Source organism: Trachurus trachurus (genome assembly GCF_905171665.1).
Source record: "Trachurus trachurus genome assembly, chromosome: 16".
Classification (NCBI taxonomy): domain Eukaryota; kingdom Metazoa; phylum Chordata; class Actinopteri; order Carangiformes; family Carangidae; genus Trachurus; species Trachurus trachurus.
Genome location: NC_139902.1, coordinates 13,198,200 through 13,317,496, shown reverse-complemented (window position 1 = coordinate 13,317,496; position 119,297 = coordinate 13,198,200). Strand labels below are relative to the sequence as shown.

Sequence of the window (119,297 nt, the reverse complement as noted above, 5' to 3'; positions counted from 1 at the left end):
ATAGTGCCGGATGCAGTGCAAAAAAAAAAAGACAAAACTAGATACAACCCACAATATCTATTTCTCAGTGATGACATCATGACAAGCATCACAAAAACATTCTTCTTAATCAAAGGAAACTGATGTGTTGAGTTTTGTTTTAGTTTCAAGATGATAAAGTAAACCTGAGCACAGTAATCTAATGGAGAAAAGAGTTGGAGAGATTATTTTTTTTGAATTGATTTAAAGCTGTTCTCCATTAATCCATTTGAGCACTTTTCTTTGGAAAAACTAATGTTTGTCTTTTCTAAACCATTGAAACAACACAAATTGTCTTTATCTTGAGATTTAGAGGCTGCAAAATAAGAATTAATTTCATTCTCATGGTCCATCAAATGTCAATAACCCATTATTGATATCACCAGAGTTTGAAGTATTAAAATCTTTTGCAAACAAAATTACAGATTGGCTGAAATATTTTTCTTGGTTTCACAACAAAGTTAGGGTGTCTCAAACGGCGCTCTTCAAACAGATTAGCAGTGACCATAAAGGAAACACTGTATAAAGTTTCTTTGTGACATAACAGTGGAACAACACCTGTCAAAGTAGCTTTTATGTGTGTTATAATCGCCAGGATTTTTTTGTTTATCTTCATGAGATTAGAGTTTCCAAAGTAGTGCAACAGCCCATTACATTTATATAGTTTGCTTGAGTCATGCTGTAATGCTGTCTTCAGCCCCCTCCTCCCCGGGGAGAAGGCAAAGATAAAAGGATAAAGTGATGCTGGATAAAAGGGGGAACTTGTAACACACATGCATACCAGCTGTTACTGTGTTGTTCTGATCTAAGGGGCTTACCATGTTATTTATGGTTCAACAGACAGCCGACTGTGAACAAAGCTCCTCTGGTTTCACTTGATGTCCGAGATGGTTCAAGGATGCCTCTTTGTGGACAGTGAGGGGTATAGCATTAGATTAACCAGGACAGTGCAGTAAAAATACTGTAGCCTACATGTTGCTCAGTTTGTAGGGCTGAGTATGATGTGACTTGTTGCAAATTATCCTGTAGTTTCAAACCACTGATGATAAACAATAAGCAGCCTTTCATGTGTTTCCCTATTAAGCCTCTGACAGGAAGAGCTTCCATAATGAACTGTGACACTGATACAGTCTATTTTTAATTTTGGGCATAATTTGAACAATAGATACAGATTTTATTTAAAAACGTGTGTCACAATGAAGCATTATTAGGTTAGGTTGTCAGGTAAATATGAATATAGGAAAAATCGACAAATGTATCAATTTAATAGACAATTCTTTCATTAGCAGATATAAAATTTGACAAACTCTGAAAATGTTGGAGGAAGTAGCCTACTCCGATTACTAGGCTAGTTGGCAGTTAAATGCGGCGAGGTAAAACATAGTCTACAACATTTCCCCTTTAAATATAATGGAGGCAAAGTAGCTAAAGTTGTATTAACTGAAAATGCAAGTAACACATATCATAACTACGGTCATAAGTGGAGCACTTGTAGCCTACATCAATATTTCTCCAAAATAGTGCATGTAGTTTTATCAAGCACACCCCATTTTTGCATGAAAAGCAAAAACAAACCAGCAAAGAAGAAATATATAATAGGCTAACAACACACCTCCAAATAGTTCGCATAAGCTGAATAGATGATGTGGTTTCTTCCCCCTCCGTTGATATGATGTGATTTTAAAAGCTTGCTCATTAAAGGAGCACCGTCTATTTCCATATTTTATTTGTAGCTTTAACTCTGGTTGTTAAAAAGGTCAATTAATTATTCATGAATCTCCTACTACCATCCCAGGGAAACAAAGCTACGGGGGGTGCGGTCTTTCCTGTAGCCGAGAACGGAAGCGGAAATTCGGCCATCTCCTCGTACAGTCAAGCTACAACAGGGTCAGTACACACTTTATTTGGATATTTATTGTGGCGTGTTGTCAACAAATCTTTGACATTTTGGCCTGTAATTTGAATGTGTATATTCCGCAATGCCCTGAAGCAGGACGTGTCCCCGGTAAAACTTGTACAGTGTAGCAGCCCTGCTGGCAGCAGCTAGCCGGCTAACTGTTAGCTGGTAGCTAATCTTTCCTAGCAGCAGCAGCAAGTGATTTCTTCCATCAGTCAAACTGGCAGCAGGTATCCCACACCCTGTTTTTGTTTGTTTTTTCAGTCCGGTTGGGTTCACTGCTCTCACGGAGGCTTATATTTGTCCACTTATTCGCACCCAGCTACACCCTTCCGTAGCAATGTTTATTAAACTTCACCCACAGCCCGGTGGCAAAGTGCTAGCCAACTGTTTCGATCAGCTAATATGTGAGTGAGAATGGTGGGAGAGTTTAAACGTTAAGCTAACAGCACCAGACTGACAGCTATCGATAGTTGTCTGTCTTTATCGATCGCTGTTTAAGTTGTCTTTCTTACGCAGAGTTTGTGACACATTAATGCTCGCGTGAACACTGTTGTGTGGCGCGAGGGCTAACCGTTAACTGAGGTAACAGTTTGTTGGTGATCAGCTCGTGTAACTAACCGTTTACTGAGGTAACAGTTAGTGATCGGTTCGTGTAACGTCAACTAACGGTTGACTGACTGTGTGAGCTGCTGTTAGCATCGCGGTTGGTTGGCTTGGTAACTTGGTAGCTTGGTAACTTGGTCGATGTGACAGCCAGGGGGAAAGTGCAGATGTGTGCTGCTCCTGCAACGATTGTTAAACCTTATCGCTGTGCAGGCTGACTGGGTGTGGGTAACTAGGTCGTTTTTCTATAGGCAACGTGAACTGCATGTAGATGATAGGAGGAGGAAGAAGTTAGCCGAGGATAATGCCAACTCTGTGACTTGCTGTTAATCTATTGTAGGGCCGCCTGCATACTGTGTCATAGCGGAGGTGTAACTGTGATTTACTGATGGGTCATTAAGCTCGACCGTAGCCAGCTGTGTAACGTTACTGATCCATGCTATCACTTACAGTTATTGTTCATTTCTATTCCCACTTGTTAAATGTTGTTAATATTACTTCTTTTCATTTCCTAATGGCGTCAAGAGATTGTGGCGATAAGAATGACGTGAGATACAACAGGCATGTTATGTCCCTTATCAAAGATTAGTTGGCGTTTTGAACTTTGGTACAGAGCTTCAGGAGTCGCTGAACTGACTTTTGCAATGCTTGACTCATGTTCACCTATCCAACACAGTCTCATAATTGTCTGACCTACAAATCTGTGCCAGACATACAGTATGTGTCAGGTGAATTCAAACCCCTTTTAAAGTAAATAAGACAACTGTGTCATTTGTATATCATATAAACCTGACTTTTGAGTCATATATACATATATAAGTATTTGTATAGTTTGCCAACTTGTCAAACAGTCCCTAGACACAGAGAAATTAAGTTTATTCTCTTTTTTTATATACTACTAAAAAAGTAAAACAACACGGTTTGATCATTGGTTAATCATTGTGAGTCTTTTTTAAGGAATGTATATTTCGTCCCAACTCCTCCAATGTGTGTTTTTTTTTAGCCTATATGCACATTTATAAGTAATGTTTAATTGTTTGTTTATTAATGCCAATTGCAATTTATGAGGCAGAGGTCAGTCTGTGTGCTTCCCTGTCACTGTAGAGCCTGGGTCCATTGTACAGTACAGAGCAGCCTGCTGGGGACATGGAGAGAGCACTGTTAATCAGTTGCCAGTCTTTGATCATTCCCCTGGTTGGAGGGAGATGATCATGCAGTGGGTGGAACAGGTTCATCATCTTCTCTCGCAAAGAAATCAATGCCATATTTTATTTGTTTCATGAGAAATAGTAGTTAACAGAGTGACTATGTTTTAAGATTATGTTGAATTCCCTTTGCTGAACTTTATCCAACATCCTCTCTTTTCTCTTTAACACAACTCAAGAAATGAACATTTCATTTTTGAGTGCAGGTTGAAGCAATGAAAGGATGCACTTGGTCAGAAACAACATTTCAGCTGCTCTGTGTAAACAATTAAATACAAACAATGCTTTGAGGGATCCAGTACTGTGCCACATTATCATTCTCCACATGCCATTTCACCAACAGCAGCAGACAGCAAGTCTGTGATGTTTCTGTGAAATTCAGATGCACGCGACAGTGAAGGACACAATGTTTTTACCATTTGTCAATTATTTAGGTTTGCTTGTAACATGCTCAGCTCACTTTCAACCTCTTGTTAATAACTAACAGAGTTAAATATATGGTTTTTTTTTCTACCATAGCCCGGTTGTTTCAAGGCTTGACTGTATGCTAACTGTGTGTTCAGTTTTGTTAAGTTAATATTTGCACACTTTGACCATTGGTTAGCTTATACCTGCGTCTCTCATTCTTACCCTCACCGTTGGTTATAGAGCACTGTTGGATCATTTCACAGTCTCTCTGAGGGTAACTAGATTTTACAGCCTGCTCATATCATTTCGAAATGAGAGTTTATAGTGTACTTGTCAGTGGCAGCAAATTGAAAAAAATAGTTTCTGTTAAAGGTTCAGTGTGTAATAATTGGCCAGGTTTATTGGCAAAATCTGAATATACTATCCATGAATATATTAGTATAAGTGTATGATCGCTATCAAATAAATTTTGTTTGGTTTTCGTAGCCTTATAATTCTTCTTTTTACATACAGTATATAGTCGTCCTAGTCCTGGTAAACACATTTTTTTGTCCTCGAAGGCCACTGTCACTCTGCCGATGGGAGGGGTGAGTACGAGCGAGTGAGTGAGCGCTGCAAACCAGAATCTGAATGCTAGATATCACGGTTTTACCCCCATATTACACACTGGACCTTTAAGTAAAACAATATTTAACTAGAATTAGTACTATGACTACATAACTTAGTTTGCCCTGATGAAAAGATAAAGTGTGCTTGCTTGAATGTCTTAAAAATGTGAACACACTGGCTGGCGTTAGATGCGTTTGATATACTAAAATGTTTACTTGAGCATATGTGACCCATGTGTCCTTTAAAACACTTGGCGTCCAACTCAACTAAACCACTGCTCCAATTTGAGATTTGTCCAATGGTTTGGTGTTGGAATAGTTGGCTCATATTACCTGCTAATTTTTAAGAAAATGATTGCATTTATTTTCTATCCCTGAATAAATAAATGACTTCATTTTCTGGGCCATTGAGCCTTGAGTTTGATAAGTAAGATAAATCATTTAACTAATATGTTGCATTTCTGAGTATGAACCATGTGAATCAGCACAAAATCATGTGATAATGTTGCTGAATATCTCCTTTGTCCTTGTTCTATAATGGTCTCTCTGAAATAAGTCCTAGCATAAGTTTTATCTTGCCAGTTTGTTGTGATATAATCTGCCAGTCCCTATGCTATGCATTACTTTTAATGTTAATGTTAATCTTGCTCCACAGTTTTCCTCTCCCTACGCCTGTGGTTTTGAGACCCAATGTTGCCACGGGAAGAACCAGACAAACTGAGAGAAAGCACTCCCTGAATGAGTGGTGCGCAAGATAGAGAAACGAAAAAGAAAGCTAGAGGAGAGACCCTTATTCTGCATCATCCTTGTGTAACAGGTGTGTATGAAGTTTGTATCCCACCGTTTATACCACCACTCAGAGAATTTAAGGTTGATTCCTGGTATGAACGCCATCTTTCATTTCACGCTCATACTTCTTCTCAAGGTCTCCCACTCTTTTATTCAGAGTCTTGTACTTGGTTGCGTCCTCTCTGTCTTTTTAACTCTTCATCTTCTTGCCGTTTTACAAACGAAGTGTTATGGATTAGTTTGTTGTATAGACACCTGTTGCTCCATGATTGTTTATATTGCATTAACTAAACTTTACCACCTTCTTCTCCATCTGCTGTTCAGATCGCAGCAGAACTCAGTGGTCAGACCGTTGCCATGTCGACCTCATCGCTACGGCGACAAGTAAAGAACATCGTCCACAACTATTCAGAGGCTGAAATCAAGGTTGAGTGTCCATCGGTCCTTATCTGTCTTTTCTTCTTCTCTCTTTTTCACCCCCCACTCCCATACGTCCACGACTGAAGCGTATCCGTATATATCTCTCAGCAGCACAAATGACATTATAGAGCTGCTGATAATCTAATATTTCTTCCAAGCAACTTCCCCACTCCTTCCCCTTGTTATACACAGTCTGAGCTAATCTAATCATATTATCCATTCATTCTTTTGCCTCTCTTGAGCTTGTGTTGTGATTGAGTTTGCATTGCTACTGAGAACAGTGTGGCCCATTAGACTGTCACAAAGTAATGGTTCAGAATTATTCTTGTCACAGGAAGTTTAAATGGAAGATAATTTAAAGTCCTCCTGTGTCCAGGTACGAGAGGCGACATCCAATGACCCATGGGGCCCCAGCAGCTCTCTGATGTCGGAGATTGCTGATCTGACCTACAATGTTGTGGCCTTCTCGGAAATCATGAGCATGGTGTGGAAACGGCTCAACGACCACGGCAAGAACTGGAGACATGTGTACAAGGTGTGTATATGTTGAATTTGGGAATAACTGCTGTGGCAATATTGCACCACACATGTTCTTGAGCAACAGGAGGAAAAGGCTCGCACACTGATCAAAAATGGCAATGTCCACTAGAGATTTTTGATCAGTGTGCGAGCCTTTTCCTCCTGTTGCTCTCAAATGTTTGTTGGCCTACGCACCTGAAAAGAGGATTTTTTTGGGGGGGGTAGTGAGCAAGAGCGCACCTTTTCACCTTTTTACCACACATGTTCTTGACACATAAACAATGTAGTGCACTAATATTCTCTGACTACACATTTTCATGCACTGTTACTAATATTACAGTATCGTGTTTGCAGTATTATGCTATGTAATGATATCCTGACACCGGGATATATATATTGCACTAAATGTATTGTCAGCCATTGATTTTAGTGTCCAAATTGTGAATGTGAAATTCAAACCACGTAGTTTCCTCAAAAAATACCATAGCGGAAAAGATTAAGTATGTTTTTTAGTTGCTTTCCAGACCATGTTCATTTTTGTAAACAATCCCACAGTCCAATGTGTCCCATTTTATAAAAGCAAAAATTTGTCATTAATTAGTTATTACAACGCTGTGATTCACTGAATTCTCAATTTACTGTTGACTATAGAGTATTGAGTGTCTATTTTTCCAGCAGTAGTCATTAAGTGATTTCACATACAGATGATTTTGATAAATGTGTGTATAGATTTTATTCATTTTCATGATTTCATTGTACCTGGTCTTTTTGTTTTTACATTTTTTTTACACTACACCAGTCACCATTTGATCGTATGTAGAATTTCCCACATTATCTTGAGTGGTTGTGTTTTGTTTTCTCTCCAGGCTATGACTCTTATGGAGTACCTGATCAAGACTGGATCAGAACGTGTTGCCCAACAGTGCCGAGAGAACATATACGCAGTCCAGACCCTCAAGGATTTCCAGTACATTGACAGGGACGGCAAAGATCAGGTACACAAACACACCCACGTCCACACAGCTGCCTGGAAAGTTAAAATGATTAGTGAGCGAGGTCCCCCTTTTGTGGAATGCAAGCACACTTTGTCAAACATGCCGCATGTGGTTCATTCAAGGACATATTACAATGAGTTTCTGACCTCTTGTGCAAACGTACTGTGCCAGCTATAAAAGTTTTTATGGGTTGTTGATAACTGACTGTGGTAACTGTGGGGCTAGATTTACAGTTTACCCAACTGAATTAGTAATTAATTTTGTGTGTGTTTGTGCCATCTTCAACATAAAAATGGTAATTTGTATCTTTCCAGGGGGTTAATGTGCGAGAGAAAGCCAAACAGCTGGTGACACTGCTGAAAGATGAGGAGAGACTTAGAGAGGAGAGGATCCACGCCCTCAAAACCAAAGAGAAGATGGCACAGACCTCCAGTGGTGAGATTCAACCATTCAGCCAGTGCTCAGAGTTACAGAATTACACTTTGAAAGGAGTGGCCTCACAAAAGTACAAAAGGGCCTTTAGTTCAGACTAGCTGATAACCTGCAACAAGCTCTCATCTGTGAGTAATGTCTGCATTTTTGTTTCTGCTCAAGCCTCCTCAGCTCCCTCGGCTCCCAGTCTGGGGGGCAGCCTTTCCTTGGGATCCCACTCTGGAGGGGCAGATCCCGAGCAGGCCTGGCCACAGAGCTCTGGAGAGGAAGACCTGCAGCTCCAGCTGGCTTTGGCAATGAGCAAAGAAGAGGCAGAGCAGGTAACGCAAAGCAGACCACTGGAGGTACACAACTTTGTTCTGTTGCAGCACCTGTGTATACGGGGGGATATCACTGATATTATTCACTACATACACCTAGATTTGCTCTCACCATGTAACCCCCTGACCTCCCCCAGACTAGCAAGGACCCTCTGGAGGACGCAGAGCTCCGCTATGCACTGACACTCAGCCAAGAGATGCACCAAAAGGTCAGGGGCAGAGAGTGTGCCCAGCTGACTGGCCACCCAGTCAGCAGCTATCCATGCTTCTGTCATTTGGACTTTCTCAAACACATCAAGTATTGATCAATCAAGACAAAAAAATGAATCTATGCTCATACTTGTCATGTCATTTTCTTTGAGATGGAAATTTGCATCAGACTGCAGCTATACTATTGCAATAATTTAGTTTTCTATACAGTGTTATGTTCTTTTGTAGTGCTTGCACTCAGAAAATTTGTAATAAATAGGTGATTTTCAAATCCCAGTCAACATATAAAGAAACTGCACAAAAGTGAACACTTGAATCATTAACTCTGATCTGATTGTTGAATTTGCATGGCATAGATAAATATTTATCATAATTGACAAAATGAGTGTTTTGCAAGCATTGGTGATTCTTTCCTCCCTCTTATTCTCTCTTATAGCATGCATTTATCTGTAGTCTTGACATGAAACACTCTTTTACTTACCTGTTTCACCTATCACCTGTTGTTGAGACCTTCATGTCTTGTGTTTACTGAGTGTCTGATGTGTGCAAATGGTAATTGTGAATGTTAACCATAGGTATATCAAGCATAAGACTAGTTCGGGGCTTTTGCTGACTAAGCTTGTGTCCTGACAGATTAGTGAGTCTGCTGCAGTCAGTCTTTCTTATAATAAAGTAGGACTAAAAAGTGGCATTAGGTTATCCCAGGTTGATCTGCATACTGATTATGGAGGGTTTTTATTGTTTAGGTCTGATTAAGTAAAGTCTGGTTCATTTGCACATTTCCATTGTGATGTGTTTCGCTCCAGGGAGGCTAGATGCTAAGGTTGTTTGTTTATGTTGAGCTAAAGGGTTGGATTTAAATCACAGTATTTGTTGATGCTTCAGAGTTCAGAGTAAGCTCTCAATTAGCGTATTTTCTGTGTAAGACTGCACATGTATTATCATTTGATGAACCTTGTTTTGCAGAAGTGTTGTGGGATTTAGGGATTGGTCAGTGTGAGTTACTTATCTGTTGAAAGTATATCAAGAAATAATTTCACCTTACACTCCCACATCGTTGTGGAATGGTAGACTGATCCTAAATCTAAATCTTTGTGAGGTTGTGTATCTCAGGTTGCTGACATCACAGTGTGTGTGATTGGCAGGAGGAGCGACTGCGCAGAGGTGATGACCTGAGACTGCAGATGGCCCTTGAGGAGAGCCGAAGGGAGAAACCGAAGCCAGAGGAGGTCTGTGTAAAATATATCTGTAAATCTATCCCTCTCCTGGCCTTATTTCTAAAGGCTGTGGAGTGGTGCACTGGAGCAGGCACGCATAATCACAAAAGTTTGAAACGGTAGTGGTGATGCATCCGTAAATATGGCATGTTCAGTTAAATAAATCTGTTACTGAATCTGTAGTGGTAGAGCAATTGTATAAATGGACTTGCATAAGTAGGGAATCTAATCAAATCTCCCTCCTATGTAAAAGCTGCCCCAATGTTACAGTCCCTTCCAAATGGGCTCTCCTTTGGTATTGTGTCCAAGTTTACACTACTATACTATGTTAAGTCAAATCTGATGTAGGTCATTGTTGGATTTTTGAATTTAAAGAGGAACTATGCAGTATTTGTAGCTTAACTATGCTACATTTTTACCTTAATTAAACAGCTTTGGAGTAATTGTGATGGTTTAATAATGACATGTAACTTGTTAGAGGGAGAATGGAGGCTCTCTGTCCCAGCTCTCATCTCTGTGCACCGCAACACAAATGCGCCCGTAATCTCTTGTTTCTGACAGATAAGACTACACAAATATACACGTCGTAACATCGTATATAGTATATAACGTTATGTACCACTCTATTGATTGATTTCTTGCCATCTTCGTCGTAAAACAAATGCACATGGCCAGGAGGAGGGTTAGCAAAACAGCGGAAAAGCGACCAGACTTGCATAGTTCCCCTAAGTACACTAGTGTTAATGTATACACTCAGTGGCTTCCCTTTACCCTGCATCTGGTTTTCACAAGATGCTTCAAACACTCTTTTGTGATTCAGCTCCATGTTGACGCGAGTGCTTCCAGTCTATGTTTTATACATCTCACTCAGATTTGTTGACTGAAGTGCACTGAACGCATCTTCATGCTCTTGAAACAAGTTTGAAACAACTTTTGCTTTGTGACAGGCTACGTTTTCAGGTCTTGGCTCTTCTCTGGCCTGTCTCATTCACAAGGATTCGTCATCCAAAGAGCCGCTGCTCACAGGATGGTTTTTATTTTTTTGTATTCTCTTGTTCAGGGCGCTCTGATGGAGCTAGGTGCTGTGGACCCTTGGGGGGCAACTGGTGCTGCTGGTGCTGCTGCTACTGCTGCTGCCACAGTGGGCTCTGCCGGTCCCTCGCCTCCACCCACGGTTCCTGCCCCTGCTGCTTCGGGCCCCTGGGGGGCAGCTCCCGCAGACCCATGGGGGGTGGCATCACCTACATCTCCTACAAGCTCTGATCCCTGGGGCGGGGGGGCCCCACCCACTATAGCCCCACCTCCAGACCCCTGGGGAGAGACGTCCAACAGAGTTAACAATGTCGACCCCTGGGGAAGCTCAGGTACGCAGCTACTGTGCTGTTCACATGTTGCTTCTGTAGGCAGTGAGGTTAGTGGGAACGTCCTCATGACTGAGTATCTAAAGAGAACCGTGTCCTGCTCCATGGACGAAAGAGGATCTGAAGACCTCTTGACTTTTACTCCTCTTCATTCCACCGCTCCATTTCCTGTCTGCGTAACAGCCCTGTTACACTCTCTGTCATGTCACTATGCTGTCACAACTTCTCATTCACTCGTGCTTTCAGTTTGTAATAAGGAAAGCAAGCATGCTGAATCCATTCTCCCTCCGTGTCTAAACCAGGGATTTTTATCCTCTTGTTTCTACTCAGGACTGACTGTGGCTGTGTCTCAACCAAGGCTCTCTCTTCTCTTGCCCTTTTTTGCCTTTTTAATGTATGGGGTAGTTTCTTACTTCCTCTCCTTTACCTCCACTTAGCTTCAGATAATAAAATAAGTAAAGTGAACAGACAGAAAGTATACCATCTGTCTTTATTTGCCCAATCAGCACTTTTGAAGAGGTTAAGGAGAGAAACGTCACTGTTGGAACCCAGCCCAGCTTCCTGCTCCCTCCTCGTTGTGGATTGTATCTGTACGGTGTTGTGTTAACCCTCCCCTCCCCTGCGTCTCCTCCCCTCCCCTGTAGCTGTGACACCCCCAAGTGCCGACCCCTGGGGCCCCCCAGTGCCTCCCAGCACTTCCTCCTCGGGGGGGCCAGTAGACCCCTGGGCAAGGGACGGGCCTGTCCCTGCCTCTGACCCTATCACCTCCGACATCTGGAGTGGCACCGCCAAACACACTAACGGCACAGGTACATTCACACTTAAAGCCACATGGACTCACAAACACCAAGGTACTGGTACATAAAACTACAGACACGTCCGGTACATGCACGCAGAACAATTGTCTTGTCCTACATTTCATCCTCCTCTAGTATGTGTTGTAATGTTGTTTCATATCGTGGTTTATCAGTTACCATCTTTCTTTCAGTGCCTGACTTTCTTCTTCTATTCCTTAGGAGACCCAGAGCGACGAGGTTCCTCAGCAACAGCCTGTGACAACACAGGCTCGCCGGTGCCCTTTGATATGTCATCTCTTGGTTCTTCACTTCCTATCCGTAAGACTCCAGAGTCCTTCCTCGGCCCCAACGCAGCGCTGGTGGATCTCGACTCCCTGGTGTCATCTAAACCCAAACCCAAACAGCCACCCCCTCCTTCCATCTCGTCCTCTTCAGCGCACAACCCCTTCCTCCAGAACACAGGTGAGTTACAGCTCTCATCTACTGTTGTTACTGTGTGTAATGAGGGGGACAACCTCTTTAGACTCAAAAGTTGACAATCGTCCCATCCCTATTCGTGGAAAGTGGTCTATATTCTACAGATTAAAGGGGTAGTTTTCTCGGGGGGTTTGTGTGAGTATATCACTAGTACATAATCTGCAGTAGATTAGATTATGTTCAATGCACCCCCAGTTTGGAGAGTGTTTCAAACACTTGTGCCCACTAAAACAATCCAATATTTGTTTGAATGTATGTTAAAGCAGAAGCAAGTGATCCGGTCGTTTTGGCTAACTTCTTGTCAGCCGATGGAGTTAGCAGTCTCTGCCCTCGTCCCTACGTCACCACATTCACGCCCATCCCTTGGCTGCACACACAGAGAGGACCGCCCCTTTATGTCGTTCTCTCTCCTCATTGGATAAAGGTTGTAGGATACAAGGAAAGTTTTCTCCTCGGCTTACAGCAGAGCAGAGTGACTGACAGACCCGTGTTTCAGACCAAACACTCTATATAAGTGATTGCTGTCGGAAGATATAACTATTTAAGACTTATATTAACACAAACATTCAGCTTACTTCTGCTTTAAGTACCAAATTAAAGGACTTTCTGCATGAAGTGTACCTTTGACTGAATACTGGATTGTTGCAGTGGGCCTCTTTAAACGTGTGTAAAACACATGTTTTGTGGCCCTACCCTGTACACAGCAACTCACAGCTATGCTAGTGTACCAGTGCCCCCAGCTTGCTCTCTGGCACAGCTAACAGGGTGGCACAGCACCTGCCACAGGTGAAATGCCATCTATTCATGAGCATCAAAGTATCTTGAGCTGTCCCTTTAACATGCCATCAACAACTTGTTCATATTCACTGTGAATGAAATATAGCTGGCAGAAAAAGACCATTTTAGTGAAATCGTTCTAAAGAGATCAAATTAAATGTCTCCAACCACAAAGTTTTCACACAAATGGAGTTTGGCTGGAGAAAACTCAGATCCTCTGAACAAAATCAAAAGCAGTTATGTACCTAACGACCATGTAACCTGGAGGCAAACCATACTCTTGTTCCTGCAGTTGCACTAAATTAAAAGTCTTTCTGAGATAATGTGAAAGCAACCATTAAAAGAAATTAGGGGAAATGCCATTCCAATCAAATGTGCTGTGGTGTACCTAGGAAACGCTGCAGGACCTATATCAACAACAAAAAAACAGATGTGCAATACACATTGGCTTGAAGCCAGAAACAAAGCTTGAAATAGGACTTTGGTTGAATGTTCAGTGGAAAATCTGATAAAGTCTAAAGATTAACGGAACTGTAATATACCACAGTTGTTTAAAAGAACTGTATTGTAACCTTAATTTGGAAATGTGGTGGTTCATTTACCTCTTCTTACCTCATCTTAAATGGGATGCCAAGTAACTGTATATAGAATAACTGAAACAGTGAATGTCTGTAGTACACTATGTTGTTGTGTTGTATCTGGACCACTGCCACATGTTGTTTCAAGATCTGAAAAATCCATGAAATTTTAAGATTCCCTCCAAGCATATAAGCTTCATATTGCTTTGAATAATGGTATTGTCTGGTAGGTTTATTATTTGTTTGTTTTTTTTATTTCTTACAAATTACTTAGAAAAGAAAACTCAAAACTACATCTACCGTTTCTACCTTATCAAACAATGCATCATCTATGAAAGGTTTGCTACACAGTGAAGTTCAAACATCTAACTGAAGTACAATAAGCAATATGCAATATTAAGTGAGGGGGGACTTAATGTTTATAAAGTATATTTATAAAATTGTATAAAACATGTCATGAGCATAATATCTGTCAAAGCAGATTCTTGTGTCTCCTTATTAGGGACTATGGATGCAAATTAGCGGCTCGGCTACAATCCAGCATATTTACTATAGTATTTTATACCAGTGTTCATCAATATGCACCCCTATCCAAATAAAGTATTTATTATCATTATTATTATTATTATTTTGGTCTGTGTTGTCTCATTGTGACCTCTGCTCCTCAGGCTCTTCTCCTGCCCCCGGCATGGCAGTGACTCCAGGCAGCACCATCTCAAGTAGGGGCGTTTCTCCAACACCTGCCTCCTCCAACCCGTTTGGCGTGGCACCGCCCATGACCTCTATTTCACCTCAGCCCTCATCACTCGGCCTGAGCGGCCTCCGCACCAGTCCTGTGCCTCCCAATCCCATGCTGGGCATGGTACAACCAGGAATGGGCATGGGGCCAATGAGCGTGGGCATGGGGGCCCCAGGAATGGGCCTGGGCATGATGCAGGCCAGCCCCATGGGCATGCCCTACAGCGGGCTCTCCCCCATGGCGCCGCCCGGCTCGGCCCTGTTGGGGCCCGGAGGCGCAGCAGCACCTCAGCTGATTTTGGGTGGGCCCACTGGAACAGGAGGAGTGATGGGGGCAGGAGGATCAGTGGGAGGCGGAGGAACGACGGGAGCGAGCACCAACCCTTTTCTTCTTTGAGGAAGTGTCACCGCTCGTTCGCTCAGCTGTTTCAACCTCCTCTGTCGTACCTGCTGCCCCCTTCATTCACCCCTCCCTCAACACAATTTGTGTCCAAAAAGAAAAATGTCTACATCTCTATATTTAAAGAAAAAAAAAATCAATTCTGTTTCTTTTCCTTAAAAAGCATTATTTCATTTCAGAATAATTTTCCACATTTAGTTACTCTTATTTCAGTATGGGTTATTTTTTTGGGTGGGAAATAGAGATCTATTTATTTTTGTTTTAATCCTGTTCTGTTCTGTATCGTTCTTCATGTTGTGTTTTTTTCAGTCCTGTCTTGAGATAAAGGTAAGTCTGTGAGAGCAGGAGGCTTTTCAGTAGTGTCACTCTAATATTACTGCACTGGGAGAGAGACGGAGGGAGACGGGACATAGCCACTAACAAACTGAACAGAGAAACTGTTGCACCTGCCTCTTCCACTTTTCTCCCTCAAGAATGAAAACACTGAATCACTGAAGTGAGACGAGTGCATAAAGGATGATTTTTAAACGAACTCCAGACTGAGATATGGACTGAAAAACCTGCATTTACATTTCAGGCACAATGTGGTCAAATCGTTTCAGCTATTTCACTTTTAATTTAATTTAATGTTAAATGTAATTTATTTTTTTCCAGTTCTTGGAAACAAATAAACAAGGAAAATCAAACATGATGATGCCATTCAAATCAAATGCTTATTTTCTTTTGTTTTTTTTCTGATTATTGTAGAAAACTAAAGAGAGCTCTGACATCCGACGTGGGGAAATGACGGGATGTTTGTTGAATGTGTGTGCATGTGTGTGCGCAGAAATGTGTGAATGAGAACATGAATGCTTATCTGTGAGTGTGCAAGTATGCAATTGTGCGAACACCTGTTTCTGTGTATGTGTATCAATATCTGTCCAATCTTATTTCAGTGACTCGGAAAGGAAAAAAAATGACATTTGTTATTTTTTTGTTTTTGGAAATTGTCACCTGTATCAATACTATGTAATGTTGGGATTTCAATTGAGGTATTATAAGGGTCACACATTTCTCTGCCAATCTAATTTCACGCTTTTTTTCCCCTCTGTTGATCAAACGCATTTGTTTTGTTTTTTCTTTTGTTTTCAATCACACATTTCACATGGGATCCCTGGTGCACAGGTGTCTCAGATCACCACTGTCCTAGTGTTTCATCCCTTTTTCCTTCGGGGAGGGAGAGCTACTGATGCTTCTTTAGAAAAAAAAAAGACAATTATTTCAATGAATGAATGAAGGTAAAAGAAAACAGGGACTTGACGACATGCTCCATGCTGTTCTTTTAATTTAGTTTGATGAATTTATTGTTATTTTATATCAACAAGAAAAATATCTTTTATCGGGTAAGGTTGAATTTTGTGTGGTGTTGACTGTGAACATTCACATTTGAAAAGTAAAATGGAAAAAAAATCAAAAGAAATTTATGAAATAAAATAAAAACACAGGATGTGTGTTTGGCTTGTTTCATGCTTGCTGCTCTGCAGTTATTGCTAATGTCTATATCCCATATATGTTTTTTACTTAACTGCTACAGAGTATAATGTGACAAGAATAACTGTACACCTTATTTCCTTTGGAGAACAGTCCATTAGAAAACAACACCCTGCAAATTAACTGCACAAGATACGCAAAACTAAAGTTATTACAGCATATGAATTTGAATACAGGGGAAGATACTTGCAACTATTTTGACCTTGAAATACAGCATTCAGTCATGTGACACAACTGGATCCCAAACTCCCAAGATGTTGTTGCCAGTGAGGCAGCCGCCGCATTTCATGCTCACGGCTGTAAAGAGTCTTGTTTCTCTGAAAAGTTCTGTTTGAATCATTTCTCCTCGTAGGTGCTCGAGGGTCAAACGAGCAGAGAGTCCCAGTCAAAGTCGTCCTGGATCTCCTCACTGTTGCTGTGCAGATTCTTTAATGGAGGACGCTGTCGTGGTGTCATAGACTGAGGCTGCATCCCAGCTGAAGCAGAGAAAGAAATATGTCGTACAGTCAGTATTCAAGAGGAAGCGAAACTATATCTGTCTATTAAAGTAACTTCTCCTTTACAACAGTCACATCTAGGCTGCCATTTTCACAATGCTTGAATTCACTTTTTGTTCAGGTTTATCTTATCTAAAACATCACATGTTAATATGAGTCTTTGCTTGCTGCAAAAAACCACAGACTGACTGAGAAGAGATCTCATGATTACAATGTAAGCGATAGGAAATCAAGTCAACAGCCCTTGTTCTGTGTAAAAAGCTAATGTGAGATTTCAACAGCTTGAGTTGTTTATCTTTCAATGTTAGTCTTGAACCAAATTTTCTGTTTGAGTTTCCCTGGACAGCGACTCCTTACTGAGCTGCAGTGGAGGGCAGTATGAGAAGGAGCAGATTTGGTATTAAAACACTGCTTTGTCTATTTCAGACTTTGATTGCAGTAGCATTTTTTGTTCTCTGTTTCTTACATTAAAGAAAGGTATGTCTTCAGATAGTAGGAGTGATTACAGTGAATACCAAAAGTATTATTTTACATGAGTATTGTTCTGAGGCTGACTTGAAAAGGTCCTCCTCCCACCCTGCTGCATTAAGTTGCCATAAACAGGTTAAAAGAGAGCAACTTCTTGATGAAAGGATCTCCAGTCTCACCGTGTGTGTTTGCAGGCTGTGTTAGCTGTGGTCTTTGAAAGCCTGGTCCCTGCATGGGAAGAGCCCTCCGGGGCGGCGGCAGCGCTCCGTTGGCGAGGGCAAGTGTGGGATTGTAGGGGAGGGGTGAGGGGTGGGTGAGGTTGGCGAGGGTTGGGGGCGGATTGGAGTTAAACGGCGGGGCTTGTAAGGGGTGAGGTGCACCGAGGGCCAGTGGGGAATTATTGCCAGAGGTGATCATGCCTTTCTGGGTGAAGAAGCGGTTAAGAGAGTCGCAGAGGGAGGTGAAGAGCGCCGGGTCCAGGGCCCAGTCGCAGAGCTCCGCCTGCCGCATGCTCTCCAACAGGTCTGGAAACAAAATGAGGGAAATGTTTACAGACAGGCTGATTAAAGCATTAAGAGTCTTAAATACTCCACGAGAGCCAAAGCCTTTTGTAACTCTTCAAAAAAAGTTTATGCATTTACCAAAAATTTCTATCATTTGGAAAAATCAAAATAATCATCATATTTACAGTTTCATTAGTTGCTACTTTTTTAAACTATTGCATTGGTATTCTTCCTCCAACCCAATGCAATGTAAGCAAATAAAATCTCATTTACATCACATTGAAAATACAACACTTAAATACTTTGACAGCACTGTGCAAAGCTTTCTGTTACTTTCCTAAAATATCAAGTGATCATATTTCCTACAAATTTCCAGAAAATAGTAAGAACTAATTTCCCAGTCCCAGAGATATTCAGTTCACTAACACATAGATGTACATTTTAAATCCCTCTGTGCCTGTCATGTAACATTTAAAGAGTGCTGTTATTATTCCATGAGTGAGCCTTAATGCACAGAAACTGATTGGTCTATATCTATATATGAGATACAGACCAATATATGTGTGACAAAATGAACCATCACACTTCACTGTAACCACTATTTGTGTGTTGTTATAGCAGTCTAAGCCACCTTTGTGCATTACCTCTGGATATTTCCCGTCGTAAATGAGTACAACACACAACCTCTGGGAACTCACATGGTTTGATTTGAATTAAATTTGAGTAAATCTCTGTCCAGTTTCCGTGTTAGTTATCAGTGTAGAGGCTGTTGCTGTCAGTTCCCTAAATATTGTGATTAGTTAGTTACTGATTTCTTTTAGTCTTACTGTTCTGTTATTAGCTTTCATACACATGTTCCTCATTCTAACAAAATGCAAATCCAAATACTACATGTGTGTAAACATATAAATTATAAAGCTTGGCTTCAACTATTCACATCAAATAAACTTGGCATGCGATGTCTATGTCTATGTTTGAAGCGCATATAAAGGAAAGTATGGGACAGAGAGGGTTCGTCCGGTGGAGCATTCAGAGAGAGAGATCTCAAAACCTCAGCAGATAAAACCAAAACCAACCATGGAAAAAAAGTTATTTTGTAATTTGGGTGACGTGACCGTTTAAACATGACTGTGGTGAACAGCACAGACCTGGGTGACCAGATAGGTCTATGTTTGCCCAGTCTAGACTGCTGGCAATGCGGAAGCTCTCCTTCAGAGAATCTGGGTTACTGAACCAGTCGGGTGGCACCGCTAGAGGGGAAGGGAGGAAGGTAACTTTAGAAAGCAATGAACTGTCTTATGTTGCTGGGTTTAATGCAGTTTAGGCATTTTAATTTGACCAGATAAGGGGCGTAAGACTCACTGTATTGTGAAGGAGGGTGTGCAACTGATGCAGGTGGCGCAGCTGCTGCAGCTGGTGCAACTGATGCAGGCGGTGCTGTTGGTGCAGCTGGCGCAGGTGGTGCATGGTATGGAGACAAGGGTAGCAGAGTTGGAGTGTGGAGTGGGGTAATATCATTGTTTGGGAGAATCAGGGGAGCAACATCCGCTGGAGAGAGAAGACAAGTCATTCATCCAGGCCATATGTAACAAGTCATCCATGCAGCTAATGCACAAAAACACATGGTACTCACACTGTGAACCTCCCCTCTCTCGCATAGTCTTACAGAGAGACTTGAAAGACGCATACAAGTCTGGTAAATTCATCTCATCGAAGGTGAAGCGCAGAGGAAGATCAGTGGAGGAGTTTAACAGGACAACGGGAGGGGCGAGGACCGATGCAGAGGAGTGAGCCGGGCCTGACACCGTGCAAACAGGCACGGACGTCGTGTTAGGAGCGCAGGAGAAAGCGGAAACAGACACAGGTCCTGAATTAGTGGGAAAGGACAGAGGGGTGACAGAGAAAGAGGGAGCAACTGCAGAAGCTGTGGACATGGGTGAAACAGAAGCAGAGGGGATGGACAGGGTGGAGACAGGTGGGTGAGGAGGTGAGAAAGAGTTAATGGAGGACATGGGGGGAGCAGGTGGGAGCCCAGCTGAAGGAGAGACAGACGGATGAGGGACAGGGAGATTGGAGACGGGGCTCGGCATGTAGGGTGATGGTTGCTGTGAAGATAAAAGACAAGATAATACATTGGTATGATGTTTGTTAGAGCAAAAAACAAAATAAACAAATTCAGTGGTGGGAAAAATCTCCAGGAAGTGGCTCCACCTTGCATGGGGGAGGAGAGAGGGAGGCGGACCGGGGCGACTGCTGCTCCATGGCTCCCAGTGACTCGGTGTTGAGAAGCTGACGGTGTGTGTGGGAGGTGGGTTGTGGTTGATGAGGGGAGGGTCCTCTGTCTGTTTGAGTCCCTTGTGCTTGAGGAACCTGTAACTGGAAGAGGTTCAGAGGAGAAATATGAAAACCCTTGTAAAGCAGCAGAAGCAGCACAACACTCCTACACAGTGCAGTCAGTGCACAGGACATCAAGGGAGCAAAAGTGTTTCTGCGTCATCTGTAATCAGATGAGTAGGCCTAATGGAAAATTAAGAAAATGTGTCTTGTTTTTTGTAATTTGAATTTCAGATTGAGAATGTTTTGAAGTTAAACAAGTTTCCATTAAGACCCTGGAGGTGTGATGGTTAACAATGAAGTGACTGATTTTAAAACCACGTACATCCTGCCTCTCCTCTTCCTCCTTGGGATAGGGACGTTTGGGCGCCCGCGCTTGATTCGCCTCTGCAGGCCCGTCCATCGTCCAATAGGAACCCTACAAACACAGCACAACTAGCTTTACACTCTGCCAAGCAATCATCCCGCCATGACATGATGCATCTTAACCCTCCTGTTGTCTACCTGGGTCAAGGAAGGAAGGACGGAAGGAAGGAAGGATGAAGGGATAGAAGGAATGAAGGAATGCAGGAAGGACGAAGGGAAGGAAGGGAGGCAGGCAGGACCCAGGGAAGGAAGGAAGGAAGGACAAAGGGAAAGATGGGAGGAAAGAAGGGAGGAAAGAAGGAAGGGAAAAAGGAAGGAAAGATAGATGGAGGGAGGAAACAGATTGGGTCAATTGGGTCAAAAAAGAAGTAAGGATGAAGGGAAGGAAGGAAGGGAGCGGGGGAGGCAAACAAGGACTGTGGAAAGAAAGAAGGGAAAATGGAAGAAAAGAAAGATGGAGGGAGAGAACAGATTCATTCAAGGAAGGAAGAAGGGAAAGAATGAAGGGAAAAGGGAGGAAGGAAGGAAGGAAGGAAGGAAGGAAGGAAGGAAGGAAGGAAGGGAGGATGGAGGAAGGGAACAGATTAGGTCAATTTGACCCAGAAGGACAACAGGAGGGTTAACCAAAGTATTAATAAGCTAATAACATAAAATGAAATAAAAGTTATTCACCTTGCCAGGGTCGTTTCGGGGCCGAGGAACTTTCCTGAAGCATTTATTTAGAGACAGATTGTGTCTGATAGAGTTCTGTTAATGACAAAGTAGATGGTGAAAGAAGTCAGTCCTGTACCAGTTGGTGATGCAAATGATACACTATGTAGCCGACAGCAGTTACCACTCATTAAACATGCTCGAACTCTACAAAGTCAACACCACTGTGCCACATTGACAATATGTTATTAAATGTTACCTTCCATCCACGGCCTGCTCGACAATAGTAAGGGAAAGTGTCACTGATCCAGGTGTAGATGTCATTCAGGCTCAGCTTCCTCTCAGGTGCAGCTGCTATTGCCATGGCGATGAGCGTGGCGTAGCTGTGAGGGGGTTTCCCTTTGGAGTTAGTAGAGGAGGGGTCCTGGATTGACGGTAGAAAGTCTCCTCTCTCCCTCCCTCTGTCTTTCTTCTTGTCCCTCTCCCCTCCGCCTCCTCCTCTCTCTTTCCCCGAGCGCAGGCTGCTGATTCCCAGCTGAGGCAGCCAGTCGATGCTGGTGAGACTGGAGTCCAAGTCAGAGGACATTGTCTCTCTTTTTCCTAGTCCAAGGTCTGAGGGATCAGAAGAGGACGTGGTGGATCAACATGTCTTTTCACTTTTTGTTTACCGAGGAAGCTGAGAAACGCCGCAGCAGATCCCTCTGTGCCTGTAATGCAACACTGTCAGCCACTCTGTTCCTGTACTTCCAGCCAGTGTCAATTATAAACCAACAAGTTCAGACACAAGACACGTTGTGCCGCTCAGGAATCTATCATTCACAAGCACAGACATTGCACAAATGTGTCTAGAGCGACAAGTGTGACAACTACACCTACATTTTCTGTTTTCTGAGAATGGAGAATGGCTTGCTTACCTCTCTGTAGTCAGTCGAGGCCCAAGGCCTTAGAAAGTGTTAATATTTGATGTTGTCATCAGCTGTGCACAACTGCAGACAAACTGGTGTCCGTCCCCCTCTTCAGATCTCTCTCTACGGCGCTCTGGTCCCAACGAGGCCTCCAATCATACCTTTGGCTTGTGAAAGTTTGTGTAACTTAGAAGAAATATACACAAAAACTTCTCCGACAGCTTCCTTTTTCTCTCCCTCCCTGTCTCCCTCCCCTCCCTTTCTGACTTTACCAGGATGACGTAACTCACTCCTCCCCCCTGTGACATCACTCCCTGCACTCCGCCTCTGGGTGCTGGCCCCACCTCCTCGGCCTTTCACCGGGGTTTTCTGTGGGTCTGCTGGTTTATCAATACAGAGAAACCACCTGTGAGTTAAACTTCAACTGCAACCTTTAAAAAGACCTTCAACCTGTCACTCCCAGCATGAGAGTTCAATCCAGAGACAAAAACGAAAGCACGGCAGCAGCATTGATTCAAAGTAGCAGCATCACTTTATTGAAGCAGATGATCAGTGTGTTGGAAGCAATGAGATCCTGTACAGAGTTTATGAAAGAGAATGACAGGTGATGACGTCCCTACAGAGAGCTGAAGAATGCAAGGAGGCCGGTGTCAGGAGACGGATGAGCCAAGAGCTTCTGGATCTGTCAACAAAGTTGATAAAATATGTGCATTAGTGACTTTTATTATTTACAGAGGCAGGATACTCCATGAATCAAATATGGCATTTTTACAAGGGCGAGACGACAGCTTTACAACCACAAAAAAATGCACTACATTTGGGTTTGATCACTGCAGAATGAAGTCTGGTTAACAGTCACCTGTAACTGGTTTAACATTGTCAGTGATAGAGGATGTGAACGGAGTATCTTTGGCAGCCTTGAATCTGCAGCTGCAGGCCAAACATTTATTTGCTCAACTGTTTTTGACAGCAGACTGAGGAAACGCCAAACATGTTTTCCTTTGCCGCGTACCATCAGGCCTACATTCATGACACTTCTAAACAAACAAATATGATTCATGAGTGCAGCGCAGAGGCAGCTGTAGTGAGCACCTCCTTGAAGTTGGGGTGTCTGGCGTCTTGGACCAGCTGCAGCAGGACGGCCTCTGTGGTGGTGAGGTAAGCGCCGCTCTGCTTCAGTCGGGACAGAGCAAACAAACGATCCGTCTGGCTGTGGAGGGAGACACGAATGTCTGTAGTTATAGACATATACATAACTACAGTTTACACTGTAGGGTAAAGTAATTTTAGAAATACAGAAAAAGACAGTAAAGATACCTTCTGGATGAGACGGCATCAGCCACAATATGAACCTCCATTCCCTTTTCAAGCAGATCATAGGTTGTGCACTGCAGGAAAAAACAGGGAGCAATCATTCATTAATCTAAACTGTGGAAACTGTCTGGCATGAAAGGCTGGAAAAACAAACATTATCAGAAAATAGCATAGTTATGTAACTCGGTGATTATCTCTCACCTCATCATATCCCTCATACTAACATATAAACAGTATTCTGTTTATGCAACATAAATAGACACACAGTTTCAGATGCACCTTTAAATGATCTTATCTGGCCCAAGGCATAAGCCAACTAAGCACCTGCTGAGCATAACTTACAGGCAAAGGGCTTCTAATTGTCTTTAAAATGAAGAGAATGCTAAACTACAAAAACAATGATGTGGACTTACTGCGATGCAGGCGTGTGCCTCTATCCCACACAGTATTGCCTGTTTGGGGTTTCCAAGGGCCTGCAACTCCTTCTCCACCTCCTCTATCATCATGGTGAAGCATGTTTTAGAGTGAGCTTTCAGGTCTTCTGCCCCCAGCTCGGGCACTGTGGGACCCAGACCTTTAGGGTACTGCTCTGTCAGGATGGGGGGGATGCTCAGGATGCGGCTGGCCTGTGAGTCAGAGGAGAGAGCATACAGATTTAACCTGAATAAATACTTAGAGACTGGTAATAACTGGTACAGCTGTGGCACACTGAGGTGAATGTAACCAACCTGGAGCAGTCTGGCTGCATTACTGACAATGTTGGGGAACTGGAAGATGTTGGGCCTAAACTTCTCCTGCATGTCGCACAGGAAGAGCACTGCATCTTTGCTGGAGAGCCTGCCAATGTTTGCCACTGCAAGAGCAGGAGCACAGACACAGAGAAACAGTTTTCAGAAGATACATGAATGGACAACATGTTTTGTTCTGCATGTAACAATGGTGCATATTGTGTATTCTTGAGGAGGAAGGAGATATTCTTCCTTGTAAGAAACATTTCCTCCTTGCTGGTGCATTGTGTTGTTGACAATGGCAACAGGACTGAACAGATTCATTGCTAAAGAAGAGCAAGGTCACAGAAAACACAGCAGGAACCAGTATCAAATGTTTTGTTGCACCGTCATCTGCTAAAAGCAAACACACATCTGTTGAAGCTGCTGGACGACATAAAACAACATAATATCACTGAGGAGAAGCCTAACCTTCAATGACAAGGTTGCAAGTTAGTCTGTACTCATATTTGGCGAATGAACAACTAGACAGAGGACGACGTTTATGTCTGTCCTACATTTTAAGAACAAAGAGGTTTTTTGTCAAATATTTCGTGCATGCTATGTCGTTAACAAGGAAAACAAACCGTGGTACAGCTAAACACAAATAAACCAGAGGGAGCTGCGACAGTGTTACAAAATTTCAACATAACTTTAACATGGAAGATCTGACTTACTGTTGTTGCTTGAATGGTCCAAATGTGAGGTGAAGTTCAACTGTTAGGTGCAAGTATTATTTCCCATGTGACGCCCCCTGTGTGATTGGAAACCAGCAAAAATAAACCAATTTTACTTAAAAATGACACAGAAATAAACAATTTTACATGAAACAAACCCAAAATGTCATAAGATTAGACAAATCTACTACCGTCATTTGACTTCGTCGTGAAACAGCGACGTTGTGAGCAAATATACTCCAAAGTCAAAATAATAACTTACCTAGCACGTAGCTAAGACGAACAAGTTCAAGCACCGCCTGCCCAGAATCGTATCGACCAATAGGAATAGGGGTTGCTGAGATTGACGTTTCTCTGGACCAATAGCAGCCAGAGTTGATCGCCTCGGAAGGAACCACAAGCAAACCAGAAGTGCTGCCCTGAAGATGTCTGACAGTGCGGAGTCACCCACAGAAACGCAAAAAGAGGAGTCACAGCCACCGTCAGACGACTCGGCGGCGAACGACGAGAAGAAAAAAAGTAAGAAAGTGTGACATTATCAAACGCTGAGTTACCTGTTGACGAGGACGGTCCCTGATGCTGAAGAAAACAAACCTGGGTGACGTTACGAACAAATGTTGAGATTCTGGCCAATAGGGTGGCGCCTCTGTCTCAGCTCAACCAATAAGCGTTCAGCTTGTTTACATGTGGTGCTACCGGTTTGGGGTATGGCTGAAGCTAATGCTAATATTTACTAAAGAAACACATCACATTTTCCTCTTACAGTAAAAATGTTGTTATCGCGATAGTGTTTGTTTCCTCATCTATCAACTATCTTTAACGCTTATGAAAACAGTAACCTCATATCTTGCACCAAGGGACAAGTTATTGAGACTAAGATAGCATGAAACTATCACCTCACTGATATGTTTACCTTCACATTTTGGCCTTTAAAACTTCAGTTTCTACAATCTTTTTCTGTCTGGCTTCAACTGTACTGTAATGTGTACTGTAAATGCCAACTATTTTTTTCCCCTTTTTTAAGTGTTACCACATTAACAATCGAGATAGGCTGTTAGAGCTTCAGTTATTTGAGAAAATAATACTAATGTCTTTACCAAATTACTGATACACGTACGCCAAACCATATGTGTTGTTATCATAGACTGTATAAGGTTGTTGTCAACCCTCAATCACACCCATAGAACCACATCAGGGACAGCATAATCTTCATTCAGTCATCTCACCAAACTGATTCCAGTTTTGATATTCAATGGTGTTCAGATAGTGAAGAGAAACTAATCATATTATAGTAAATAAATGACACCTGCACACAGACTGTAGTAAATGTGCAGTTATTTTGTAAATAGAGGTTTGGTTGTATTATTTGAGTGCAATGCTAGCAACCTGAGCTCCAACTCGAAGATCTGTGCGTTATAAAATGGGGCATTTTGAACAGACCAGTACGCAATTATATATGATTTCTATTTTTTCTTTTCTTTTCTTTTTTAAATTGGAATGCATCGATACAGAGAACAATTGGGAAATCACATCACACAAAATGAATGTGTGCTATAATAACAAGGGATGCACCTTCCCTTGTTACAGATTCTGCTGTAGTCTCTCAAATTATTTGCTGGGACACAACTGTCAGAGTTCTTGTTTTCACTGTGGATTAACAACACATCCACAAATAACATATACTAATTGCTCAAGTTTAGATTTGCCTCCACTTGTCTGGGTGACTGTAGCACCTTCATTTTTATTTTCTCTGTTTTCTATAGTCGATGTGCTGTTGAAGGCGGTTGGAGACACTCCTATAATGAAAACAAAGAAGTGGGCAGTAGACCGGGGGAGGACAGTACAGTCACTGTCTCAGTTCATCTCTCGTTTCCTCAAGCTTGATGCTAACGAACAACTAGTAAGAGATGCATCTGTTTACATGTCCCACAATCATGACTTGGGTTCACATTCCCATACTTAAGCTATTTCCAGTCTTAACACATAACATCATCCTTTTTCTTTCTTTCAGATCATATATGTTAACCAGTCTTTTGCCCCCTCACCGGACCAAGAAGTAGGAGTGCTCTTTGATGTGAGTATTAACAAATGAACTTAATTTCCTTTCCTTGACATACGGCAGATAAATGATATTCTGCAGTGATCCTTTCAACAGTCAGAAACATAATTACCGGTAAATACTAGTTTAATTTGAATTCATGACTAACAAGCTCTTCTTGTCCCTGGGAGCACAGTGTCTAACTAAATAATCTCCACAAAATCCAGTTCTTAGCTTTTTCTCAGCTTTTAACCACAAAATCAACAAAATACATGTTCCATTTTAATTTTGTTCGTTGATGTGGCGCATGAGATGCAGTTTAAAGGAGCTTGTAACTGGATATTTGAGGTGTTAAACAAATGTAAACAAAATCATGACACAAGATGATGACTTGTGTTGATGTGTTTTGTAAGTGAAGCAAAGATACAGAGCTTTATCAGTGCTTACAGGTCAGACCATTAATGTTTGTTTTTTACCAAAATTTGAATATTTGTAATTTTTAAAAAGAAAGTACAATTTTTCTAATTTACAGAAGACATGAACTACAAACATGTTCTAATGATGAGTGCATACCTTGTCAGGCTTCAGCTGCGAGGAGATTTTTGACACTTAACCACAGTATAAATAAATGTCTTTACCAAATGGCCAAAGTGTCTTTAATGAACAGAGTCCGGTCCGGCCCCTAGAAGTGACAGGGTCATGTGATGCACTGACCAGCAGAGGGGGCAATAATTTGGAAGCACCATGTGGACACATGCTAAAATCCTCTGCGCTGATTAATGTCTTGATAAGTAACCGCAAAGAACTCAAAGTCCAGAATTGACTGTGGACATTTGATCATCCTACTGCTCTCACTACTTTACAGCTCGAAATCTCATGAAATGTGTTTTTCCTCCAGGCTGACAAATCAAGTCAGTTAACATCTGAGAGTGTTGATCAGCCGAGTCATTTTGGAGCTATTTTGAAACATCACTTCAAGGTTGACAACTTTATCCAAAATGTACCTTTATGTACCTTCTCCTCTCTCTTTGTCTCTCTTTCAGTGTTTTGGTAGCGATGGAAAGCTGGTTCTACATTACTGTAAATCTCAAGCCTGGGGCTAAATTTCCTCTTCCACAACACATTTTTGACCTCTCTTTTTAATTCATCCTCCAAACATGCACACAACATTATCATTGCTTCTTTGTCATTTGTTTTCGTTCAGGTTTTATGTATATACACTCTGTAAATAAATTATTGTGACAATGCACAACTCTTTCCACTGTGTTTTTTTTTCTTCCTTTATTTTCTATTTAGGCATTATATTTAGCACCCAAAAATAAACACTTAACTCGTGGGCACAGGATTTGGCTTTACAGAGGGCTGGTGCTGATTAGAGGAAAAGCACATGTGACAGTCCATTCATATGGATGCTGACTCACAGTTTTGTCAACCCTCTTATTTTGATAATTAAATATCCGCGGAAGAGACACAGTCGTAACGCAGCAGAACTTAAATCAGTCATAAAGGTTTTGGGAGGTTGGGATGAAATCACCTCTGAGAGGGGGCAGACATAGGATGAGAGGGGGCACTGCAGTAACAGATGGACTTAGAGGGATTACATGATTCAGGATGGGTTTGTGACATAAATTCCCAAGAAAGACAGAAAGTAGAGAGAGTAGAGTGGTGTGGCGTGGAGACAGACAGTTGCTCCACCAGTCTTCCATCCGCCGTCCACCATCCTCCTTCTCTTGGCTGGGAGGATTAAAGGGGGAAGTGCAGTTGGAGAGGTAAGGGTCACTGATGCTCATCCTGGAGGAGGAAAAATGGTGACACATTCACAGGGAAAACATGAAGAGGGTTCAAGATGGAGCAACTAAAAGCAGGTTCTTAAGGAGCTTTTTGATTTAGGGCTCTCGAACGAGGAGGAGATAACCGAGGATTGTAGCTCTAGGGGACTGCGAGAACTGACAGTGTTGTTTTACTGTGGCAGTTACTTCATGTTTGACCTGAACTACAACACTTTGGTAGGTATTCCTGTCACTGATTGTTATAATTTAGCTGAAATGAATAGCTAATTAATAGAACCTTAATCAACAACTGTTTTGATGAATTTAAAAACAAGGGAAAACACTCCAGTTGTTTTCCAGCTTTTCAAATGTGAGGATTTGATGCTTTTCTTTGCCATGTCTGATTAACTGAATAGCTTATGGTTTTGGAGCGTACGTAAGTGAAAGTGGAAGTAAGATTTCAGCTCAGGCCCTGGAATTATCTGAAGATCATTTTCACTATGTTTTAACATAAATAGACTGTTTATAGCCCTGAGAATAACTGAACTCTATGAGTTTTTGGTCTAAACCTGGATTGAGTTTTTAGATCTGCTGATGTGTGACATTTTTGTAGTAGATGTAAGTTAAACGAGGCAAATTGTGTGTGTCCAGTTTTTTTTTGTCTGACAGACCTGTCAGTGTGACTGAAAAGTAAAATCTCATGTTAATGACAGGATTAAGTTTCTTGAGGAGTAAAAATCCAAGGGTTTCTAAGATTAAAATAACCATTATGCCTGAAGGTCTTCATGATTCATGTTTTTAATTGTGGCAAAATCTTGAGTTGAGTTGATATCCATCTTGCTGATGCTGTCCTCCACCTTTACACATTATATTCAATATGTTAATATGAAAACCAAGACTTCAGGGAACTGTTATTTTGTGGTGATGATGCACCAGTAGCTACTGTTACTGAGATTTTACTTTATCCACAACCAGATAGAAGAAGCAGTTCAGTCAGTGTGTAACAAGTTAAGAGTCACCAGAGTCACAGTATCAGTGTTGTATCATATAACACTAATACTATGATATGATATATATGATGTTGCCTATGTCTGCAGTATATTTATGTACTGTATGTGTCAGAAAGCACATATTAGCTCGGTCAACATTTTACAGAGAGTAGAGATCGCCTTTTTAAGACAAGGGAAATCAAGTAGATTTACAGTATACACTGCAAATGTCTGATTTAAAACTAATGTGTGTGTTTTTCAGTGTTACCAATATTCAGACGACAGAAATCACTGTATATTTTTCTTGTAGCCCAGTGACCGGGCTACATTATGGTTAAATCTGTGTTCTGTTGTATTTCAGGGGCTGTGGGCTGACAGGAAAAGCTTGCGTGAGAGAGAGGGGAAGACAACAGACATGGTGAGAGTGCACTTCACACTAAAATACACCTAACACAAACAGATTAGATCAGATTATCAGGGATTACTTGCAAAAATTTCATTTAGATCTGTGGCTTATCCATAATTTCATCAAAAAAGTAATCTCTTGTTTTTGCTCCCCTCTGTCTTGTCTTCTACTTAGGGTCCAGCGGTGGAGTCGATAATGAGTGGCAGGGAAGGGCCTGAGTGTGTTAATCAGGGGGCAGGAAGACATTAGCGTGGGTCACAGGACATTACTTATTCTTTCATAACCCCTCCTTATAAACAGCTGGAGGATTTATGTGAGCTCAGGCAGTCTAAGGACGAGTATGGACTCAAGGAACATTCAACAAAATTAGATGTCACCATATGGACACCTTTGCTAGGTGATGAATTACGTGTAAGGATGTCCTCCATCTCCTCTTTAGATTCACAACTTGTAAAGATAATCTGTAGTACTTTTAAATGACTGTGTGCTTTTTTAGCACTACGTGTATACAAAAGGGTTGGAGGTCAGCGGATGTATGGCCACATGACTGACCCTGGCAGGATATCACGTTAAAGCTGTCTATACAGCATACTGTTATATCCTTGCATCCCACTCCTCTCTCCTGATGTGAACCTTTGTCTACCTAAATCCTCTCTTGTTCACTTTTTTCTTCCATCTGTCCTTTCCCACATGTATCAACTTCAGAGCATCTTATCCTGCTCCCTCCCCTCTCGCCCTCCTCATCGTCCTCTCTTTTAATCACTTCGATTGTACAGTATCTCTTTGTCAGCTTTTGTTATCTTCCGTCAGTACTGTTACATCACATTTATCTTTGCTTTCCATTTAAACCTGGCAGCTCATTACATCTTAAAACCCCCACAAAGCATCTGTCCCCCCCTCTCGGCTCCATCTGTGACTGTGTTCATACCCTCTGTTCGTTTTGTCTTATTTCCATATCCAGTCTCCCCCTTCTGCCCCCTCTTTGCCTCCCTTTCTCCCCCCTCCCCCTCTCTCTAACCATCCCCTGTGCCTCCCCCCTTCTCCTGTGTGGCCATGCTGGAGCGTCTGTCCCGTCGCTCTCGCTCCCTGCTCTCCCTGACCTTGACCACTCTGGCTCTGGCCCTCTCCATCCTGGCTCTCTGCACCTCTTACTGGTGTGAGGGCACCCACAAGGTGGTCAAGCCCCTCTGCCTGTCGCCTGTCAAAATGAAGAACTGTGGTCAGAACAACAGCGAGCCTTACACCACAGGTACTGAGACACAGTCACACTGTCTTAACTACTTGATGATGATACTACTGGTATTGAAAAAATGTGTGTGCATATATCTATTCATGCAAGCACTTCCCCTCTGATATTGAATTATGTGTATTTCATTCACGTATGCAGGCAGGGTGCAGAGGTTCAGTAGTTATTCTATTTATTTATCTAACATTTTATGAATAACCACGCTGGATTTACTCTTAGGACTTGCTCTAACAAGGAAGCAACATGTAGCCACATAAATAACAACAAACAACAAATGACAGCATTGCAAGAAGTATTTGGATCCTTTATTTTTGATGAAACTAGCAATATTACAGTGTAAAAGTTGGGATTTTAGTGTGTAAAAAGTAAAAAAGATATCAAAACAATCATAATGCAGACACATTGCCGCCTATAGAGTGTAATGGTGTGTACGGGTGTATCAATAGTGTATTAATATATAGTATACTGTATTTTTGGATTATCGTTGCTGATGCATTGAGATGCAGCATTGCAATTTTGTGGTTGGTGGAGTTGGAGACAACTGAAATTATGGGTCTTGGGTGTCATTTTCTAAGATGAGCATGTGGTTTTAATGTAACATAATCTGCAAAGTGAACATACTCTGTACTTTCTGCAGCAACTGTCTAATAATTGTGGTCGACTAAGAGTAAAATAGTCAACCCTGAAATATGACAAAGTTGAAGTATAAAGGGGCATAAAAGGGTGATTTTACCTCAAAACTGTTCACTTGAGGGAATGTACCAACAGGAGCTTTCAGAGGTGCCCTCAAGCAAAATAAAACAATACCAAGTTTCCCTCCTGTCAGTTAAGAACAAGCAGCTACAGCTTCAACGTACAAAACCTAACTTCAGTCAAACTAGATATGTGACGAGTGGGGAAACGTTTCCTGGTGACTAATCCCAAATTCTGCTGCAACATGTTCACAGGCATGTAACATTTATTCCTGTTATTGGAAACATGAGGTCATAAATTCACTCTGCCTTACGTCAAAAATCAGGTGATGTTTTCTCTGCATTTGCCATTTGCAACAGCCCGCGGCCGGCTGGAGTTTTACAGACATATACTCACGGCAGGATCATTAATTTATCATCATTGTTTCACACTGCAAGAGGGAGTTTGTTTGTGGACTGATGTAGCCCCTGATGTATCTGAGGCACCTTGGTCTGAAATGTTCCTGTCTAACGAATTTAAACCATTCTTAAGGCACAACAAGGTTGTTGCTAAACTTGATAGGAGTAGCAGGTATCGTGCAAATTTTGCAAAATGCAGCCATGTGACGTTGACTCTGCCAAAATTTTGGCCTTGACTCTTGAACCTGATTACCTGAAGTATGGAGTACCTGATACTTTGCATTCTGCTTAACAACCGGTACCTGGAACTAATCTGTTTGGATGAACTGACAGGCTTCCCTCCCTGTTGGGAAGTGATTGTCCCTGGTTTTGATGTTTTTTAATCTCTTTTTTCCCATACCTTAGTGTGAGAGGGGATTTAATTATGGCTTAGTATTAATCTGTGGGGTGTGAGGGTGTCTCCCAAAGGTTTATTCACCCATGGACCAGAGGTTTACACTTTGTACTCTTTGGTCTTTATTTCTCAGTAGATATGCTTAATCCACTCTGAGATTAACAGCTCTTACTGCATAAAGGAATCAACTTTTATCACTACACGTACTTTGTGTACTTGTACAAAAAGAAGATCCCTCCTTCACCAAAGCACTCGTGCATCCAAACGTGGTTTAGACTTTTAAGGCTTGGGTGCGGTTAACAGACTTGCAAATGTTCGTTATTCAATGGGCTTTCCAGACATCTGCAGCAACACTCACCTGCATGCAAAGTGTGTGTTTGTCATTCGATTGTGTCACTTTTCTCAGACTTTTAGAGCATGAAGCTTTTTGGCAACGGAAAACATAGAGTCAGGAAATTGATGTTTGTGAAGTAGGAGGGCATTTACGGCATTCACCTGTGCGTTTGCATATCAACTTGCCTGCACATGCCTGTGCTTTTGATTTTCTCAGAGGAAGAGGGACTTGTGTTTGTTTGGTGGTTGCATGGTTGTGGAGCTGTGCATGTGGGTTTCCTACCATACTCTAAAGAAATGCAAGTCTAAATAGGTTTGGAGAATACAGATTTCCCATAAGTGTTAGTGTAAGTCTTTGTTTTTAGCTACATGTCTAAACGGTGTTAACCCAGTGCATTCTGGGTTATACCTGAGCCACCAACTCTATTACACATGTAAGCAAGTACAAATTATCCCCAAAGTGTTCTTCTCAGTGCTGTCTTCTTGTGCTGTCCCACAGAGAGTCCCACTCAGAACCCCTTCAACCGCACACTGTCTCCAGCCAGGAGGGACGAGCTGGCCAGAATCAGACAGAGGCAGCTGGCCAACGCAGTGCACTACATCTGGGAAACGGGGGAAGACAAGTTCACTTTCAGATATTTTCATACTGGCTTCTGGGAAAGTTGTGAGAAACACAGCGATGGTGAGACCACAAAGTGTACATCCAGTCAATTTTTATTCAAAACAATTTCAGTGAAGCTTTCAGGGATGTTAATGTTATTTTTTTTTATTTTTTTTTTTTGGGGTGGGGGGGTTGCCTCAAATACACACATTTATTCAAACTGATGAAATACTTTCCCTCTTCCTCTTCAAACCTTTGTCTTCAGGGGAGAAATGTCGCAGCTTTATAGAGTTAACTCCAGGAGAAACACAAGGTGAGTGTATCAGTTACCATTAATATATACAGTATGTTTCTCTGTAACCCTGAAAATACTGTTATTAAATGAATCATTCTTGTGGCAGTATTAACTTACTTTTCTGAACGGATGCCTTTGTCCGTGTTTGCATGTATCACAGGTGTGCTCTGGCTCTCAGTGATTTCAGAGTTCACGTACATCGGCCTGCTGGGGATGGGCTTCTTACTCATGTGGCTGGAAGTGCTGTGCTCTCACAAGGAGATGCACTCGTTAAAAATCAACGCCTATGCAGCTATCTGCACTGTGCTATCAGGTGAGACACTGTGTATCTCTCAATCGGTGATTATTTCACATTCCCCTCCTCCTCAATATTTGCACAGTAATACCAGATCTGACCCTTCATCCACAGTGATACTGGACATGGTTTATAGTTTATCCTCTGTCTGTTTGTCATTGGTTCACCTCCCACGTAGGTCTTCTTGGGATGGTAGCCCATATGATGTACACCACAGTGTTTCAGATGACAGTCATTGTGGGCCCTAAAGACTGGAGACCACAGACCTGGGACTACGGCTGGTCGTTTGCGTAGGTGTCTGCTCATTAGTGACAACATGACAGCCTGTGTTATTCAAACATGTATAAAAACTTGTAATTTTCAGGATTGTAGAGATATTCCTCTTTTCTCCTAACCAATTTTACGTATTTTCTGTTTCTAGTCTTGCGTGGGTGTCCTTCAGTTGTTGCATGGGGGCAGCTGTGGTCACGCTCAACTCTTACACAAAGACCATCATCGAGCTTCGTCGCAAACAGAGGCTACGATTGGAGGAGGCGAGAGCCGCCACTCATGCCCCAGCCTATGAAGAGGTTGTTCCAGGAGGCGGGCTCTACTCTGTCAGCGGCCTACTGCAGTGTCCAGACGGCATGATTGACGTGGCGTGGGCGCCGAACGGCAGCGTGGTTGGGATGGCAAACGGGGACGTACCAACACTGGTTTTGGTAGGAGGCTGTGGGCCAGAGGGTTGTGAAGACTGTGAGAGAGAGATGGATGAGATGGAGGAGGCCATGGACCGAGTAGATTCACCTTGTTAGGGGCTCATTTACAGCCATGAACTAAAATGGATGGAAAACTTTAAAAGAGAAAGGACACTGTCCCCGTGCTGGAGGAGGATCTGTGTGAGTTCCAGTGAAGAATGAATGGGATGAACCATTCAGGCTAGAAGGTCAATGAAATCAACACATATCAAAGTGTAAAGACTATATTATAACATGCAAGAGTGCATGTTTCTGGGTATTTCTTAGTGCCTCATGGTAGGGAAGTAAATGCATATAAATGTTTATATTATTTTAATGTCAATGATCATTACATAAACAGGGTGGACGTGTCTTTTCCCAGTGATACCCTACAGAACAGCCCGTCCTTCAAGACTGAACATACAATATGCTCTCAATTATCTGAGCGGGACACTACATGTGTTTCCTTTTCCAAGGACTCCTTTCTCCATGACAAACTTTTGCCACGTGCAGAATTTTGGTTGGGTGCATGAAAACCGAGGCCACAACAAACGCAGCCTCTCTACAGACGCACAGACAAACCCATAAGATAGACACATAGAGATAGAAAGATTACAGAGATTTTGAAAAGTCTGCTCTCTGATGTTGAACAGAAGATTATGTGTAAACCAGTAATCCCGAGTTGGATGGAAAGAAGGAGGAAAAGAGTGAGGAGAGATGGGACGCATGTGAAAGGATGTAGATGCAGGCGGGGGTGGAGAAAAAGGAAGGGGGGTCAGAATGGAAATTGGAAATAAATGCAGGCATGCACACCCACGGACTGCAAATACGCACACACACACCTGCGATATGTATTGTGATTACATCACACTTTCAGGGAAATACTGTAATGGTTTACAAATGGAAATTACTTGTGTTTCTCTTCAAATTGTCAAGGAAATTTATCTAAGGTTAAATAAACGGTCCTACATTTACTTTAAATGTCTAGAGATTATACATTTGGGATAATCTTGGATTTAGTGTCTGGGATAAATTTAAAAACAAAACAAAAAACCTAAAACCTGAAGCTACATTTTTGTCAACCACCAGTGTTATATTACACAGTTTGTTTCTAGGTCAAAGAAGAATGAATTGTTTTTTCCGGGGGAAGATAAATAAATTGATTTTCAAAGCACAATGTATGAGAAAACCTTTAATTCAATGTACAGTGGGCTACAACCTACTTTCAGACATTTCAAATTCTTTAAAAAAGCTTGAACAAGCTAACATTTGGTATGATATCTTTCTTTAACGATCAATTTCTCCAGTGCCACAATGTAATTTTAAGGTTATCACCTATATATCACCTCAATATAGTCACCATTAAATATTTATTTATGTCTGTACACTTTTTCAAACACTAAACTATCAGCCTCTATTTGATATAAATTCATTCAAAAACATTAATAAATCAATCAATGTCACACAATGGAAAGTTACTGAAAAGGTAGTTGCAACCAAGACACTGCAGAAAAATGTGAGTATTTACACAGAGGAGTTGGGTGGATTCAAGAGGAGAGAGGAGGAAAAGTATGAGGCCTTGGGGGGAAGACTGAAAACAGAAGTTTTCGAAGTGTGGAGAAAGCCTAATGAGAGAAAGAAGAAGAAGAAGAAGGGGGGATGAATTGGACTGACTTCACTGTTTGATCGGTTCATAGTGGATAAGACGCATTGCATTCTCATTTTCAATCACTCCTTTGATGAACTCTCCCTCAGCCAGTCGCTCTGTAAAGAAAAGAAGGAGAGAAAGTTACAGTGGGAAGCAAACCAGACATACAGTGAGGGATGTGGGGTAAACATGAAGCTGAATAACGACTCTGTATCTCAGCTAAGAAATCTGGACTCATCTCCTGTGTGGGTGTGCAACAGTAGCATGCAAAGCAGTAGAGTCACTTAAGGTTTCATGGTCCATGACTGGTACATAAGAAAGCTTGCATTACACAAGTGATGCTGTAACTGGGGATGTGCCCCCAGGTGGATTTATTGCTTGTATTATTGTTAAGCCAAACAGCTGATTGTAAAATGTAATCTTCGCTAGAGGATGTGGGAACAGCTGTTGAGTAAAGGTAGTAGGAGCTTACACTGATTTTATCTCTCTAATATAAGTACATTGTGGTAAGGACACAAAAGCCTGTCATGCACTGACTGTACACGTGTTGCATGTGTGGTTCTTTCCCCCTCACCGTTGTCTTTCTTTTCAAAGTAAGCCCACAGCTTGTTGGCTCTCTTCTCGGGTGTGTTCTCATCCTCTGGTAGCTTGCTCTGCTCCTCCTTGGGGATCAGCTTAAATATGGCCTGAGAGAGGGGGGTTGGGTATAAAATGGGTATCATAATGATGCTGCATCTTTCCGCTCACACAAATAATGTATGGGACATCAACACAGCACATAAAGCAGATGTACAGAAGGCCACGAAACACATGGCCTTTAGTGAGTAAGCTCACAGCCCTCCTACGTTAATTAATGTCTTGTGTGGGCGTGTTGTTTATCAAACCTCAGATGGAAAACAACTTGATATTTTCAGAAAGACTGCAGTGACAGCTAGTGCTTTCTCCTTATGTTTCTGTCATTCTTACAGTGTAGGCTACTCTGTGCAATTTGGCTGGACACAAATCAAGTAGCCTACAACTGAGTCAGCTGGTTATGTCAAGGCAGTTCGCAGCAGGAGCGTTCAGGCCTGTGTGTCATTATTCACAGATAGTTAATCTGCAATGGGCCACTTAGAATCCATCAGTCTGTTAAATGACTAAATGAGTGTGCACTTTAGGTTCAGGCCTTTAAGTGTTTGTCCCACTTAGAGGAGAAGCACTCATCTCCCACATTTAAGACACCTAGATTAACATGGATTAGTGCCAAGACTCAGGCCACAGGCCAAACACCAAGATGTCATCTCTTTTCTCTCTGGAGTCTCCCTCCATCTTGCCCCTCACAGCTTGTGGTCTGTACAGAAACTAACTGTAAGCTTGTAGATAACCAGGTTATGAGGTTATAGTCTATTGCAAAAATAAAGCCAAGCAGTATGAAGCAGCTTCCCACTGTCTCATGAAGTACACACGACTCTGTTTACTACTTTGTCTGCCAACCAGTGTAAACAAGACTGTACCATTTTTCATTTCCTTCCTCATTCCTCCATCTCCTGCTTCACTTGTTCTGTAGTGTAATTGTTAGTTCCTGTGGTACAGTTAACAACTAATGAGAAAGTGGTCTCCAGTGTTCAGGACCCCACTGTAGCTGATCTGTCTTTAACTACATCTGAGGTGTTTTGCAGATTAGGAACAATCTAATTTTGTTGTCTGTTTTTAAACTTCTGGCAGGGATATAAAACACAGACATTTCACTTAGTAGTTGTAAACATGAATGCATATGGACTCAAGCCAGTTGGAGAGGAATTAAATCCCATTACAATGCCAGCTGGGTTCTTGGCTGATCTGTCTAAACCTCTTACAATTCTGTATATCATTTGTCTTCAAACAGAAGATGAGAAACTTCACAACCTCCATCACACCCAGTTTTGATTATCTCAAAACAATAAGTAACATTTATTCTAGGGTATGAAATGCGATCAAAAGCATCAGCCTTATGAATAGAAGGAACGTGGATTATAGTCTCAGATGGTGGGACTCTGCTGGCAGTCCAGTCCAAGAGTTGCCTTGCTTAAGAGTAGGACTGCCTATATTGTCTGAGCTAAACCTGTAATCACAGAGATTATCAGGAGTTTGAGGCTCAAATAAGATGGCTAATTGGGCAGGCAATTAGGCCTGGGACCTACATACCATGAGAGGAATGGCTGTTTTCCAACAAATAGCAACACATAAAGGGGGCGAACAACATGCATTACATGCACATTAATACAGCGACAGACCCCAATGTTAATGCCAACAACACTTCACTGAATATTCAGGAAAATTGAGCATTGTAATATTTTCCCTCCACAGTTTGAAATAAACCAGGAGAAAGAGAATGGCTTGGATATCTGATATAATCAATTCACATCATTATGGTGAAACAAATTACGTTCTGTATCATGTATTCTCAAGTGAGTCCAAAAATATCTGAGAATTTAAAGAATAAAAGAATAAAATAAGATACATGTTTAGAAATGATCTGTCCAAAAAGAAGAAATGATCACACTGTGTGAACAATGATAACACTAACTGCTGCTTTTGTATTAAGACTATGATTTAATTCATTCATCCACTGGTCATCAGTCACGCTTCAAACGCCTCCTCATGAATGGCTCTCACCTGGCAGATCTCTGTCACTTCTGTCTTGTTGATGTATCCGTTCTTGTCCACATCAAACAGCGAGAAGGCCCACTCCAGTTTCCGGGTCGTCTTGCCAGTGGAGGTCATGTGCAGAGCAATGATGTACTCCTTGAAGTCCAAAGTGCCATCGTCGTTGGTGTCAAAGGAGCGAAACACATGTCGTGCGTAGCTCTTGGCATCGCTCTCAGGGAAGAAGCGGGTGTAGATCTGCTCAAACTCCTCTGGAGTAATGCGTCCCGTCGGGCACTGCTTCTGAAAGTTCTCGTACCACTGGCTGATCTCATTTTCAGTGAATTTTGTGCTGAGCTTGAGGTCCTCCAGGATCTCCTTTGATAATGCGCTACCTGTGCTTCCCATGGTAGTAGTTGTCAGTGTCTAATGTGTCAGTTCTGTCAAACTCCCTGGCAAGTATTTGCCACTTGTGTTCTTCACAGGCTTTCCTCTCCTGTTCCACCTGACTGTCTCCTTAGTCCAGTATTCTCTTTCACTCACGTGGTTTCTTCTTTTGGTGTTTGAGGCCAGTCAGCACCCTGCAAGTGACTGAATAAGCAATGTGATTTAGAAATGTGATGGAATCTACTCATGACAACTTGAAATTACCAACACAATATTGTCAGGATGAGCTAAAATGTATAGAAATCTTACCTGTGTGCTGAGTAGAGAGATGGTGACAGGACCAATAGAGTGTCTCGCACGGCAGTAAGACAGTGAGAGATAAGGAGGGCAGGGGGAAACTCACTCCTACTGTGGACGACTGGGTTAATTCTGCTAATGCGGGATTTAAGGTGGCTGAGCTTTTGACTGAAATGAACCCCCAGATCCTAATTTTCTCTACTGAAAGTCTAAAAATATCTTGTGTATGTGACCATACTCACTACCCACTTTTCTGTTTATTTATGTATTTATGAGGACTGAGTTATTGGTATGTCCTGCATACCAGTTGTGGTTTCAGCAAAGAATTAAATAATCTTCTTTAACACTAGAACCGCCGGCATTCCAACACCCCCTAGAACCGCCGAGGGGGTCATTTTTACCCCCCCGCCTCCACTCCGTCATCAATCACAAGGATGTCCTTTTTTTTAAGCAGTAAAGTTGTTCATTTTCATCATTTCTTTTAAATAATAAGTAGTGCTTGATAAAAATACTTTTAAATTTTGAATCTATGGGGAGAGTTGTTAATTTTACAGTTGCTTTAGCCTAGACTATTTCGTTATGAATCGAAAAAATACATCGTCAAAAATACATTTCGCCGTTTTTTCTCTCCCTCTTCCTCTCTCTCTCTCACTCACTCACTCACACACACACACACACACACACACACACACAGACGCACACACACACACACACACACACAAACAAACTTACGTGTATGGTTTGACTGAGGCGCTTTCCGTGGTTCTGCAGTTTCAGTAGCAACACACACGCTGCACACACGCGCGTCGTCTCTACATTCGGGCCGATACGGAACACTACGGAACACCGTCCACACACTGCCTGTCCACAGGCTCTTCATGCACATTGTTGACATTTTGTTTTTAGTGCGTTTTAACACCACATCTCCTCCTTTTCTCTTCAGGCATGGTCAGCAGGATAGGCAGGCTACTTGTCAAACGGCGTGTAATAGCCGTTGCTAAGCAACCGGACAGCGGCGTGAATGTTGATCACGGCACTAAACAGCTGTTTTCTAATAGGGGTAAAAATGACCCCCTCGGCGGTTCTAGGTATAAATGGTCATATTTTTTTTTATTTTTATCCCACAGACTTCAAAATTCACTAGATGATTAATGAACCCATTTTAGGAAAAGTCATGAACTGAGAGAAGTGGAGGTTTTGTTTTAACAGAGTTACACATATTTAAAAACACCAAGGGGGTAAAAATGACCCCTTGGCGGTTCTAGTGTTAATAACACAATAATAATAATTCAACAGACATTCAAAGCATTTTGCTGTATCATTGTACAACTTAATGAATCTGAGAGGTGTCCATGAAACATAACAACATAAACATCTGGTTAACTGTTTAACAGACATGTTCGGGTCATGTCTCAGGTGGGTTTCAAAGCAAGCTTTAGGTTTTCAGCAGTTTATTGCTATTTCAGTAGTGGCCTTCCAATGGGTTTAGTTGACCACTGACTAATTCCTGACTACCATCTGTCAAGGCCGTAAACTCCCCCTCCCGCCCACCATAACCTCCGACCTCACCTTTGCCCCCTCCCCAACTTCGTCATCACCTTCTTTGTGCATGACCTCCTTCCTGTCCTATACATGAGCTATGATATTGTCAACAACACATTTCTTGCACTGAGCTAAATTTTGAGCAGTGTTGCTCCTTCTTCCTTCCTAAGTTGTGTTGTTGTTACCAGACTGGCTCTTTTCTGTTTTTCTTTTGGACCCCAGTCTCAACTCCTTCCCTTTTCAATCTTTCAGTCTTTAAATCTTGATTGTCACTCTTAACTGACACTTGCTTCAGACAATCTTGGTATGGCAGTAAGGGTCAATGGCAGAGTTTATATGATACATATTCTTTTTTTTTCTTTCTTTGCGCCATAAATATGCACACTGAGTCCTTCTATTGGATTACTCGTGCTCCGCCCCCGCCCACCCAATCCAACACTTAGCCAATTATCATCATCTTCATCCTGTGAGTGCCACGGCCAATAGAATTACCCCCTCCTCTGCAACAAACAATCCCTGACATCTGACCTGTACCCTAGTAGACTGGACTAATTAAAAGAGCTGGAGCAAGCGGGGATTTGTGGTCACTTATGAAATGTTCTTCTACTTGTGAAGAGTGTAAGGATTCATACCAAGTCTGGAATTCAAGCACATCAATCACAGTCTAATAGTGTAAGAGATTAAATAAAAAAATTACATTATTTACATTATTGTCACCATTAGCCTAGCTATTGCATGGTTTTGCACACTAAACACGTAATAGGATTTATGGTATTTTTCATATAATTATTTTGCATGTGGTAATGTTTAATACATAGAAACAGGTGAAATAGTAACACGTGAAAGTTTATTGATAGTAGGAGTCAACACATCTAAAAATATCTCCCATTTGGCCAGTGACTCACCACTGGCGATAACCCAGTTGGCTGAGTAGTATTATAGCCTATTAACTGACTCTCAGGCTTCACCTGTGTTACACCCCTGACTTGTGAAACGTCAGCTCTGACATATATACTGTAAATCTGCTGCATTTGGTGTCAACAAATGAGACTGAGCCCACTCAATCATTACGTCTGAGGCCTTTCTACAATCAATATTAGTTGTTTTCATTAGTTTGTTAGTTTTCATTAGTTTGTTTTCAAAAATTAAACAGACAGTTCAAGGAGCATATTTCCTAAATAATGTCAAGTTTTATTAAGTAAAATCCACTCCTCAAAATCAGTGACATGATCATGAGAAATGAGAACATTTAACAGGAAAAAGTAGCCTAATAGAAAAAAGAAAATCCCTTTCACCATCCAAACAATGCATTTGGTGGAAGCACACTGGAATCTTAAGACTGAAAGAGAGAGGAAAAGAGGAAGGGAGTTGTTCCTAGATAAATATCTGCTAATGGGTTGTAATGAAGCTTAATGACAGACGAGAACTTCCTACTGAACACAAGGAAAGAGGGGAACAAACAAATGACAAGAATCTTGACAATGTGTCTGCCATCTTGCAAGGCCTCAAGATGTGACGTATTTGATAAAGGTAACAGCACTCGGACCCCCTGCTCCCATTTCTACACCCATTGTCAGGAGAGAAAGTCAGCAGCACCTTTAGGTTTCACTCAGTGAAAAAAAAAATTAAAATAAAAAAAAAATCACATTTACCGTATTAACTATAGGACCATTATTACAGTGACATATGCTCCAGGTTCAACACTGAGGTAAGTAATACTAAGTTGTTGTTTTTTATTACTATTAATTAAAATGTTTTCATGTGGGCTGTTTCTGATGTTATCAGCATTGCATTGGTTTTAGAAGTACTTGTTAAATGAAAATTGTAGTGTTAACAGTGTAAGCCCCACTGATTCATGTTATTTTCTATTCTACTGATGAAAAAACAAAGATTGCCCAAATTACTTTCTTGAAAATAATATACATAATGTTTTGTCAGCATGAATTTACAATGATGCACTCATTTAGGACCCATGTAGTTGGGAACATACAGGCTAATGTTTTGCTGTTTGCAAAATAACATAACATCGCATGGACACTATACAGTGTTCAATCTCATCAGTTACACTGAAGAATAAAGAAAAACATATCAGCCGTCATCGTATGTAATCGTATATCATATATAAAGTAAGATTCCTATCCTAATTTGATTTATTTATTTAATTTTATGTAATTTTGCTATTTTTTAATTTGGATTAAATTGTTAGAATGTCATCATTAGACTATATTTTCTTAATCAACAGTCTGTGTCATAGGAGATACAAAGAGGGAGAAGCTGCAGAATCACATTTGACCATCTGACAAAGGATTTAATATCAACCATGACAACCACGATGGAAACACTTGATCCATCAGCTCTACCAGACATCAGTCCTGCTGTCAGCTACAAGTCCAAGACTGAGACAGTGACCTTGCCAGGAGGGCTGACCTCCGTGGCGGGCCTCACATTAGTGACCGGGGGTACTGAACTGTCCTGTGGATCCTGCGTACTGGCCTTTTGCTTTTGGAAAACTCTCATCGGCTTCAGTTGTGTCGCTGTGGGTCTGTGGGACCAACTGAACCAGTCAAGAGAAGGAATCTCTCACTTACTGGTCCTGGGACTCGTAATCCTGACGGTCAGTTTTGTGATGTTGGGAAGTGTGGTGGCACACAATCTCCTGACGCGGAAGGAGAGAGAGCTGACACGGGCACAAAGAGAGGATGGAAAAGAAGTGCTTGTCGAGAGCGAAAGGGTCATTAAAAAACTCACTGTATAGAAAAATATAGGCTAAATAACAGAATATGAGATAAGCTGATGAAAAACACAATTTTTCTGTACATAACACACAAGGCAGGGAAAACACATTCCTGCTGTGCCAACGACATGTCAGTACCACTCTACCTCCTGCTTTATCTTTCAATCAAAATTACATCTGTGCAGCATCTGTGTTCCTGGGAAACACAGCACATTCCCTAAGTTTCATGCTACATTTACTATATTTTAAGGTAACTGATGATGTGGACAGATCTTACAATAAATGCATTATATGTGAAATGTGTTTGTTTGTGTGACAGTAAGAATGAAGTGAGAGGGAGGGAGAGGGAGAAAGACAAAAAGATTAATACCTGGAAAAAGGACGAGGATGCAGATTATAAAGTGCTACGTATTGCAGAATACACAAGTCTGCAATGAGGTTTGTTTGCTCAAAGCTCATTTAAACAAAACAAATGTATTCCTAGTATCAAGTCAAGCATTTCATTTGCAGGGGTTATGAAATTGTTCTACTCTGCTCTGCTGCACCCCCCTCCAGAACAGTAGAGGATAATTCATTTTTATTTTCACACACAAATTAAACTGAGAAAAACTCAACACTCCTATGTCCTTACAGAAAATCTGGTTACTGGGGATAATAGCCCACCTTGCTCTCATCTGTCCAAAGTTGGCAGAAGACTACGCCTATTTTTATTGAAATAAAAAAACGTGCAATTTTAGGCCAAAGTTGCTACAAAAAACAATAATTTAAGTGAAACAGGATGAGACCTAGGAGAAATTAGCGTCCTATTGCCAGTGAAAGAACAATAAATTCACCAAGGACATAAAATTGCTACTGTTATTGATTTGAGCAAATACAGAGTCCACAAGAGTAGATGTAAAAAGAACAAAACATTAGACTGAAAAACCACAGTGGTCCAACATTGTGAGTTAAATTATAACTGCCATAGCAACAGAATGTCCAAGTGAAGCCAACTGCTGCTGCATAACGGACGCCACTGAGTGGAGTCTGATTTAGCTTTTAAGTCGTAGCCTATAATGTGAAACTGCCTCTTGTTCTAAAAGCAGGACAGGATTGTATCTTAAATAGCTCCTGAGTGCAAGCCAGCAGACACCAACAACATCAACAGAGATCAAAAAGTAGGAGTAACAGGAGAGGGAGAGGACTGAGGGACAGAAGTGAGTAGGACCTCCATCTGCTGGAAGAAAAACAAACTGTAGGCCTACTTCCTCTCCGCTGCTAAATGTTGTTGATTGAGTTTAAGATTATTTTCTTCTGCTGGCAAAACATACCTGAGTAGTCCACAGTTAGGCTACTCAATTACAAATTTAGAGAACTTCTTCAGTAGGATACTTATTAGCTGCAGGAACGTGTTTTCTTCTCATGCTGCTCTATGGGCATAATACTGCTATAGGCCTATTTTCCCCCCACACCTCTGTGGGAAAGGTGCTTTTTTCTATCTACATTTACTTGAAAGTTCTAGCTGCAGATTTAAATTTTTTGTAGGCTATACAAAACATACACACAGTGTGCCCTTTGCTGCATGGCATACCCTCTATCTCTGCCTCCCCATTTCCTGTTTATCTGTACTGTATTATACTGTCCTGTCAATCCCCCCGCCCCCATCCCCTCCCAAAAAAAAAAAAAAAAAAGACATAGCCTACAAAGAATAATGAATTAGGTATGAAACTAGCAAATTTCCCAACAGTAGCAAGCAACTCATTTGATAAAATGGATAATTTCAATATTTCTATTTCAATACTTTTCATAATTTGGTCTAACAGTCGTGTGAAAAGAAAAAATGATATAGTGAAGAAGTCATTGTTCTGCTTGGGTATACAATATTTTCAGTTTCAATAGGGACTTCTACTAGTGTATTAACATTAGTCTATTCAAGGATATCCTACCACCTCAACCAAATAGGCCTACTGCAAACATCACTTCTCAACCTTTTGTAACAGGGATTACAAAGGTGAGGAAACCCTCTAGCTCTCAGGTATGTGAGGCATTTGGACAGGTAACACACTGGGCAGTAATTTACTCAGATCACCTGACAGTCTTCTGGTCACATGTCATCGTTCAAGTTTCAGGAAACTTTTTTTTTTCCCTTTTGAAAGCAAAACTGCCCTTGTCCCGCCTCTGCTCGTCGCCTATTGGCCACGGCCGACAACAACAGCGCTGTGATTGGCCAGTCAGAGATCTCGAATGTGCCTGTCAGAATCAAACAACACCCCCCGACTTTAAACTCGTTTATGTGTAATTGATACCGACCGTCTCAGAAGAAAAGCGGTCGGACTTTCTGTAGTTTGGGGTCGAGAAGTGGAAGAAGTTACTGAGGGGTCCTAAGGTAAGTTTGTCCAACAGCAGGCGAACAGCGCGTCGACTCGGGGTTGTTTTTGGCGCACAGACACAACTCTGTAAACTACCAACGGTCTCTCAAGGTGTCCACTGTCAGTCGTGTTACTTATTCATACAGTATGTCTATTCAAGAGAGTCGTTTTCCTCTTAGCTACCCGGGAAGGCTGATTAGGCTAATTATTGACCTATAAAACCTGTCCCCGTCTTTAAGCTGTCATGGTTGTGTGTGTGTGTTGTGTACATGTTAGTTTGGGTTTCTGTATGCTATTTGTGGTGCTGCCTGTTATGCACACAGACACTCAGACACACACATATGCATGCATACGTGCTTGTTTGTTCCTTGCTACACAGTATTTCTATAGTAGACGCAAAAATGACGCACAGCACGTTTCCAAGAGCCATACATCCTGTAGCTTTGAACTGTAATGATCCGCCTCCTCACTGCCCAGTGACTGTGATTAAGGCAGCAGTTAATGATTGTTTTCAGTAACAACCTGCTGTGTTGTTTCTACATTTCTACATTTGACAGTCAGATATCAGAATATGATATCTATAGAAATGTCCCCTCATAATGCCTGAAACTCAGGGTGACAGCTTATGATTGCTCGTGTGGTTATGATGGCTCAAAGGACATGTGGTCTACTAGTTGGAGGAAAACAAGCTGCTCTTGGAAGTTGTGATAGACATCTGAACATTGTATTTTGATATTTTGCAGATGTTTTTGCAGATGTGACTTAAATGACACATTATTAAAATGATTAAAATAGTTGCAGAATAATTTCCTGCTAATTGATGCTGCAAATCGATTTAACAGCTAATAATTTCACAAATTCTCTGATAATGCAACTGACATGGGAAATAAATCCTAGCGTGAATGTGTGACTGAGCATAATCTGAGGTGTATGTTTACATTGCTCACTTGGCTTGAACGCTAACAAGTCACTCTACTTTAATGAATGTTTTTTAGTGTTTAGCCTGACTGAAGATCAACCATAGAAATTTCAATTTCATCACCACTGCGCAGATGTGTTGGTTTTGCTATTAAACAAACCATGTTAGTCACAGATTATAACAGCAGAAAACCTCATGACCATGTTCAACCAGTTATCGTCTTATGGTAATTAGTTGGAAAAAATGCATGTCTTAGCTTGACGGTTGCACATGCCTTGTGCAGTTAGACTTATCAGCAGTATAGAGGAGATAAACTGTCATGTATCAATGCATTTTATTATTTTCTTTTTCAGGATGGACTCTAAGACTCCCCCTGATAACAAATCAACATAACAGTGCAGAAAGATGACGGCAAACTAAGAGGATGTCAAGGACAAATGGGACATAAAGTTACTGAAGATGGGTGGTGCTGGTGTTAGTAAAAATGGTAGAAAGCCGTATAAAACCGGTTCCACTAGTGTCAGATTAGCTGGAGAGGAAGTATAGGAGAATTTCTTTCCCCACAGATTTGTAAGATCATTGACTCAATTTTACTGTAATACAGCAAATATAAATAACTGACTGATGGAGTACAATGAGAGAGTGCTGTGTGGGACAGGGGAGGTGGAGCTAGACCCCAACATTGTGAGTGAAGAGGCAGGAAAACTATACTCAGAACTACAGGTAAGGCGTCTCATCATTATTTCTATTAATACAAATGTGCTATGGTTTTCTGAATGAAATTGTTATTTAAATGTAGTTGTCCATACTGAGTTTCCCATTCTACGGATTTACACTAACACAGACGGTTATCGAGACCTATGGAGAAGGTGTGGTGGAGTCGCTTGTGCCCATATTTGTGTGGGTGCTGGAAGGGCTGGCCAGCTGCAAAGCCCAGCTGAGAGACAGGGAGGAGGAGGCAGAGAGGGAGAGAGCTGAGCGAGAGGAGCTGCTGGAGAGATACCAAGCAGAGAAGGCACTGAGGAAAGATAGTCAGGAGGTGGGTATTCACAGAAGTTTGAAAGTGCTGATGGTGTGTGTGTGTGTGGTATAGTATGATCTTGATTTCAAATGTGCTCACAGCGGTTCAATCATTTTTATTTTTATTTTATAGAGGTACCTGGAGCTTGATGACCAAACTGAACAGGAGAGGAGAGCTATGAAGGGAAGGGTGAAGGAGATAGAGCAACGTGGAAGAGAGCTAGAGAAGAAAGCGAGAGAGCAAGCTGATCAATGTGAGCATTTTAACATTATCTGTGACGAATGGCATATTAGCCACGAATTTGCTCTGATTTCTTTGCATCCTTGTCCTTTTCTCCGTCCAATGTTGTTCATCCCTCTTGTGTGTACATTTTAAATACTTCTGAAGAAGCTTGAGTGTATAAGATTTCCACTGCTGCTAAATCAGGACTAGCCTCATCAGGACTGTTACCTGTTTTCACCCTAGACTGATGCTAATAACGAAAGTGAACTTCACTTGTTTTGTTTCCTTACAGTGGTGGCCTTGGAGGAGCAGAAAACAAATCTGAGTAGAGAACTGAGCACTCTGAGGAACACTCACAACAAGGTCAGATACTAGTGTTCAGTCTACAAACCTGTGTGCAGTTGCATTACCAAACAGTGTTACACAAGATTTTGTTTTGTTTTGTTTTGTTTTGTTTTTCTTACATATGATTCATCTCCTCTAGTTGGCTCACACTTATCGGGAACTTTTGGAAAAGAGAAAGGATTCTGAAAGGGATTCTCCATTAAGGTTGTTCATACTTGTCACTTTAAGAATTTAAAAGTTATTTCTGCCTTCTTTTTTTTTCTTGTTTATAATGTGTCTAATAGGAATGCTATATTGTATCTCTCATAAGAAAGTTATAGGTATTGCATGACAGGTGCTTTGTTGTGAACCATATCAGAGCTACTGTACTCTGGGCTGTAGCCAACAACAAATCCCATTCTAAGTTTATCCTCATTGCCACGTGCTACCTGATATTTAACAACTGCATAATGTAACAGTAGTGTAGCAATATCACTGTTTACCTTGTGCAACGATACTGATATAAAGTTTTTATTAAATGTAAGTTTTGTTCTCAGTCACATTTTTCTATGCTTTATAGTTTTTAGATTAGGTACTTATGGAAAATAGCAGTTGTTAGTACAGTAGGAGTTGATTATACAGTAAGCTACAAGGTGTTGTGCTAGAACTTCTGATACAAAGTGGTGCTGAATGTAAGAAAAACACATGATTGTACTGTTTATTTATTGTTTTTCCTTTCTGTGTAACACTGCATGTTACATTCAGGAATCATGTGCGTCCCAAAAATGCTGAATTACCATCCAACCAAGTTTTGTCAGAATCCAGTGCTAATGAAAAGGTAAACAGATGCTCACTTTCATTTTCAAATCTAAAATCTTGGCAGATGAGTAGTTGTGTACTATTTTTCTTTACAGATCGTTCAAAGACCACATGCACTCTCAGGTCCCCCCAGTTTGGAAGATCTGGTACCTAAGGAAAAAAAAGCGATGGACATTGCAGTGAAGTCAGACACAGAGCATTTTGTCAATGATATTATAAGCTCCACTCCTGAGCTGGCACAGTTTCATGGCTGTGTAAATGCAAGGTAATAATCTGAAAACATGTTAACACTATAGCAACATGTTCACATGGCACATCAAACATTCTTGTATTTTCTTACATATTTTATTCTTTCAATTCCCATCATCATCATCAGCACCCCAGTTAGACCTGACACCGAGGAGCCATCGAGAGACGAGTTGGAGTCCAGCCTGGAGGATGAAATGAGGGAGGGGAAGGAGGAGGAGGAGGAGGAGCAGAAGGAACACAAAGTTGAAGACAACAAGCATGAAAAAGTAGTGGAGTTGGATGAGGTGGAAGAAGAAGATGAAGATAGTTTGGAGTGGGATCTACGCAACACTGACTCTGTGTTTTCTGAACTGTCTGAGCTGAGTCGAGATTTTGTGGAGAGTGTGGACCGTGGGGCCAGTGTCAGGGGTAAATTGAATTCATATAAAGAAAACACATTTGTCTCTCTCACACTTTCTCTTCATCTTAACCTGAGATTTCATTAACAGTTACAAAATCTTTACTGCACAGGAATTACACTGTTCATTTTGTGACCGTGATGTGGCTGGAGATAAAAACAAATCTCAGTAACAACACCAATGTTGTAGATACATGTACACAGTAAATGATCACAGATTTTTCAGGTGGTAAAACACAAATTTCTAGAGAAGAACCCTGCTGTAGTGGGAACTATATAAATTACTGTAGTGCAACTACATCAGTGAAATGGTTTCATGCAGCTTTACTTCCTTTTTTTTTTTTTTTTTTCTCACTGTTTTGCATCTTCCCAATGCAGGGTCATTTCTTTAGTATGAATGCATACTAAAGTAAATACTAACATTTAGATTTACTGTAGTGTATTTGCTTTTAGTTTTGTAAAAGGTATGTGTTTATATGTGTATGTGTTAAGAAGGATATAATTTATTTAAGATGTTTTTTTCTCTGTAGGTAGTGCAGACCAGTTTGAGGAGATTGTTTCTCAGCACGAGGAACTGAAAGTCACACAGTGAGTCCTATGTTTAATATCTCTGACTCTGTCAAGTCCACCTTTATTTCTGAGCACTGGGGATTTTCCAAACACTTGTAGTTTTAGTCACTAATTCCTTGTAAAGGAAGTCTGTTTTACAATAGGGATTGTCTATTTCTTCACGATAGAATAGTCAACTCTTGTTGTGTTTCTTTGTTTTCCAGTGAGTTGGTAGAAGTTGGCCGTAAGGCTTTGTTATCTCGGGTAGTGGAGCTGACCGATGACCGTTCAGCTCTTAAACTGGAAGTGACCTCTCTTCAGGAAACTGTCTCACGATTAGAGGCGCGGATGAAGGAGAAGGAGGAGGAGATCAAGAGGTTTGGGAGATTGATGTAGATTTTTTCCAATTTAAAATTGTGACATTTATTTGAGTTATTATAATTTACAGCTTTATATCCTCTGTTTTTCATAGACTGCGGAAAGAACTGGAAGCAAGCCAATCAGAGGATCATGATGTAAGGAGATGAAGTTATTGTGTGAAACTGTTGTTACTAATGTAACACTACATTAGTGACGTTTTTTGTAAATCCATTTATCTGTGTATTTTGTAATGTATGAGACTGTTGAGTGGCTTCTTCCTGTCCAGGCCTCTCTTCTCACATCCACACGCCACTTCTCTCGCTCTGAAATGGCTCGTGTTGTTATGGAGAAGAACCAGTACAAGCAGCGTCTGTTTGAGCTGCAGGAGGCAGTTCGACGTAGTCAGACAATCAAGCAAGTTTTCTACAATTTTTTTTTTTTTTTTGCCATTTTGACGTTTTATTTACATTTGTGCCAATACCTGGGACTCATTATTTTGCCTCCAATCTCATTTTGTGTTGTTACCTTTATACAGAGCAACACAAGAAGAGAGGTTAACTGAGGAGAAAAGATCAAGTGTGTGGAGAAAGTAAGTGTTTATATGATCTCTTGAAATAATATGCCGTATATTATATAAACTAGGAAAGTTGTGTCTTCACTATATCAAGATGTGAATTTGGTTCTCAGGTTGTCTTGATCTGTTGATTCAGAAATCTGTTGTCAAGTGTATCAGTTACAAGAAGTCACCAAAGTAACTATCATTTAGTTACTTAGATATGCACAATGCATATGGGTTTCTCACGAGTGCAATGGGACAAAGTGAGAGTTTGAAAGGATGACCACTTTCAACTAAGCACTACATTTTTCAGAGGAAAGAAACATTGGTGTGTTTGGATTCATACCAAATTCATCAGTAAAAGCACTGTACTGTAGGTGGTCAAAATGTAGACAGAGAGAAACAAGTGTGTAAATTAACTTCAAGATTTGTGAGATTCTGTAGTCAGACTCAAAATGAACTTGAATGTTATGTATAAAATATTTATAATTGTTTTGGGTTTTTTTCAATAAAGGTTCAACCGCTTGTTTGGCCTGTCCAAGGGACCCTTAATCCCACCACCTGCTTCTGCGTTCGGCCTGCCAGGTTCCCCATCACACACTCACTCCCCTGTGGGATCACCACAGCTACAGGCTGTCAGTCAGGCTCCGGCTGAGTAAGCAGCTGCTTCACTCCTGCATATGTGCTTCATATTCATTTACAAGAAGATTTGCATCAAATTTGATTTATAGAAAAGAGTGAAGCTGATTATCACCTGGGACATTGTCTCTAGGCATGCTTCTCCTGCTGCGCTCTCACCTCGCGTCAGGAGGAGGGAGCTCTACAGAGAAATTCGCTCCCACATTTGGGGAAGTCTGGGAAAACGGCATATGCACGGCTGGAGTACACCACTGGCAAGTACACAGGTATGTAGAAGGAAATACAGAGGATACATCAGATGGATAGGCAGAAAATAATCCAGGTTTCTTGTTTTTTTGTTATTCCACATCAAACCAAGAAAGACAATCTGCTTTTAATCCACCCCACTGTTGACACTGAGCCAGCTATACCAGAGACTTACCAAAGAGAATTTAACATGCCCCGACGTGTGGACATATCCACAACCATCTTACTGTCCTGGTATTTCAATGTCATTGTTGCAGGAGTCTCAAAAACCTGTCCCAGACCCTAAAGATGTGCCTGTTCTAGTGCAGCTCAGACTGCTGGATCAAAGAGACTCCACTGCAAAGGTAAGTCAAGATGCCACTACTGCAATGTTGCATATAAACCCATAAAATTTCACATGATGCCTGTGGCACAGTACACCATGGTTCCTTTTTGTTTTCAGCTGAACTGTGCAGTTGCAGTCGCACCTGAAGTTTCAGGAGAGGCCACGGTAAGTCTTTCATTATCCTGGTGAAGCAGCCGTTGTAGTCATACTCTAATCACCATGTAGATGTGTAGTGCCATCCAACCATAACTAACTCTGGCCAGGAAAAAGTTTCATGCCACTCATCTTTCCAAACTCCATATCCGTCCTTCTCTGCCAGTGTTCTGTGTGGGTAGTTTCTGGTCCTGCCTCCAGCAGTGATATTACAGTGATTGATCCAGCACGGCCCAACACAGTATTGGATCAGTTCAGCCTCCCTCCCACAGCCCCTGCACTCTGCCTCTGTGCTGTGCCTCCCATAGGTCAGTGCCAGTACAATGGGCAACAGCAGCTGCCTCCGGGCAACATGTCTAATGTATTCTGTACTTTTATTTTCCCCTCATACCATGTCGATATTTTACTGGAAAGAGTAAAAGCTGGACACTGCTTGCTCAGCTTTTTCTTTGAACCAATCTCTCTGGTCTTGTTTTTGTTAGGTGACACTGCAGGAACTGTGTGGATTGGAACTCAGGAAGGAAGGTAGTGCCTGCTAAATAAGCAGCGCACAGCGCAATTTTACTGTGAGTAAAATTCTTGTTGGCAAAGCATTCCCACTGACTCCCTCTCTTTTCTCTCCTCTTCTTTCTTCATGTCTCTCACACAGTATACTGGTGCACTCAGCCTCTGCTGGCAGGAGGCGCTGTCTGCAGTCTGCTTGCCTCTCAGAGGGTGTTTATTCACTCACGTGAGTTCTCTGCCTTGTGCTTTTACTACGTGTGAAAGTATTACCATTTAATTATCATTTGTGCCACAATGTGCCATTGACTTATTTAGTCCACAAATTAAAATGAGATACTCTGTGTTGACCCAATCTGACAGATATACCCAGGGTCAAGTCATTGCTGGTTTAGCTGATGGGACATTGGCCTTTTTCTCACACAGCTCAGGTAAGGTTTCTAGTTTCTTATTTACAGTTATACATGATTGCCTCCTTTTACTTGGTTCACATAAGTTCATGTTTGGGGATTTATAAGTAAATAGCGCTGTGATTAACAGGTGGCTGGAATCTGCAGTCACACTCAGTGATGCCACTTGGATCAAACCCTTTGCAGCCCATTCGCTGCTGCCTCGCAAAAGGTGCCCGCTTGTGGGTGGGATACTGGAACAGAGTCCATGTGGTTGACATTGACAGCAAGAAGGTTGAGGTAAGAAACAGAGGAGGTACATTGTTCATATATCATGCTGAAACCATCTTTGAACTCACCGTCCCTGCTCTTACTTTACAGCAAACATTCTCGGTCTCTGAGCGCAACGAGCAGCAGGTTCGGTTCCTCTGTGCTGGTGGAAGTGGTGTTTGGACATCTTGTCGGCTTGACCCAATCCTCAGGCTGTTTGACTGGTCCACTGGACGACCGCTACAGGAAGTTGATTTTACAACTTTGGTCACTAAAACATTAGGTACTAGAGCTTCATTTTTGAAATTACTAATCAATTTAATAATTGATTAAATCTGTATACATTGATAGGTAAATAATACCTTTTACATGTGGACATGTGGAACGGGCCTCTCTTTAGCATCATGTTTTAGCACAGTTAAGACTCAAAATGATACTGGCTGACTTGTGGGGACTCGTTTAGTGTCAACTTTGTGCTCCTTTCTGCTGCAGCTAACACATTTTTCTCTCCCTCTGTAGGCCAACCCTTCCTGACGCTCTCACCCCTCCAGATCTCGTCTCTCGCAGTCATCTCTGGCCGTCTGTGGGTGGGTACTGGAGGTGGTGCCGTTTTCTCCATCCCATTATCCATAAGTGAGTTTTATTTATCGAAGAGTTTTGGTGCTTGAATTGTATTTGACACAAAACATGCTCTAACAAGTATTACCTGTACCAATCACCGTCTACAGCATCCGAAGCTGTTTCTATCCCCTATTGCTCCATTGCATCAGCCCAGCTGTGTTACCATGGGCACAGACAAGCTGTCAGATTCATTATTGCTGCGGCTGGTAAGAATTTAATATCAGTTACTGAAATATGCTGAACATTTTTAATACCGTGTTATTGAAGGAGTGCAGGTGAATGCTGTAACTGTCTGTGTCTCACAGGTTGTTTGATGACCTCTCCTGGCAGCAGCACTGTTACTACCTCTCAGCTTATCCTCAGTGGGGGAGAGGGCTACATCAACTTCAGAATAGGTGAGAACTGGAAAATACTGTGTTTGTTTGTTGTTTCTTTGTTTTTGTTTTTTTACTTTTTGAAATCTCTCAGTTTTGTCTTGAATCTTGAATTTGTTAAATCTTTTAGTCAGTACCTAGTTTAATAAATACTGAAATGAGGTATCTATTTCCCCAGGAGATGATGCGAGTGATGAATCAGTAGAGTTATCCCAAACTACACCTCAGCGGTCTGAACGCAGTCACATGATCATTTGGCAGAATCCCACCTCAGCTGTGCCCAGCCCCTCCCTCTGATATTATTCATCTCAGAGCTCTGCCATTTTGGAATAACATACATATGAAGGAGAGGTAGACTACACCAGCAAAGCTGGAGACAACATTGGAAATGGTGCTTTTCATGGGAATGAATGAACCAACGTCCCAGTGCAGCAGCAATAAAGGTATCCTTCAAGGAAAATGTAGGATTCACACCGTTTCCTCTTTGTTTACCTCATTTAATTTGTACATTTATCTTTGACTGGATCATAATGGAAATGATTTCTTACTCTGTACCGTCAGCTGATTTTATATCAGTGCTGTATAATGGGTCAGTAATTTAGATCACTTTACCTTTGCACCAACAATGTAGTTAGTTTAACTGACACAAATTTCTGATACGTTTTCTATTGATTTTTAAAGAACAAGTGGATTTCTCGTTCACATCTTCATTCCACCAGGGCATCAAATGTTTCTGTCACTGCATATTTTGATCATAAAGTTTAACTTGATTATGTGTCTGTTCTTGAAGCTGCTGTGTACAGACTTTAACTGTGAACTGGAGACTGGTATTCTTCTATTACTCAGTGTAAAGACAATCAGACCCTTCATCTCTCATCTCCTGATGCTGCATTGAGATTGGTGATAACTTGAGATGTGTTTTTCTCATGGTTTTTCTGCTATTTCTGACACATTAACTTTAACTCTACCCTTCCACATTGCATGTGGGTATTTGACAAATAACTGCACATTATAAATGTGAGTATGTATGTGTGTCTGATATCCCATCTCCTAAAAGAACGTCAGTGCCTTTCCTTAGAGATTATTTATTTTCTCTCTCTCTCTTTGCTTGATGTCATTTTGTTGAATGACATGAAATGCTTCTGGTGTCTTAATTTGTTTTATGTTTTCATTTGATTTCAGTATATTTTGTGAAATAAGGGAGAAGTTATTTCATTTGCAGTATTTACAATATGTGCAATTACAAGTCTGTACACATGTAATGATGTCATAGCAACTCTTTATTCTTCTTGGTCAATTAAGACTTAAATGTTGGTGTTGACCTCAACTGTGTCCAAACATTATTATCATTAAAAATGTCTTTCGTGGTTAATGTAGTAACTTCCATTCTTGGTGGTATTGCCACAGTAACATAACACAAACACAAAGTAAAATCCAAAGATTAAATGGATGAATGAGTCATAACAAAACTGAAAAAACACAACTGCAGGTATGTTTTAATCCTATTATACTGGTTTATAGCAATGTACGTTACGTTGTAATTTGGAGTGTAGTCCACGGCAGAGATACAAATGAATCATGTCTGTATACTGAACATGATAATTTATCCTGGCTGTGTTTCTGTGTGAACAAGGTGTTGGTTAGCTCCACAGTAAGGACGCTCCTTTGCCTCGGGCAGTTTTGCCTGTTATTCACAGCCTTACATGTGACAGCATTCAGTCAACAGTCAGTCAGTGTTGGGATCTTTGGGTTCCACCTCCTATGTTGGACTGCTGTGAGTCCTAGGGAGACGTATTCTGCGGCTCAGGGAGCGGGCAAGGCGGTCCACAGCTCCACCTACAGCTCCTCCCAATTCCTTTCTGGAGGTCAAACCCTCAATGTTGCCACTGTACCACATGACCCAGCCTGCCAGGGAAAATAGCACCAGCAAAGCTCCTGTGTACACCAGCAGATCCCCAAAGTCTTGCCCCCGGATCTCCAGTGGAGCAAACACCCCCAGCAGCAGGGATGTCACTCCTAGCAGGTCCATCAGAACAGCAAACACCAGGGCCAACTTACAGTGGGACACACCATCATACTTGGGCGCCATGGCTGCACTGAAATAAGGAAAACATAACAAATGAAAATACAATCTTCAGTTCATATATACAAATATATGGTCTGACTCCACAATAGAGAGAACAACAAAACCCATTCATGACATTGATATCTAAAAATAAATAAAAATGACTTTTAAAATCAAATGACTTGGGAAAAATAGAAACACAGTATCCTCCGTTTTCTAACACACTCAACAGTCTGTACAGTGCAGGTGCCACACCTGTCGCGTGCTAAACGCCTGGCTCAAAACAAGGCAGCAGACTCCACATGACTTCTTATACTTAATAACTTTCATAAAACTTAGTAAAAACTAAATCCCAAAGCACATACTCACAATTACGTCGCCGGTTTTCTGTGTTCAAATGTGTTTACAGTAGAAACCGTGTGTTTTGACTGTTTCCGGATCTCTTCTAGGTGGGAAACCAGCAGTCGACAGTGAAACCTGACACTCCGTCACCTGTCCTACCTGTCCTGCGGTTTCACTGCGTCCTGATGTCACTGCTGCAATGTTGTCTCAGTGCATATAACTCATGACATGTTCATATAATATAATATCAATCATCATTTACCAAATGTGCAGCTGTACGTTTATTTACTTAACCATAAAATATATTTGTTTTAATTATATTATTTTAAATTAACTTTTCAAGCATCGTCGCTCAATATACTGTCACAAGCTGCGGATAAACTTCACCATCTCCGCCTGTACTGTTCTTTATCCATCGGTGCCATTTACTAAGCGGACGGTCATTAATTTCATTACATCCGGAAATGACGCAGGAGAGTGTTAAAAAAAATGAAAGAGCGATAATTGTTATTGTTAGCTTGTTAGCTAGCAGATGAACTCGAGAAATGGGGATATGACAGAGTAATAACGACTTATTACATGTACACGATTAAGTTATTACAAACGTAAAGTGGTATGTACCAATTTCTGCAGAATATACTCGTAGCATGGAGATGCGACTAATGTCTGAATAACGGTACTAAACAATAGTGTGTGCAGAGAGAAGGAGATTGTAATTTTATATTCGCAGCTACATGTTTGCTAGCATTATATGATGCTAACACAGTGAGGAGCTAATCTCTCAGTACATGACCCGTCCGCTGCAAACTTATATTTCATGAGCATATCCCGTTTCGCTGTTTGAGTTTCTACGTGCATGACCGGAGAGGCACATACAGTTAAAAACTAGCTGTGGTTTTCTGGGCTGTCTGTGGATGCACAAAGTACGACAGTCCTCACATTATGAGAGCTTACCGATGAGCTGTGCCATTACAATAATTGAATATGCACGTGTGTGACAAGTCAGTGCATTAGTGTGAAACGTCCCTGCTGCTTCGCACGCCATATAGCCTGATGACATTTCTTTTCAAATCATAAACTACCGTAATCTAACATTTGTCCTGGCTGTGAGATGGAGGACGGAAACAGGACTGATGCTGCCTCCACATCCAAGAGCCATGCAGGCTCACTCCACCTGCAGAGTAAGACTTCAAAAGCCCCGAGTAAAATCTAATTTTGTTCTGCTCTCTTGTCGAGCTCAACCATTCCTCACTGAGCATATTTTTTTCTCTTGTCAGCTCCAAAAAACGAGGATGCCTATGAAATTGCCATCCCCTATGAGGAGAGTAACTTTGAGCAGCAGGGGTTTTTCAACCAGAGTGATCAGAGTTTTGACGGTGAGTGACAGGATCAATCTTATCCGATTTATTTTCACATAAACTCTGTTGGTAATACTCCTGACTGCACAAAGTCTCCTATCTGTCCTCCTTAGATTCGCCCCCATCGGCTGGCCCGTCTCCAGTCAACAACTCATACATGGTGATCACCAACCTGCGGACCCAGCTACAGATCTCTCTAGAGAAAAACTCTTGGCTGCAGAAAAGAATTGAGGACCTGGAAGAGGAGAGGGACTTCCTACGTTGCCAGCTGGACCGCTTCATCTTCTCCACAAAGAGCCAGGGACAGGAGCAGAGTCAGAGCCAGTATAGTAACGGTAAGGACAGGGGACAGGTGGGGGATGTTAAAGAATTTGAGGGCTGGCGGATTGAAAACAAAACTCTTGCAAGTCAAGTTAACTTTTGGCATGTGGCTCTCTTTAGGTTATGAGTCAAGACGGTTCAACTGGAGGGCAAGAAGAGAGGAAGATCGCTCTACAGGTAAAGACAAATATTTGTGCACATACTGTTAAAACTCTGGTTAGATATTATTGTGTTTCCGTGAAGCCAATTTATTGTTTATGAAGCCTGCAGAGTTCATCTTAGGTCCCAGCTTCTCTGTTTTTATGGATGCCCTCTCCTCACAGATCAACAGAAGACAGATGCACAGCATTTCCCGTCACGTCAGTTTATCCAGCGAAGGCCTGGTCCTCCGACGATGGTGCCTTCCAAAAACCACGTCTCCAGCCCGCTTACCAATCAGCTTGCCTCCATGAATGCTTTGTTCAACTCCACACAGTCACAGGCCATCTTGCAAGGACATAGTCATAGCAATCCCAGCACCACAGCCGGCAGTGGCAACAGCAACAGTGCTACAAGGTCATCCATGAATGAAATGAGTGGACATGCCAACATAGGTCCAGGTAAAGAAAACAAACGGCATAAAGCTCTCTGTATCATCCTCATCAGTTTTATACAAGAAGCTTCTATCGACTGGTTTTAGTCATGGAGATTATTTTTGTCTTATCAGATTCCCTTTCACTCCTGGGAGAGTCTGACGAGTATTTGGAGCAGGACGGCTACCTTGAGGAAGAAGAAATGATATCAGGGGAAGATGTAATGTCAGACACCATAAACAGCAACAGACACCAGTTAAAGAGAAGGCGAGTCTTTCGAGTCCCAAGAGAGCGACAGAGGGGTAAGTGGCGTAATTCAACATTTCAGTGTCATAATTTACCCATAATCCAAAATGAGGCTGCAGTAGCTAAATCTCTTACTCTTATTTTTCAGTAAAAGATGCTGCTGGTGTTCTGTTTCGCTACAAGAAAATCCTGCTTACGTACCAGCGTCTGAAAAATATGTCCAAAGCCTTCCAGATCCACGGTGTCGACCGCAACACAGTGGCTTCCACCACACCCATCGCCGAGCTGCTGCTAGTGGCCCCAGAGAAGGTGGCAGAGGTGGGCGAGTTTGACCCGTCCAAGGAGAAGCTGCTGGACTACGCCCGGCGTTGCTACACTGCCCTGGATGAGGAGACGCTCAGCAGGGTGCAGGCGCTAAAGAAGAATAACCTGCTGTTGCCCATCTCCTACAGGTTCAGACACTAAAGGGGAGAAAGACGGAACTGGTGGTGGAGAGAGGAGCGGAGCGGAGCAGGGAGGAGAGGCAGGTGCGTTCTGCTGCAGCAGGCCAGCTCACCTCAGAGGAGTAGAGATATCCAGAGGGATGGGAAGTTATTCTACTAACTCGGCATCCTGGATATGACCGCGGCCTGCAGCTGAGATTCTTCCTTTTCAGACAAACAAACTTTTCATGCCTCACTTTTGTTATCAATACAGAGCAGGTTTATCAAGTCTCTTTGGTTAAATCGTCACCATTGTTGCAGTGGTGGCGATGATGTGGGAGTGCCTGCTGCAGCTGGAAAGGGAAAAAAAAAAGGTTTTAATTTCTCAAGAGCAAAATAGCATGTCTGTGTGATTCAGACTTCAGACAAGAATGTGTCTTCACTGTTTGTTTTAGAGAGATTGCGTTTCCATACTACGTTGAGTGCAACCAACATTGCTCATACATGTATCTGTGTTTAGGTTTGAACAGAGACATGGATATTTTCTTTTCTGTAGATCTGAATCAGTGTGAAGCCAGGAGTTCATAATTGTGTAGATCTTTTCAGCTCCTGGCAGCCTAAGTGATTTATAAGCAAAGCAGTTTTTATCACTTTTCTTGTGCAATTTTGACACAGTCCTAAAAATATGGTAGTCAGTGTCAGCGTATGTTAAAATGATGCTGCACTTCATTGATTTTGCCATAGTTTTGGGAGTTTGTCACCAATTCTTTATCTTTTTTTTTGTTTGTTTTTTTTAGTATATATTTTTGGCTTTTCATGCCTTTATTTGACAGGACAGTTGAGAGAGACAGGAACTGGGGCAGGATAGGGCCGCTCGACGCGGGAATCGAACCTAGCCTAAACACATGGGGCGGGTGCTCTACCAACCAATTCTTTATCTTTATATTGGTCAGTATGTCTTTGTTCTCAAATTTTTTGACATTTCCATTATTTTGTTAATCATTTTCACTTGCCTTAATGCAATTTCTGTGATTTCCTTGTGTAAGATGCAGTTGTTCTATTTCATTTTCATGACCTGAACACCCACAGCATTCGAATCTGGGACTTGTTCTCATTCTCATTTTCCCTCCATTTCATAAAGAAAGAAATAGGTTGCAACTGCTCGTTGATTATAAAAATGGCTTGTCTGACATCATGTGGTACAAATGCATTTTTGAAAGCACCCCACATTTCAAAAAACAACCCCAAATGTTGGTGATGTCGTAAGTGTTATCCTCGTAATAATAAGGCTACCTGATTTTGGGCTTGTTTCTAACAACAGTAATGATCCATTACTCTGATGTTCCTCTAGACATCCCGTTTTGTAATTATCTGCACTACAATACACTAAATGTCACTTCTTATGCTTCTGGTATTGAGGCTCCTGAAATGCTTTTGTGACGGTAATACTTTTTTGTAAAATATGGTACAGAGCATTTACACTAATTATTTCTAAAATGACTATTTGTGTAACTTTTGGTTCCTTGCAAAAATTGTGGGTATTAATCATACAAACTGTTTTACAGTGTGAGTTAAAACAAAAGAAGTAAGCCTGTGCACACAGATCTGTGAGATCTTTTATTGCTTCCCAGTGTCTCACCAAAAGTGCATGTGAAAAGAGCTCTTTGATGATCCATCGCTCATAAAGGGTCTTCATAATTTTTACATTGCACCCACGGTGATTAGATTGTATGATAAAGTGTGGTGTTCATGTCAGTACAGTAAATGATCTACAGTAATATATAAAAACAGATTAGGTTACAGTGGAATACAATCACTTCAATTTTTATGAACAGAGACGGGTACTCCAATTTTTGTGTAACGTGCACTGCAGCTGACCTTGCAAAATCAGACCAAGGTGCAGGGTTTTGAAAACCATGTTTGTCTCATTTAATGTCTCATTTATGTATATTGAGGGAAATGTGCATCTCACTTAATGTCAATTAAATCACCAAATGTATAACGAAACTCAAATGTCATGAATACATTTGATTTCGTACAAGAATTTAGATTAATTAATCTGTAAAATCCAACATCACCACTTACTGAAAACAAATCTGTATGATTCATGGACAGTACTGTTAACACAAATGTAATTAAAACATTTGATTTCCTACAAATATCTCTAATTTCTTATTTGTTCTATCCATCATCACATCATACTGACAATTTTAAGGGGGGCAAAAAATTGTCATACTTTGATCAGAGCGCAAGGGCAAAGAAAGAACAGTATACACATTATTTAAGATGAAATACTTACACCATAGGCACATATGGAGATGATTCCATTTCCATGTGTATTGAGGCATGACTTTGCAGTCCTGATGATACACTAAAGGTACTGTGAGCACAGATGTTCCTCTGTCAATGATATAATCACACTCTATCTACCTCTTGCAGTATACAGTTTATCTTGTCTGTGGTGAAGTGTAGCAGATATAGGTTATATGATGATATTCTCACCATAACATGGAGTTGTGTGCATATATTTTTTTCTTTCAAACATCAGAAACATGACATCTACAGTAGCTATGCAGTAAGGTTTTTCAATTCAAAGATCTATATCCTTTGAGGAACACTAAATGTGATCTTTATGATTTAAAGCGGATGTTATAATGTTTTTTGTTACTTTTTTTTCACTTGGTGTTTGTTACTGATTTATTTTATTTTCAAAACACAAATTCCCTGTCGTTTGATACTTGACTAACCTGGAGGAGACTTTCAACTAGCTTCAGACATTATATATTTAGCAAACGTTCATGAAACCTAATTTTGTGGGGGGGGGGATAATAAGGCATGCGCAGAAATATAAATTTCTCCTCTGTGTAGCGATGAAGGTTCTTCTTTCACTCACCGGAAACTTGTCACTGATCAACTTCCGGTGTCACGGGGTACCGGGGAGACGGAGCAAAAAAAGCGGGCATACTGAAATCTTTATTGTTTTCGTTAGTCTTGAAACATTTGAAAGCCAGTATATTTGGCTTATAAGGCCGAGTAACTGCGCCTCGCTGGCCAGTGATCGCCTGGGATTTGCATTTGGCTGAGGAAATCCTCTCATTCATTCGGTTTTCGTGGTGGCTAGCGGGCTAGCGAGGCTCGGCAGCAGCAGGCCCGTTCCCCTGGACTCTGATACCAGCCAGGCAGCTAACGTTAGCACGCTAACCCATGCGAACACGTTTTCTTTCTCAATGATTCTGACAATTACGCTGTAAATAGACACCACGCCGCGAAAGTGTGTGCTGGTAAACAATCTTTCGTAATCCAGTCGTTACGTAGCCCGGTAGTAGAGAGCTAACACACCCGAGCTTCACCAACGAGGCGTTTGTTTTTACAAGTGTTGTTCACTTTGTTGCTAGCCTGCCTGAGCTAGCCACCGCCAACTGAACAACGCAGTCCGTGAGAGCGCAGCAGCCCCCAGCCCACAGAGATGTCGGACTTCGACGAATTTGAAAGACAGCTATCTGAAAACAAACAAGGTATGCGAACCACTTACACCCTAGGGACTGAAATTGCTAATAAGTGCATTTGATTGCAGCCGTCGCTATCAGTTTAGCGAGAGATGGATGTGTCTATTTACTGGAGCGGTGTGAGCTCGGTTGTTAGCCCTCAGCCGTGAGCCCGTCGCTAGCCGCTGTAGCTAGCTGTAATGCTGTAGCTGTACGTTAATGCTGCAACCGTGGCTGTAAAAGCTGAATCTTAAATCGTACACTGTGTCTTAATGTCGTTAGTGTGTTTAACTACGCAAAGGTAACCCGCATTGTTTCCATTGGGGGCCGGCTATAACACGACGGTGCCTCTGCCAGCGCCAGCTGACTGGATAGTTGGGGGCAGCAAGAGCTCATTCTTTGCAGCTGTTGGGTCTAGTGGACATTTACTAACACCCCAGCCTTATGTTTGACACCAGAAGCTGACAACGCTGTTAACCATAGCTGTTACCTTTATCCCACTTTAATCTCCCTTTAACCTAGATCTGCGTTTACACGTTTAACGTTGCACTCAAGTAGCCTAGTTGTACTGTACCTGGTGAAATTAAATGAACATTGGGACACGTTATACCAACCAACATTTCAAACTATATAGTTAGTTGTGATGTTTGGTCTAATGTCCCCTATTATTCTCTGGTGATCGTATCGCATCATTGGTAGGGTTACATGTTGTAGTGTTGCTATAGAATGTTTACCATGTACAAACTTTAGTATTGTCATGTGTAGTAGGTTGAACAGTTGGCACATTTTCTTTCAAATTTTATTCTAACATCATTAGTCTTTGAAGTGAAAGCCATGTGGATATTTCAGTGGCATTGATGATTATCCCTTTGTTGTTCAATTGTGTGTTGTTTCACATGTGTATCTTTCTCTAATGCCATTTATCACAAATCCTGCAGCTGAAAGGGACAAAGAGAACCGCCACCACCGCCGGTCCTCCTCCCGCAGCCGCAGCAGAGAGAGGAAAAGGAGGAGCAGAGACAGGGATAGACGCAGCAGGGACCGCCGTGGGGACAGTAAGGAGCGCAGGCACAGACGCAGGTCAGTACCTCTGTACAACTACACCCGGACCAGCAACTTCCGAAAATTCCTCTTGTCACCTCATCATCATAAATCCCTCCTTATTGGCCTCGCAGTTCTTGTCATTACCATGGTAAATTGCAAGTTACTCAAGCACAAGACACTGTTGACCACATTAATTTATGAAAACAGTGTTTTTGGTTTCAGGGCTGTTTTGCAGTGCATTATATGTCCCAGAGCACATTGTTGGCCTTTGCCGTCAATCAGGAGTGTGCACACATACATGTTTTTTGGCGCACCAGCATGTCTGTGCTACACCCGCGACTTGATCTTGGCATCTAACCATTCGTCTACTGTACTGTAGGTGGCTGCAAATTCCAAACTCAAGAAAACGCACACAGGAAATGACATTAAATTCCATTAGCGTTGATTAAAAAACAGGCCAACATAAGCACTCAATTCTAAGCCAATTCTCACCATCTATTTATTTTGGGTAGCAAAGCCTAAGAGCTGACCTCCTGAAGTTAAGACACTGTGATTCTGAATACTATCCATTGATCACATTAATATACTAGTTATACGAGTTAAACTCCCAGAACAAAGCCACTGAAATCTCACTGTCCTCCTTTTGTTCCCTTAAAAATAATTTTATCTAATTTTACCAGTAGTTTGACTGTGATAATCTCTATTTTAGATAATGTTTTTTTATGGTCTGTGTCCCCAAGCCCTCTGTCACTTCTGATGGTGACACGGCTCAAATCATGCCTTACGGACAACATAGGGCCACATTTTGAATACACACATTGACACATGATCTTTTACGTCCTTGATAATTCAACAAATTTTAAGGCTTAATGGTTTTATGGAGAATTTCTGATCGGTTGTAAAACAACAAATTACGTTGATTGATACCTTACCTGAAACGAAACATTTTGGGATGATGTGTGGGTGCCTGGTTTGGTCAAGGTCAAGATGGTCAAGGTCAAGTTGGCCATCTATGTTTAATCAGGGTGAACAAGCAAGCTGTGACCATGGTAGTAACTGCATGATGGGGAATCACGATCTCATTGCTTGAGCTCACACGATCTGCATTGGGTTTTGGTCCTGTCAGGGTGGGTTTGTTTACCACTCTCTTGGACTCAAGTTGGGAACAGAAAAGCTGCCCCAGTCCTGTTCATTGTTAGAACACCATCAAGAAGAATTGGTTTGTCATTTTCAGTCTTTTGTCATATAGGATTAAAATGTGGCACATGCAGTATGTCTGTGGTTGTCTCATGATGAACCTGGGCCATGACGTTAGACAGAAACTCTTCAGGGTTTGTGCTGCGAGAACTTTTTCATACAGGTGTAAGTTTTTCCCAGAGCTCCGCCAACACCAGTGACAAGTGCCCACCAACAAGCCTGACTGTTGTCAGGGAAACATGCTCACTTTTGGACACCTGTGGGTCTTTGTGGATATGGATATGATTAGAAGTGTCGGAGTACTCCAACTAATACAATAGGCCATGATGGTGAATTCTGTGGATTACATTTTTATAAGATTGATTTGCTAGAGTGTAGCCACACTTCTCTTTAATAACTGCCTCGGTAACTTCTGTCTTCTACATGCTGTTGCAAAGCTCGTCAACTTTCTGCTGCTTGTTGGCTTTGAATGACTGTGGCCCTTTTGTCTCTTAGTGCTAAATTAAAATAAGTTCCTATGGGTCACCCAATGTGAGCCCTCCGTTTGAATATGTAATAATGTCGCTCCTCTCTGCAGCTGCTATGCGTTTGTGAAATTGTCATTTTCGGCTTTCATTGCATTATTAGTTGTTCTCAGATGGTTTTGCATGTCAGCAGTGAGAGTGGCCGTGCACTGAATGTGCAGGAGTGTGATCTGAACTTGAAAGTACTTTGTGCTTTAAGAAATACAAGGATTACCAGGGCTCCTGGACTGGTAGCGTTTTGTATTTGGTGAGGGTCCTAGACATTTGGGTTCTATTTTTGTGAAGTGGAAATGTTGGTGAATGTCATGATTGATTTTGAGAGAAATGTGAAATGCTTCCAATGTCATTTCAGCTCACCATCCAGCTTCCCCCAGGACAATGCTGGAAGGTAATACAGCAAACTAACACAAAGCTGGTTTGTGCATTATTGCAACAACTGCAAACTGAATGGTCTGCCTCTGATTCTCTGTGTAGATATCTACCTGGATTGGGTTTTTTATCCTTTCTTTTCCCTTTACCAATCACTTTACAATGTTATGATTGATGCAAGCCCCCACCCCCTTCAAAAGTTGCTACATTTTGCAGTATATATTTTTGAAAACATGATCCATCATCAAATCTAGTAATTGACTACTGAACTAATGACAGATATCTGCCTGTGCATTGATCATTACACTTTTAATTTACCTGTCCTTTCCTCCCCCAACAGCCGCTCTCCTCACCGTGAGAAGAAGAAGAAGGTGAAGAAGTACTGGGATGTCCCTCCACCTGGTTTTGAGCACATCACTCCAATGCAGTACAAAGCCATGCAAGGTAACAGTCCTTACTGCCGTCTACCCTAATGCTGTACATGGCTAGAGTCAAATGTATACCTATAATTACATCTGTTGAACGTCTCCTGTCTTTGCTTTGCTCTCCAGCTGCAGGCCAGATCCCAGCCACAGCCCTCCTGCCGACCATGACTCCAGACGGCCTGGCTGTTACTCCCACCCCTGTACCTGTAGTGGGCAGCCAGATGACCCGGCAGGCCCGCCGACTCTATGTGGGCAATATCCCCTTTGGTATCACAGAGGTGAGAAACGGGACAGTATTTTGACATTTGAATCCAGCGTTATGCACACATTAAAATAGCCTATATGTTATTCTTCATTCCCCAAGAGTTTCACCATTAATTAAGATTATTTAAATTTTCTCTCTTCCTGTGTGTAGGAGTCAATGATGGACTTCTTCAATGCCCAGATGCGTCTGGGTGGTCTTACTCAGGCCCCTGGAAACCCTGTTCTTGCAGTTCAGATCAACCAGGATAAGAATTTTGCCTTCCTTGAGGTGACGCAAGGCCCCCACCTCTTGATGGAGACAATATTTGTTTTCTCTTTGTGTGTCTATCTCTATTTCAAACAACAGTTTTGACTGTAACACTATATTTGTTTGTTTATTTGTTTTTTGTGCAGTTTCGTTCAGTGGATGAAACAACACAGGCCATGGCCTTTGATGGCATCATCTTTCAAGGCCAGAGCCTCAAGATCCGCCGTCCACACGATTACCAGCCCCTGCCGGGCATGAGCGAGAACCCCAGTGTATATGTGCCTGGTACACAGACAATTAATGGTTTTTAACCCCTAAGTACTTGTTGCATAATTCATAAGAATCAGTCATTAATTCCCATCAGGAGCTCTGTGCACCTCTGCTTATGTTTCTGCCGGTCGTCTTTGTCTCACGTAGGCGTGGTGTCCACAGTGGTGCCCGACTCGGCTCACAAGCTCTTCATTGGCGGCTTGCCCAACTACCTGAATGATGACCAGGTCAGTATAATACAGCGTACTACTGCCTCCAAACGGTAGTAATACATATGTGGTGTACTTCACAAAACCCATTCTCAAACATTTTCAAGTGTGCTCTAGTTATTAGCTATAATTTGATTCCCATAGTGATCATTGATTGGTCAGGGGAGTTTTTGGACTTTCAATGACTCTTCTGTTTTCTGTGTCTCAGGTGAAGGAGCTGCTGACGTCATTTGGCCCACTGAAGGCTTTCAACCTGGTGAAGGACAGTGCCACAGGCCTATCTAAAGGATATGCCTTCTGTGAATATGTTGATGTCAACCTCAATGACCAGGTAAACAGTCCAACAGAACTTACTCAGTAACAGGATATTTTTCAGTGCAATCCAGCAACAGAAGAGGAGATTCTCATTTTAAACTTCCACAGCTTTAAGAGGTTTTTGTATCTTTACAGGCTATTGCTGGGCTGAACGGCATGCAGCTCGGAGACAAGAAGCTCCTGGTGCAAAGAGCCAGTGTGGGATCCAAGAACGCCACTCTGGTGAGTGTCCAGGGGCTGGACGAATGACAGCAGGGTGGTGGGAGGCTAGATGCTCTTTTAGATTTTCATAAATGGATAAAGACGAACCACCAACCAGATCAAGTGTAACAATTTATGTGCTATATTTGAAACACACTGTGTACATTTGAATTTCTTTCCTTTGAGTAAAGTTTTTTAGTAAAGTACATTTTAGTGCAAGAAAAGATGTCAGATACTGAGAGAGTAGGGAAAATCCTTCATAGTTTATTCTGACTTCTCACAAAGCATCTTAAAATATGTTGTATTTAATACGTATTGAAGCACCTCCACTGTTATGTGTTTTCCTTAATGAGTAAGCTTAACAGGATTTATAACTTGGGGCAAGGGCATAGTATGTATATCCACATAGTCTGAACCAACAAGAAAACACAGTTGAATAAGAAATTTCATCCTGAAATTGCTCCCGTAAATTTGAAAAAACAGGCTCTAGCTTCACTAGTTAGAAAAACACAACTGTTAGAAATGAGAAAAATGTTTTGCTCTGTATAAGTGTGGTTGTTGGCAGCAATAGTCCGCTGCAGTCTATGAAAAATGTTAAACATGGTCTGTCTTCTTTTTAACCACTGTTTGGCCTAATAAGGTCTACACACAGTGACATTGAACTCCTTCTGGTCCTAATACTAAAGACAAACTGTGTTTTCAGACGAGCATGAACCAGACCCCAGTGACGCTGCAGGTGCCTGGTCTGAACAGCTCGGTGACTCAGATGGGAGGTCTGCCCACTGAGGTGCTGTGTCTGATGAACATGGTGGCCCCCGAGGAGCTGCTGGATGATGAAGAGTACGAGGAGATTGTGGAGGACGTCAGGGACGAGTGCAGCAAGTACGGTCAAGTCAAGAGCATTGAGATACCTCGACCCGTGGACGGCCTGGAAGTGCCCGGGACTGGCAAGGTAGGACCCTCTGCATCCCGTTCAGTTATTCTACCTTTATTCATTTATTTATGATAGACAGTCAAGATATTATTCAAATGTTTTAATCTGTTATTTCCTCTCTTTTTTTTTTTATATAACTTTGTAGATCTTCGTGGAGTTCACATCAGTTTTTGACTCCCAGAAGGCCATGCAGGGGCTGACAGGAAGGAAGTTTGCCAACAGGGTGGTGGTGACCAAATACTGCGATCCAGACGCTTATCACCGCCGGGACTTCTGGTAGAAGAGGCATGAGGAGAAGAGGGGTGGGTGGGAGGTGGGTGGGAGAGGGACAAGTACGGGGGGGAGGGAGGGAGGGGGGGATGCGCACTGCTTATATCCAAATCAGCCCCCTGATTGATTTGGTAAGAGCTTCATTTCAGGTAGATCTGGGAATATTAAGCATTTGACGAATGGCTTTGGTGACATCCAGTTTTTCATTTGAGATCTACGAGAAATCTCCAGCAGTCAAAACGGATATTTGGAAATTGGACAGGAGAAAACTGGAGAGGAGGGTTTATATTCAGTCCATAAGACGGGGGGCTCGGTTTGGGTGGTGAGGGTGTAGCTGGGTGGGTCGGGGGTGTCAAAGATTTTTGAGAAATGTGTGTAATAATAGGTCCAGGGTGGGGTCAACAATTTTTATACTTTGTGAGACAGGGATGTCATTTTGGGTGGGAGGGGGGTGCCACACTTTAAGATTTGTATTTAAATGGAGGTAGCCTGTTTTAAGTACATTAGGAAGGAGTTGCTGTAGGGAACTAACTGGACTATTGGGATTGGATGGAGGAAACAGGAGTGTTTATTTGTGAAAGGGAGATGTGGGGGAGATGGAGAGGAAGACGAGGGCATTTTGTTTGACCGTCTAATGTAGATATACAGTAGCTGTAACATCCACTTCAGTTTTGCCATCATCATGAGAAAGCCAAGGGGAGACTCTTCACCATTGGATTTTTTTTTTCTGTTTGGACATTTCCCTCATGTTCCTTCATTTTCATCAGACTACTGCCCCCCTCAGGACGATTGTTAGAGAATCTGTATCTGAATGTCAACTGTAATTGTTTCGATACTGTGTGTAGCTTCTCTGATGATTTGAGCTGTAATATCGCCTTGTATTCAGGCTACAGAATAAGAAAAGAACATTTTCAATTATACCTATTCGTTGTTTTTTTTCTTCTTTCTTTTGTTATTTACTGTAACTTTTTCACGCCCATCTTTTGTGCACAGCTTTTTAACAGGTGAGATTTTGTCTCGGCTTAGTTCGGCCCAGACTTAATTCAACAGGAAATAAACAAAGAAAGGCAAAGAGAGGCAAATAGATACGTATCTATTGGGGATGTATCTCTTCCTTACCAAAAAGCCTTAATGTTATTACACAATGTCAATTTGCTGAGGAAAAAAATTTGGCTTGCCCCTCTATCAATGTCTCCATGTTCATAAATGTCACTATCTCGTGCTTTAGCCTCGCATAGCCAGTTCTCATTCTTTCTTGTTTCCATGCAGATTTGAGACGTTAGATGTGTTGGATCAGTCTGGCTTTTTTGTGTGACATCTCACCTCTTTGGAAAAGACCAAATAAACATGTAACTGATACTCACGACTCATGTTGTGCTACAGGGTGAAACCAAAACTACACAACACAACTACTCCCAGCCTCACTTGTTACAAAAAAAACTGATAATGTGAATGGCTTGTCCACACTGATGAATTAAAATTAAACTGACCACTTTATTGGCCATTCATTGAAGGCCTGCAGACAAGGATTTCCTGTTGCACATCTGACTAAATTACAAGTTATATTCACAGTTCTCTGTTCACATGACAAGGTTTTATTATTTTACACGATTTTATTTAATCAGCCTTTGGGGGGATATTCACTAAATCTTAGAGGTAGCTGTTGGGATGTTTGAAACTGTCCGTGTGAACTTAAAATCTGCTTTTCTCTAATCTCCCTCATCTTCTGCCCTTGTTTCTCTGAGGACCACATGTTCACACTGTATGGGCTTGAGACTCTGCTTTCATTTGATACTTTGGGTTGCTTAAGACAGCGCTAAGGAGAGGTTGTGTGTCGGTGATAACAATTTTGAAATGTTTCTCCTTACTTTCTGAAGGTCTGCTTTTTCAGTGTCACTGTGTCAGTTAATTTCTCTTTTTATTTCTCTGAAAACAATGTGATTTCTTAAATGATTTAAACCCTAAAAACCACATCTAGTTTATAAAAGCAGAACAGTCTTTCATTTGTCCAATTTGTTTTCAACTGTTGATTAAAAACTGAATTTACACGTTGTCTTTTTTCTTTTTGCTTCCTTTTGTATGCACAACCACCAGAGTGCAGCACAGATATATTCAGCCACAAAGTGATGACATTCAGTTAATTATGGAGATGGAGTAGACTGGAGTCATGTCCAGGCAGTTTCATTCAGTTGATGGCATAATTTATCAAACCCTGTAGTTAATGGTAGCGTCCGAGTGATGGAGCCATTTTACAGACACAAGAAATACACTTAAACACAGTATGAGGAATATATTTTCCACAGCTCTGAATATTTCCCTCTCCGTACCCCAGTGCCTCCTTCATGTCCTGAAAGTCAACTCACGATTTATGACGTTTATGTCACCTAAATACAGCCTTACTTAGAAGATACCGTTCAAAGAGGCAAGGCATATTTACACCTACTCAACCAGACGGTCATATAGCTTTTTTTCTCTACCAAAGATCTTGACAGGCGAAAGTGCATCTCAATTACATACTGGGGCCCCGACATACTAAAGTCTTGATTAAATGTAGTTTAAATTGTTGCATTCTCAAAGTCACACTGAGCATACATGTATACATTTAAGCTGTGGATTTGGTTTTGAGGGAATCAGTAGGGCCCATTTTGTCTTTATTTCATATCCTGGCACATTAAGTTTGATTGTATTTCTCATGTGCCTCATTCTAACCCGTACAAATGAACAAAACTCATGTTTACAGCCCTTACACCCCATCTATCTAATCAGCCTGGGCGTGTATCTTCCCTTTGCTGCAACACCATCCATGCCTTCAGTGTCAGAATCCGCCCAGAAATCAAGTGATGGTATGTTATGTTGTCTGTATTTTCTTCTTTCATATCTCGCTTAGTCCCCATGAGTACATCCATCTTGCTCAGCAGCAATAAACGCCATAAAGGCTGGAACCACCTGGGACCAATTCAACAGGGAGATCCTGTGAAACAGTTACAAGAAAGCAACAAATCTCTGACATGAAACAATGTCCTGTGTCAGCTCTATACTGCCCATCTCCATCTGCATCGCTGCACCCCACTGCACAAAACCCCAGCAGTAGGGCCACTCATGCAGCACTCTCTGCTCTGTTGCTCCCTGAGGGTACAGATAAAACAGCAGCAGCTGAAGCCACATCCACCAGAGGAAACATGATGAACTGACCCAGCCTCCCTTATAGATCAGGACGCTCAGGCTGCTTTACATGAGACCTATTACATATCATTAGCAGCAGGCCTCCTTGGCCCAGTGCTGCAGTGAGGATTGTAAAAATGCCTTATCTCCCTCTAGTGGTGAATGTAATACTGCTGATCGTCATTGTCATTCTGGGCAGTGCCTCCCCATTGATCTTCATTCAGAAAGATACAACACTGCAGCAGTGGGAGCGTGCAACACTGGAATCAAATGGGTGCAGTACTCTGTGTATATGGGACCAGGTACGTTGAGCGTATAGGGTTTGAAATGAAAAGAGCAACAAATTACACCTGTAAAAGAACGATGGTGTTAAACACGGAAACCTGTGCCTACCCAGTTGATGATTACTTGAATGTTACATCCTTTTTTTCCACCTCCAGTTTGTCTGATTCTATTATGCAGAGGCCTATATAATATATTTCACATTTTTATTATTGTCCACAAATCGCATGACAACAACAACAATGGTATTAGTCTGCCTCTCAATACTTTATGTTTGTGGATCTTGGCCCGCCCCAAACACCATTTAGCCTTCTCAAATCTACCTTATGTGAAATATGTAGGTTAAAAAAAAATAATTGCTACAAAAAGAGCTGGGCATAGTAACAACATTCAATGTGTGGGGGAAAAGCCATGCTAACTGATATTTACTGCACCAGAATGGAGCAATTGGGGTCAAGTGAAAAATAAATAAACCACTGTGCTCATGTTCTCCAGTGTGGCTCATTGATGTGTTTTTAATAGTTTCTGGATGACAATGGAGAACATGCACCCAGAGGAATAAGCTGCAGTGTCTTCTGCATCAGCTCCACTGGCGATACACATTACTACAGGATCTATGGATTAATCGTTGGTCTTTTCATGGGAATTATTTTGTAAAACAATAAGAACAATATAAAAAAAAACACCCGACTTATGATTTGAGTGGACACATATTCTCAGTCGACATTACCTCATGGAGCATCATAGTAAGGAGTGCATGTAGCTGTGATGTGCACAAGTATGGCCAGCATGCGCATGGCTGCATACTGTACATGCATGCAGTTCAGCGTGTTGAAGCATAAATCAGTACTGCTGACAGGGGCACTTGAGTGATGTGGAGACAAGATTGTTCACATCAGCATACTGTAGATTATTGATGGCCTCGGACTGTGTGAGGACACTTTCTATCAATCTCACATGATGAAGGAGCAGAGACCGGCTGCATAATTAGAGGGTAAAGTCAGTTTAAAGAACAGACACACATATGCGCATTAAAAAGGAGAGAGAGCTGTCCCTCAGATGAATCAATTCATCACAACTGTCAAATTGCCTCTTCTTCCTCCTCTATGCAAACTGCACCAGAATCAGCCGTGTGGCTTCACTGCAATCCCTCCAAAAAAAGAACGAAGAAAGGGAACAGGACTCGACTATTTTGGACATTGTAGGTGTTTATTTTCCTGTCACAGCCTGCAGCCTGTTTCGTCCCTTTTGTCCAGGGGCGGATTGGCCATAGGGACTACCGGGAGTTTTCCCGGTGGGCCGGTCACTAATGGGCCGATAAGCGGCCGTTTTTTATTTATTTATTTATTTAACTTTTTTTCCGCCATGCCTCGCCTTGCCTATTGTAACTCTCCTGGCCCAGGGAGAGAGACATACATCGGCTCGGCCCACAGTGCTCAGCTGCAGACACAGCAGAGAGGTGACGATTGGCCCAGTGGCTTGTCTACCTGGCCCAATGGCCCTATGAGAGGCTACAGAGGCCCAGGAGTCCCACCCACGCATGTTCTAGACCCCCCCTCGTCCAATCACTTTTAATGATGAGGAGTCATGATGAGAGAGAGAGCGAGAGAGAGAGAAAAACAAAAACACCAGCGCACGAAAACGGAAAAGAAAAGTAAAAAAAACGCAAAGGCAGCGCGGAAAAATGGAGGAAAGTAACAGAAAAAGAAAAGCTCTAGCAGCACAGACTGCTAAAAGTACAACAATTACGCAGATGTTTGCTGCAGGGGCCGCCTGGCCTGGCCAGGGCTAGAAGCACCGATGCTGCAGCTTCAGCAGCAGGTCCTTCACGTGAGTCTGAAGGGAGTGAGGCTCCCGTTACCAGTGCCCTTATGGTGCAGGAGGAGGCTGAAAAAATAAGTGTTGAGGAAGACTCTCCACCATGTGAAGGAGGTAGTGATACCGTGTTAAGCAGGTATGTGCTTTCCAGAATGGTGTGGATAAACATTCATTAAAATACTGTAAATGGTCCAGAACGGTTGCTATGAACTTTACTTGACATAATAAATAGCTATAGCTAATAACTCTGATGGTGTGGTGTGTTACAGCTAAATCTACTTATCTAAAGTATTGGAAAACAATAACTATATTCATATACTATCCTGGTTAATTGATTAGTTGCTTTTATTAAAGTGCCCTCACTCAAATTTGGTCATGAAGGACATTGAGCTAACAACTTAACAAATATGTAGGCTATGCTTTCCATATTTTTTTCAGTCAGTGTTTATGGTTTATTGTCCTTTCAACAGTTTAACATTATACAGTTAAAATTAATAAAACACTTATTAACTACTGTTACAGTAAAACATCATTCTGCATACATATTACTCATGATGCAGTACACAAATTACAAGTATTTCTTGTCATGCTTCATTGTCTATACATTATGTTGAGCTGTACTGTCTTTCTAAGATAAAATTAGTGTCTGTCCATTTTTCAGATCATTGTACTATTGATTTCCATACTTTAGCCGACTAGCCAAAGTTCTGATTGCATGCAGACTCATTATGTGCATGTAATTTTGTCCAAACTTAACTTATTCCACACTATTCCTCTACTTTGTTGTATATTGTATATCGTTTAGTAGTGGTGTTATTAAGAGCTTGTGTGTTTGTATGTACATCAACAGTGCTAGTTGGCAAAATATCCGCGTGCAGATAGTGGGCCGGTCTGGACCAAAAAGTCCAGGGCCAAATTTTTGTCCCAGTCCACCCCTGCTTTTGTCTGATTCTCTCCTGTTCTGTCTCTCCGTCCTCGACACTCTCGGTTTGTTTCCCACTCTCCCTCCACCCCCCTTGAGCGTAGCTGGCTGCTGGGGTTGGCCTCTCTCTCTCTCTCTTTCTCTCTCTCTCTTGCTGTGCCACGTATGTAACCCAAACTGTGTGAGAGCCAAGCAGGGCTGGGCTACAGGAAAAGCTTTCCACAAGACCAGGCTGAGTCTTACAGTAAGTCTCCCTGGACCTTGTTCAGTGAGGAATGAAATGGGGCTGCACATTTTCATTTTCTGCTCTGAACTACTGTGTAGTTCATCTCTGCACCTTCCTCCACATTACCTTTTCTTTCCTTTTCATCTTCTTCCCCCATCCCCCATCCCCCCCCCTCCACCCCCACCGTTTACTTTCACTCTTTGTCTCTGGGTCAGACTTTCACTTTCCTCAACGTGTGCTGCTGTGTTGCTGTAGAACACGGTCCCGGCCCCTTCTCGTATGAACACAGGCTCCTCCCTCGGCCTTACTTAATGTCATTAACAGGTGGCTTTCTAAAATAGACACACACACGCACACACATACGCAAACAGCCCCAGAGAGCCCCATGCTGCCACAGATACACAGATATGTTTTTAATCATGCTGGCACGGCTGTCGTCATGTGAGCGGACCACCCCGCAGCACCTTGGCTCGCTGATTCAGGATTTCAAACATGTATACACGCCATGAACAGGGTGCTGCTGTTGAGACTGAACATGAGTTGCAGGGGCGGTGTGAGGGACACACAAACAAACACACACACACACACACACACACATGGACACACACACTTAATCATCAACAGTGTTAACCAACCAGGCTGCAGCCCCCTCCCCTGTTACACTCACTTTCCATAACTCTTACGTACCACCCTCCCACCCCCTTTTCCCTCTCTCTCTCTCTGTCACTAACTCTCCCATCACCACTCTCCCCCTCTATTAAGTTTCAAGCGTCTCTTCCTCCTGAACTGAGCAACACACACACCAAACAGGTCAGACTTATTCTTCTTTTCACTCCTGTGCATTAGCTAGTTATTGCTTTCTTACGCCCATGTGTTAAACACGTGTTGTTGCTGCTGTTGGTCAAACGATAGAGAGAGTTCATTGCTTTCACAACTTTAAATATGCCTGTGCGACAAGCTGATCCTCTGCACAGCTGCTACAGAGCTGAGGGCAGTGCACCTTAGTTTGTTTTTATTGATGCATCACAAACCACATAAACATGTATAAGTACACAGCTCTGGATAATCCTTTATTACAAAGTCGGTATTAGTTGGGGTGGGAGTTATCCACCCCCCCCCCCCCTCCCTCCCCCTTAGAGTAGCCTGGCATGCTGTAACCCCTCCGATCATCCTGGTTAATATGGATGTAATGTGATCGAGGTCTGTAATTCTGTGATCACTAACTTGGCTGTCAGCAGCTGCAGCTCTTTCATGATCTTTATTACAGTTAATGTTGGAGGAGTATTCTGATGCACGGCTGCTATTCCAAAGCTTTGTTAATTAGAGATCTGCCTTTTATTAGCTTGGCAGATAAGAAGATTGGATCCTTTTACAGTGGTTACTGTCACTTAGGGCTATACGCGATAAATCAATATTATTGTTTATCAACATATCATGGTGATCAAGTGCTATTATCATGATTGCTCATGTCATTGTTCAAAACAAAATTAATGTTGTCTATAGATAGATAGATAGATAGATAGATAGATAGATAGATAGATAGATAGATAGATAGATAGATAGATAGATAGATAGATAGATAGATACAGTACCTGTCTATCTAACTAACTAACTAAATCTAATTTCCCAGGCTTACTCTCAGGTTTTAAGTGCCGCATGCTGCCCTCTGTGTTTACACCCAAAATATCGTACACAAAGTACTTACTCTAAGTGGGTTCATGTGGTGCCTTGCCTATATAAAAACTCTGATGCTGTCAGCACAAAGCTCTGAATTAAGTGATCTACCAACTGTGTGTGGCCTGCTGGTGCCGCCTTCCTAACTGGCCAGGCCTCTCGCCTCCACTATGTGACCTGTTGGACTGAGTTAATTATTGCAGCCCCCACTCTGTCAGAGGGTTCAGGCTTGAATTATCACCTCTCACGCACCCTGCGCAGAGGGGAGACACCGTTGCACCCTGTCACTCACGTTGTTTAAACTCAGTCACAGTTTGGAATAACAGAAACAGCTTTATAAGCCAGGACCACATGCACGCTGCTAAAGAAGACACTCATGGCTGCAGATTCCTGGTGTTTGGCGGTACACGTAATGCAGGATGGGAGGTATTCGAGGCAACCCATTATCCCCTCAGATCAAAGGGGATCTGTGTGTAAGCCACAGATAGTTTACCTGCTCTGGGATGCGGTCTGCTGTCAACTCCTTTGGGAAAATAGAAGATGGGTGGTTCAGTCTGGCGCTGTGGTGTTATCTCTCACCTTGACCCCATACCAGACTACTCCACTAGCTCATCCAGCCCAATTGTTTCTTCATCTGAAGCAAAATCTGCCTTTCAGGGAAACGCCATATGGCTTATCTATTGTTGGCTGAGAGCGCGTCATATGGCTTTTAGGGGAGGGAATACTGTAGATGCTGATAAAGCTGTTGGAAATTAAATATTACGCTGGTGATGAAAGGATTTTGCTCTTGTGAAGCATATGCCGGCTGCTCTTTCATCTTTCTGTTTCATCTCTCTATTTCAGTGGACTGGACCGAAAACAGACAGTGGCTCTCCTGGTCCTGCCTCCACCTCTTCCCATTTTATCATTACCTTATTTAATCCGTCCCCCTACTTTATTGTAGTTCTATTCATATCGCTTTCTGTCTAATTTCAGAGTTCTCCCTCACTTCCACTGTTCGTTCGGGCTTCTTTTGCTTTCAATTTACCCATCACAGTACAGTTGATAGCTGTGTCACCTCTTTTTGAGTGAGCTCAACCCTATCCCACCTGAGCACCTCCCCATTTTCTTCTCTTTTAACCCCCCCTTCCTTACATCTTTTCATCTATTATTTACTCCCCATAATCTTTAGCCGAAGTCGGTTGTCCCATCCCCTCGTCTTTGTGGTTGGGCCAGGTCTGTTGAGACCAGTATGTGGTCCAACTTATTTGTACAGCAAGATGAGGAAGGCCGCATGGGGGTGGCCGGGGCGGGACAAGGTGGAGGTCTGGCTGGAATGAAAGGTGGAAGGGTACAGAGGCGAACACACAAGATGAGTGACAGCCAGGAGGGGAAGATCAAGCTGGCCTTCTTTGTGTCTATCATCGGTGTCACACTGACGGTCCTCGGTGTGGGGACAGAGTTCTGGGTGGAGTTAGCCCAACCAAAGAATTTCAGCGGCAACCAGACCTGCCAGATGGCCCACTACGGCCTATGGAAGGGCTGCATCCGCACCCTATGGGTGGCTGACATAGACCCAGAGAGGACGAGCTGCGGCCCTGCTGAGCTACCTGGAGGTGAGGCCTCTGTCCGGTGTGTCTGTGTTTGTGTTCATCTGTCTGTCTGTCTGTCTGTCTGTCTGTCTGTCTGTCTGTCTGTCCTCTGTACTCTCTGCGAGGTGAGCAGGTGAGCTTTCTGCAGGGAGCGTGTCTGTTTTGTTTCTCTGACTGTCTGCTTACGTCTGCTTTCCTGCAAATTGATTTGCCCAGCCATGCAAGCCTTCCTCCAGGCTCCCCCCATGCTTCAGTACGTGCATCAGTGTGAGAGTGAATTGATAGAAAATGGTCAAAAAGATGTTTCTGAGTGGCTGTAAAACTGTTGACATCACTGAGGATATATAAACGATGTACATTTCTTTGCCATCATCACTGATGTGAAAAACAGAGGGAACAGGCATAACTAATATGGTGCATCGCCTCTGGGAATATGCTTACATCTGTAGGTCTCTCATCTGAACCCATGAGGGACCATGTGAAACCATGTCATGGTTAAAATAAAACAATTTCTGTCAAAAGTCAAGAATTGTCATTAAAAAAATAATCATTTTAAAATATATTCTGTATTTCACGTCGTTTTACCAGCATGCTGTATAGCTTCATTCACTATAAATTCACAAAGGGATAGACAGAGGATAGTTGTGTATGTGAAGCTGCCTGCATACATATGTATCTAGGTCATCCTACAGATAATGTGCAAATTGAATCATTAAAGAAATACGATACAGGGAAACAGATCTGGTGGAATGAAGCTGCACACAGAGGACCACAGTGAAGCTGTTTTCAATTCTTCTCCCGCCGTAACCACACAGAGCAGCATGCAGGTACATCCCCTGTTATACAACATTATCCTTATGATTCATAACGTTGTCTGTGTAATGAAGCATTATTAATTTTAAGATTTTCTCCTCACTGGGCACCTAATCATCTCCTGTTGTGCACACAGTGCCGACAGGTGATAAAGGCGCAGACCACAGGTTTATGGTGCTGATGAACATCCATGTTTAGAGTTGTGACAGCTCCGTTCTTAAAGCACTTTATTCAACTTGACCGTGGTTATGTTCTCCAGAGTGCGTCGATTATCTGCACAATGACCTATTTCTGTCTGAAAGGAGAGAGAGGCAGGTATTGAAAGATGGAGATAGGCATAGCATGGCAGGCTTTAGGAGGAGCTTCTCCTGGAATCACTCCCTGTCTGAGGAAATCTGCTGTGATGCAACAGAGCACTAAAGAGACCAAAATGCATCCCCTCACCCCCAGCAGATACATGCAGATCACATATATAGCCTACATAGATACTCCTCACATACATCACCTTGAATGGCGTGTCACTATTGTTTTGTATCCAGTTTTCAAGGACTAATTCATCATTGCTGTCAAAATGTTCCTGCACGTCTGGCTGCTGCTTCCCTCTAACGGATATCTATCTCAATGCTTCCAAGATGGTCTGTTAGAGTGTGAATGCAGCCAGTATGCTACTGACAATCTTTTTCACACTGTTGGCCCACGCCGCCTGTTGCAGATGGCCGTGGGCTCCCAGTGTTTGGAGGAAAACAACTGTTTTTTGCCATCTCTGCTTCTCTGTATCGCATCCCTGTTTACATGCCTCTGGCTCACGTCCCAAGCAAAGTGCAGCCCGCGCCGATGCTGCGCCTGTCATCTCAAGACCAGCTATCCGTCTTCGCTGCCTGCTGGAGAGGAACATGATGGCTCAATAATTATAGCCTCAGTGATGGTAACAAGAGCAAAATCAGTTGACTGTGATAGCATAATGTGTTAAAAAAAAATCAGTAGGCTGATAAATGGAGTGTCTGCTTCAATGAAAATGTTTGCAAACGTGCTCGGGCTCAGACATGTTTGTGTGTAAAAGAAATTAAATGTGTGTAGAAGCTTGTGGACATCTTGGACCACATATTTGACGGGTAACTCATCACTATGTGCTTGTGAAGCCAAGTGGAATCTGACTACTTCACAGTTTTTGTCTAAATATAGAGGGGGGGAAACGAGGAAGAGGGACTGAGGGAGAGAGTATGTCTAATGCAGTATTAACCAACCCCTCTGTGCTTCCTCCCCCTCTTGACATCTCCTGCTCCCCTCACCTCCTTCTCCATCTGTGGCTCCCCTCTCTCTTCTCCTTCACTCACCACCCCACCATCTGCCCCCCTCTTTCCCCACTATCTCACCCCCCCCTTCATCTTCGACTCACCCCACACATCCTCTTCCCCTCACTCACTGCGCCTCTCCATTTCTATCCTCCATCTGCCCCTTCTCCCTGCCGACCACTCCTTCTCTCCCCTCTGCCATCCACCCTCAGTGTTTTGCCGTCTCTCACCCTCTCTGGCGGCACCATATGTGCAGCGCTGGGCAGTGTGTGTTGAGTGTGTAGCGGTGTGTGTGTGTGTCTGGATACTCCAGCTAATGCTCGACACTTGGATATAAATAGGAATGATGCCTGGAAGGACAGCGTGCATGGATGCATAGGAGGCACATCACAGAAGACCAGCAGTCATCCATAGGAGTGTGTGAGTGTGTGTGTGTGTGTGTGGGTCTGATCTCTTTGTCTGATCTTTTCTTTTTAACCACAGAAACCAACTGCACCTACTTCAAATTCTTCACCTCTGGGGAGAATGCAGTCATATTCAAGAAGACGACTAACAAGAGTGAGATACCTTCCTTTGCGATCTTTGATATACAAACAGATACACACTAACAGTTAAACAGCAGTTTCTATCAATATAAAGATGTTGAGTGTTGTGCTCACAGGACCATCCTGGTGGTTTTTGCATGTTTTAGCCCATTAACTTCTGCTGCCACCCATTTTCCGGAGCAAACCCTAAGCTATCAGACTGATTAATGTGTGTACCTTTACCATCCAGGGTAGCTACCACTGGTTTCAGCGCAGTTTGGAGACTTGGTACTTACATCACAGTGAACATAAAGTCATCTTTGTCTCTTCTGAAAACTTCCTTGATGATGCATTCAAGGACTATCTGATATTTGACACACTTAGTTGCCACTTTATTCAGCAGACCTAGCCAAAACTATCATGCAACAGCAGGTATAATGGAAGCAATAAATCTCACCCTCATGAATAGCTATGTTTAGTTTTTGCTCAAAAAGTTTTAGAAGCGTCTTGATTTCGGGAGCGTGCCTATGTTCCCACAGCCCTATGTTCCCTCAGCCCTATGTTCCCACTGGACTCTCTCTACCTATCTGGACTCTATCTATCTGGCCTGTCTAGCCTCTACCTGGTCTTTTTACTAAACTTAACCAACTCCTTTCTTCATTGCCTAAACCCAACCAATGGTGATAGGGCCTAATTTTCAGTGACAGCAAAAGTTAGAAATGTGGGAACATAGGGCTGTGGGAACATAGGAATGACCCCTTGATTTCAGTGTTTGGGCATTTTGGAGGCTAAATGACCATAAATCATACAGGCATGAACTTAAACCAGTTCCTGCTGCAGTTAGTCATGCTAACAGCCTAAGTGGCCAAAACAGCTCCACATTAACATACTAACATGCTCAAACTGACGATGCTAACATGCTGAGGCTAATATCATAGCTACACATCACCTATTAATTTAGCATGGTTAGCATGTTGACATTTAGTCCAGTAAGACCAGTAGAAATATTGACCTGATGGTGAGCTGGATGAAAAGTCGTGGGATCCTCAAAGTCACTTAAATTTATCCATAAGGGAACGTGAATGTGTGTATCAAATTTCAGGACGATCCATCCAATAGTTTTGGAGACGTTTCACTCAAATCCACAAATGCAAAGACACAGTGGTGGATTAAAAGTCAGAGGGATTCATCCTCTGAGGACCATGAATGTGTGTACAAAACTGTGTGGGATTACACAACTCTTACTGCCTGTAGTCAAATGATCTCACTCCAACAAGCCCCTCCAAGAGCGGAAAAACACAAATAGCCTATCGTCTTTTCATATAGGCCTATGTTGCTTATCAGCTTCTATATTTTTGGCTTCTTCTTTTCACCAAAAAGTCTCATTCCTCAATCTTTTATCTGATGTGAATGAATTAATGAATTAATAAAATGATGTCTGTATGGTGGTGTGTAAAAAAAAAAATCTGGCACCGGCTGTTTTGCTTTATGGGTTGCACCTGTTCAGGTTTACGTCGCCAGTAAATTCTGTTTTAAAGAGAGCCAACAGGAGAAGTGGCACATTTCACTACTTTTTTTTTCATGTTTTAACCATCACGTGCAATCAAATATAAGCCCAGAAGAATCAAACTTTGTGAGGTTATGCAAATGTTGCAGTGACTGACTATGAAATCCCCAGTTTCCACACAGCATTTGACAATACTCCCCTTTACTCTAGATTTCTTGCTACGTTCAGTTTTATATACCAGCTTTATACATTATTCTGTCTCATCTGTTCATGTGCTCTCATTCACAGATTTGAATCTAGCAGCAGCTATTGTTGCCCTTTTGAGTTTGACCATGATGGTCATGGGCTCCATCTGTATCGTCATGGCCCTGAGCAAAGGAGTGCAGTTCTTTCTCAAGCCAGCCTCCTTCTGTTTCATCCTATCAGGTATGGACTTCACTGCAGATTGCACATTGTATTAAATGTTCTGATCTGATGTTGAATTCTTCTCTCCCTTTGTCCAGGCGTACTGGTCCTTCTCTCTATCCTGATATTCCACCAGTCTGTTCTGGCCCTTCTGTCCAGTAACCACGCCATACCGTTACACCATGAGCTGTCCTGGTCAGTGGCCTGTGTAGGCTCGGCGGGAGCAGCTCTTATTTTGGGAGGATGCCTCTTCGTCATCATCTCTCTTCCGTTTAGCCTCTGGCAGAAATGCTTGCCACACAAGAATAGCGCCACCTAGCACTCAAATGCTAAAATATACACAAAGTGTTTTTGATAAAAGTGCTTGAGGGCAAGTAATCTATGAAAGCTCATTTCCTGAGGGCTACAACCTTGAACTTGCTCTTGGCATTTAATTTGTCAGAGAGGTGAAACCAGGTCTTAATCAAACATATGAGGAAAAGTCATCAGCACATGAAGAATCCCTCTGGAGTTAAACTAAAATTTGTATTAGGGTTGTTGTTGTTTTTTTTCTAGAAAATAGATGGAGGCTTAATGGCCTACTCAAAGCTTTACAACCACACATAAATCTACATAGTCTTTCTGCCAGCATAAGTAGAGTAAATACATTTTATATTTAAAAACCTTTTATTATTTTAGATGATGTAGATTTTTTTTTATATGGAAGCTCATTTCTGCCAAGAGAAGTAGAAAAAACAAAACAGAACAAGTTCCTCTGATAAATAGACAATAGGTTTCCATAATTTATGCCCTCTATAGCAGCAGTCTCTGATCAACAGGATGATATCTCTGTCTTTCCAAAACCTGTTTACAATATTATGATTAAGGAAGGAGGTTATGGAATTGCCATTGATTTTAATTTGGCTGGGGCATAGCACATCCATGGCTATCTTGGGTAGGCTACATATTCTTTTTCTACCATATCCACAACATTTATTTTTGTATTTCATTCCATGTCACAGTGCAAATGTAGATTTACGCACATTTATGTGAATGGATGTAGATGTGTTTTGCAATTCCAACACAATACTTCAGTGACTCCTCCATAACAAATAATATAATAATTTGGCTGCAAAAAAAACATGGGACAGATAGATGCCTCCTGATAAAATCCAATATTTTGCTGACCCATCCACCCACTCTGACCGCTTCCCTTTGTTTCTCTGTAACAATGTCAGCTTGGCTGCTAGAGGGCTGTAACCTGAATATAAATGTCTTTTTACAACACTATGAGTTTGTAAGTCAATTACTATCTCATAATATTGACTCACTGAAATCATTTTCTATTTTTTTTTCTCCAAGCAGAAATGGTCTTCCATAATTTAAAATTCCCTAATACCATAAGAATGTATCAGTGTAGCAACAAATACTTTTTTTCCTTTCTTTTTTTGTTTTTGATAATGCTAACAATCAGTATGCGGTACATCCAGAAGTCATTTGTCCTATCTGCTGTTCGTTGCCTTATGAACTCAATGAGTCTCATTTTTATTCTAGCAGTGCGTCCTATGAGACACTGTTTTTTACACTTCGTACTTGATAAACAGGAAGCTTTAGTTGTTATTATTTATTACTTGTGTGTTTAACATTGGGTGAATGCTGCTTCAGTATATGAATGTATGATGAATGAAATCAACTGTGAGAGGAGATTAAAATACCATTTTGTATATCAGAGAACAATGGACTCACTTTATAACCTCAACTCTGTACATAAAATGAGTGTGTTTATATTTTATGAACGGTCACTGTTGTTTTGTGTCAGTTACTTTATTTTGGAATATGTGTGGTGTAAATACATTTTATTTGTGTCATAGGATGCTCATCTTTTCTCTCTGTAGCAAGAAATTATATGTGCTCATTTCTACTTGTATGTACCTAGTATGTGGCACTACTTCTGCTTTTCATTAAAGGGATTTGACATACAATGTTTTTGTTTGTTGGCATGACACCCTGTCTGCCCTCAAACTTTCACCCATTTTCCCCCCTTTACAGTGTGACTCCTAGCCTCTCTGCCAAACATGCCCCTCCCCCAAATCCGCTCCTCTATAATTAGGCCAGAGCTCATCGCAATGCATTTCACTGCAGAGGTTAGGAAACCTTACCCTTGAATTTCAACGATGTACCCCCCGCCGGCCTATCCTCATACCTCTGTGCCCTCTCGTCCCCTTCGCCGCCCTCGACCTCAGCGCGCCACTTCCCCTGACTGAGCCCAGGGTCACCACCCCTCGTCCCGCCAGCCTCCTCACAGACAGACAATTGATCAAATTAGAAAAGTCCCAATCACTGTCCTTACAGCCGGCCCACAGGGGAGTCGGGTGGCATCCGGACGGTCACTTTCAATCACCTGACCACCTTTATGCACACAAACACGCTGCAAACTCCCACTAGGCGGAAAGTGAATCCACATGACACACTATCCTGGTTGTATATATAGCTGTTAATAGCTCTGCTGAGACTGTGACACTACTTGCATGTTTGTAAGTGGAAATGGACTTCCTAGGATTCTTGATATGGGAACTGCAGATTGGAAATGGAAGCTCATAAAACCTGAAAAATCTCAGCTGTTATGATTGTTAAGTTGACAAAAATACTGACGACCATAAATTTTAAGATGCCCTATCACCCCAAACTGTGATAAGGAGTGATGCCTGGGTGGTGGATGACATGCTTTGCTTTGCCAGCTTCTCGTTGTTCCTCCTTGAACCTCTCATCGTGGCATCACTGTGAATATAACTAGACTGCAGAAGGTATGATAATAGCAGGCTAGGGCTCTCCAGATAACTAATCCTCAAGGTCCAGGAGCACTGCTTGGAATCTCAGACTCCTTGTCAAGGATGTGACACCACCTCCCTTTCAATCTGATCCTCTCTGGAAGCATTCCCACATCCCCCCCCTCCTCCTGCCGGTGATGATCCCTCTGAGGTCAAACAAAGCCTGCCCAGGGGGATAAAGTGGCTAAAGCAAGACCATGACAGTACTTTATAATTGTTCATGCAAAATCATGCATGAGGTACCAGATGGACCACATCCGAAAAAAACAAAACAAAAACAAATTGTAGCCTACTCAGGAAGGGCAGCGGTCACAGAGAAGCACACTGAATTAACTTTCAGTTGCTTTTCTCATTATCCTGCTTGGCAAACACCACCCATCTGCCACCATCCATATATTAGCAAATTTTATGAGCCTCAGGTCTGACAGAGAAGGTTGAAGTCTCTTTAGGATCACAGCATGCCAAAGAATCTCTGAGACACCTTCAACTTGAATAACTACTGTGAGAAGTGTTTCCTCACCAATGTGTGTGTCTGTGTTAAAGAAACTAAGTACATTTAATTAGGCACTGTAAATATTTCTACTACCGTATTTTCATTAAAGCCCATTTTTCAGTTCAGTTCACTATGTACCAGATATTGTGCTTATAACACTTATTTGACAGCTATCAGCAGCACAAATTACTTTACAGACTGAGATTGATCAGTTCAATGACCAGTTTATGGCATATGATGCATTTTTCTGGATTCAGCAGTTTATAAATCTGTGGCAGTCGACTCCACTAGGCTCATCTGTAACATAAAAATTCCGCTTAGATGTTACAGTGTCATTAATAATGATCCAATAAATCTATTATTATGATATTGCACTTAACAGCTGAACAAGGCAGCTCCTTCTTCTGTCTAAAGCCTGTTCATAAAATACCGTAGATGCACTGGAGACTTTGAATACTACACTTGCAAAAATTGCATATTTGTCTTTCAAACTATATTTGTGATGCCACAAAATCATCTTGTGCATATGTGCACATGCTAAAATGAGATTTAACCGTAACCCTGAGCACAGAGAAGCTTTCCCCACTTCAGCAGATGAATATGAAAACAGCCGTCTAGTGTCAAACTCTGACCATACATCATCCTGCACAGTGAAGCTCAAACATCCAAGTGAAGGAGCAATGAGCAAAACACATTTCTGAGTGACAGAAGACTTTGGTTTACGTTTTTCACTGCAGGATTGTGCAGTATTTTTAAAATGTGGCATTGCTACATTGACTTAGTGAAGGATCTGAATACCTCTACAGCTGTTGTAGCCTGTCAGCAGATAATCTTGAGGGATACTTGAAACAATGCGATACAGTACGACGAGTATGCTCAGGCTGCAGACCCCCACCTCTCTCTCGGCAAAAAAGAAACAAAAGACAGCAGTCTGTGAATATGTCTGTTATTGTTTTTTTTTTTTATAAACTTCGTGCAATACAGTGTTTAAGTTTATCACACATTTAGATAAACCATAATCATTTGTCTAGATATATCTATTCTCAACTACATACTATTCATATTGCCCACATAAATGCTATCTGTGTGCAGTTTTATCACATTTTTCTTTTTCTGAAATGAAATCAAAGAAATGAAAACGTATAGAATCTGGAAGCGTCTGGTTGTTGTTTTAGTTTCTTCATTATGTCATGTAGCAGGTGTGTTCATGGTTTCAACCCCCAGATCTGCAGTCACCCAGGAACCATTTAGAATAGAGAGTTGGGACGAGGGGGCTGTGGATGAGATGGGTGGGTGGGTGTGGGTGTGGGTGGGCTGGGTGGTGGAGGTTACATGTCTTTACATTCTCATCAACATAAACAGAACAGGTCAGAGTTCAGACTCAGCAGTCGGCCGTCACAGGGGAAGCACAGTGAAGAGAATCTTTGGGGAGGTTAAGGGGTCGTCTGTATGGTGAATCTGTTATTGGTCATGTGACAATATGGGGGAAACACTGATCACGTGACCATATATGGGCAGGGGAGCAGCCGAGACGCGGGCGCCGTAAGAGGGTGGCAGATGAAACCACCCAACAAGAGTCCAGGGGGGGCACCGGGAACAAAACACTTTGAGCCAGCCGCGCCCTGCCCATATTTATACCCAGTCTGAACAGTGGTCCCAAAAACATATCTATAGACTTTACAAATATATGTATGCGTAAATTACAATGTACAAGTATCTTTTCAAAAGTTTTTCTCCATAGTGTTTTTTTAAACCCTTTCAACCCACATATACATATTGTATTTTTTGCCACTAAAAATGATGAGTTGCATGTGTCACTTTGGGACTCTTCATAGAAAAAAATGATTAGGTTTTTTTTGTTTTTCTGCTCAGGCAGCAATCTTTACCTGATTCTGTACAAATGTATTATTCTATGTCTCTTTTTCTGCTTCCTCCAGCCAGAGGTTTCTGTTAATGCCCAAGAACAAACATCTTCAACACGACTATAGCTACAAGTACTACTGTTAACACTGATTAGAATGGAAATAAGACTAACAGAGGCCCAGAGAAAACTCAGACTCATAATAACAATGAAGTTGGTCAATTGCCTCAGTCATTCACATTATTGTTGCATTTCTTTCTGTATCAATATTGGAAGACAATTTACAGTATTCACATCTGACTTCATGACTTCAAATGAAAATTATATAATATGAGGGTTAAAAAAAAAAAAAATACAGGCTCTCATTCTCCCACATATTGTGCACACTCATGCTTGACACAGTTACACACAGCTCACTGACAGTCCCAGCGGCTGTGCATGGAAGAAATTCACAGTAAAGGTTGTCAAGATTTGAAATTAAAGTGAAAAAAGAAATAATATGAAATTAAAAAAACGCCAAACAGAACACGGAAATCAAGATTTCATTCCAAATTATAATGTTTGCAAATACAGCTAGCCTGTAATAACGCTAAGAATAATCACAACAACAATTTGACATTAATAATGATCTGGTTAAATTAGCAGTAATATTGCACAAAAAAATATGTGAAACATTTTTATAATAGCCCAAGGTTAATTGCGTTTGATCATTAACAAAATAAATCATTTCTAGCACATTAAAATATCAAAATAGTTTTATTGTGAAAGTTCATTGTTGTTGTTATTATCACTCTGTTATTACTCTTCATCTTTTTGTTCTCAGTGAGATTGAGTAGACTAAATAACAGTGAACATGGAAGGGAGAGATATACTGTTTCATTTGTCTGTCCTCCTACCTCTATTTCCTGTTGAGCCACAGAGCTCCTCTCTATCTGTCCTCTTACACCTCTACCCATCCTCTCTTTTCTCTCCCTTACTCCTCACCTCCCCCTATCGTGCCCTCTCTTTACACAGGCGTTGTCTTCCTATTGAGGGTATTAGAGTTGCTCTCCCTGTCTCCCTTCAGCCTGTCCAGAGTCCCCATCCCTCGCTCCCTGTCTACTGTGGATGAGGTGAAGGGTGGAGGCCCGGAGCCCACAGAGTTGGGCATTGGCGCATTTGAGTTGGAAGAATTTGAAGGATTGTGGGACTTAAGCGAGGGGAGTGTACCGCTCATCATCACTCCCCCTCCACCTCCATCCTTTGGGAAGCAGTTGTGGAGCTGGTAGAGCGTGGCCCTGTCCACCGTTCCATACATGGGCGGTAAACCCCCCAGTTTGGGGTCACGGGACAACGTGTAGAGAGAGATGTCGCCTCCAGCCAGGGCCGTGTGGGAGCGAGAGTGGGGGTTCGGTAAAGTGGACACTGAGATGGGGCCCTGGGAAAGCAGCGCAGATGGGGGCAGGCCAAAGTTCTTGCCCCCGCCTCCTCCTACAGGCGAGGGGTCTCGGGAGCGGGAGGGGTCAGTGGAACGGGACGAGGAGCGGGATCTGCGACGGAAGCGATAGCTGGGCAGGCGGAGCATGGCGTGTGTGGTGCTCTTGAAAATGTCGGTGCGCGAGCGGCAGCGCAGCTCCTTGTTCTTCTCGATGTAGATGTTGACGGCCAGCACCCCGACCATCTCGGCCATGATAAAGGACAGGCCTCCGAAATAAAAGGACCAACCGTAGGAGTACTGCCACTTCTTATCCTCATCCTTCTTAGGAGAGATGTCCCCCAGTGCAGCCGAGATGTACACGATCACGCCAATTATGTTACTCAGACCTGAGAGAGTAAAGACATATAGTGTTTATAAAAGAGCTGAGTAGACTCAGAAAGACCAGCTTACAGTGTTAATGAAACATTTGTTTGACGTAATGATTTGTGACATTCTCAGTAGAGACTACTGGCACGATGGGGAAGGGATGGTGAATGTAAAAACCTCTATTAAACTGACAGAATAGTCTAAACATAAGTCGACACTCTGAAACAAAGCATAAAAACTGTTATGGCATGTGATGTTCTCCAGACAACTGCTCACACACGCAGACATACACTTCATGGAGACAAGCGAGCACATGTACTTATAATATACACGGATGCACATACCTGCAGCCACAAAGAGGATTCCTGCCCCCAGGATGATGTTCCTTTTGCTCTTATAGAAACGACTAGCAGCGATGCACACCCCTCCCATCAGCAGCAGGATGGCACTGAGGATCGGGAAGATGTTGGAAGCCCTGACTACCCCTGAGCAGAAGATAAGAGTCATGGTAAACAGCAAAAACAAGAAAGGTAACAACAGGACAATAGGACAATATCTGACTTGTCTTAGAGTTATAATTACATTTTTTCTGGGAAGTAACGCAGCACTATTGTTTCTCATTTTATCTTCTCACTGTTCACTCTCCTTCACTCACTCACCCTGTCACAGCTGTAGAGTAACTGCTAATGCAGACGACTGCTGATGCTTGCTGCTGGAGGATTCAACTGGTGGCTTTTATCGTGAGGCAGTCACAGCAAACACAATGTATTTATCAAAAATGCGCCTATGAACGAGGGAACAGTCTATTTCCTCAACAACTGTTATTACTGCCGCTGCTGTGTGCGGCCGCAGCATCAGATTGTGGTTATATTTTTGACTGATGTCTCTATTAAAACAGGCTTGGTTACACTTTAAAAAATAATCTAGCAGTTGTTTTTCTGTTGTATTTTTTGGTTTGAGGCTAGATGAGGAGGCAAGAGGCTGAGTAACAGCCACAAGAAAGGAAAACACGGTTAAAGTTAAAGCTCCATTCAAACACATAATACTCAGTGAGGAAATTAATTACTTAAGTTCTAGGCACATGATTGAATCAAACCCTTCCCATGTGGCCTTGTGCTTTCAGGAAGTCTGCCAACCATACACACACATGCACAAGTGAACACACACACACGCAAACACACTCTTCTCTCATCTAGGACAACTAGGCCACGGGAGAGAAAATGCCACCTAAATGCCAGCAAAATGTCTCTGCAACATTGTAAACAGAACACAAGCTTTTCCTTATGGATGCATGGGCACACATGTAGCATAACATGGAGAAGAAAGATACCACTGCAGGGCACTGGGTACAACTAGGGCACCCCCATCTCTCATCACTTTCTGTGCACATGCTCGTGTGTTTATTTCTTGCTGAGATTATCGTCTGAGGAGTGAGCAATAAAAACACAGAGCTTAACAGGTTATGGAGAGCAGGTTTAGGCTTATTTTCTCCTCGTTTCTCTGCTTTGTAGCAAAAGCCTCCTTCTCCCTCATCATCCGTGCCTTGTAACGCTGCTTTCAACTTACGTAGGACGTACTCTGCCCCGTCATGGTCAAAGTCTGCATCCTCTGGGAAGTGGTTGATTTGAGAACACACTCCTCTCTTCACTCCTGGGATATAAGAGGAGAAACAGCGGTGACCAGACACAACAAAAGACAAGAACTCATAACTGCAGCCTTAAGAGGAAGAGAACAGCAAATATCCTCCAGAGAGACAAACTGATTGACACCACAACACAGTCATATCTGTGCTAGAAAAATCCTCCTTTTTACTCCAAGCATATATACAGTATGTGCCTGATGATAAACTTCAACACATTGATAAAGAACATCACTCAAGTTAATGGTTCTTCTAGGAAATGGAGGTTAGTAACATCACATACACACATGTACAAGTACAGTATATACAAGTATGTAGACACACAGGCAGACAGACAGATAAGTACCCGCTGGGGTCTTGCATGTGGACAGACAGACGGACGGAGGGATGCACGCACGACGATGACAGCACACCACTGTTGCTGATGGATGGATTGTGAGAGAGATGGAGTATGGAATGAAGAGACACAGACGGAGGGAGAAACGGACAGATGTGGGGTGAGCTGGTCTCTTTCTCACAGCTCTTATATTTCCACAGGTTGGTCTGTAAAGAAACAGATGGAGGTACAAAGGAGGCGGGGCATCAGTTGAGCCACAGTGTTAGTAGCCTGAGACACAGGTGAAACATGCCCTCAACTTTTTAAAAACAGTGGCATGAATTCATAACTTTGACAGACTCTCTCAAGTTTCTAAAACCCCAGTGGTGACAGTGGTATTTCAGAGCCTTACTGTATGTCTTTAAGTCAAAGTACCAGTGCACTGATGAAAAAAATGCATATGTATTGCAGCTAAAGGTTCTGCATTCATAATCCTAATCAAATGAATGTGTAGAATATGCACATGCCTAAACACATATCAAAGTATTAGTCCAGGCCAGAAATAAGTATTTATTTCTATGCACACGGTGCATTTTTTTTACTGATGGCCGGTCAAGGTGGAGTCAAAAACGTTATATATTATATCAGGTAATTACAGTAAACCTAGTCAGGGTCATGCCTCCTGAAAATAAGATAAATTTGAAGGTTCTTGAGATTTTTATTGGAGTTGGAAAGGAGACAAAAAAAAGTTTATCAATGCAAATTTAAATTCATTTATAAAATATTTTTCGCTTCTCAGTTTTAATGATTTGTGATTTTCCGCTTCTCTTTTTAATGGATTAGTGTGATGTAATCTTTGCCCTTGAGAGTTTGTGTAACTCTCCATCACATTTCTAATTGTGTAAACGTATGTTAATGTATATTATTTGTATACATTCCAAATCAATAAAGATAGCGATAATATTTTTTTATCGCTATTATTAATCTGAAAGTAACTATTAATCCCAACTGTTATTCTCTTATTCATATTCTCTGAATGACCTGAATGAATGCGCTGCTGAAGATTTTCTGTGCTACAGAACAAAAATCCTACAAATTAAAGGAAACGATCAGTGGCAGGTAATTCAGTGTAACCCCACCTGCAGTAAACCTGCAAAGCTCTGGAGAGGACGACAGGACACATCTCTATCCCCAGCATAATGTGCCACCCACCCGCAGGCATAAATCTTTCAGAGCTAGCATGTCCTGCATTTCCACCCCAGCTACACCTCACTGCATCACTGCACGACTACTGAGCATCTATCTTGGCTGAACACTCCACAGACATCAAGGATACTTGACCTCTAAGCCATGCCAAGACACTGTCTGCTTTACTGCACCACAATGTGAGAGAAAAGACTGAAAGAGAAAAGGAATAATATGACAAGGAGGGAAAGAAGAAGAAGAAACCAGTGAAAGATGAAATGTAATGTTTGGGGGAGTGAGACAGAGGGATAGCAAGTGGAGAAACTGAAAGAGTGAGGCAATGGAGGGAGTGGGTGGGGGTGCACTGCAGAAGAGCTGCAAGGGCTAGAGCTTATCTCTAATTGGCTGCTTTGCTATCAGGAAGCTTAGAGATGAGGACAAATTAGCTTTGTACAATGACCAAGCACAGGATGGGCCGGGTCTGCTGTATGAGGAGAGCCAGGAGGTTTTTCCTGGAGACAGAAGATCCTCCACCTCCGTTTCTATGGGAGCAAAGGCACAGACCGCTAACTCACACCAGCCCGTTGGCTGTAGCTGCTTCACTCCAGCTCAGCCTTTCCTGTTGAGTGTCAGCCAGTCAGTGTAATGTATAATGACTTAGCAGCTTGTGTTGCAGCGACAAACTAAAGATGGAGAGATGGCTGCAGCCACTTTCTGTACCTTCTGCCACTGGGAATGAGAAGTTGGTGGGTGAACGTGGGCCTGTTGTTTAATCACTTTAATGAAATTACTGCAGCCTGAACCAAAGACAATGATTAATGGATATTTTGAGTGAAGGTTATGCTCCAGTATCATGTAATTTCAATGCAATTATGCAAAACTGTTGTTTTGCCACTATGGCATGGTCGAACAGATACCAAAAAAATGTGCATATGTTGATGCTAATAATGATTACTGATCTTACTCTAGTGTTGCGGCTTTCCAAGCTTCCAAGTTTCTGTTGTGTTTACAGCGACCTCACTATGCACCAACCTAGTTAAACAGTCCAATACTTGTCATAGCAGAAAGCCTAAATGCAGAAATATTTATTTCACACTGTGATGAAATGAGTGACCCTATGTTTTTTGATGATCTGTAATATAAGTAAATACATCTGCTGTCTACATTGGCAGTGGATAAATGGTCCAGCTGCTCTCGTCCTCTGAGCACCACTTCACAGTCACACACATCCTAACCCTCACAGCTCCATCTGAGCTATCCTCCAAGAAAAACTGAAGCAAATAGGAATGGGAGGAGCTATTGGCTTTGGAAGTGGTTTTCACCACTTTGATTTCCCATTGCAAAAACTTCTTGAATTCCTCATACCATAAAAACTTTAAGGAAGCAAACACCCATTTTCAGTGCATCCTGAGCATAGAAGGAAGATACAGTCTTTATGAATGTGTTGTAATCTGAGCTTTTCTGATCTTTGTTTGATGTGCATGCCTCCACAGAAATATATAGAAAATATAAGATTTATAGGACCGGATCAGAGGCAGACACATCATAGGGACAACCAAATCCAAATCATTAAGCTGGTGGACCGTCAAAACATCCACAAAGTTTTCTACCAACTCTGTCAGTGCCATTCGAGAGACTGGTCACAGTGAATAAGTCAAAGGCCGAATTTCTTTCCCAGTCCGACTGTGATGATGTAAATGATGTTTCTCACTGATGTGCAACTTTGGAGTTGGCTTCTCATTGCATATTATTTTGTGTACACTCGCTCGCACTTTTGACTTTGTCTGACATTTCATGCCCATCTGGGACATGGAAACGCTCCAACTGTGAGTTGTGTCATTTCATGTAAAATGCCCTACCACCCCACAACTTTATTCTCTGTTACCAGAAATAAGATGAATACAATTTGAAAGAACAAGGCAAGAGGATCTAGTCTACATGTGGATCCACATTAAGTGTTAAGACTGTTACCAGAGCCAGCCTACAGTCCTATGCCAGACTTCACTGCAGACTCTAAACTAAAATTAGCAGCATCGACCAAAGCAAGCTTGTTCCAACGTGCATCCCCATCACTCTAAATCCCAACAACAGACCCATAATATCTCCTTCAGCTTATTCTCTACCTTCCAGGCAGCATATCCTCCACAGTCCAGAGTGGGTGAGTGCCCCAGGGTCCTTCTTGTCCTTGTTGTGGGGGTCGTCCTGGGTGACGTTGGCTGTGCTGTTGCAGATGAGGGCACGGGAATACAGCCAGTAGTCCGTCCCTATTGCCACCGTCATCAGGCCGAAGGCAGCGAATGCCCCCACGGTGGTGAGAAGGATCTGGATCCCCTTCTCACACACCATGCCTTCAGAGAGAGAGGAGAGATACAGGCAGAAGGGACGGGAAGGAGAAGAGGAAGAAGGTGAATGTTTGGAAAGAGAGAGAATAAATAGGTGTTAGAGAACAAGTGTGTTTGCAATCATACACAAAGTGAAGTTTATCAAAGAAAAGAGAGACAGCCAAGGTTCAGGTGATATGATGAGGGGCAGGAAAAGGTGAGGGGCACCGGTGGGAGGGAGGAAGGGAGTTGATGAGAAAAGACGGGAGTCAGGAAGAGGCGGGTGTGGGAGGTGTATAAGTGGGTCTGTGATGTGTCCTTGGAGGAGAGTTGGATGACTCTGCTGACTCCGCTTAACAAGACAGAATTGATGTGAAACACAACGGATCACACCCTCCCAATCTCAGTCTATTCCATATTCATGACCCTGACACCGTTCTCCCCCTCAGTATCAGAAGGAGTGGAGATGAATACGCAAACACACACACACACACACACACACACACACACACATACAAACGTACATGTGCAGACACACAAGATGAAACTCTAACATAAGATTAATTTGAACCTGTTAAAAGTCGTCATGCAACTCGCTCACAGCTCATATTGTACATGTCTAAGTTGTTAGAAAACTTCCCTTCGTTGTCTATAGTTGCTAGATATTTTTTACTCCATTAACTTTCAAAAAGTTTGGGCCGTCGCTTAGCTCAGTTGGAGCAGGCGTCCCGTGTGCAGGGGCTATAGTCCTCGCTGCAGCCGGCCCTGTATCGAATTCCGACTCAAGCGGCCCTTTGCTGCATGTCATTCCCCCTCTCTCTCCTCCCATTTCCCTAATCTCTCTCTCTAATACCCTATCAATTAAAAAAACATGCTTAAAAAAAAAAGTTTCCCTTTCACGCTGAATAAATTGAAAGTGTTGGAGTTTTTAACATGTTAAAACAACAGCAGCAAAGTGTGACAAAGTGAGACTTTACCTGACGGCGAGTTTCTATCCTTCGACTCAATTTTGAAATCTTTCTTTTCCTCGTCAGTGAAGAACGTGCTGTCCCCTCAATCCGGACAGCATCCATCGACTGTTCTCACCCGCTCCCCTCTCTCCTTTTTTGCACTTGTTCCCTCTCTTTTGCCTCTTTCTGTTCTTCTCTCTCCTTAGTCTTCCTCAGTGGAAAGGTGGTGTCGGAGGAGGCTGCGGCTTGAACGGTCGTTCCGCTCTCTGTCCGTCTGCTGTTAGCAGGAAGCTTCAACCAGAGAGCCCATGGTCACTGCTCTGCAGCTGCACACAAAAGAGAGCAAAAGACAGACATGCAATGCATTTGATTAGTTTATTTACAGAAGTACTATCAGGCCAGATATGCTCATTGTCTTTATTCCAAACTATTTAAGTAGAAAAATCATAAGTGTAATCGATTTCTTGGGGCTTCGACTAGTCCTACCCTTTACCCATTTTCATGTTTGCCTTTGCTTTTACTGCCCTGTGTTCACACATAGAGGAGAAAGTAACCTTCTCTCATTGAACCGTCCTGTACAAATAAAGGTTGAAGGGATTTATTTTCACAATAAATCAACAGTTTGGACTAAAAATGTCAGAAAATAGTAATTTCTGCACTTCACAATGCTCTGATACCTGATGATATTAAGACTTCTAATCTTGTCCAACCAAAAGTCCATAAGGTGACATATCCCATAAAACCAAATAAGGCAGCAAATCCACATTTGAGATGCATTTAGACATGCTATGAACATGGCTCCAGGGATGACAGTGTCAGACTCTGATATTTCAACATCTGTTGGCTGGACTGCATACACACATGTTCATGTTCAGAGTTGTAAGCTAATCACTCCACTGGCTTTTTCTTTAGCACCATTAAGAGGTCAAAATTATGATCTGTTCAACACTTGATTTACAGACAGCAAATGTCAACATGCTAACGTGCAAAATTGAGATTTTGTGAACATTTTTCGCCTGCCTGCTTAAAATCAGCATGTTAGCATTATCATTGTGAGCATGTTAGCACCGTGTAGGCTACCTTATCATTGTACGCTAGCGTAATAGTCTCTGCTTTTTGGTGTTTGAAAATCACTTGAATTGTGTAGTTTACCATGAAAACAAACTTAATTGTCTGTCCCTCAGTTCAATGACCTGTCCTCCCAGCTGTTAATCCCGTTAGACTTTCATTATGTCAAACCACCATGCTGTTGCCGTGTTAAAACTAAAAATAGTAATTATAGTAGTGACAGTGTTACAGGCTAAAGACTGAATGACTCCAGAGCGAGTTGTAGCTCTACTGCATCTAGTCTGAATAAGAGGAGCAAGAGGGGGAGGCAGAGAGGACCAACCCGACATTGTTACCATAGCAACATTGAATTCCAAAGTCTGGATCAGCATAGAGCGAGGGGGGGCGGCGGGGAGAGGAGGAGAGGGGCAGGCAAGAGATAGAGGGAGAAAGAAACAGAGAGAGCAGAGCAGGGAGAGGACAGAGAAGAAAGAGAGACGGGAGAGAAAGAGGCAGAAACGAGGGGGATATTTCAAGTCACTAGTCACACATGAGTGTTGACTCTGAAAGCCCAGACAGACAGAGAGACAGGCAGACCAGTGCGCTAATGCTCTATCAATAGATTTGTGTGTGACCACTGCGACACAGATGCTCCCAGACACACACACACACACACACACACACATACACGTGCACTTATAAATACACATGAATACGCAGTCTTTTCTGGATACATTTTAAAAAAAATGTGCAGATGAAGCAACACCCATTATTCAGCAAACATTATTTAGCCGACATAATGCAGTGCAGTCAAGTTTGTTAATATTTTATGATGCAATATGGCACCGTGATCAAAATAGGTTACATCCTGTTTGCATTGTGAGACCCAAAACAGAGCTGCCTCAGAGACAGAAGGAGAGATGGAAGGAGAGACGGTGTGTTGTATGTGTATTTTTTTTTTATGCCCCCGTGTGTGTGTGTGTGTGTGTGTGTGCACGTTTCCAGAGCATCTGAGGATGGGTCTAGTCCAATCTTATTGAATCCCAGTAATGTTCCCCTCAGCTCCCCTCCATTAGACAGTTAGCCTCGTATCTCTATGTTCAGGCTCCTTATTATGTAAACTGTCAAATGACACCACCACTGTGCAGCTTATTTATACATTGTGGATTCATATGTGCAAGCAAACAAGTGAATGTGATTATGCATGTGTATGTGTGTGTGTGTGTGCAGTGCGTGTGCGTGTGTGCAGTGCGTGTGCATGTGTGTGTGTGTGTGTGTGTGTGTGTGCGTGTGTGCTCCATGACCTTCCAACCCTATCAACATACTGCCTCTCCCTGAGGAAAATACTTGTCCAGAAGGGGATTACACTATCTCCATGCCCCTAAAAATGTAGTATCTAGTGTGTGTGTGTGTGTGTGTGTGTGTGTGTGTGTGTGTGTGTGTGTGTGTGTGTGTGTGTGTGTGTGTGTGTGTGGTCTTTGACTCCAGTATTTAATGAATGACCTTAAGAGTAACCTACTAAGTTATTCCCTGTAGCAAAAACTCCCCTGTGCAGGAGATCATAATTGTCATTTAATTATCTGTAATTTCTTTTTTCCACCAATAATTAAGAGAGAGGGAACGAGGGGAATAGGACCAAGAGAGCGTGAAGGAACAAGAGGGCAGGAAAAAGACAGAAAGTATAAGAGTTTAAACAAATTGGTTAGACTAAGGGACTGTATCGCTGTATGGTGGTGGGCTGACGGTATGATAGTGTGAATTGCAGTCTGTGCACTGCAGGAAGGGGGTTTTGCATTAAATTACTGTTGTTGTTTTTTACAGGTTTTGGGGTGTACTTCTGCATCTATGAAAAAAAATGAATCAAACTGTTGTGGCTCCAGGGAGATGGTAAATTTAATAAACTGGCTCACGTGATGTCGCTTACTTACAAATCAAATGCATTACATTCAGTAAGTGCAAGGGGATCAGGTAAAGCAGTGCATCAAAAGAGCACAATATTATGCATGTTCAGGTGTTGGTGTGTCAGGAGAGGACTCTTGGAGGACGTGAGTCTTTAAGAGATTCTGGTCTGATAGATTGTTCCAGGAAGTGTAGGTTTGGGTCTAAAGACTACAAATTTGAAAAGCTCAGCAAAACGTCTGCAGCCCACTCCTCAGCTGTGCATCAGGATGGCTCAAGGCTACTGCCACTAGCATAACCCAGCCTCTCAGTGAAGACTTTGTGGAATAAAAATGACATTATCTCTGGTGGTGCTACATCAAGTTTCATTCTTTTCTGTTCATCATCAGTCCAATTATGTTGTAAAAGTACAGTGCTAAATCTGCAGAGCGATCCTCTAACAAACCTACGATTCAGACTTCTTCACTATGCCAGATTTTTCCCAATAGTGTCTAATAGCAATAGATTTGGGGTCATTTCTGGGTAATTTCAGATTTACATTGCTGGATCAAACATAGGACAGGACTAAATGTTTCCTTTTCCCATGAGAGAGGACTTACCCTTATAGTGTTGCTCGTATAGTGTGTTTCACTCAGACCAATAAGCTGCAGCAGGATGTACTGCAGTAACAAAGGCCAAGAGCATAGCTTTGGGAGCTGCAGGAACCATTACAGGACCAGGCTCTCACTTGTCAGAAAACTTCAGTTGTAATCAGATCTACCTGCGTGACTCATCGCCAGCATGACAGAAAACCTTACTTGTGTAAAATACAAGCAGACCCATTGAGTTGTGGCTCCAATAATGCAGTCATAAATCACACAGGAGATTTGAATTTTGTAGCAGCTGCTCCATTAGCTATTCATTGCATAAATCAACTACCAAACTGCTTGTTGAATAAATTATGACATTTGTAATAAATTTTTCCACACATGTGAAAGGCAATGGTCTTGTGTGGGCATGTGGGAATATTTCCACTGTAGATACACAACAAAACACCACCACGTTGAGCATCGCATGTCAGGGAGAAGAGATATGTCTCATTTCCAAATGACTACAGTCAGAATTGCAGTTAGTGGAAATGACATAAGCTAATGCTGATTGCTTGACCAAGAGAAGAAAAAAAAGCACTAGGCCTACTTGTGATGACAGCTCTAAAAATAAAAGCAGCGTATTCTATTCTGAGTGCTTGATGCCAGCAGTGAACATTAAGAAAACATGCCTAAATATTCAGAGCAGTGACCGAGATGATTTTCCTCCTTAATCATGAGAAAAATCCACACCTGAGCTTATTGCTGAGATCCCGCAGCTGGCAGACACACACCCACACACACACTGGCACAAACGTACACACACACACACACAGGTGCACAGAAAAAGATCAACACGCAAACAAACCTTTGGCATGCAAGCGCATATGCAGCCTCAAACCCCCACAACTGTCAAAATGATGACAATAAAATCATAAAATAGGTCATCTTTAAAAGGCACTTCAAAGCAGAGGAGAACTGCCATTAAGCTCATGTGAAGAGTCCACCAAGATCCTCAGACTGCATGTGACCAAGTCTCTGCCTGTCTGAGCAGAACAGCCTGAGGAGGCAGTGACAGTAACACCTTGGTCTAAGAGGCTCCAAAAATAAAGTGTCTCTGGATGACCTGACGCTCATGAACTCATGAACATATGCTTAAACACATGTGCACGTGCAACCATGCACATGCATAAAAGCACCCCATATTCACTGTGAATGTACTCTCCAGCAGTAGACCTAAGGTATACGGCACCTTAAATTCACGTTTTTTAAGCAGGAACAAATGTGTTGTTAATTTATCATTCAGATATGTATACAACAATTACCACATGAGGAGGAGGAAGAAATTTTCCTGGGGAAAAAAACAAGAAAATGCAGTAGCCCCTAATATAGGCTGCAGGGCTGACGCTAATAACGATTATCATTATTAATTAATAGTTTAATCTACAACATGTCAGAAAATTCACTGAAGGTTGAAAAACATGTCTGCTGTAAATTCCAACAGTCCAGCAAGGACAGCAACTGACATTTATTTCCATTATGTCTTAATGAACAAATTAATCATTTGGTCTGGATCAGTGTACAGTGAAAAAGGCCTGTTACGGTTTTCCAGGTTGACATCCAGACAAAATTTAAAATCATAAAGATCGTATTTAATTTACGTGACACAGAACAGACGAGCAACACATCCTCTCATGTGAGGTCAAAGGAGAATATTTGGTATTCCTGATTATAAACTACCTAAATAATAATGAGCCAATTACCAACGGTTCATTATTGCCTGGAAGCAGTTTGTCATGGTCTTGGTCATTTCTATATCTCAGCCCTATGCACTTATTTGTTTCCTTACTGGGAAAAGATGAGTGGATTGCTACTCTGTCTTTATGCTAAGCTTAATTAACTGCCGTTTGGCACTGGCTTTGTATTCCTTGGCTGGGCATGGAAACTTCATGGGAGTCCTGTCATCACTGAAAGTGACTCCAGGGAGTCACTGCGGCCGGCCAAGAAAAGTAGTTCTAACACCTGAGTGTAAAACTACAACTTAACTAAAGCTTGAATGTGACAATTATTCAGCTTTACAAGCGCTGCTACTAAGAATTTTCTACCATTGGACAGACCCAAGCCAACGCTTTCTCCCTGTTTCCAGTCTTCATGCTAAGCTAACCTCTCCAGCTTTGACAATGACATATACCCTGTCACCTGTCTCTAACAAATCACTCATATTCATAATTTCAAAAAGGTCCAAAGAATCTTTCCACTCGTCTACTTGCTTTCACCACATCTCATAGTTTTCATAAGCAAGCAGAGCGGATGGAATGAGCGATGTCTTGTGATGTTTTGTTAGGTCAATCTTCAGTTTTCTGTTCAATCTTCTCATCACTAAGAGACAAGTTTACAGGCATGTCATTCATTCATTCATTTAACTGTTAGCATAATACTGGAGTGCAAGACCCAAACTCAAAGGGTCTGCACCTCAGATATGATCAATCTAATTGACATAAATCCTGTAAATGGTTAAAAAAAATGCTGATGAAGTTTTATCTAATGAATTTCAATATTTTACACAACTCAGACTAACAGCCACAGATACACTCAGTTGTGTTTAGTAATCACAGGTCCCGTTTTGTGTATCTCCAGTCCAGTGAGCATGCTTGCCTGTCAGACATGCTAACCCCTGTGTCTGTTTTATGTTTACGCTGCATGCCTCTGCACACAGACAGGTCAGTGTACAATAGATCACTGACACGATACGCTTCAGTCACAGGCTCTTACAGCCTGGATTTCAGAGGGTGCGCTAACTTAAAAACACAGAAGCTGGAGGTTAATTGATGCACGGGCCACGGCCACTGAGACAGGAGTCAATTAGAAATCTGTGGATAAAAGTAAAAGCCTCTGCTCACTGGAATTATAATGTGATGTACTGCATCTGCAAATGCAGCAAACCTGTGTTTAATCTGAATTCAATTTGGTACAATTGCAGGTTCAGACTTTATCAACAAGTAAATAAATAAGGAGTTTGTGTTAGTGAATGGTGCTGAGGTCATAAGCTATACACAGTAATGTAATACGTTTTTGCTGATTTCATTTGTTACGGGACCCTGAGATGATCTTGAGGTATCTGGTACCATCAAGAAAATTGCAGCAGCGGCATTGATCTCCTGAACAATAGCTACATGACAGATGTGATGATTGCAGAGCTGCTCCTCCTAAGAGAAACAGAGTGTGAGTGGAGATGAGTCCGCCAAACCAAATACAGTATGAAATGAGTGGAGCAGCGAGCCAAAACAAGTGGAAACATTCACAAGTTACATAGAGTCTTTCCAATTGTTCTGGGCCTCGTGTGCATTAGATGATTATGATTTGGCCAGCGCTTAGACACAACTAGAGCCTGTGTGGGCTACGCACCAGTATTGACTGCAATGAGTCACCTTACAGCGTAAACAGCAGATCTGAGAGCCGCCTGAGTTTTGAAAGTATTCCAACATCCACAGGAAACGATCATCAAAGGCAAACACAACGCATCACACACATAGTAAGGACTATGTTTAAGTATGTGGGAGGCGGAGGGGCTGAGGGGGCGTGACTAACACAACCACACCTCAATGAGAGATTCACTGGGAGGTGAGCAGTCAGTGGCAGTGCTGTGACTCCAAGAGTTACACTTTGTCATCACTGTGCAGACAACACGTGATCTGTCACTGCACATGTTCTTTCAGACACAAGAGTGTGTGACATTTAACTTTTCATTTCTCCTATCATGAAAACTCATAATACTTCAGTTATTACAATAACTGTGTGAACTCCATATATGTTTATGATGCATTTACAGAGTGGCGTGGAAAAGCAGTTAATTAATGTAGGCCTACTGTTAAGTTTCTCATCCACAATCAGCTCTTTACTAATTGCATTCAAAATAGTAGTAAAAAATAGTGCAAAGATTACTATTGAGCTGGCAGGCAGCGCCCACACTCTGACACAGGCACTTCACACACCAGTGGGATAATCTACATAGTCAGAAGTTCAACAGTAAACCTGTGACGCTGCCCACATCCAGCGCGAGCCGAGTGGATCTGCATTAAAACCATAAGGGGGCAGGTGCTCATGGGCATTAAGGCTGACAGAAAAAGAAGAGACGGTCCTTCTGTAGCTGCTGAAGAGATGCAGCACCTGAATCCAAAGCTCAGCTCTGTGGGGAAATGTCTGTGCAATATAGTCACCAAGACTGCAAACGAGCACAACAAGGTATTTCACATGAGATTGTTCACTCAGAGTTGCACCTGTCATGGTCTGCAGCCTCACTGAGGACAGGTATAACTCACCACCTCGTCCTGTGACAGTGTAACTCCTGAGTGCTGCAGTGAACCTTCCTATAGCATCTCCAGACATTTCATTCCCACCTTCAGCCCAAGATATGTCATCTGAGTTGAGATGAAAAGTGAATGACTGACAGGGGGGGCTGCCAGATGTTTTTTTGGCGCCCTTTGCCTCTGGATCTGTCAGAAGACAGAGTTGCAGGTCAGGGCCAGTGAGATGAGATGAGACGGCGTAGGGCTGAATGGAAAATGAATCCCATAACGCATCAGATACCATGATGTGGCCCGGGTCCAACGTGAAGCTAAAGATGCTGGCCCTGCACTGCGAGGAGTCCACAGCATCAGCAGCAGCAGATGCTGTGCAGACCAGTGATCAGACAAGCGCAGAGCTACGGGGCTGAGAGCGTGCAAAGCTCAAGTATAGTGATGCGGACTGCGGTGCATTCATTAACAGAGTAAGCTACACACATCACCCTGCCTGCATAGGCTGCACGGTGGAAAATGGACGCCTAGCAAGCATCAAGCGGCCGGTACAGAGAAAACTCAGTGGACTGGGCTACAAATCACACATTAAGACGCAGACCCACGTCCACGGAAATAACTCCTGATTGTGGGATAAAGTAGAATTTCAGCAACACACAACATATTTCAGTCCTAACAGCTGCGGTGGGGATGCAAGGCGAGCTTCAAACGAGCTATAATAAGGCTTTCGTTTGCATAATAGACATTGCAGTCGATAATTATAGGCCCGCGCGAAAAAAGGTGGGAAAATGATTATCCTGTATTCAGAGAGTATGACACAAAGTCTGACAATTATTATCTTTTTTTTTCCCTCGTGAATTCCGTAGTAGTGGGCTAAGTTGCAGACAACGTGAAACAAATCAATGTGGCGTGTAAAATCTCACCGGATGAACTGTGATCCGCTCGGCTGCAAAGTAAAAAAAAAAGAAGAAAGAAAAGAAAAACAGTGACACAGTGAAATTATAATCATTAAAAGAAGCGCGTGGAGAGGTCTTACCTGCAGGTTTGTTTGTTTTTTAATTTCTGTGATTCGCAGCGCGTCGCACTCCCAAAGAGCAGGAGATGGAGGGAAAGAAGAGAAGAGAGGAGAAAAGAAGAGAGAGGGGGTGGTGGACGGTGGATGGGCTGAATAACGGGTCTACCGAGGCAAAAAATAAATAAATAGAAGGGTGTTGAGTGGGGATTGGTGAAAAATAAGAAGCTCGCAAGGGACTGAAGGTTCAATTCCTGATTAAATTTAAATCAGCCAGTGTTGGGAGGAAAAAAAGGGGGCTGAACGTGCATTTAGAAAAAAAATAAAAAATAAAAAGGCTGATACAAAAACACGTCACTGAACACGGATTTGTCTACAGTGGATGTGGCCGCTGCTTGTGTGTAGCCTACTCGGAGAGAATGCGTCCCCCTCCCCTCTCCTCTCCTCTCCTCTCCTCTCCTCCACACCACCTCCTCCCCTCCTTCTCCTCCTCCCCCCTCTCCTCCTCCTCCCCTCCGGTTGGACGAGCGCTCGCCTGCCTGCCTGCCTGCCTGTCTGCTCCGCTATCTCTTTCTCCCACACTGAGCCCGACGCAAGCAACTTGTCGCATCCCACCAAAAACTCCACGGTGATGTGAATGATGACGGATAATGTCAGAATCGACACGAGACGGTTTCTTACTACAGTATGTTGTGCTCACGGCGAAGGTTTAACACCCATCCTCACCCCCATCATCCTCACCCCTCCCCTCTCCTCTTCTCTCCCTCTTCTCTTCTCTCTCATATTGAGGAAACTGGTCTGGATGTGCTTATTGGAGCGTGTGCAGGGCGCGCGGGGCTGTGTGTTTGTAAGTAGCCTATTAGCCATGATCAGGTTACATGTGTGTGTGTGTGTGTGTGTGTGTGTGTGTGTGTGTGTGTGTGTATTCTATGTAGCCTATTGATGTCGATATTTTTTTTTTTTTTGCTGGAGAGCGACTCGATGGAGCGCCAGTGGGACACTTTTCCTCTGTGGTGATGATGATGATGCTGATGAGGGCCGCGCTGGTAGTTCTGGGAAATGCAGCACGAGTGCAGCCCTGCAGAGAGGGAGAGAGAGAGAAAGAGAGAGAGAGAGAGAGAGGGGGGGGGGGGGGGGGGGGGGGGGGGGGGGGGGGGGGGTTAAATCATGGAGTCAAATATCTACAGGTCAATATCTATGTGTTCATATGGACAGACATTCAGCAGGAGCTGTGTGATAATTGTGGTAATTGAATACTATTGCCATGATCAGTCACGTGACTGTGAGGATGATGGATCTCTGTGTTTATGATATAGACTAGATTATGTCATCCACAGATCAGATCTATAAAAACAGAGCCAGTGGCTGAGCTGCTGGTCACACACAGCAGTTAGGATGCACAAAACTGAGCAGACAATGACCTTCAATAGCTGTAAAATGGCTTTGCTGTCCAGTTCACCCCTTCCTCTCTCTCTCCCTCCTACTCTCTCTCTCTCTCTCTCTCTCTCTCTCTCTCTCTCTTACACACACACATGCACACATACAAACACATACACAGAAAGGGGAGAGGGAGAGCTGGAGAGAGCTAATACAGAGTGACAGGTCTTTCATGCAGTAATGGTGATGGTGAAAAGAGAGATCCACTCAACCCCCCCCCCCCCCCCCCCCCCCCCCCCCCCCACACACACACACATAAAGTCAAACACACACTAATACACATACACAGACAAACAAAAGAAAAAAGAGACAGAAGCAAACACACACACAGTAAAAAGCACAGATAAGTGGCCGCACAACAACCACAAGTCACAATTTAATCTCAATTGTTTACACCAGCAGTCAGGCTTCATTCATCAGGAGAGATGTTCGTACAAACACACACACACACACACACACACACACACACACACACACACACACACACACACACACACAGCTCTCGGTCCTGGAAGTCAGACAGCAGAGTGCTCACGCTTTTTAGTTTTATTGACCTGTGGATGTTTGATGTTTGACTTCCTAATGTAACACCTCTCAGTCTCGCTCTGCGTCACGCACATACAAACACACACACACTGTAAAACCTCAAATACAAATAATAGTTTTTAATGAGTTTTAAAACTTTAATATGACATTAATTTACTCTCTGTTCCAGTTGGTCAGTAACCAAAACAGGCTGTTGCTCTGCATGTATTATTAGTTCACCTCCGTGCCTCCCTCCTTTACTCTACTCTCTTTTTGACCTTGACCAAAAAAAAATTCCATCCTGTGTGAAACATTAAAAGAGATACTCTCTCTACATCGATGTCCCTGTGTTGGGGAAAGAAATAAGTTTGATTGAAAGATTTCCCACTCTCCTTCAGTGAAGATACTTACTATTACAAGTTATTCTAATATTTTAATGCTGTGTTTTAGTTTCAGGCTGCTTATGATGAATGATTTTTAACCTTCACGCATATATAAACACATATGCCAACAAACGCAGCCACGCACAGGAGCGCACACGCCCATAAAACACTCTGATCAATGGTTGCCCTCAGGCTGTGGTGGCTTGCAGTGACTGAGGAGGGAGCCCGGTTATCACCCAGTGGTTCACTGCAGTGTACTGTGCACTCACAATGATTCCCCATATCACAGAGACCAGCCACAAAATACTTTTTATGTGTTATATTAATGTAAGTGCACGGCGGGCTCCTATTACAGGGATATGCATCACAATTAGGGGTTATTTTTCAGTTTTTACCTTGTTATATAAACATATTTATACTTATTTGAATAAAATATGTGTTGAGCATATTTGAAACACATCATAACAAAAATAACCAGAGAGGGAACAGACAGGATGAAATGAACCCATGTTAAAAGTTTAATTCATGTATATCAGAGGAAAGTGAGTGACAGATGTCAACACTTTCAAGAACAGTGATCTTATTACAATTTCTATTGAATTATGTAACTCCAGATTATACAGCATTGGTTCCATTGAAGCGTTGAAAAGCGTTTGTTTTATCCATTTTTCCTCTAAACAAAGATGGACGTGTGCAAGAAGACTAGGCTTTCTGCAGAAGCAAGCACAGCTACACCCTTTTATATAATAGTGAGGCAAAAAAAAAAGGCTGCGGGTAGAGAGGGAAAAACAAAGAGGTACAGAGATGAAAAAGAAAAGAACCGCTGCAGTTTAAGAGGCACCGAATGATTATTGAACGGCTTGAAACATTAAAAAGCAAAGTTATAGGATAAAGGATAGAGAAGAGCAGAACAGAAAGACTTCTCAGCTGTCCGCAGTCGCAAAGGTCACGACAGGGTCGACAGTAGTCTAAAGGTTGGACAGGTGGGCTTTTACTAGTGGCGGGGAAAATCTAGAGAGGGAAATACTTTGATCTTCTTCAGCAGCTACTGCTGAGGTGCCCTTGAGCAAGGCACTTAACCCCGTAACTGAAACAGCTGAACCAACAGCAGCAGGCTGCAGTTACACTGGGCTTCACCTCAATATGAATTTGTGCAGCTGCATAAACAAAAACAGGGCGGTGTTGAAAAATCGCATGCACGATTAACGAAGCCCTGAAAAAAAAAGACAAAAAAGATGATATCTCAGTGATCTCACTTCACTTGTTCCCTTGTAAATCTTTACAATTCCTGCCCAACACATCATCTGTAGGACATCACTGTGTTTCCCTCTCTCCAGCATCACAGTGATAATGAAAACCAGCCATTACACAATGACACAGTGGTTTAATTCTCATACAGAGATATATCACATCGACATATCCCTATGCATGTTGTGCCTTGAAAAACAAGCAAACAAAATATAAATATTCTAAGTTCAAATACCACTGTTTTTGACATGCAGGTCCATCTTTTCTTGATCAAGATTATAATTATTATTTTTATGCATCCTGCACAGTATATGAGCAGCTTAATCGGTGGCTTTACATTACAAGAGCATCTGAAGGTACTGTATACATTACTTCCCACACAACACCACAATTTAGCCCTGTCTGGCTAAAATGCATTTATAACAAGTTAAAGTTGGCTAAAATCCTCCTGCTACCTTGTGTAGAAAATGCTACAACACAGAAAGTTAGTACATGGAAGAACTTATTTAAGTTACACATTCATTCAAAGCTGCAACAAGAAATAAGAAAATAAATGGAAAATCAATTTGATGGTTAGTTTTTGAGCAAAAAGCCAAACATTTCCTGGTTTCAGTTTCTCTAATGTGAAGAATGTGAAATAATGTTTTTATTTATCATATTTTGATGGTAAACTGAATGTTTTTTGGTTTGGGAGTTTATATACTGATCATAAATGCCAAATAGAAACAAATAAATCCAAATAATATTTAGCCCTTGATGGAAACAATCAAAAGTTGCAGCCCTAAACACAAGATGGCTCAGATCACATTTTCAAAACATATATTTTTTAAAGACCTTATAAAAAGTATATGGTGTGATGCACTCTCACAAATATGTTGAAATAATGCCGTGGCCTCTTTTAATGTGTATTTATATATGTATATAATGTCAAAACTAGAGGACCTGCATTTTGCAAACAGTGGTATTCTTTGAGCATTAAGTGCAAAATAACTAATACTTTCATAATGTGAGATTTCCAGATATATAAACAGCATTTAAGCTTTAAAAAATACTTCTAACTGCTCTGTAAAGCATTTATCTAGATCCATGTACAGCTCAAAATGTCCTGTCACTCTGGCTGACATTCACTGTAACTTCCCTCTGCACAGACACCAGCTTGAGTCCAGCCCCCTCTGTGCTGCACCACCCAGTGACATACAGTGCAGGTCAGTGAGGAGGGGAAGGGTGCGTGAAAAAAGTAGTGATCTAGACCCAGGGCTGGTCCAGGGTCAGTGCAGAACAGTGGCCAGTAGAGGGCATCAGACCTCTGTATCAGTGGTGGTTCCTCCTTCAAACCCGCATGCACTGCACCCAGGGGCTGTGTTGTTGGTTGTAGTGTGCCTGTTGCAGAGTCTTCATCCAAAGCAGAATGAGTCAGATATCATCTTGATGTGACTTGTGCCAAAGCTTCATTCATAATCTACAACAGCTATATCAAAGTCCTCATGTGCAATTTTATGTACAAGAAGTTATAAATCTGTATCTTAAATAAATATGTAAAACATAAAGTTGATTTCTCCTCATGATATTTCAGAATATCAACCATTTCTGTCTGTGTTTTGTTTCGCGAATGTTAAACAACATTCACATCCAGTGCTTGCACTTGAGAATTACTCCTTATTGTTAACTAATACATTTTAATTTATAATATTATAATCCTACTTTGACATTGTGACTCATGAAACTGAACTGATGATGTAAGAAATTCAGAGAAGACAAGAATATTCAACCACATTAACCTTCTAGTAAAAAGGTACATCATCCGTGTACTTTATGAATTATGTATGTATAAAACTATGTGTATCCTCAGTCTTTGTGATCAGTGTTTTGCATTGTACATTTCTGAGTGCATACAAATTTCCCGCAGCACTGCAGTATCTTTGTATTATACCGCAGCTCCTCGCTCTCTCCCTGCCTCACTCTCCCTCCCCTGTATTTCCTCTGTCACTCAGCCTAACCTCTAAAGTCTTTTTAGGAAACACTTTTGTCCCTCTTTCTTTCACAAACACAACTCCTTGATTTCTTCCCCCTGTTTGTCTTTTTCCTTGTCTCTGTGTGTCCATCAACATTTCTGTAAAACCACCACAGCGGTGTAAAATCTTCCTTTTTTAATCTCTGAGACCTCTTTTGTTCTTGCTTCCTACTGATCCAAAGCTACATTTTTTCCCTTCCACCCTTAGCGTTAATGCTCATCCACATCTAAATGTACATTTTACATGATTATGAGGAGTCAGTGTCTCTCCTTCCCTCCCTGATGCTCCCTCTTCCTAACAGGGGGAGGCACTCATTTGCATGTGTGCGTGATAGTGCGGGGGAGGAACGGGCGATGGAGGCATGGCCATGGGCAGAGCTTGGCCTTGTGGATGTGAGGAGTGCGACCTGGGCAGGGTGTGCGTGGAGGGGTATCCAGCAGACTGAGGGGGCATTTGGTAGCTCCCGGCAGAGGAGGAACCGGAGGGTGGGCTTCCCTGCATGACTCCTTGGAGGTTGCTTTTGGTCGGTGCTGGCGGCGCCTGGTTGAGCTGGATGGAGATGTCGCTGGATGCCTCCGAGGTGCTCCGTCCTCGTTTCGGCGGGGGCCAGGAGGACTCCGGGTGCAGGAACTGGCCGCTGTAGTCACTGCTCTCAGACAAGCGGGGGTGGTAGAGAGCAGGGTGGGGGCGGTACATCTCCTCCTCTGCATAACGCTTCATGAACAGATAGACTGACATCACGCCGGCCCCCTGAGAAGAGTGAGTGAAGAAAGATAGCAGTGAGAGATGAGGGGAGATAAGATGCGACAGCGAGAGAAGCATTCGGTTACATAAATAAAATGATTGCAGGAACAAAATAAATCGTCAAAGTAACTGTTACAAGCTTTGTCTGGGGAAATGAGATTAAAAATGACTGATAATGGTGAAGTGAAAATACAAAGTATACAAAGAATGAGTTTATTAATCCAAAATAGATGTAAAGGCATAAAAAGGGAAACAAGAGTGTGGAGAAAAAGATGGAGAGGAATGCAGAGGAGGGGAGGGGGTTAGTTCTTGTTGAACTGTCCACTGCACCACATTAAGAGCAGTGCTGCCCCTGCTGCTGCTGCTGCTGCTGATGATGATGAGAAAGAAGCAGAAGGAGAAGGGGGAGGGAGGGATGCGAGGGGGTTAAGATGAGCAGAGGACTCACATGAAACTGCATCACGCATGGACGCACACATGAGGACACACACAGACACACACACTAACCCTGCAGCTTTGCGTCATAACCACTGATACCTCAGGTTATCTCCAGAATACTAATCATCTTACCTGGCTGCACACTCAGCAGCAGTACGCCAGAATGTGTGTGAAAACAGCCACATAATTACACAATATGTCTTTCTCACACACTCACACACACACACAGAGTGAAGACTGACCTCTTTGAGTAAGAAGGAAGAGGCAGCGAAGGCAAAGGACCAGCCGTAGTAGTAGTTGAAAAACTGCTCGGGCTCCCTGGGCCGGTTCATCACTTCGTCGTTAATGCTGGAGATGTAGAGCACAAGTCCCACCACCAGACTGAGGCCTGCACACAGCACATTAACAATGACAGAGAGTCAGGGAGAGACTGAGAGTCTGATACGAGTGAGAGCAGGGAGGTCATTATGTGGCGATCCAGACAGCAGCTGCACCGCTGTGGTGAGGGTTTAACAGTCGGAGACAGAGAGGCAGAAAGACGGGATGTGGAGTGATCACACCAAGCAATTAGCCTCCAAAACGCTAACATTAATAAAGAGACGCGAGAAAGAGCACAGAGACAGTGTTTGCATGAGTGTGCACATGTATCATAATGACAGAGAGATAGATTACACCGAATTAATTCCACAAATGAAATACCATGGCTTCACTTCTGCCTCATGCTGTAGATGCAAAACAATGTAAAGTTTACTAATGAAAAATAGGACGAAGAGATGAGTTCTCATGGAGGAGAGTAGTTAATTTTATTTTTTAGTCTGTAGAAGTGTGTTGGTGTGGTACCTCCTCTGCAGCAGCTAATTCCCCCAAACCCAATTTGTATGAAACAATTTCCACCTGGATTATGTTAAAGTGTAGGATGTTCTAAGTATTTATAGGTTAATGTGGGTTAAAGAAAGATTGTGGTTTTGGTTAAGGCATCTAAACGTCTTGTGTTGTCCCTTTCACATTCTTCAGAGTTTAACCCCAAGAACAGACCACCATCTTTACCTTCACCTTGAAGTGCTTTGAATCTCTGAGCCTTCTCATAAAATGGTGCAAAGTAGCTTTAGAAGACTACTACATTACAGTATTACAGGATATTCCAAGAAAAATCTGATGAAAAATGAATGAAATCTCACTGAATGTTTTGCAGGTGAACATATCCTGTTCAGATAAAAAAACAAACCAATACATTTTGTTGATTATTAAAGTAATTCAAGTGGCATATGTTTCTCTTACCTGCATGTCTTAAATTGGTGGTTTATAAATGTAATGAGGACGTCCATTTAAACTTCACCAAACAAATTGTATCCTTTAATCATTAAATTACATTACAGTTTTTTACATTAAAAGTTGTTATGTTATTGTCTTATTTAATGTCATATTTACTTTACTGAAAGAATTTGTGTATCTAAAAATTGGTTTTCTCAAGTACTAATAAGAATGTTTAAACAGAGCTTTAACAGAATTGAAAGTGGTGTGACGCAGTATTGAAGACTATTCAGTGAGAACCTACATGCAGCATCCACCAGAATAGTCTTTTCACCCAGAAGCAACACATACAACATTAAACCCCCTCATCTTCCAGGAACACTCACATGCTCTATACGCTGCCTCAGGAATGTTAAATGCATGAGATACAACATATGGCCAACATCGAAGAATCAATATTCAAAGAAAGCTGCATGTTGCAAGCAGCGAAAATGAGTATTTTTAGCTTTCGCTGCAATATTCAAATGTACCACAGGGCTGTCAAGCGGTTATGTCCTTTACATGAATGGTCGGTTTAAGAGGTTGTGTTGTCGATTTAAAATTGAAAAGCATGGGAAATGCAGAAACCGTGCTGCTGTCAATCCTGCAGTGGAAGTACATCTTTATCTAAATAACTAACAGCAGAAAATGGAGGGAAGCACACATGCACGACTGCACTGAGAGCAAATGAAAGAGGGGAAAATGTGAGACAAAAGGGAGCAAAATTTTGAAATAAAAGAAGTGTCTGCAAGAACAAATGCGTACGCAAGATGTCTGTGGTGTGTTTGCCAGAGGAGCCTGAACAGCTGTGGCTCCTCGCTGTGTCTTTCTGCTGCTGATGCTCTGAATTGTGTAATATTAACCAGAAAACAGCCGACCCAAACTACAATATTTATCAGACCACTCTGTCAGCCATGCCAGCAGAACGGCTTCATATCACTCAATAGTCCACAAACACCACCACAGTGGTCCACAGTGACTGAGAGCGCTGAAAGAATATACTCTGAATGAAGGAGTGAGTAGGAAGTGAGAGAAAGGAGAGTGACTGAGTGGAGGGGAGGGGGGCAGAAAAAGCAGAGGAATCGGAGAGGCTGCATGAACAAGAGGGGGGGGGGGAGGCGAGAGGGTGAGTAGGGAAGGCAGTGTTTCAAGAGAGAGGCTTAGTGCAGCAGAATATCCAACCGCTGCAAAGCAATTTGATACACTTGCCCCTTTATTATCACCCTATTATCAAAATACCTCATAAAGTGAAACACTGCGACACTTCCAGCACAGGCTCTAAACATTACATAACCTCCCCCATTACATAATGCCTATGATTCTGCAACACCCTTTATCAGCGAGTCTCTCCTATGGCAAAGCCGGAGCTGTCGGATGAGTGTGTGTTTGACGCTCCTCTGAGCTCTGCGGCACTGCTTCCTTCTCATACGTGTACCAGTGAAACGGCCTTCAGAGAACATGAGCTCCAATTTGGCTCCTGACAGTCTGTTCTCTTCACACTGAGCACAAGAAATGGGAGCGTTACAGCCACCTGCTGTTCAAGAGGGTTAACTACACCAATACAAAAACTCCTGCTGGAAAACTGCTTAAGCAATATTGTATGTTTTTCCCACTTTTTTTAGTTATATTTCATGGAAACCTGAGGACAGCATGTTGCCAATAGTGTCGTCAATTTTATTCCAGAGTGAGGCAAAGTCAGAAGAGCAGAAAACTCTCACCTTGCAGGAGTCATGAAGACTAATCTCATCACCTTTTCCTGATGACAGTCCACACACCTGCATCATACACTAAAAATAGAGCCGTGATGGAGTGTCTCCATGTGTGACACAGGACACACCAGGCAGCAGTCATCAATCACAGAGTGAGGGAGTGGTGACAGCAGGACATGAGTAATGGGGTCCCACCTGAGAGGATGAAGAAGATGCCGGACACAAAGGCCAGGATGGTGCGCTGGGGCCGGATGTGTCCGATGTTACTGATGACGAAGGCCGTGAAGACAAAGAGCAGCGACACCATGGGGAAGGGCGTGGCTGTACGCACCATCTCTGTGGGGACGGAGAGGTCACGGGGTTAAACAAAGCTGATGGGATGCGTCCGGTAACTGCTGGCAGGGTTAATGATAATGTGTCAGGACAGTAATAACTATAGAGTTTACATATAAAGTATTCTCACCATGATGTGAAGGGTTTAAATGCTTTACAGCTATATTGGAAAACAGCTGTGCCACCTGAATTATAGAGAATCACTCAATAATTTCTGTTTTCCTTTATCATTTCAACTATTTTCAATTCATATTTTTTTCTCTATTTCAGTTATGAAACACGGTAACACAGATAACATACAACTTAAACTATTCATATTCTATCTACTATTATTATAATAGCAGATAATAATAATTTCTTGTCAATAATATTAGTGTTTAAAAAAATTGTAAAAGAAAATGTCTTTGAAACAAATATGGCAGGGAAAGGAAGGTCCAGGTAGCAAACATTTGCCAAAATTGTTCATACTATTTTAAAATGAAACAGATGCACTGAATGTGAAAGATTCTTATTTGTCATTTACCCAGGCAAAAAACTTCAAATTACTTTCTGGTAGCAGTTCATCTGATTACTTTTGAAGAATAAAAAATGTTAGCACATCAGCTTATTACTATTTCCACAGTTTATCATTTTGTTGCTTATTTTCACAATTAATTAATCATTCACTCTGTAAAACATCAGAAAACTGTGCGGTGCCAAATTTCCTGTCTGTTTTCCCAGAATTGAATGTGACATCTTAAAATGTCTTGTTTTGTTCAACCAACCATCCAAAACCCAAATATATCCAGCTTATTAAAATGTCAGATAGAGAAAAACAGAAATTCATTTCATTGGAGCTACAGTACTGCGACCAGAGACTTGTGGTGTTATTTCTTTAAAAAGATAAAATAATTGAATGGAGATGACTGATCCACTATCAAAAGAGAGAAAGGTTTATTTTCTCTTGATTAAGATTTTGATGATACTATGTTAGTACCTGTGGTCGATCAGCAGGGGGACTGTGCAGTTACTCACAGCTACAGCAGATGATGCGTGATATCACTGAGCTGTCGTATGTTTTACTCACTGAGGATGTTTGCAGTGTTTTCAGTGGTGATCTCTATATCAGGTTCAGTGAAGTACTCTGATGCAACACATCTCCCATTTTCTGATCCTGTGAGGAAACACACAGAAAAAAAAAATATTAGGCTTTGCTTTTAGGATGAAAGTCAGTGATGCATGAAGAAAGAAAACAAAACCAGAATAAAGCATGTGGGTCTCTGCAGTCCTGCTCACAGGTAACGATCATGTTTTGTGACAGCTATGATTTCAGAGGCCAGAACCTCACTCGCTCTCTTTTCTCTCCTTCCTGCTCTCTCACTCTGTCTCCCTCTCTCTAGGTGTTTTGCTCCTGTTACGATGCATATGCACGCATACACACACACACACACACACACACACACACACACACACACACATACAGCAGCGTTGTTTGGACTGCGTTGTGTGTTTTACATCTCAAAATGTGCACATGTATCTGTCTTCCACAGTTATCCTTTAATTTTTGAAGACTCAGACATGCCGCTGTAGCGTCCCTACCAGCCACGAAGCACACTCTCCAGAGGCCTGAGTGCAGCGCCATCTTCACCTCCATGCTCTGGTTCTGCTGCAGGATGATGCCCTCCACCATGATCAGCCAGTAGTCTGTGGACACAGCCACCCCCACCAGCAGCAGCCCGCAGGCTCCAAACACTGTGGACAGGATGGTCAGCGCACGGCTGCTGCACGAACTCATCTGCAGGGAAGAGCGGGGGAGTGAGGGGTGTTAGAGGAAATGCACGTCAAAAACTGAAGAGTCAGAAATGTAGGTAAATTTGGAAGGGGTCATGGACGGGAGGTCATCAGGGAGCAGGGGCACACTGAGAGAGAGAGATATAGAGAGAGAGACATGTGATGTGCACTCATGCAAACTGCTACTGGCTATTTTCCTGTCTTGCCTTGTTATTGCTAAAGATGAGTTAGTGACACATTCACTGGCAACCAATCCTGTTAAAGGTCAGAGAGGAGCCACTGCAACAGATGATGACTTCACGGTGAAACCACTGAAGTTAGGCAAAGACTTGAAAACTGAATGATAGATAGTAAAAAAAAAAAACACACACACACAGACAAACACACACAAAGATCAGGAAGGGGAGGAGAGGTCCTGTGTGACTCACACATGGTCTTTCTGTGACTTAGTTCCAGTTGACTGGAAAAGACTTCACTGCAGATCCTGTGAGCACACTGTCTGTATGA

The 119,297-nt window shown here is 42.2% G+C and overlaps 12 protein-coding genes across 17 annotated transcripts; 7 read left to right on the top strand and 5 right to left on the bottom strand.

The window, feature by feature from the left end:
* The first annotated feature begins 1,839 nt into the window (after nucleotides 1-1,839).
* On the top strand, nucleotides 1,840-15,286 carry epn1a (epsin 1a). Of its 3 annotated transcripts, none has more exons than XM_083988880.1 (13): nucleotides 1,840-1,905; nucleotides 5,398-5,559; nucleotides 5,856-5,957; nucleotides 6,328-6,486; nucleotides 7,337-7,465; nucleotides 7,780-7,900; nucleotides 8,060-8,217; nucleotides 8,355-8,426; nucleotides 9,573-9,656; nucleotides 10,705-11,008; nucleotides 11,650-11,814; nucleotides 12,022-12,264; nucleotides 14,303-15,286. In XM_083988880.1, exons 3-13 carry the CDS (start codon nucleotides 5,889-5,891, stop codon nucleotides 14,767-14,769), a joined length of 1,971 nt encoding a protein of 656 aa, XP_083845006.1. In that variant the 5' UTR covers nucleotides 1,840-1,905; nucleotides 5,398-5,559; nucleotides 5,856-5,888; the 3' UTR covers nucleotides 14,770-15,286. The 3 variants fall into 3 exon arrangements, with proteins under 3 accessions (XP_083845006.1, XP_083845005.1, XP_083845007.1); XM_083988879.1 differs by having other exon boundaries at nucleotides 8,060-8,241; XM_083988881.1 differs by lacking the exon at nucleotides 8,355-8,426.
* A 793-nt stretch (nucleotides 15,287-16,079) lies between these two features.
* foxj2 (forkhead box J2) lies at nucleotides 16,080-22,293 on the bottom strand. Of its 2 annotated transcripts, none has more exons than XM_083988882.1 (10): nucleotides 22,036-22,293; nucleotides 21,381-21,733; nucleotides 21,143-21,217; nucleotides 20,430-20,522; nucleotides 19,982-20,146; nucleotides 19,404-19,875; nucleotides 19,133-19,318; nucleotides 18,919-19,020; nucleotides 17,447-17,791; nucleotides 16,080-16,778 (listed from the first exon to the last, which is right to left on the bottom strand). In XM_083988882.1, exons 2-10 carry the CDS (start codon nucleotides 21,705-21,707, stop codon nucleotides 16,666-16,668), a joined length of 1,878 nt encoding a protein of 625 aa, XP_083845008.1. In that variant the 5' UTR covers nucleotides 21,708-21,733; nucleotides 22,036-22,293; the 3' UTR covers nucleotides 16,080-16,665. The 2 variants fall into 2 exon arrangements, with proteins under 2 accessions (XP_083845008.1, XP_083845009.1); XM_083988883.1 differs by having other exon boundaries at nucleotides 21,381-21,828; nucleotides 22,036-22,285.
* A 242-nt stretch (nucleotides 22,294-22,535) lies between these two features.
* Nucleotides 22,536-25,213, bottom strand: isoc2 (isochorismatase domain containing 2). 2 transcript variants are annotated; one of them, XM_083989856.1, is made up of 7 exons: nucleotides 25,047-25,213; nucleotides 24,785-24,861; nucleotides 24,069-24,193; nucleotides 23,754-23,966; nucleotides 23,344-23,414; nucleotides 23,119-23,236; nucleotides 22,536-22,708 (listed from the first exon to the last, which is right to left on the bottom strand). In XM_083989856.1, coding segments are annotated over exons 2-7 (594 nt in total). In that variant the 5' UTR covers nucleotides 24,786-24,861; nucleotides 25,047-25,213; the 3' UTR covers nucleotides 22,536-22,642. The 2 variants fall into 2 exon arrangements, with proteins under 2 accessions (XP_083845982.1, XP_083845981.1); XM_083989855.1 differs by having other exon boundaries at nucleotides 24,976-25,062.
* atg12 (ATG12 autophagy related 12 homolog) lies at nucleotides 25,058-28,043 on the top strand. Its single transcript, XM_083989857.1, has 4 exons — nucleotides 25,058-25,303; nucleotides 26,548-26,684; nucleotides 26,796-26,858; nucleotides 27,866-28,043. Exons 1-4 carry the CDS (start codon nucleotides 25,210-25,212, stop codon nucleotides 27,923-27,925), a joined length of 354 nt encoding a protein of 117 aa, XP_083845983.1. The 5' UTR covers nucleotides 25,058-25,209; the 3' UTR covers nucleotides 27,926-28,043.
* A 2,996-nt stretch (nucleotides 28,044-31,039) lies between these two features.
* On the top strand, nucleotides 31,040-35,035 carry LOC310998920 (germ cell-specific gene 1-like protein; the record flags this gene model as incomplete). The annotated part of the gene is made up of 6 exons (XM_083989177.1): nucleotides 31,040-31,235; nucleotides 33,550-33,732; nucleotides 33,917-33,964; nucleotides 34,107-34,259; nucleotides 34,420-34,531; nucleotides 34,663-35,035. The coding sequence occupies 6 exons, from the start codon at nucleotides 31,040-31,042 to the stop codon at nucleotides 35,033-35,035; spliced, it is 1,065 nt and encodes a 354-aa protein (XP_083845303.1).
* Nucleotides 35,036-36,632: 1,597 nt separating this feature from the next.
* On the bottom strand, nucleotides 36,633-39,617 carry rcvrn2 (recoverin 2; the record flags this gene model as incomplete). The annotated part of the gene is made up of 3 exons (XM_083989020.1): nucleotides 36,633-36,721; nucleotides 37,180-37,291; nucleotides 39,240-39,617. 3 exons carry the CDS (start codon nucleotides 39,615-39,617, stop codon nucleotides 36,633-36,635), a joined length of 579 nt encoding a protein of 192 aa, XP_083845146.1.
* Nucleotides 39,618-46,400: 6,783 nt separating this feature from the next.
* Nucleotides 46,401-57,153, top strand: LOC310998881 (C-Jun-amino-terminal kinase-interacting protein 4). The gene is made up of 28 exons (XM_083989129.1): nucleotides 46,401-46,534; nucleotides 47,790-48,159; nucleotides 48,281-48,475; nucleotides 48,590-48,710; nucleotides 48,972-49,042; nucleotides 49,164-49,228; nucleotides 49,769-49,841; nucleotides 49,918-50,087; nucleotides 50,199-50,479; nucleotides 50,999-51,056; nucleotides 51,242-51,394; nucleotides 51,490-51,532; nucleotides 51,664-51,791; nucleotides 51,913-51,966; nucleotides 52,448-52,588; nucleotides 52,706-52,838; nucleotides 53,076-53,162; nucleotides 53,261-53,308; nucleotides 53,463-53,604; nucleotides 53,779-53,821; nucleotides 53,946-54,026; nucleotides 54,161-54,228; nucleotides 54,338-54,486; nucleotides 54,568-54,739; nucleotides 54,976-55,089; nucleotides 55,185-55,283; nucleotides 55,383-55,472; nucleotides 55,630-57,153. The coding sequence occupies exons 2-28, from the start codon at nucleotides 48,061-48,063 to the stop codon at nucleotides 55,746-55,748; spliced, it is 2,997 nt and encodes a 998-aa protein (XP_083845255.1). The 5' UTR covers nucleotides 46,401-46,534; nucleotides 47,790-48,060; the 3' UTR covers nucleotides 55,749-57,153.
* Nucleotides 57,154-58,363: 1,210 nt separating this feature from the next.
* LOC310999433 (coiled-coil domain-containing protein 106-like) lies at nucleotides 58,364-62,894 on the top strand. Its single transcript, XM_083989862.1, has 8 exons — nucleotides 58,364-58,471; nucleotides 58,970-59,039; nucleotides 59,136-59,234; nucleotides 59,330-59,551; nucleotides 59,658-59,714; nucleotides 59,861-60,136; nucleotides 60,244-60,411; nucleotides 60,504-62,894. The coding sequence occupies exons 2-8, from the start codon at nucleotides 58,970-58,972 to the stop codon at nucleotides 60,818-60,820; spliced, it is 1,209 nt and encodes a 402-aa protein (XP_083845988.1). The 5' UTR covers nucleotides 58,364-58,471; the 3' UTR covers nucleotides 60,821-62,894.
* Nucleotides 62,895-63,704: 810 nt separating this feature from the next.
* Nucleotides 63,705-72,579, top strand: u2af2a (U2 small nuclear RNA auxiliary factor 2a). Of its 2 annotated transcripts, none has more exons than XM_083990251.1 (12): nucleotides 63,705-64,292; nucleotides 65,201-65,342; nucleotides 67,380-67,415; nucleotides 67,737-67,840; nucleotides 67,948-68,099; nucleotides 68,237-68,353; nucleotides 68,479-68,617; nucleotides 68,750-68,829; nucleotides 69,020-69,142; nucleotides 69,262-69,348; nucleotides 70,031-70,279; nucleotides 70,407-72,579. In XM_083990251.1, the coding sequence occupies exons 1-12, from the start codon at nucleotides 64,244-64,246 to the stop codon at nucleotides 70,539-70,541; spliced, it is 1,413 nt and encodes a 470-aa protein (XP_083846377.1). In that variant the 5' UTR covers nucleotides 63,705-64,243; the 3' UTR covers nucleotides 70,542-72,579. The 2 variants fall into 2 exon arrangements, with proteins under 2 accessions (XP_083846377.1, XP_083846376.1); XM_083990250.1 differs by having other exon boundaries at nucleotides 68,479-68,635.
* A 5,157-nt stretch (nucleotides 72,580-77,736) lies between these two features.
* On the top strand, nucleotides 77,737-86,671 carry cacng6b (calcium channel, voltage-dependent, gamma subunit 6b). Its single transcript, XM_083989082.1, has 5 exons — nucleotides 77,737-77,751; nucleotides 79,459-80,210; nucleotides 82,775-82,849; nucleotides 84,611-84,748; nucleotides 84,826-86,671. Exons 2-5 carry the CDS (start codon nucleotides 79,847-79,849, stop codon nucleotides 85,044-85,046), a joined length of 798 nt encoding a protein of 265 aa, XP_083845208.1. The 5' UTR covers nucleotides 77,737-77,751; nucleotides 79,459-79,846; the 3' UTR covers nucleotides 85,047-86,671.
* A 4,223-nt stretch (nucleotides 86,672-90,894) lies between these two features.
* Nucleotides 90,895-97,157, bottom strand: cacng8b (calcium channel, voltage-dependent, gamma subunit 8b; the record flags this gene model as incomplete). The annotated part of the gene is made up of 4 exons (XM_083989080.1): nucleotides 90,895-91,691; nucleotides 92,016-92,156; nucleotides 93,238-93,321; nucleotides 96,935-97,157. The coding sequence occupies 4 exons, from the start codon at nucleotides 97,155-97,157 to the stop codon at nucleotides 90,895-90,897; spliced, it is 1,245 nt and encodes a 414-aa protein (XP_083845206.1).
* Nucleotides 97,158-112,800: 15,643 nt separating this feature from the next.
* Nucleotides 112,801-118,794, bottom strand: cacng7b (calcium channel, voltage-dependent, gamma subunit 7b; the record flags this gene model as incomplete). Its single annotated transcript, XM_083989622.1, has 5 exons — nucleotides 112,801-113,256; nucleotides 113,931-114,076; nucleotides 116,883-117,023; nucleotides 118,087-118,173; nucleotides 118,599-118,794. The coding sequence occupies 5 exons, from the start codon at nucleotides 118,792-118,794 to the stop codon at nucleotides 112,801-112,803; spliced, it is 1,026 nt and encodes a 341-aa protein (XP_083845748.1).
* Nucleotides 118,795-119,297: the final 503 nt, after the last annotated feature.

Bases quoted from the DNA above. Each gene is read 5' to 3' on its own strand.
- LOC310999433 (XM_083989862.1), top strand. From the start codon at position 58,970: ATGGAGGACGGAAACAGGACTGATGCTGCCTCCACATCCAAGAGCCAT. The intron at 59,040-59,135 runs GTAAGACTTCAA...TTCTCTTGTCAG, and splicing joins AGGCTCACTCCACCTGCAGA to CTCCAAAAAACGAGGATGCC. The intron at 59,715-59,860 runs GTAAAGACAAAT...CTCTCCTCACAG, and splicing joins AGAGGAAGATCGCTCTACAG to ATCAACAGAAGACAGATGCA.
- u2af2a (XM_083990250.1), top strand. From the start codon at position 64,244: ATGTCGGACTTCGACGAATTTGAAAGACAGCTATCTGAAAACAAACAA. The intron at 67,841-67,947 runs GTAACAGTCCTT...TTTGCTCTCCAG, and splicing joins GCAGTACAAAGCCATGCAAG to CTGCAGGCCAGATCCCAGCC. The intron at 68,100-68,236 runs GTGAGAAACGGG...TCCTGTGTGTAG, and splicing joins TCCCCTTTGGTATCACAGAG to GAGTCAATGATGGACTTCTT.
- cacng6b (XM_083989082.1), top strand. From the start codon at position 79,847: ATGTGGTCCAACTTATTTGTACAGCAAGATGAGGAAGGCCGCATGGGG. The intron at 82,850-84,610 runs GTGAGATACCTT...TCTCATTCACAG, and splicing joins CAAGAAGACGACTAACAAGA to ATTTGAATCTAGCAGCAGCT. The intron at 84,749-84,825 runs GTATGGACTTCA...CCCTTTGTCCAG, and splicing joins CTTCTGTTTCATCCTATCAG to GCGTACTGGTCCTTCTCTCT.
- isoc2 (XM_083989856.1), bottom strand. The intron at 23,415-23,753 runs GTAAGTCCACAT...TTTTTCCTGCAG, and splicing joins AGGCACACGCCTGCATCGCA to TGCACAACCTATGATCTGCT. The intron at 22,709-23,118 runs GTGCTCACTACA...CTTTGTTGACAG, and splicing joins GACACCCCAACTTCAAGGAG to ATCCAGAAGCTCTTGGCTCA.
- foxj2 (XM_083988882.1), bottom strand. From the start codon at position 21,707: ATGTCCTCTGACTTGGACTCCAGTCTCACCAGCATCGACTGGCTGCCT. The intron at 21,218-21,380 runs GTAACATTTAAT...TGTCATTAACAG, and splicing joins GAGCAGGCCGTGGATGGAAG to AACTCTATCAGACACAATCT. The intron at 19,319-19,403 runs GTGAGTACCATG...TTCTCTCTCCAG, and splicing joins AGAGAGGGGAGGTTCACAGT to CGGATGTTGCTCCCCTGATT.
- atg12 (XM_083989857.1), top strand. From the start codon at position 25,210: ATGTCTGACAGTGCGGAGTCACCCACAGAAACGCAAAAAGAGGAGTCA. The intron at 26,685-26,795 runs GTAAGAGATGCA...TCTTTCTTTCAG, and splicing joins TTGATGCTAACGAACAACTA to ATCATATATGTTAACCAGTC. The intron at 26,859-27,865 runs GTGAGTATTAAC...TCTCTCTTTCAG, and splicing joins AAGTAGGAGTGCTCTTTGAT to TGTTTTGGTAGCGATGGAAA.
- epn1a (XM_083988879.1), top strand. From the start codon at position 5,889: ATGTCGACCTCATCGCTACGGCGACAAGTAAAGAACATCGTCCACAAC. The intron at 7,466-7,779 runs GTACACAAACAC...GTATCTTTCCAG, and splicing joins ACAGGGACGGCAAAGATCAG to GGGGTTAATGTGCGAGAGAA. The intron at 11,009-11,649 runs GTACGCAGCTAC...CCTCCCCTGTAG, and splicing joins CGACCCCTGGGGAAGCTCAG to CTGTGACACCCCCAAGTGCC.
- LOC310998881 (XM_083989129.1), top strand. From the start codon at position 48,061: ATGGAGTACAATGAGAGAGTGCTGTGTGGGACAGGGGAGGTGGAGCTA. The intron at 49,229-49,768 runs GTTGTTCATACT...TGTTACATTCAG, and splicing joins GAAAGGGATTCTCCATTAAG to GAATCATGTGCGTCCCAAAA. The intron at 52,589-52,705 runs GTAAGCAGCTGC...CATTGTCTCTAG, and splicing joins GTCAGTCAGGCTCCGGCTGA to GCATGCTTCTCCTGCTGCGC.